The 144179-nt window shown below is 47.7% G+C and overlaps 1 pseudogene across 1 annotated transcript; it reads right to left on the minus strand.

Moving 5' to 3' along the window:
* Positions 1-26081: 26081 nt before the first annotated feature.
* Positions 26082-103205, minus strand: LOC143926351 (cryptochrome-2-like; annotated as a pseudogene). Its single transcript, XR_013262091.1, has 12 exons — positions 102914-103205; positions 95211-95319; positions 84981-85123; positions 83136-83161; positions 82377-82465; positions 81894-82034; positions 78739-79050; positions 75570-75721; positions 59405-59607; positions 56340-56429; positions 39769-39894; positions 26082-26900 (listed from the first exon to the last, which is right to left on the minus strand). The product of XR_013262091.1 is annotated as a cryptochrome-2-like (transcript).
* Between the last annotated feature and the right edge of the window lie 40974 nt (positions 103206-144179).

The following is a 144179-nucleotide window of genomic DNA, read 5'->3' on the forward strand; positions in this document are numbered from 1 at the left end:
TACAATACATCATTCAGATATCCCCCTCAAAGTCTATGACATCATATCACATACTTTGGGCATGAAGTGGTTAAACTACCGGACCTCTCCCTTTCCCCTCACCTCTGTTTGAAAAAAAAAAAAAAAAAACATTTTTTTTAGTAAACATAGATAAGATAGTGATATTTTAAGACAGTATGTATGATTTTTGTTCTTGTATAGATTTTTATAGATAAGATGGATATTATTAAGTCAATGTACTTGTAAATTATTTGTCATGAAATTGTTTCTTATGTGCGTTTCCGATTCCTCGTCACATCCTCTGTTAACTCCCAAACCCCTCCCTTTCCCCTCACCTCTGTTTGAAAAATAAAAAAAATAAAAAAATTATATATATATTTTGTAAATAGAGATAGGATAGTGATATGATAAAATAGTATGTATGTTTTTGGTCTTGTTTTAAAAAAAAAAAAAATCTAATATAAAGATAGACATTTTAGTTAACGTCCTTGTAAGCTATTTGTCATGGAATTGTCTCTGTATGTTTGTGCCTCCCTCTGTCATTCTCCATTAATTCCCAAACCTCTCCTTTAGCTCACAGTCCAAAGCCCACAGCCCATATCCCATATCCCAAAACCTGCAGCCCAAAGCCCAGTGGAGGTCCATCCATAGGGGTGCCCAGGCGCTGCCCACCCCCCTCCCATGTAGTAAAAAAAAAAATACAAAAAAAAAAGATTTTTTTTAAACATGTCCCTTTAAGAATTTTGTTTTTTTAAATTACCCTCCCTATGTGCACTGGCGCCGGGCGCAGTGCAATTAACCACTTCCCGACCGCCGCACGACGATGTACGTCGACAGAATGGCACGGGCAGGCATATGGGCGTACATGTACGTCCCTGCCTTCCCGCGGGTGGGGGGCCCGATCGGGCCCCCGCCCGGTGCCTGCGGCGGTCGGTATTCGTTCGGGAGCGATCCGGGATGAGGGGGCGGCCATTCATTCATGGCCACCCCCTCGCGATCGCTCCCGACGAATAGAAATGCTCGGTGACATCACTTCCTCTCCTGTAATATAAACACAGGCAGAGGAAGTGAAGTAATCTCTCCTCGTGTCGGTCTTTTTCGTTCCGGCACGGAGGAGAGAGGATCGGTGAGTTGCACCCAACACTACACTTACAGTAGAACACGCCAGGCACACTTTTCACCCCCCCGATCACCACCCAATCACCCCTGCCCCCCCCCAGTCACAGTGACACCAATTGCATTTTTTATTTTTTTTGCATTGGTGTCATTTGTGACTGTAATAACTGTTAGGGCAGTTAGGGTTAGCCCCCTTTAGCTCTAGGGGGCCCCCCTAACCCCCCCAATAAAGGTTTAACCCCGTGATCACCCCCCGTCGCCAGTGTCACTAATAAGCGATCGTTTTTCCGATCGTTGTATTAGTGTCACAGGTGACGCTAGTTAGGCAGGTAAGTATTTGGGTTCGCCGCAGCTTTTTATAGCGTCAGGGACCCCCATATACTACCGCATAGCCCCCTGATTGCCCCCCAGTTAACCCTTTCACCAGTGATCACCATATAACTGTTACAGGTGACGCTGGTTGGTTAGTTATTTTTCTTTTGTTTCAGGGCACCCGCCATTTATTACCTAATAAAGGTTTAACCCCCTGATCACCCGGCGGGTGATATAAGTTTGAGGGTCAGATAAGGTCTGCGTCGCCCCAGCGTCAGGTTAGTGCCAGTACCGCTAACACCCACGCGCAAAGCATACACCTCCCTTAGTAATATAGTATCTGATCAGATCTATATTAGCGTTGCCAGCATTTTAGGTTTCCCAAAACGCATTGTTAGCGGGATCAGCCCAGATACCCGCTAGCACCTGCGTTTAGCTCCTCCGCCAAGCCCAGCCCACCCAAGTGCAGTATCGATCGATCGATCACTGTCACTTACAAAACACAACACACATAACTGCAGCGTTCAGAGTCAGGCTTGATCCCTGCGATCGCTAACAGTTTTTTTTTGTAGCGTTTTGAAACAGTCGCTGACAGGCTAGGTGCTTTTTTACCTGTGAGTCTCACTAGTGTACCCCTAAATTTAGAGCCCAAAATGGCAAAGCGAAGGTACACTAGTGAAGAGGCCTACACGTTTCTGAGCATGACAGATAGTGAAGAGGACATCACTCATCTGTCAGATTCAGGCTCAGAATACGATCCTGTAGAGGACAGCGGCTCCATGACAGATAGCTCTGACGACGGAGATGAGGCCTCTGTTAAGGACAGGTGTGCCCAATCCCGAATGTATTCTGTTGTTCAGGTGCAGGAACTGCAGGTCACTCGTATGGAGCAGAGACGTACTAGAGCCGCTCATCCTTCTGGTGAACTGGCAAGCACCAGCGGCCTAGTACACCCTGGACCTACATCCAGCACTGCAGTAACACGTGGTGACGTGGCGAGTCCCATAAGTGCAGTTCAAGCTGGCGAGGTGGCAAGCACAAGTAGTGTCCCGCTGCCACCAAGAAGAAGACAAAGACAGGCCCGTCGTACCCATAATGCCCTTCCTGCAGAATTCGCCAATCCTATTTGGGTGCCCACCACTTCTGCAGAACCCGTACTTCCCCCATTCACTGGCCAACCTGGCATTAACGTGGAAACAGTTGATTTTACGACACTTGACTTTTACTCACTGTTTTTCACCGAAGATCTCTATAGATCTATTGTGGACCAAACCAATTTGTACACTGGTCAACACATCGCCACTATTCCCCAGTCCGCCCTTGCCAGACAATGGAAACCAGTTACGGTTTCCAAATTTAAAATCTTTCTGGGCCTCTCCCTCAACATGGGCATAACCAAAAAGAGTGAGTTGCGGTCATATTGGTCCACTGACCCAATTCACCATATGCGCGTGTTCTCTGCTTCCATGTCCAGGGCACGATACGAGATGATTTTGCGGTTCATGCACTTCAGCGACAATGAACTCTGTCGTCCTCGTGGAGACCCTGAATACGATCGGCTCTACAAAATTTGGCCCCTCATAAACCACTTCAACCAACGTTTTGCAGACTTGTTTACTCCCGATCAAGTTGTCTGCGTTGATGAGTCCCTGATTAAGTTTTCTGGTCGCTTGTCATTCAAACAATACGTCCCCAACAAGCGTTCCAGATACGGGGTCAAGATGTATAAGCTCTGTGACAGGGCCACAGGCTATACACGTAGTTTCATGGTTTATGAGGGTAAAGATAGTCACGTAGAGCCGGAGAACTGCCCTGACTACATAGGAAGCGCTGGCAAGATAGTGTGGGACATGGTGTCACCCTTATTCGGAAAGGGGTACCACTTGTACGTGGACAATTATTACACAAGCGTGCCACTGTTTAGTCACTTGTTTGATCAGCAGATTGGAGCATGTGGCACCGTGCGACCTAATCGCCGGGGCTTTCCCCAGCGGCTTGTAGAGTCCCGTCTTAGGCTGGGGGAGAGAGCCTGCTTGCGCAGTAATAATTTGCTCGCTATGAAGTGGAGGGATAATAAGAATGTTTTCGTTCTTACCTCCCTTCATGCAGACACGACGGTCCAAATTCCTACGGCGACTGGTATTGTGGAGAAACCCCTCTGTGTCCACAAATATAACCTTAACATGGGAGAGGTGGACCTCAATGACCAGTTGTTGGCGCCGTATCTAGTTGCCCGTAAGGCCAGACGCTGGTACAAAAAAGTGTCTGTTTATTTATTCCAATTGGCTATACTGAATGCTTATGTACTACACAAAGCTTCAGGACAGACTGGATCCTTCCTTAAATTCCAGGAGGATATCGTCAGAGCCCTTCTGTATCCAGGCGGTGCTCCACCTCACCTTCCCCTACCAGATGCAGTAAGCCGGCTGCATGAGAGGCATTATTCTTATGTCATCCCGAGTACCCCTACCCAACGAGCCCCCCAAAGAAAATGTGGTGTCTGCAGAAAGCGCGGATATAGGCGTGACACCCGTTCTTATTGTCCACGCTGTCCTGGCAATCCTGGTCTTTGTCAGGGTGAGTGTTTTGAACGCTACCATTCACTAGTTGAGTATTAGCGTAGGGTACAGCATTGCACAGGCTAGGCACACGTTCACAGGGTCTCCCAAGATGCCATCGCATTTTGAGAGACCCAAACCGCTGGAACCGTTACAACAGAAGTGTTAAAGTTACATAAAAAAGTGTTTAAAAAAAAAAAAAGTAAAAAAACCAAAAAAATATAAAATAAAAAAAACAAAAATAGTTGTCGTTTTATTGTTCTCTCTCTCTCTATTCTCTCTCTATTGTTCTGCTCCTTTGTACTGTATTCTATTCTGCAATGTTTTATTGTTAACCATTTTTTGTTTTCAGGTACGCCATTCAGCTGTAGCGTGGATTTATTTATCTTGACAGCAACAGCGTTTGCTCCCACGATACGTAAAGCCACGACTCCAGCGCTGTCGGAGGTGATTTCACCACCACAGTTAAAAAAGAGCATATATGCCGAAGCATGGGGGCATAAGGGGTGGAGGAGCGATTTTGCTCCTAATGCCGCGTACATACAGTCAAAATTCCGACGGAGGGCTTGCCCGTGGAAAAGTTTGAATGTATGTACGCGGCATAACTTTTTTGCGGGAGGATGCCCCCATGCTTCGGCATATATATATTTTAGACACAGATTGTGTTAAATGTGTTATTTTTTGCTATTTTTTTTGTATTTGCTTTGCAGGTATGGTAAGTCCTACTGTTATACTGTAATGTTACTTTGTTTTATTGTTAACCATCATTTGCTTAGCAGGTACGCCATTCTGCTGCAGAGCGGATTTATTTATCTTGACAGCAACAGCGTTTGCTCCCACGATACGTAAAGCCGCGACTCCAGCACTGTCGGAGGTGATTTCACCACCACAGTTAAAAAAGAGCATATATGCCGAAGCATGGGGGCATACGGGGTGGAGGAGCGATCTGCTCCTACCTTTTGCGGGAGGATGCCCCCATGCTTCGGCATATATATATTTTAGGCACAGATTGTGTTAAATGTGTTATTTTTTGCTATTTTTTTTTTGTATTTGCTTTGCAGGTATGGTACGTCTTACTGTTATACTGTAATGTTACTTTGTTTTATTGTTAACCATCATTTGCTTAGCAGGTACGCCATTCAGTTGCAGCGCGGATTTATTTATCTTGACAGCAACAGCGTTTGCTCCCATGATACATAAAGCCGCGACTCCAGCACTGTCGGGGGTGATTTCACCACCACAGTTAAAAAAGAGCATATATGCCGAAGCATGGGGGCATACGGGGTGGAGGAGCGATCTGCTCCTACCTTTTGCGGGAGGATGCCCCCATGCTTCGGCATATATATATTTTAGGCACAGATTGTGTTAAATGTGTTATTTTTTGCTATTTTTTTTTTGTATTTGCTTTGCAGGTATGGTACGTCTTACTGTTATACTGTAATGTTACTTTGTTTTATTGTTAACCATCATTTGCTTAGCAGGTACGCCATTCAGTTGCAGCGCGGATTTATTTATCTTGACAGCAACAGCGTTTGCTCCCATGATACATAAAGCCGCGACTCCAGCACTGTCGGGGGTGATTTCACCACCACAGTTAAAAAAGAGCATATATGCCGAAGCATGGGGGCATACGGGGTGGAGGAGCGATCTGCTCCTACCTTTTGCGGGAGGATGCCCCCATGCTTCGGCATATATAAATGGTGCATGTATGCCCACCATTAAAAGTGGGTGGATGAAGGGTGGTATCTAATGGTGGGCATACCCACCGATCAATATTTTTTTTTCGTTCAGCCCACAGGCTGCATGAAAAAAAAATTACAATATATGCCCAACCAGTTCCAGCAACATACTGGTATGTTGCGGGTCTTTGAGTGCTTATACCAGAATGATGCCTGCAGGTTTAGGTATCATCTTGGTATCATTCTTTTCAGCCAGCGGTCGGCTTTTATGTAAAAGCAATCCTAGCGGCTAATTAGCCTCTAGACTACTTTTACAAGCAGTGGGAGGGAATGTCCCCCCCCCGCACCATCTTCCATGGTTTTCTCAGGCTCTCCTGTCCCAACAGGGAACCTGAGAATGCAGCCGGTGGTTCCGCCAGCTGACCATAGAGCTGATCAGAGACCAGAATGGCTCCAATCATCTCTATGGCCTAAGACACCGGAAGCTACGAGCATTTCATGACAGATTTTGTGGGATGTAAACAGCGCCATTGGGAAATTGGGAAAGCATTTTATCACACCGATCTTGGTGTGGTCAGATGCTTTGAGGACAGAGGAGAGATCTAGGGTCTGATAGACCCTAATTTTTTTTAAAAAAAAGAGTACCTGTCACTACCTATTGCAATCATAGGGGATATTTACATTCCCTGAGATAACAATAAAAATCATAAAAAAATATATATAAATGAAAGGAACAGTTTAAAAATAAAATAAAAAAGCAAAATAAATAATAAAAAACAAAACAAAAAAAACACCCCTGTCCCCCCCTGCTAAGGCGCAACGTGGAACGCAAGCGTTGGTCTGGTGTCACATGTAAACAGCAATTGCACCATGCATGTGAGGTATCACCACGAAGGTCAGATCGAGGGTACTAATTTTAGCAGTAGACCTCCTCTGTAAATCTAAAGTGGTCACCTGTAAAGGCATTTAAAGGCTTTTAAAAATGTACGTAGTTTGTCGCCGCTGCACGTTTCTGCGCAATTTTAAAGCATGTCATGTTTGGTATCCATGTACTCGGCCTAAGATCATATTTTTTATTTCATCAAACATTTGGGCAATATAGTGATTTTTAGTGCATTAAAATAAAAAAGTGTGTTTTTTCCCCAAAAAATGCGTTTGAAAAATCGCTGCGCAAATACCGTGTGAAAAAAAAAATGAAACACCCACCATTTTAATCGGTAGGGCTTTTGCTTTAAAAAAACACTTCATGTTTGGGGATTCAAAGTAATTTTCTTGCAAAAAAAAAATATTTTTTCATGTACCGTATATACTCGAGTATAAGCCGAGATTTTCAGCCTCTTTTTTGAGGCTGAAAGTGCCCCCCTCGGCTTATACTCGAGTCATCGCTGTCTGCCCGCTCGATCAGCGTGTCGAGCAGACAGACAGCGGCCATTCTGATTCAAAAGCCGCGCCTCCGGCTCCCCCTTCGCCTGTGATAGGCGGAACACTGAATTTCCCAGCAGCCTGTGTTCCGCCTATCACGGACTTCGTATCATCCTCGTACTACGGACGAGGATGATACGATGTACGTGATAGGCGGAACACAGGCTGCTGGGAAATTCAGTGTTCCGCCTATCACAGGCGAAGGCGGCGGCGCAGCTTTTGAATTTTACAATGGCCGCCGAGGCGCCGACGAACGAAGAGGGCACGGGACGGAGGCAAGGCACAGGACGGCACGGCACGGGACGGGACGGGACGGGACCGGAGGCAAGGCATGGCGGCGAGGCACGGAGGCAAGGAGGCTCGGCACGGGACGGAGGCTCGGGACAAAGGCTCAGGACACAGGTAGGCTGGACACACACACACACACACACACACACACACACACACACACACACACACACACACACAGGGATGGATGGATGGATGGAGACACACACACACAGGGATGGATGGATGGATGGACACACACACACACACAGGGATGGATGGACGGACACACAGGGATGGACGGACACACAGGGATGGACGGACACACAGGGATGGACGGACACACACACAGGGATGGACAGGCATGTCTTACCCTCGGCTTATACACGAGTCAATAAGTTTGCCAGTTTTTTTGGGGGTAAATTGGGGGCCTCGGCTTATATTCGGGTCGGCCTATACTCGAGTATATACGGTAAACAAAAAGTGTCAGAAAGGGCTTTGTCTTCAAGTGGTTAGAAGAGTGGGTGATGTGTGACATAAGCTTCTAAATGTTGTGCATAAAATGCCAGGACAGTTCAAAACCTCCCCAAATGACCCCATTTTAGAAAGTAGACACCCCAAGCTATTTGCTGAGGGGCATGTCGAGTCCATGGAATATTTTATATTTTGACAAAAGTTGTGGAAAAAATACATTATTATTTTTTTATTTTTTTTGCACAAAGTTGTCATTAAATGATATATTGCTCAAACATGCCATGGTTATATGTAAAATTACACCCCAAAATACATTCTGTTGCTTCTCCCGAGTACGGGGATACCACAAGTGTGAGACCTTTTGGGAGCCTAACCGCGTACGGTACCCCAAAATCCAAGCACCACCTTCAGGATTTCTAAGAGTGTAAATTTTTGATTTCATTCCTCACTGCCTATCACAGTTTCGGAGGCCATGGAATGCCCAGATAGCACAAAATCCCCCCAAGTGACCCCATTTTGGAAAGGAGACACCCCAAGCTATTTGCCGAGAGGTATGGTTAGTATTTTGTAGACCTTCATTTTTGTCACAAAGTTTTGAAAATTGAAAAAAGAAAAAAAATATACATTATTTTTTTTTTCTTCATTTTCAAAAACAAATGAGAGCTGCAAAATACTCACCATGCCTCTCGGCAAATAGCTTGGGGTGTCTACTTTCCAAAATGGGGTCATTTTGGGGGGTTTTGTGCTATTTTGGCATTTTATGGCCTTCAAAACTGTGATAGGTAGTGAGGTGTGAAATCAAAAATTTACACCCTTAGAAATCCTGAAGGCGGTTCTTGGTTTTCGGGGCCCCGTACGCGACTAGGCTCCCAAAAAGTCCCACACATGTGGTATCCCCGTATCCCCTGGAGAAGCAGCAGAATTTATTTTGGGGTGTCATTTCACATATGCCCCTGGCATGTGTGAGCAATATATCATTTAGTGACAACTTTGTGAAAAAAAATAAAAAAAAATAAAAGTTTGTAATTTTCCCGCAACTTGTGGCAAAATATAAAATATTCCATGGACTCAACATGCCTCTCAGCAAATACTTTCTAAAATGGGGTCATTTGTGGGGGTTTTGTGCCATCTTGGCATTTTATGGCCTTCAAAACTGTAATAGGTAGTGAGGCGTGAAATCAAAAATGTACGCCCTTAGAAAGCCTGAAGGCGGTTCTTGGCTTTCGGGGCCCCGTACGCAGCTAGGCTCCCAAAAAATCCCACACATGTGGTATCCCCGTACTCAGGAGAAGCAGCAGAATATATTTTGGGGTGTCATTTCACATATGCCCATGGCATGCGTGAGCAATATATCATTTAGTGACAACTTTGTGAAAAAAAAAAAAAAAAGTTTGTAATTTTTCCGCAACTTGTGGCAAAATATAAAATATTCCATGGACTCAACATGCCTCTCAGCAAATAGCTTGGGGTGTCTACTTTCTAAAATGGGGTCATTTGGGGGGGGTTTGTGCTATCTTGGCATTTTATGGCCTTCAAAACTGTAATAGGTAGTGAGGCGTGAAATGAAAAATTTACGCCCTTAGAAAGCCTGAAGGCGGTGCTTGGTTTTCGGGGCCCCGTACGCGGCTAGGCTCCCAAAAAATCCCACACATGTGGTATCCCCGTACTCAGGAGAAGCAGCAGAATTTATTTTGGGGTGTAATTTCACATATGCCCATAGCATGTGTGAGCAATATATCATTTAGTGACAACTTTGTGAAAAATTTATAAAGTTTGTAATTTTCCCGCAACTTGTGGCAAAATATAAAATATTCCATGGACTCAACATGCCTCTCAGCAAATAGCTTGGGGTGTCTACTTTCTAAAATGGGGTCATTTGTGGGGGTTTTGTGCCATCTTGGCATTTTATGGCTTTCAAAACTGTGATAGGTAGTGAGGAGTAAAATGACATATGTATGCCCTTAGAAATCCTGAAGGCGGTGCTTGGCTTTCGGGGCCCCGTACACGGCTAGGCTTCCAAAAAGTCGACCACATGTGGTATCCCCGTACTCAGGAGAAGCAGCAGAATGTATTTTGGGGTACAATTCCACATATAACCATGGCATGTGTGAGCAATATATCATTTAGTGACAACTTTGTGTAAAAAAAAAAAATCGCTTGCGGCAAAAAAATAAAATATTCAATGGGCTCAACATGCCTCTTATCAATTTCCTTAGGGTGTCTACTTTCCAAAATGGGGTAATTTGGGGGAGTTTTGTACTGCCCTGCCATTTTAGCACCTCAAGAAATGAGATAGGCAGTCATAAACTAAAAGCTGCGTAAATTCCAGAAAATGTACCTTAGTTTGTAGATGTGACAACTTTTGCGCAAACCAATAAATATACAGTTATTGACTTTTTTTTTTACCAAAGACATGTGGCTGAATACATTTTGGCCTAAATGTATGACTAAAATTGAGTTTATTGGATTTTTCTAATAACAAAAAGTAGAAAATATCATTTTTTTTCAAAATTTGCGGTCTTTTTACGTTTATATCGCAAAAAATAAAAATCGCAGAGTCAGTCAAATACCTTTAAAAGAAAGCTCTATTTGTGGGAAGAAAAGGACGCAAATTTTGTTTGGGTACAACATTGCATGACCGCGCAATTACCAGTTAAAGCAGCGCAGTGCCAAAGTGTAAAAAGACCTCTGGTCATTTACCAGCAAAATGGTCCGGTCTGAAAGTGGTTAAGGAAGCGCCACATCTAAACAATCACAAGATTGCAGACGAGGCGCTTCCTTTGGCCAAAAAAGAGCGCTCTGCGGCGCAGTCGATCGCGCCACAGCTTCTGGCGCGATCGACTGACCGTGCAAGTGCATAGACTTGCACATGAGTAAGCAGTGGGCAGTGCTTCCGACGTCACTCAAGGAAGTGACGTTGGCACGGCACTTCTCTGTTCTGCCCGCCTGAGAGGTAAGGGGCTGCCGCATGGCAGCTTAGAAATTCTTGATTATTCATTCATTGTTAACCATCAATTGCTTAGCAGGTACGCCATTCAGTTGCAGCGCGGATTTATTTATCTTGGCAGCAACAGCATTTGCTCCCACGATACATAAAGCCGTGACTCCAGCGCTGTAGGAGGTGATTTCACCACCACAGTTAAACAAAAACAAAAAAGAGCATATATGCCAAAGCATGGGGGCAGCAGGGGTGGAGGATCAATTTGCTGCTAACTTTTGGGGCGGATGTCCCCATGCTTCGGCATATATAAATGGTGCGCGTATGCCCATCATTATGTGCGATTTGCATGTTGTAGATGTGTGCGATTTACAGGTTGTAGATATGTGCGATTTTCATGCTGTAGATATGTGCGATTTTAAGGTTGTAGATATGTGCGATTTACAGAATGCAGATATGTCCTATTTACAGGTTGTAGATGTGTGCGATTTACAGAATGCGATTTACAGGTTGTAGATATGTGCTTTTTACAGGTTGTAGATATGTGCGATTTACAGGTTGTAGATATGTGCAATTTACAGAATGCAGATGTGTGATTTACAGAATGCAGATATGTCCTATTTACAGGTTGTAGATATGTGCGATTAGCATGTTGTAGATATGTGCGATTTGCATGTTGTAGATATGTGCGATTTACATGTTGTAGATATGTGCAATTTGCATGTTGTAGATATGTGCAATTTACAGGTTGTAGATATGTGCGATTTACAGAATGCGATTTACAGAATGCAGATATGTGCTTTTTACAGGTTGTAGATATGTGCGATTTACAGGTTGTAGATATGTGCGATTTACAGGTTGTAGATATGTGCGATTTACAGAATGCAGATATGTGCGATTTACAGAATGCGATTTCCAGGATGCAGATATGTGCTACTTACAGGTTGTAGCTATGTGTAATTTACAGGTTGTAGATATGTGCGATCTGCATTTTAACCATCATTTGCTTAGCAGGCACGCCATTCAGTTGCAGCGCGGATTTATTTATCTTGACAGCAACAGTGTTTGTTCCCACGATACATAAAGCCGTGACTCCAGCGCTGTAGGAGGTGATTTCACCACCACAGTTAAACCAAAAAAAGAGTATATATGCCGAAGCATGGGGGCAGCAGGGGCGGAGGAACAATTTGCTCCTAACTTTTGGGGCGGATGCCCCCATGCTTCGGCATATATAAATGGTGCACGTATGCCCATCATTAGAAGTGGGTGGATGAGGGAGGTATCTAATGGTGGGCATACCCACCAATCAATCTTTTTTTCATTCAGCCCACAGGCTGCATGAAAAAAAAAAGATTACAATATATGCCCAACAAGGACCAGCAACGTACTGGTATGTTGCTGGACTGAGTGGTTATACCAGAATGATGCCTGCAGGTTTAGGTATCATCCTTTTCAGGCAGCAGTCAGCTTTCATGTAAAAGCAATCCAACGGCTAATTAGCCTCTAGACTGCTTTTCGAAGCAGTGGGAGTGAATGTCCCCCCCTCCATCTTCCATGTTTTTCTCTGGCTCTCCTGTCCCAACAGGGAGCCTGAGAATGCAGCCGGTGATTCGGCCAGCTGACTATAGAGTTCATCGGAGACCAGAATGGCTCCAATCATCTCTATGGTCTAAGAAATCGGAAGCTACAAGTTTTTCATGACTTAGATTTTGCCGGATGTAAACAGCGCCATTAGGAAATTGGGAAAGCATTTTATCACACCGATCTTGGTGTTGTCAGATGCTTTGAGGGCAGAGGAGAGATCTAGGGTCTAATAAAACCCATTTAAAAAAAAAAAAAAAAAGCACCCCTGTCCCCCCCCTGCTCTCGTGCAAATGCAAGCATCGGTCTGGCGTCAAATATAAACAGCAATTGCACCATTTGAGGCATCGCCGCGAAGGTCAGATCGAGGGCAGTAATTTTAGCAGTAGACCTCCTCTGTAAATTTAAAGTTGTACCCTGTAAAGGCTTTTCAAGGCTTTTAAAAATGTATGTAGTTTGACGCCATTGCACGTTTGTGCTCAATTTTAAAGCAGGTCATGTTTCGTATCCATGTACTCAGCCAAAGATCATCTTTTTTTATTTCATCAAACATTTGGACAATTTAGTGTGTTTTAGCGCATTCAAATTTTAAAAAGTGTGTTTATTCCCCAAAAAAGCGTTTGAAAAATCGCTTCGCAAATACTGTGTGAAAAAAAAATGAAACACCCACCACTTTAATCTGCAGGGCCATTGCTTTAAAAAATATATAATGTTTGGGGGTTCAAAGTCATTTTCTTGCAAACATTTTTTTTTCATGTAAACAAAAAGTGTCAGAAAGGGCTTTGTCTTCAAGTGGTTAGAAGAGTGGGTGATATGCGACATAAGCTTCTAAATGTTGTGCATAAAATGCCAGGATAGTTCAGAACCCCCTCAAATAACCCCATTTTGGAAAGTAGACACCCCAATGACCCATTTGCTGAGAGGTATGGTGAGAATTTTGCAGACCGTTTTTTTGTGCCATCTTGGCATTTTATGGCCTTCGAAACTGAGATAGGTAGTGAGGAGTGAAATCAAAAATGTACACCCTTAGAAAGCCTGCAGGCGGTGATTGGTTTTTGCGTGCCCCGTACGCGGCTAGGCTAGATATGTGCTATTTACATGTTGTAGATATGTGCTATTTGCATGTTGTAGATATGTGCGATTAACAGGGTGGAGATATGTGCAATTTACAGTTTGTAGATATGTGCAATTTACAGAATGTGATTTACAGAATGGAGATATGTGCGATTTACAGGTTGTAGATATGTGCGATTTGTATGTTGTAGATGTATGCGATTTACAGAATGCAGATGTGTGATTTACAGAATGCAGATGTGTGATTTACAGAATGCGATTTACAGGTTGTAGATATGTGCGATTTACAGGTTGTAGATATGTGCGATTTACAGAATGCAGATATGTCCTATTTACAGGTTGTAGATATGTGCGATTTAGAGGTTGTAGATATGTGCGATTTGCATGTTGTAGATATGTGCAATTTACAGGTTGTAGATATGTGCGATTTACAGAATGCCATTTACAGAATGCAGATATGTGCTATTTACAGGTTGTAAATATGTGCGATTTGCATGTTAACCATCATTTGCTTAGCAGGCACGCCATTCAGTTGCAGCTCGGATTTATTTATCTTGACAGCAACAGTGTTTGCTCCCACGATACATAAAACCGTGACTCCAGCGCTGTAGGAGGTGATTTCACCACCACAGTTAAAAAAATAAAATAAAAAGAGTATATATGCCGAAGCATGGGGGCAGCAGGGGAGGAGGAACGATTTGCTCCTAACTTTTGGGGCGGATGCCCCCATGCTTCGGCATATATAAACGGTGTACGTATGCCCATCATTAGAAGTGGGTGGATGAAGGGAGGTATCTAATGGTGGGCATACCCACCGATCAATCTTTTTTTCATTCAGCCCACAGGCTGCATGAAAAAAAAAAAAGATTACAATATATGCCCAACAAGGACCAGCAACGTACTGGTATGTTGCTGGACTGAGTGGTTATACCAGAATGATGCCTGCAGGTTTAGGTGTCATCCTTTTCAGGCAGCAGGCGGCTTTCATGTAAAAGAAATCCTAGCGGCTAATTAGCCTCTAGACTGCTTTTAGAAGCAGTGGGAGGGAATGCCCCCCCACCATCTTCCATGTTTTTCTCTGGCTCTCCTGTCCAACAGGGAGCCTGAGAATGCAGCCGGTGATTCAGCCAGCTGACTATAGAGCTCATCAGAGACCAGAATGGCTCCAATTACCTCTATGGTCTAAGAAACCGGAAGCTACGAGCATTTCATGACTTAGATTTCACCGGATGTAAACAGCGCCATTAGGAAATTGGGAAAGCATTTTATCACACCGATCTTGGTGTTGTCAGATGCTTTGAGGGCAGAGGAGAGATCTAGGGTCTAATAGAACCCATTTAAAAAAAAATTGAAAATAAAAAAAAAGCACCCCTGTCCCCCCCTGCTCTCGCACAAATGCAAGCATCGGTCTGGCGTCAAATGTAAACAGCAATTGCACCATGCGAGGCATCGCCGCGAAGGTCAGATCAAGGGCAGTAATTTTAGCAGTAGACCTCCCCTGTAAATTTAAAGTGGTACCCTGTAAAGGCTTTTCAAGGCTTTTAAAAATGTATGTAGTTTGACGCCATTGCACGTTTGTGCTCAATTTTAAAGCAGGTCGTGTTTCGTATCCATGTACTCAGCCAAAGATCATCTTTTTTATTTCATCAAACATTTGGGCAATTTAGTGTGTTTTAGCGCATTCAAATTTTAAAAAGTGTGTTTATTCCCCAAAAAATGCGTTTGAAAAATCGCTTCGCAAATACTGTGTGAAAAAAATAAAAAAATAAAACACCCACCATTTTAATCTGCATGGGCCTTTGCTTTAAAAAATATATCATGTTTGGGGGTTCAAAGTCATTTTCTTGCAAAATTTTTTTTTCATGTAAACAAAAAGTGTCAGAAAGGGCTTTGTCTTCAAGTGGTTAGAAGAGTGGGTGATGTGCGACATAAGCTTCTAAATGTTGTGCATAAAATGCCAGGATAGTTCAAAACCCCCTCAAATGACCCCATTTTGGAAAGTAGACACCCCACTGACCCATTTGAGAGGTATGGTGAGCATTTTGCAGACCATTTTTTTTGTGCCATCTTGGCATTTTATGGCCTTCGAAACGGAGATAGGTAGTGAGGAGTGAAATCAAAAATTTACACCCTTAGAAAGCCTGCAGGCGGTGATTGGTTTTTGCATGTCCAGTATGCGGCTAGGCTAGATATGTGCAATTTACAGAATGGAGATATGTGCTATTTACAGGTTTGTAGATATATGCGATTTGCATGTTCACCATCACTTGCTTAGCAGGTACGCCATTCAGTTGCAGCGCAGATTTATTTATCTTGACAGCAACAGCGTTTGCTCCCACGATACATAAAGCCGTGACTCCAGCACTGTAGGAGGTGATTTCACCACCACAGTTAAACAAAAAAAAAAAGAGTATATATGCCGAAGCATGGGGGCAGCAGGGGCGGAGGAGCGATTTGCTCCTAACTTTTGGGGCGGATGCCCCCATGCTTCGGCATATAAAAATGGTGCACGTAAGTCCATCATTAGAAGTGGGTGGATGAAGGGAGGTATCTAATGGTGGGCATACCCACCGATCAATCTTTTTTTCGTTCAGCCCACAGGCTGCATGAAAAAAAAGATTACAATATATGCCCAAGGACCAGCAACGTACTGGTATGTTGCTGGACTGAGTGGTGGTTATACCAGATTGATGGCTGCAGGTTTAGGTATCATCCTTTTCAGGCAGCAGTCGGCTTTCATGTAAAAGCAATCCTAGCGGCTAATTAGCCTCTAGACTGCTTTTACAAGCAGTGGGAGGGAATGACCCCCACCACCATCTTCCATGTTCTTCTCTGGCTCTCCTGTCCCAACAGGGAGCCTGAGAATGCAGCCGGTGATTCGGCCAGCTGACTATAGAGCTCATCAGAGACCAGAATGGCTCCAATCATCTCTATGGTCTAAGAAATCGGAAGCTACAAGCATTTCATGACTTAGGCCGCGTACACACGGGCGGACTGTCCGCCCAACTTAGTCCGCTGAAACGTGTTTCAGCGGACAGTCCGCTCGTGTGTGGGCTTCAGCGGACTTTTTCAGCGGACAGTCTGGCGGACTAAGTCTTTCGGAATTTCCGTAATATTGTCCGTCCAACTTTGGTTTCAGCGGACAGTCCGCTCGTGAGTAGGCAAGTTGGACGGACTAAGTATGGGGCATGCTCAGAAAGGATTTACACGGCCGAAGGTTGCATTGCAGTGTATTGGACGTCGTATTTCTAGTCCCGTCGTACGTGCTGTACACGTCATCGCGCAAGCTTTCAGCGGACTGTCTGTTCATCGTGTGTGGTCAAGTCCGTTCATTCAAAAGTAGGACGGACTGTCTGTCGGATTGTCTGACGGACTTAGTTGGCCAGACAGTCCGCCCGTGTGTACGCGGCTTTAGATTTCGCCGGATGTAAACAGCGCCATTAGGAAATTGGTAAAAACACATTTTATCACACCGATCTTGGTGTTGTCAGATGCTTTGAGGGCAGAGGAGAGATCTAGGGTCTAATAGAACCCATTTAAAAAAAAATTTAAAATAAAAAAAAAGCACCCCTGCCCCCCCCTCCGTTCCCGCACAAATGCAAGCATCGGTCTGGCGTCAAATGTAAACAGCAATTGCACCATGTGAGGCATTGCCGCAAAGGTCAGATCGAGGGCATTAATTTTAGCAGTAGACCTCCCCTGTAAATTTAAAGTGGTACCCTGTAAAGCAGGGGTCTCAAACTGGCGGCCCTCCAGCTGTTGCAAAACTACAAGTCCCATGAGGCATTGCAAGGCTGACAGTTACAAGCGTGATTCCCCCAGGCAGAGGCATGATGGGATTTGTAGTTTTGCAACAGCTGGAGGGCCGCCAGTTTGAGACCCCTGCTGTAAAGGCTTTTCAAGGCTTTTAAAAATGTATGTAGTTTGACGCCATTGCACGTTTGTGCTCAATTTTAAAGCAGGTCGTGTTTCGTATCCATGTACTCAGCCAAAGATCATCTTTTTTATTTCATCAAACATTTGGCCAATTTAGTGTGTTTTAGCGCATTCAAATTTTAAAAAGTGTGTTTATTCCCCAAAAAAAGCGTTTGAAAAATCGCTTCGCAAATATTGTGTGAAAAAAATAAATAAATGAAACACCCACCATTTTAATCTGCAGGGCCTTTTCTTTAAAAAATATATGTTTGGGGGTTCAAAGTCATTTTCTTGCAAAAAAAAGTTTTTTCATGTAAACAAAGTGTCAGAAAGGGCTTTGTCTTCAAGTGGTTAGAAGAGTGGGTGATGTGCGACATAAGCTTCTAAATGTTGTGCATAAAATGCCAGGATAGTTCAGAACCCCCTCAAATAACCCCATTTTGGAAAGTAGACACCCCAATGACCCATTTGCTGAGAGGTATGGTGAGCATTTTGCAGACCATTTTTTTGTGCCATCTTGGCATTTTATGGCCTTCGAAACTGAGATAGGTAGTGAGGAGTGAAATCAAAAATGTACACCCTTAGAAAGCCTACAGGCGGTGATTGGTTTTTGCGTGTCCCATACGCGGCTAGGCTAGATATGTGCAATTTACAGTTTGTAGATATGTGCAATTTACAGTTTGTAGATATGTGCAATTTACAGAATGGAGATATGTACTATTTACAGGTTGCAATTTACAAATTGCTTTGGCATATATTTAAGGCACAGATTGCGTTAAAAATGTTTTTTTTTTAATTCTTTTTTTATTGTATTTGCTTTGCAGGTATGATATGTCTTACTGTTATACTGTAATGTTACTTTGTTTTATTGTTAACCATCATTTGCTTAGCAGGTACGCCATTCAGTTGCAGCATGGATTTATTTATCTTGACAGCAACAGCGTTTGCTCCCACGATACATAAAGCCATGACTCCAGCGCTGTAGGAGGTGATTTCACCACTACAGTTAAACAACAACAAAAAAGAGCATATATGCCAAAGCATGGGGGCAGCAGGGGCGGAGGAGCGATTTGCTCCTAACTTTTGGGGCGGATGCCCCCATGCTTCGGCATATATAAATGGTGCACGTATGCCCATCATTATGTGCGATTTGCATGTTGTAGATATGTGCGATTTTAAGGTTGTAGATATGTGCGATTTACAGAATGCAGATGTGTGATTTACAGAATGCAGACATGTCCTATTTACAGGTTGTAGATATGTGCAATTTGCATGTTGTAGATATGTGCAATTTACAGGTTGTAGATATGTGCGATTTACAGAATGCGATTTACAGAATGCAGATATGTGCTATTTACAGGTTGTAGATATGTGCAATTTGCATGTTGTAGATATGTGCATTTTACGGGTTGTAGATATGTGCAATTTACGGGTTGTAGATTTGTGCGATTTGCATGTTGTAGATTTGTGCGATTTGCATGTTGTAGATTTGTGCGATTTACATGTTGTAGATATGTGCAATTTACAGGTTGTAGATATATGCAACTTGCATGTTGTAGATATGTGTGATTTACAGGTTGTAGATATGTGCAATTTGTATGCTGTAGATATATGTGATTTACAGAATGCAGATATGTGTGATTTACAGAATGCAGATATGTGTGATTTACAGAATGCAGATATGTGTGATTTACAGAATGCAGATATGTGTGATTTACAGAATGCAGATATGTGTGATTTACAGAATGCAGATATGTGTGATTTACAGAATGCAGATATGTGTGATTTACAGAATGCAGATATGTCCTATTTACAGGTTGTAGATATGTCCTATTTACAGGTTGTAGATATGTCCTATTTACAGGTTGTAGATATGTGCGATTTACAGGTTGTAGATATGTGCAATTTACAGGTTGTAGATATGTCCTATTTACAGGTTGTAGATATGTGCGATTTGAATGTTAACCATCATTTGCTTAGCAGGCACGCCATTCAGTTGCAGCTCGGATTTATTTATCTTGACAGCAACAGTGTTTGCTCCCACGATACATAAAACCGTGACTCCAGCCCTGTAGGAGGTGATTTCACCACCACAGTTAAAAAAATAAAATGAAAAGAGTATATATGCCGAAGCATGGGGGCAGCAGGGGCGGAGGAACAATTTGCTCCTAACTTTTGGGGCGGATGCCCCCATGCTTCGGCATATATATATGGTGCACGTATGCCCATCATTAGAAGTGGGTGGATGAAGGGAGGTATCTAATGGTGGGCATACCCACCGATCAATCTCTTTTTTTCATTCAGCCCACAGGCTGCATGGAAAAAAAAAAAAAGATTACAATATATGCCCAACAAGGACCAGCAACGTACTGGTATGTTGCTGGACTGAGTGGTTATACCAGAATGATGCCTGCAGGTTTAGGTATCATCCTTTTCAGGCAGCGGTCGGCTTTCATGTAAAAGAAATCCTAGCGGCTAATTAGCCTCTAGACTGCTTTTAGAAGCAGTGGGAGGGAATGCCCCCCACCATCTTCCATGTTTTTCTCTGGCTCTCCTGTCCAACAGGGAGCCTGAGAAAGCTGGCTGAATCACCGGCTGCAGACTATAGAGCTCATCAGAGACCAGAATGGCTCCAATCATCTCTATGGTCTAAGAAACCGGAAGCTACGAGCATTTCATGACTTAGATTTCGCCGGATGTAAACAGTGCCATTAGGAAATTGGTAAAAAAGCATTTTATCACACCGATCTTGGTGTTGTCAGATGCTTTGAGGGCAGAGGAGAGATCTAGGGTCTAATAGAACCCATTTAAAAAAAAATGAAGAAAAAAAAAAAAAGCACCCCTGTCCCCCCCTGCTCTCGCGCAAATGCAAGCATCGGTCTGGCATCAACTGTAAACAGCAATTGCACCATGCGAGGCATCGCTGCGAAGGTCAGATCGAGGGCAGTAATTTTAGCAGTAGACCTCCCCTGTAAATTTAAAGTGGTACCCTGTAAAGGCTTTTAAAAATGTATGTAGTTTGACGCCATTGCACGTTTGTGCTCAATTTTAAAGCAGGTCGTGTTTCGTATCCATGTACTCAGCCAAAGATCATCTTTTTTATTTCATCAAACATTTGGGCAATTTAGTGTGTTTTAGCGCATTCAAATTTTAAAAAGTGTGTTTATTCCCCAAAAAATGCGTTTGAAAAATCGCTTTGCAAATACTGTGTGAAAAAAATAAATAAATGAAACACCCACCACTTTAATCTGCAGGGCCTTTGCTTTAAATAATATATAATGTTTGGGGGTTCAAAGTCATTTTCTTGCAAAAAATTTTTTTCATGTAAACAAAAAGTGTCAGAAAGGGCTTTGTCTTCAAGTGGTTAGAAGAGTGGGTGATGGGCGACATAAGCTTCTAAATGTTGTGCATAAAATGCCAGGATAGTTCAAAACCCCCTCAAATGACCCCATTTTGGAAAGTAGACACCCCAATGACCCATTTGCTGAGAGGTATGGTGAGCATTTTGCAGACCATTTTTTTGTGCCATCTTGGCATTTTATGGCCTTTGAAACTGAGATAGGTAGTGAGGAGTGAAATCAAAAATTTACACCCCTAGAAAGCCTGCAGGCGGTGATTGATTTTTGCGTGCCCCGTACGCGGCTAGGCTAGATATGTGCAATTTACAGTTTGTAGATATGTGCAATTTGCATGTTAACCATCATTTGCTTAGCAGGTACGCCATTCAGTTGAAGCGCGGATTTATCTTGACAGCAACAGTGTTTGTTCCCACGATACATAAAGCCGTGACTCCAGCGCTGTAGGAGGTGATTTCACCACCAGTTAAACAACGAAAAAAAAGAGCATATATGCCGAAGCATGGGGCAGCAGGGGCGGAGGAGCGATTTGCTCCTAACTTTTGGGGCGGATGCCCCCATGCTTCGGCATATATAAATGGTGCACGTATGCCCATCATTAGAAGTGGGTGGATGAAGGGAGGTATCTAATGGTGGGCATACCCACCGATCAATCTCTTTTTTTCGTTCAGCCCACAGGCTGCATGAAAAAAAAAAAAGATTACAATATATGCCCAACAAGGACCAGCAACGTACTGGTATGTTGCTGGACTGAGTGGTTATACCAGAATGATGCCTGCAGGTTTAGGTATCATCCTTTTCAGGCAGCGGTCGGCTTTCATGTAAAGGCAATCCTAAGGGCTAAATAGCCTCTAGACTGCTTTTACAAGCAGTGGGAGGGAATGCCCCCATGCCCCCCCACCATCTTCCATGTTCTTCTCTGGGTCTCCTGTCCCAACAGGGAGCCTGAGAATGCAGCTGGTGATTCGGCCAGCTGACTATAGAGCTCATCAGAGACCAGAATGGCTCCAATCATCTCTATGGTCTAAGAAACCGGATGCTACGAGCATTTCATGACTTAGATTTCACCGAATGTAAACAGCGCCATTAGGAAATTGGGAAAGCATTTTATCACACCGATCTTGGTGTTGTCAGATGCTTTGAGGGCAGAGGAGAGATCTAGGGTCTAATAAAACCCATTTAAAAAAAAAAAAGCACCTCTGTCCCCCCTGCTCTCGTGCAAATGCAAGCATCGGTCTGGCGTCAAATGTAAACAGCAATTGCACCATGCGAGGCATCGCCGCGAAGGTCAGATCAAGGGCAGTAATTTTAGCAGTAGACCTCCCCTGTAAATTTAAAGTGGTACCCTGTAAAGGCTTTTAAAGGCTTTTAAAAATGTATGTAGTTTGACGCCATTGCACGTTTGTGCTCAATTTTAAAGCAGGTTGTGTTTGGTATCCATGTACTCAGCCAAAGATCATCTTTTTTATTACATCAAACATTTGGGCAATTTAGTGTGTTTTAGCGCATTCAAATTTTAAAAAGTGTGTTTATTCCCCAAAAAAATGCGTTTGAAAAATCGCTTCGCAAATACTGTGTGAAAAAAATAAATAAAATATGAAACACCCACCATTTTAATCTGCAGGGCCTTTGTTTTAAAAAATATATAATGTTTGGGGATTCAAAGTCATTTTCTTGCGAAAATTTTTTTTCATGTAGATAAAAGTGTCAGAAAGGGCTTTGTCTTCAAGTGGTTAGAAGAGTGGGTGATGTGCGACATAAGCTTCTAAATGTTGTGCATAAAATGCCAGGATAGTTCAAAACCCCCTCAAATGACCCCATTTTGGAAAGTAGACACCCCAATGACCCATTTGCTGAGAGGTATGGTGAGCATTTTGCAGACCATTCTTTTGTGCCATCTTGGCAGTTTATGGCCTTCGAAACTGAGATAGGTAGTGAGGAGTGAAATCAAAAATTTACACCCTTAGAAAGCCTGCAGGTGGTAATTGGTTGTGGCGTGACCCGTACGCGGCTAGGCTAGATATGTGCAATTTACAGTTTGTAGATATGTAAAATTTACAGAATGTGATTTACAGAATGGAGATATGTGCTATTTACAGGTTGTAGATATATGCGATTTGCATGTTGTAGCTATGTGTGATTTACATTTTGTAGATATGTGCGATTTGCAGAATGCAGATATGTGCGATTTACAGAATGCAGATATGTGCTATTTACAGGTTGTAAATATGTGCAATTTACAGGTTGTAGATACGTGCAATTTACAGAATGCAGATGTGTGATTTACAGAATGCAGATATGTGCGATTTACAGAATGCGATTTACAGAATGCAGATATGTGCAATTTACATGTTTCAGAATGCAGATATGGGCAATTTACAGGTTGCAGAATGCAGATATGTGCGATTTACAGGTTGCAGATATGTGCAATTTACAATATGCAGATGTGTGATTTACTGAATGCAGGTATGTGCGATTTACAGAATGCGATTTGCAGAATGCAGATATGTGTGATTTAAATGTTACATGTTGCAGAATGCAGATGTGCGATTTACATGTTGCAGAATGCAGATAACTGCATTCTGCAACCTGTAAAATGCACATATGTGCGATTTACAGAATGCAGATATGTGTGATTTACAGGTTGCAGAATGCAGATATGTGTGATTTACAGCTTGCAGAAGGCAAATATGTGCGATTTGCAGGTTGCAGAAAAGGCGTCTGATGTGGTTATACACAAGATAGGCACGATTCATCTGCTTTAGTAGAGCCCTGTGTATAATGTGCAGCCTGGTATATGTTGATTTGATTTTGATATGGGGTGTGGCTTGTGAGAAGTGGGAGGGGCCAGATCTGAAGGGGTGGGGTGCCCCCTCATCCTAAAACTTCACCAGCCGCCACTGCCAAAGCCCACAGCCCAAAACCCATTTCAGGAAGTTAGGAAGGTTCAAGAAGGTGTTTTATTGTTATTATATTTCATCCTGTTTGCTTTTCAGGTATGCAATTTTTTTTATACTTTACTGTTTACTGTTTTATGGTTAACCATTTTTTTGTTTTCAGGTGCTCCATTCAGTTGCAGCGCGGATTTATTTATCTTGACAGCAACAGCGTTTGCTCCCACGATACATAAAGCCGTGACTCCAGCGCTGTAGGAGGTGATTTCACCACCACAGTTAAAAAAAAAAAAAAGAAGTATATATGCCGAAGCATGGGGGCAGCAGAGGTGGAGGAGCGATTTGCTCCTACTTTTTGGGGCGGATGCCAAATTGCTTCGGCATATATATATTTAAGGCACAGATTGCGTTAAAAATGTTTTTTTTTTTTTGTATTTGCTTTGCAGGTATGATATGTCTTACTGTTATACTGTAATGTTACTTTGTTTTATTGTTAACCATCATTTGCTTAGCAGGTACGCTATTCAGTTGCAGCGCGGATTTATTTATCTTGACAGCAACAGCGTTTGCTCCCAAGATACATAAAGCCGTGACTCCAACGCTGTAGGAGGTGATTTCACCACCACAGTTAAACAACAAAAAAAAGAGCATATATGCCAAAGCATGGGGGCAGCAGGGGCGGAGGAGCGATTTGCTCCTAACTTTTGGGGCGGATGCCCCCATGCTTCGGCATATATAAATGGTGCATGTATGCCCATCATTAGAAGTGGGTGGATGAAGGGAGGTATTCTAATGGTGGGCATACCCACCGATCAATCTCTTTTTTTTTGTTCAGCCAACAGGCTGCATGAAAAAAAAAAAAAAAAAAAAGATTACAATATATGTCCAACAAGGACCAGCAACGTACTGGTATGTTGCTGGACTTTGGTTATACCAGAACGATGCCTGCAGGTTTAGGTATCATCTTGGTATCATTCTTTTCAGCCAGTGAATGGCTTTCATGTAAAAGCAATCCTAGCGGCTAATTAGCCTCTAGACTGCTTTTACAAGCAGTGGGAGGGAATGTCTCCCCTCCCGGATATAAACATTGCCATTGGGAAAGCATTTTCACACTGAACTTGGTGTGGTCAGATGCTTTGAGGGCATTTTTTTTTAAAAAAAGAGTACCTGTCACTACCTATTGCTATCATATGGGATATTTACATTCCCTAAGATAACAATAAAAATGATTAAAAAAAACAAAACTGGAAGGAACAGTTGAAAAATAAATTAAAAAAGCAAAATAAAAGCACCCCTGCCCCCCCCTGCTCTTGCGCAAAGGTGAACGCAAGCATCGGTCTGGCGTCATATGTAAACAGCAATTGCACCATGCATGTGAGGTATCACCACAAAGGTCAGATCGAGGGCAGTAATTTTAGCAGTAGACCTCCTCTGTAAAGGCTTTTAAAAATGTATGTAGTTTGTCGCCACTACGCGATTGTACGCAATCAATCGCTCGGCTCTCGGCGGCTACCGCCGCCATTCTCGGTCAGGGAATCAGAAAGTGAAGCGTTGCGGCTTCACTTCCTAGTTCCCTACTGCACATGCACAATTCACGCAGCGTAATAGGAATGGTCTGCGCTGTCTCTGGGACCCGTGTGTGTCCCAGCAGACAGCAGCCGGGACAGGAAGAAGCATAAACTCCTGTGGGAGTCTATGCCCAGAAGTGGGTGCAAATACCTGTCTTAGACAGGTATCTGTACCCCCCCCCCCCCGAAAGGTGCCAAATGTGACACTGGAGGGGGGAGGGTTCCGATGAGCGGAAGTTCCACTTTAGGGTGGAACCCCGCTTTAAGGACCAGGCCTCTTTTTCATACTTGGTGTTTACACGTTTAAAACGTTTTTTTTTTCTAGAAAATTACTTAGAACCCCCAAACATTACTGTTTTTTTCTAACACCCCAGAGAATAAAATGGCGGTCATTGCAATACTTTTTATCACACCGTATTTGCGCAGCGGTCTTACAAGCGCAATTTTAAAAAAAATCACTTTTTTGAATAAGAAAATAAGACAACAGTAAAATTAGCCCAATTTTTTTTTTATATTGTGAAAGATAATGTTATGCCGAGTAAATTGATACCCAACATGTCACGCTTCAAAATTGCGCCCGCTCGTGGAATGGCGTCAAACTTTTACCCTTAAAAATCTGCATAAGCGACATTTAAAAAATTCTACAGGTTGCATGTTTTGCGTTACAAAGGAGGTCTATGGCTAGAATTATTCTCCCTCTACCGATCGCGGCGATACCTCACATGTGTGGTTTGACTACTGTTTTCATATGCGGGCACTACTCACGTATGCATTCACTTCTGCGCGCGAGCTCGTCGGGACTGGGTGTTTTAAAAATTATTATTTTTTCTTATTTATTTTACTTGAGTTTTTTTATTTTTACAGTGGTTTAAAAAAAAAAATAGATCACTTTTATTTCTATTACAAGGAATATAAACATCCCTTGTAATAGAAAAAAGAATGACAGGTGCTCTTAAATATGAGATCTGGGGTCAAAAAGTCCTCATAGCTCATATCTGGACTTAAAAAAAAAAAAATGTCATTTGAAAAAATGATATTGAACAAAATGTACCTTTAAGAGGTATGGGCGGAAGTGACGTTTTGACGTCGCTTCCGCCCTCCTATGGTATAGAGACGAGAGGGGGCCATCTTAGCCTCACTCGTCTCCATACCCAGCAGCAAGAAGGATCCGATCGCCTCCGCCCCTACCGACGGCTCCAGTAAGCGATGGAGGGTGCGGGGGAGTGGGGGTAGCACCTCTCCCACCGCAGATAACAGTGATTTCTCGGTGAATCCGACGCAGAGACCACCACTATCGCACACAGGACCGCCTCCTGTAAAGAGGGATATCTCGGTTGTGGCAGCAGCTGCTGTCGTTACCGAGTTATCCCTCTTCAAAGTAACGACGTATATGTACATGAAGCGGTCCTTAAGCGGTTAAAAAAAAAAAAAAGATTTGGGGGGAATCTGAGAGCAGTGAAAAAAGGTACTTTCTGGGGGTCAAGAATACATACAAGAATAGAAAGTTTTTTTAAACCAGAGTTTAGAATCACTTTAACATCTTGCAAAAAAGGAGCGGATTGGCTGGTTATAAGGGGAAAGAGGAGGCCGGATTTAAAGAAAATTTTTTTTTTTAAACAATATCCTTATTTTTAATAGTATTTAATTTGGTCATTCGGACTGCTCTATACACTTTCATCTCAGGAGTGAGAAGCCACGCTCTATGCTCTTGCTTACAGTGGGACATGGAGAACTAATGTAGCTACCCTGCAACAACAAATCAGATAATCATTTTTTTTTTTTAAATGTAGATTTGGAGTCGGAGCAGTAAAAGGTACTTTTTGGGTTAAGAATACATATTTGAATACATATATTTTTTTCAAACAAGAATTTAGTGGCATTTTAGGCTGGGTTCACACTGCCGCATGGAGCGGGTCACAGCAGGGTCTGGTGGGTTCCTGTTCCCTATTTCAAGTCCGATTTCAGTCTGAATTTTTGGCTAAATTCAGACCTGAAACAGACCAGAAGACACACAGGACTAGTGATGGTCGAACGGTTCGCCCGGCGGTCGTTTCACAGCGAATTTCAGACGTTCGCGGTCCGCTCGTTCGGCAGACTATTGGCGTCGTTCGCCCGGCGGACTTTCGTGTTTAATGTGTAAAAGAACTTTGACCTATGATGACACATCCATCATGGGGTACAGGACAGCCAATTGAGACATTACAGCACATGGACACTTGGACATTCCCCCTAACCTATAAATACACCCAATCCAGTGGCCATTTTACATTCTTTCTTCTGTCACTATAGGAAAGGTTGCTGTGTGGAGTAGGGACAGATAAAACGCTAGCTATTTGGTACACAAAAGTTCTTTTCAGGACTGGTATAGGTGTTAGGTGTATATAGGTTTGCTGTGCTACTGATTGTTGCAGCAGCCTGAGTGTCTTTTGTCAGTTTAGATAAAGGGACAGAGCGCTGTGTGATGCTATTTTAGGGACAGCCAGATTAGTCATCATCATCATCATCATTAGCTGTTACTATCAGGTCCACAAAAGTGCTATTCGAGTAACCAGTTATCGTTCCAGTCTCCTCTGTTTTGCCAGTTTGTATAGGGACAGAAAGGAAGCAGTGCATCAGGCAGTGAGGGTCAGTTTAAACAGTAGCTGTTACTATTAGTTCCACAAAGGTTCTTTTCAGGACTGGTATCAGTGGTATGGTAATAGGCTTGTACACGTATAATATTCTTTCTTCCAAATATAGAAAGAATATTATACTTGACTGCTGCAGTCTGCTAATCATTCACAACTCACTTGTTCCACAAAGCTCTTTATCAGGACTGGTAACTTGGTCTGTGTAGGGTGCTACAGTACATAGGGTTGAGTGAGGTACAGTCTGCCGTTCTGTAAGGACTGGTATCGGTCCACAATAGATAGGGTTGAGGTGCACCACTGCTGACCGATGCCCTATACTGCAGCAGTCCTTCAGCAGTATAAGGACTGACGTACAGTCTGCTAATCAATCACACACAACCCACTTGGTCCACAAAGGTCCTTATAAGGACTGGTAACTTGGTGAAGGGTTCTACAGTACATAGGGTTGACTGAGGTACAGTCTGCTGTTCTGTAAGGACCGGTATCGGTCCACAATAGATAGGGTTGAGGTGCACCACTGCTGACCGCTGCCCTATACTGCAGCAGTCCTTCATCGGTATAGGGACTAAGAGTTTTGTCACAGGGTCATTTAAAAAATGACAGGCAGAGGAAGAGGCAGGCCCTTCCGCAGGGGTGGTAGGGGTAGGGCAGGAGCAACAGCCTTGAGCCAAAGTGGGAAGTTGCAGAAGGTGCGTTCAATTACTTTAAAGGACGCACCAGACTTGGTTGAGTGGCTCACTCAGCCTTACTCTTCTGCATCCTCCTCATCCTCTCGATCTGCACCCTCTTCTTCACTCTCTGCTATGTGCACCCCCAAAGACACTACCACCAACAACACCACCACCACATACCTTCCGCTTGAGTCACAGGAATTATTTTCCGATCCATATCAAGAGGACATTTCTGATGCGCAGCCACTCATGGTATTGGATCAGGAAGATGAGGTAGCAACAACCGCTACTCAGCAGTCTGACGACAGTACCCAGATCAGCCCAAGGAGGAGGTTGGTCCCCGGTGTTGCTGCCTACTCCGAGATCTCTACTTATAGCGGTGGGGAAGGTGACGTTGATGATGACGTGTCTAGTGATGTCACGTGGGTGCCCACAAGAGAGGAAGAGGAGGGGAGTTCAGAGGGAGATATGGACCAGCAGATAGGGAGGAGAAGCAGGAATAACTTACATTGCACAGGAGGGACAAAGCAGACTGCAAATGTATCAGGAGCGAGTCATCGACCATGTACGGTCACATCTGGCGCTCCCAGGACACCGGCACATGGCTCCGCAGTGTGGGCTTTTTTTAACGTGTCCGCTGCTGACAATAGCGTTGCCCTCTGCAATCTTTGCAGTCAACGCATTAGTCGCGGTAAGCCCAACACTCACCTAGGGACGACCGCCTTAAGAAGGCACATGGGCAGCCATCACCGAGCCGAGTGGGAGCAACGGAACACACAAAGCCACACTGCAGGCTCTCACCGTCCAGCCTCGTCTTCTACTTCTCCTTCTCCTCTCTCCTCACAATTGTCCTCCACCTTCCATCACGCCAAGCTCACATTTTTCTGCAAAAAGGCAGGCTTCCGTGGGCCTAATGTTCGAGCGTAAAAAATGATGACGCCGGATAACCCTCTTGCCCAACGATTGACGGCTGGCTTGTCAGAACTCATAGCCCGCCAACTACTGCCATATAAACACGTGGACTCGGAGGCCTTTCGCAAATTTGTGGCCATTGGAACACCACAATGGAAGGTCCCAGGAAGGAAGTATATTTCTCAGAGAAGGGCATCCCAGAGCTATATGGCCATGTTCAGCGGCAAGTTAATGTATCTCTGGCACATAGTGTCAGTGCCAAGATACATCTGACCACAGACACGTGGTCTAGCAAACACGGGCAGGGGAGGTATATCACTTTTACTGCCCACTGGGTGAACCTTCTGACGGCCGCCAAGCACCCGTGGCACCCGTGTAGATTTGGTTTTACCTCCACGGATTGCATGCAGGCCTGACTCTTCTTCTCCTCCTCCTCCTACTCCATCCTCCTCCCTCTCCTCCTCAGCTGCCTCCTCCTTTTCTGCTGCTAGCGTCTCTTCCGCTGCACCGCCCAAGCTCCCCTGAACCTATTCCACATGCCAGGTGAGACGTTGCCATGCCGTGCTGTGTCTGTTGTGCCTGGAAGCCAAGAGCCACACTGGCCCGGCACTCCTTTCAGCTTTGCGTTCACAGGCAGATCAGTGGCTAACACTGCTCAATTTGACAGTTGGTAAAGTGGTGTGTGACAACGGTGCCAATCTGCTTAGCGCATTGAAACAGGGCAAAATCACGCACGTGCCATGCATGGCACACGTCTTAAACTTGGTCGTGCAGCGATTCGTTGTCAAATACCCTGGGGTCCAGGACATCTTGCGGCAGGCAAGGAAAATCTCGGCCCATTTCAGAAGATCTTACACGGCCATGGCTCGCCTTGCTGACATTCAGCGGCGACACAATCTGCCGGTCAGACGTCTTATTTGCGATTGCCCGACGCGATGGAACGCAACCTTCTATATGCTTGATAGGCTGCTCCAGCAGAAACGTGCAGTTAACGTCTACCTGTATGAACTCTGCGGAAGAACCGGTTCTGGGGAGCTGGGTTTTTTTTCACCGCGCCAGTGGCTGCTCATGCGCGACGCATGCAGACTTCTGTGCCCATTTGAGATCACCAAACTGGTCAGTCGCAGCCATGGCACCATCAGTGACATGGTACCTTATGCCTTCTTTATGGAGCGTGCATTGCGTCGTGTCATTGATCAAGCTGTGGAGGAGCAGGAGCGGGAAGATGAGGAAGTCGCAATGCTGGATGAATTCCCAGGGGGGGCTACTCTATCTGAGACAAGTCAACAACAGGAGTCTGAAGAGGAGTCAGAGGAGGATGGTGCCGGGGCGGATGAGGTGGAGCAAGAAGAGCATGCTTTAAACCTTTCTGGGATCCCTGTTGTGCGTGGATGGGGAGAGGAGAATGAAGAGGACGACATTATCCTGGATGATGAGCAGGAGCCAAGCCACCACACCGCTCCCACTTTAGTGCAAATGGGGGCCTTCATGCTCCAGTGTTTTAATAGGTGGCAACGTACTTAGACCCCCGGTACAAACACAAAATGGCAGAAATGTTACCGCCGTCACAGAGGGCTGTCAGAATGCAGCACTTCCAGGCCTTGCTTCGAGAAATGCTGCATTCTGCTTTTGCGTGCGCTGGCAGGGGAGCAATTCCCACTCCCAGAAAAGGAGTTGCGGGTACCAATCCAACAGCGCCTGCAAGAAGAGGCCGGTTTGAAGATGTGCTGGTGACTTCGGATATGAGGTCATTCTTTCAGCCGGCCCATCGACAGGTGTCATCCAGATCCAGCATCAGGGAACGCCTAGACCGTCAGGTGTCCGACTACATCGGGTTAACGGCCGATGTGGACGCTCTAAATGATGAACCCCTGGACTACTGGGTGGGCAGGCTTGACCTTTGGCCAGAGCTTGCCCGATTTGCAATGGAACTGTTGGCTTGCCCCTCATCCAGTGTCCTGTCCGAAAGGACGTTCAGCGCAGCAGGGGGGATTGTGACCGATAAGCGTACTCGCCTAGCTCACGACAGTGTTAACTACCTCACATTTCTAAAAATGAATGAGGCATGGATCTCGGAGGAATTCAACACATGTGACCAGTAGACCATGTATATGTCTATAAACTATTTTTTTAATCGAGCACAGAGACCTTCTTTCTTTATTTGGCTCACTTCCTTGTCCAAAAATTAGAGTTACGCTTACCGGTAACGTCTTTTCCAGTAGTCTTTCAGGACAGCCACTATGAGAGATAGACTCCTCCTCTTCCTCTGGAAACACTGCGCCAGCCCATAAATTCTTACTTCCCCTGCCGGACCTCAGTTTATATCGAGAATACCTCCGGCCAGCTGGGGAGACACAAGAACACATTAATAACATATTTATCAAATACCATTATCTTGCTGCGCTCTGGTCTTTTGTAAGACTCCCCCCAATTTTCGGGTGGGAACTAGGGCTGTCCTGAAAGACTACTGGAAAAGACGTTACCGGTAAGCGTAACTCTAATTTTCCCTAATCGTCTTTCAGGACAGCCACTATGAGAGGATAAGCGAGCACTTACCAGTTAGGGTGGGACTACAGCTTGCAAGACCTTTCGCCCAAAGGTCTGCTCACCTGCCGACACCAGATCCACTCTGTAGTGTTTTACAAAAGTGGAATAGCTGGACCATGTTGCTGCTCTGCAAATCTGCTCTGGCGTTGCTCCCGCTCTTTCTGCCTGGGAGGCTGCCATAGCTCTAGTGGAGTGTGCTTTAATACCCACTGGGATTTCTTTCCCTGCAACTAAATAAGCCTGCTCGATGGCTACTCTGAGCCACCTAGCAATAGTGCGCCGGGACGCCTTACAACCTTTCCTGGCCCCCGGAAAACAAAACAAATAAGGAATCTGACCTTCTAAATGACTTGGTCAGTTCCAGATAGTGTAGGATACATCTCCTAACATCCAAATAATGGAATTTTAGTTCCTTCTCACCGGAGGGATTGGGACAAAAAGAGGGCAAAACAATTTCCTGGCTTCTATGAAAGCTGGATGCCACTTTCGGCAGAAAGGCTGGATCGGTCTTCAAAACTATCCGATCCGGAAAAATAACGCAAAAGGGAGCCCTGACTGATAAGGCCTCCATCTCACTGACCCTCCTGGCAGTTGTCACTGCTACCAGAAACACTGTCTTCAGAGTAAGCTCTCTCAGAAGACACTCCTTTAAAGGCTCAAAGGGGGGTCCAGTTAAGCTCTGCAAAACTAAAGATAAATCCCATCTGGGAAAGGACAGACCCTGGACCGGTCTCTGTCTGGACAGGGCTCTAAAGAACCTGACTACCCATGGGTTGGCAGCCAAATGATCCTCTAAATAAACACTGAGGGCTGATACTTGACCCCTAAGGGTACTAATGGATAAGCCCTTATCTGCCCCACATTGTAAAAATTCCAACACTGCGGAGGAGCTCCGTACTGGGAAAGAGTTCTCTGCGCACCATTTGTTGAAACGCAACCAGACCTTTTCATAGATCTGGCGAGTTTCCTTTTTCCTACTGTCCAGGAGGGTAGAAACTAGTCTCTGTGAAAATCCCTTAGATTTTAATAAACCCTCCTCAGTAGCCAGGCCGCTAACTTCCACTGGCGTACCTGTGGGCATAGGACTGGCCCCTGAGAGAGGAGATCCTCCAGAGGGGGCAAGAGCAGGGGAGGTTCTACCGCCAATTGCTTTAGCACTGAGAACCATGCTCTCTTTGGCCAATGTGGAGCCACCAGAATCAGAGATGTGCTTTCCATCTGAAACTTTCTCAGAACTGCTGGCAACAACACTGGAGGTGGGAAGGCATAGCAAGTTCTGAAATGCCAATTCTGGCTCAAAGCGTCCACCCCTAGAGCTCCCTCTCCCCTTTTTAGGGAGAAAAAACAGTGGGTTTTTGCATTGTTTTTGGACGCGAACAGGTCCACCTCTGGAGACCCCCATCTCTTTACTATGAGATTGAAGACCTCCTGGTTGAGAACCCAATCGCCCTCCCTCAGCCTCTTTCGGCTGAGAAAGTCTGCTACTACGTTTTCCTCTCCCCTCAGGAAAACGGCTGAGAGCGAAAGGGTGTAGGTTTCGGCCCAGGACAGAATCTCTGTCGCTAAAGACAACAGGGCTCCGCTTCTGGTGCCACCCTGTTTGTTCACATAGGCCACTACGGAAGAGTTGTCCGACCGCACCTGAATGTGGTGACCCCGGAGCTCTTCTTTGAAGAATCTGAGGGCTAGTCCCACTGCCCTTAGTTCTTTCCAATTGGACGATCGAGTCAACTCGCCGTCCTCCCAAGTGCCCTGGGCTAGAAGGGAACCCAAATGTGCCCCCCAACCTTTTCCACTTGCATCTGTGGTTACTACCCGAGAAACCGGGATGAGCCACAGACGACCTTGCGACAGATTTGTCACTTTCCTCCACCACCAGAGGGATCTCTTTACCTGGTGGGGAATATGTACTAGGGTGTCTAGGGCCTCCTGACTGTGGTCCCACACCCCTAGGATGAAGGTCTGTAGGGGACGAAAGTGTAACCCTGCCCACTGCACTGCTGGAAGGGTGGATGTAAGAAGACCCAGTACTGACATCAGAACCCTTATGGAAACCAGCTGGTTGCTCTGAAGAGAGGCCACCGCACTGTCCAGTTTTCGTACCTTTTCTCTTGGCAGAAAAACTCTCAACAGTGTTGAGTCCAACAGGAAACCTAGATAGGAGATCTGTTGTGAGGGGATCAGGCTGGACTTTTCCAAGTTCAGAAGCCACCCCAGGTCTGTAAGGACCCTTTTGGTTAGATCCAGATCCTTGACCAACTGTGTTGGGGATGCTGCAAACAGAAGCAGGTCGTCCAGGTAGGCAATTATACATACCCCCTGGAGCCGAAGAAAGGCCATGGCTTCTGCCAGGACTTTGGTAAAAATGCGGGGTGCAGAGGATAGCCCGAATGGCAGGGCCTGAAACTGAAAGTGTATTGTTTCTCCGCCCAGATCTATGGCAAGGCGTAGAAACCTCTGCGAGGCCTCCGCTATAGGGATGTGTAAATACGCGTCCCTTAAGTCCAGAGATACCATGAAGCAGTTGTGGGGGAGAAGCGCTTTTACTGAAAAGATCGATTCCATGCGGAACCTTTTGTATGTCACAGAAGCGTTCAGGGGCTTTAAGTTCAGGATCAACCTGAACTTCCCTGAGGGTTTTTTCACTATGAAGATGTGAGAATAAAACCCCCTTCCCTCTTCTGCTTTTGGGACCCTGAGAATAACATCCTGATTCTCCAATTCCCTCAGAGCTTCTAGCAAGGCCTCGGCCTTTACCATGCACCTGGGAAGATGCGTGACAAGGAGCCTTTGAGGGGGTGGTTTTAGGAATTCCAAGAGGTACCCCCTTGTTATTACCCCTAAAATAAATTGATTGGGGGATATTGTCTCCCACTGTGGAAGAAAGGCCCCCAGTCTTCCTCCCACTGTAGCTGGAAAGTCACTGGGTTTTACGGGGCTGAATAGGAGGGCGAAAAATCGCCCCTCCTCTGCCCCTGCCTTTTTGGGGCCAGGTTTTCTTTTTCCCCTCTGGTTTAGAGGTTTCACCACGCCCCTGCGGGCGAAACCCCTTTTTTGTTGGTACGGGGGTTTTCCGTTTGAGAGGAAAGGACTTTTTCCTGTCCGCTGTCCGGTCTAGAACCGTCTCTAGCCCTGGGCCAAACAGGAGGTCCCCCGTCAGGGGTATCCCACATAGCTTTATCTTGGAGGCATTATCCCCTGGCCATGTTTTTAACCAGAGGGCCCTTCTGGCCGAATTGGCTAGAGCCGCCGTTCTGCCCGACATGCGGACGGACTCAGCAGAGGCATCAGCTATGTAAGTGATCCCTCGCAGCATAGTAGGGAAGGATGACAGAATGGTTTCCTTATCTGTGCCTGCCTCAATATGTTGTTGGATCTGTGAGAGCCAGTGCTCTAAATTGCGAGCCACAACTGTAACTGCCATTTCAGGCTTTAAATTGCCGATAGCCGAGTCCCACGTCTTTTTAAGCAGGGAGTCAATCCTTTTGTCCATGACATCTGCCAAGGCCCCCATGTCTTCAAACGCCAAATCTGTGTGTCTGGAGACCTGGGAGAACGCGGCATCCAATTTGGGACTTTTATTCCAAAGGCATGCCGGGTCCTCTGAAAATGGGAACCTTCTTTTGAGGGATCTAGATAAAAAGGGTTTTCTCTCCGGATCCTGCCACTCTTTTTTAACTGTTTCCATTAAAACTTCGTGTACTGGAAACACCCTTCTTTTTGGCTCCCCTAAACCTGAATACATTTGGTCATGCAGGGTTAGGGGCTTTTTATCCGTCTGGATACCGAGGGTTGCATAAATTGCCTTTAAGAGGTCCTCTACCTCATCAAGGGATAACTTATATCTGGAGGCTTTCCTGGACCCGTCCTGGTCCTCCCCCTCGGAACCCTCCTGGGAATCGGAAGAGGAACTGTCTGGAAGTTCCCTACCTGTCCCTGAAGGGCCTGCAACCTCTGTCCCCCCTGTACTAGCAGGTTGGACTGGAGCAGAACTCTGTGCTAGAGGTGGGGTTGTATCCTGGGGAGATGGACCCGTGGGAAGCTGAAATTTTTCAAAAAGGGACCTAAAAGAAGAGAAGGTGGACGAGAGCTCCTTGACTGAAGCTGCTAGTCCTGACTCCTGTTCAGATTCCCTTTCCCCAACGAGGGAGTCAATACAGCCTTTGCACAATACTTTGGTCCAAGATTCCCCTAAAATGTCCCTACAGGAGGCACACTTCTTTTTAGAGCTATGCGTAGACCTAGTTTTTTCCGTAGCTTTCTAAAAAAAAAGGAAAAAAGAAAAAAACAGAAAAAGACAAAGTCAATCAAAAGCTCTGGATACAACCTTGGGAGTGCACTAGACCCTTTTTTTAAAACGAAGGGATCTGAGCCTCCCCTCCCCCCTGGCCACCCAGGGGGTCTGCCCCCCCCACCCATGATAGAACCATACATTGGGGTGGGGGGATCCTAGATAGAGAGAACCCCTCCCCAGGGCGCTCTTACCTTAGGAATGCTGGAGATAGAGTCTGTCGTTTGAGCCTCAGCTTCCGACATGACTGCAGGTGGCTGCTTACTACAGAGTTCCACGTTGCCTGTGCACGTTCTGAACTCATCTCCAGCTTGTGCCCGGCCCTCCTATCAGCTCCACGACCCGGAACCGGAAGTCGATCGTATTTCGAGGTCAAGCCTTCGTTTCCGCCGGATACGACGTCGCCCGTCGTTCGGCCCGCTCGGTTCAAAGAAAAAAAGGGGCGGACTGTACCCATGTACAGGGAAATCTTCCGAATGGCTTGCCAGCTGCGTCCCTGTAGACGCGATAGGAGTCCCCCACGACCTGAAGCCGCGCTCGACTCGGAAGGGGTGGCAGTACCTGGTGAGGTAAGTAAACCGTTCGACCCGTCCGACACGCGGACGTTGGTTTCGAACGGTTTGAACCCAGCTTTCTCCAAACGAAGCCCCTGCTTCTTTCAACCGGGTTCTTTTAACGAAAAAACGGCCACAGCCTCCCCAGCTGATCGGCCTGGTTCCTTGCACAGTGTCTCCCCGCCGGAGGAAACACTAATAACTGAGGTCCGGCAGGGGAAGTAAGAATTTATGGGCTGGCGCAGTGTTTCCAGAGGAAGAGGAGGAGTCTATCTCTCATAGTGGCTGTCCTGAAAGACGATTAGGGAAAAAAAGCACACCGTACTATATGCCCGCACCCTCCTCTTTGAAGAGGTTGAGCGGTGTCATATTTCTACTGGGGCTGCTTATTATGAGGGGCTCCCACCATCCCTGTGCTGTGCTGACATCCTCCTGGGGCTGTACCTCTGTTGTGCAAATTATGAGGGGCTCCCACCATCCCTGTGCTGTGCTGACTTCCTCCTGGGACTGTATCTCTGCTGTGCATATTTTGAGGTTCTCCCACCATCCCTGTGCTATGCTCATTATGAGGGGCTCCCACCATCCCTGTGCTATGCTGACTTCCTCCTGGGGCTGCTTAAGGTGCTGCTGTCAGTGCTGTATATCACGGTGCAGGTGTCATTGCTGTATGTCACGCTGCTGATGTCAGTGCTCTCTATCACAGTGCTGCTGTCAGATCACTCTATCACGGTGCAGATGTTATTGCTGTATGTCACGCTGCTAGTGATCATCTCCTGCACCCTCTTCTTTGCCTACCCTGCTCCCAGACCTTCCCTCTCCTCCATTGCCTTCATGCGCTCCACATTCCTGAATTGTCACAACATTTTCCCATATAAAAAAAGAATGCTTGTAGTTGTCGATCCCAGATTCACCTCATACATGTGTTATGTCATTAGCCATGTGGTGGGACTATGTTTGCACAGCTATTAATTCTTTTGTGGCTGCAAATTTGACCTGTAGGTTTGCGAAGTTCGCCTCCCATTGAAGTCAATGGGGCCCGCCGCGAACGATCGGCCGCGTTCGCGAAACGTCCCGTCGGAAGTAAGTCCATCACTACACAGGACTTCTGTGCAATTCGCTCCGGAGATGTGTGAACCGGCTCCATAAAGAGTCGATCACAATCTTCTGACATGCAAATTGGATGTGGAGGAAACCCACATCCAATTTTCACTAGTGTGAACCCAGCCATAACATCTTACAAAAAAGGAGCGCAATTGGCCGGCTATAAGGGGGAGGAGGAGGCCAGATATAATTTTTTATTACACTAAACAAATTCCATGCATGCAGGCTCCCTCTGTTATTGCACCTGCATTTGCTCTGGGCCATCTGCAGGCGGCCTATAGAGGTGGATGAGGACACAGCATCTGCACGGACACCACCACATGTCAAAAATAACATGCAGGCAAGAGTGGGTGCACAGATCTGAACACACACTGAGGTTGATTTACTAAAACCAGAGAGTGCAAAATCTGGTGCAGCTGTGCATGGTAGCCAATCAGCTTGTTCAAACCAAGCTTTGACAAAAATTCATGGAAGCTGATTGGTTTCCATGCACAGCTGCACCAAAGTTTGCACCCTCCAGCTTTAGTAAATCAACCCCACTGTGTAAAGTTGAATTCCGGGTGCAAAGTAGGTCTATAGGTAGAAGGTTTTTTTATTTGAACGCATTATATGCATTAAGATAAAAAAAAACCTTCTGTGTGTGGCAGCCCGTCCCCAATACTTATCCAAGCCCTATCTCAATCCAGCGATGTTGCACAAGAGCCTTAGCTGTCCGAGACTCTCACTCCTTTTTGGCTGAGATAGCAGCGGGTGCCATTGGCTCCTACTGCTGTCAAAGTCGGTGAGCCAATGAGGAGAGAGTGGGCGTGGTGTTCCGTGTCTGAATGGATGCACAGAGCAGCAGCTCGGCTGTCCCCATAGCAAGCTGCTTGCTGTGGGGGAACTTGGCAGGAGGGAGGAGTCAGAAGCCCTGGCAAGGGAACCCGAGAAGAGGAGGATCTGGGCTGCTCTGTATAAAACCACTGCACAGAGCAGGTGAGTATGACATGTTTGTTATTTTTAAATACTTTAACCACTTCCCACCCTGCCTATAGCAGAATGATGGCCGGGTGGTGGTTCCGTTATCCTGACTGTACGTCATATGATGTCAGGCAGGATAAGCCACGGGGGCGCACTGTGCGGCGAATGGTGGTGTGGTGTGTCACTCCGACACAGTGCAACTCCAATCAGGGTGAAGAGCCTCTCACTTAGGCTCTTTACCACATGATCAGCTGTGACCAATCACAGCTGATCATAGCGTGTGACCAGGAAAGTACCTGTAAATGACTTTCCTCGGTTCACGCTGACAGGAGAGCCGATCAGCGGCTCTCCTGTTAGAGGGGGGGTCTGAGCTGATACTGCATTGATTATCAGCTCAGCCCCTATCAGAGCTGCCGCCACAGCTGCCAGTCAGTGCCCACCAAAGTGCCAGTCAGTGCCCATGTTAGATGCCAATCAGTGCCTCATCATCAGTGCCCCCTATCAATGCCAAAAAACAGTGCCCATCAGTGCCCTTCAATTATACATATTAGTGCCCTATCAGTGCGTGTCAGTGCAGCCTCATCAGTGTGTCAGTGAAGGAGAAAATAACATTTTATAACAAACAAGGAAAAACTTTTTTCCCCCAAAAATGTCAGTCTTTTTTAGTGTGTTTAGCAAAAAATAAAAAACCCAGACTTGATCAAATACCACCAAAATAAATCTCTATTTGTGGGAAGAAAATTAAATTATACAAATTTAGTTTGGGTACAGTGTTGCATGACCGCACAATTGTCATTCAAATTGTGACAGCACTGACAGCTGAAAATTGGTCTGGGCAGGAAGGGGGGGGGGGGGGGGCAGTATTGAATTGGTTAAGGAACCCTTAATATTGGCGCAAGTTCTGAACCTGCTGAGAAAGAGAAAAAAAAAAAAAAGTACAGCTCTCACCTAATTGACAATGGAGACCAAACGGGAGAGATTTGTTCACTTTGGTTTTCTCACAGTTTTCATTTAATTTTATCTTTTATTGCTTGCGAATTGTGTGCCACTCGCGAATCCCTCGCTCTTCATGATCTGAAATGCAGTAAAATCATTCATTACTTGGATCGTGCAAAATAATTCATCTGTAGAAGAGCTCCAATTTCTATGTGGAGGAGGGATAAAAACTAAGTAAACTCAATTAAAACCTGGTTTTTCTTTTTATTTATTTATGATTGCATTCATAAAAAAAGTCATTGCCCAGCTCTCTGGAGCCCAGTCTGCAGCCCACTGGCACTGGTTTGCACCCCCTAGGACCCCAGCAGTATTAGGGTCCAGTCTCTGACCATCTCCTGTAGCATGCCCCCAGTCTATGACCATCTCCTGTAGCATGCCCCCAGTCTATGACCATATCCCGTAGCATGCCCCCAGTCTCTGACCATCTCCCGTAAGCATGCCCCCAGTCTCTGACCATCTCCCGTAAGCATGCCCCCAGTCTCTGACCATCTCCCGTAAGCATGCCCCCAGTCTCTGACCATCTCCCGTAAGCATGCCCCCAGTCTCTGACCATCTCCCGTAAGCATGCCCCCAGTCTCTGACCATCTCCCGTAAGCATGCCCCCAGTCTCTGACCATCTCCCGTAGCATGCCCCCAGTCTCTGACCATCTCCCGTAGCATGCCCCCAGTCTCTGACCATCAAATGCTCCATGGTAAGTGAACATATTCTGCCAGTTGCAGACAATTCGATCCCCTCAGCTTGATGTGATATCAATCTGACCATCTGCCTATATAAAAACTTGATCTATTTTTAGGTAGGCCACAACACTAAGTAAAGGTTGGCATGAGGCTCACGCAAAGCATTTGTTACCCAAACACTTCATATTCCTGATATGTGCCTGCTGTACGATATACTTGTATGAGAAAGGATCCTGTTCTCTCTGTGTTGCTTCCTTTGTGTGAAATCCCTGGTGTTCCTGCCGTCCCTCTGCTTTCCATTAAAAACTGACCACAGGTAGGTAGGCCACAGCACTTTTATTCCTATTACAAGGAATGTAAACATCCCTTGTAATAGAAAAAAGAATGGCAGATTCGCTTTAAGGAGAGATCTGGGGTCAAAAAGATGCCAAATCTCTCCTTTACCTTTAAAAGATCAAAAGAATTCTGACCATTTGCTTTATATAATAAAAAAAAACCCTGGACTAGAAGTGACTTCATTGTGTTGCTCTGGTCCTCCAGGGCCATAGAGGCAGAGGACAGGGTGCCACTGCCTGGAGGGAGATCAGGACCTGGTGGCTGAGTACCATTGGCATTGCTCTGTAGTGTTCCCCTTTACCCCCAATATATAAAAGGTTATCAGGAGCCTAAAGTAAGGGTTAAAGAGCTGTGCTACCACAGAGAATAACATTAGACCCCAGGAGAGGCAAGGGATATGGCGTGTAAGGGGGCCGTGTTAGGGAATTGATTCTTCCTGGAGTAGTATGTGCAGCATAGCGGCTCAGTGGTTAGCACATATGCCTTGCAGCACTGGGGTCCGTAGTTCACAACCCGGTCCCCCCCACACTCTACAGACAGGCTTGTTGGTTAATTGTCCATGTTTTGAGATTTTACAGAGAGTGTACAAGATGGCGGCCTCCCCTCCAACCTGACGATCGCTCTGAGCCGCAAGCAGAGAAGATCTGTAGAGAGATCCATTCACAAAAAGAAGAGTCACATCTCCCAGCAAGTTCAACATCACATCACAAGAGAAGAGAAATGGATTTATGGAAAGAAATTTTTTTGTAATAAAACCTGTTATATCCTGGAAGTGTCTGAGCTTTTCTCTGCCATGTGATCAGGTGGATCTCTTTGTGTTCTGTATACAGTGGGGGAAGGGTTAGAAGGGGTATGGGGGAGGTAATGCTGTGTGGGGCCCCATTGAGATTTCCCCTCACTTCTGTCCTTGGAGTTTTCCCTAATGTCAGAACATGAGCGGGGGTCACTAGCACAGGAAGCGAGTGCAAACCTCCCCAATGGGGACAGGATTACCTGTTTTCATCATATATGCTCCCCTATATCCAGCTCCTATACTGACAACATCTCCAGTGTCTATCCATCTGCATATGTGAATGTCTTTGGACAACACACTGCTGCTCTCTCCACATTGCTGACTCAATTAGTGGCTATTTCTTCAGACTGGTATCTCCGGCTCTAAATCGGGGACACCATCCTTGCATTACTGGATTCAAGGGTTTCTTGAACTTTATGCCACTCTGTATTTGCTGTCACTGGATGACGCCTTTTAGGTTTTGACCATCTAGCAACCCCTGTGTGTGTGAGGAATTAATTGTGTGTGTGTAAGTGAGCCCGGGCTGTTTTATCTCATTGCGACAACATTGCCATAACGGGGTTGATTTACTAAAGGCAAATCCACCCTGCACTACAAGTGCATTGCAAGTTCACTTGGAAGTTCACTTGGAAGTGCAGTTGGAAGTGCAGTTGCTGTAGATCTGAGGGGAAGCTCTGAAAGGAGTGGAAGCTCTGCTGATTTTATCATCCAATCATGTGCAAACTAAAATGCTCCCCCTCGGATCTACAGCAACTGCACTTTCAAGTGCACTTTCAGTGCCTTTAGTAAATAACCCCCAGTGTTTTAGTATGTTTGGTGAAGGTTTTGATTATTTCCTGGCTAATTAGCCATGCTGTTATTTTTTCATGCAGCTTTTTCATATGATAAACTTTTGTTCTTTATTCCGCCGAGTGTGTTTTCCCATTGAAGCCCTGTCTTTTTTCTTCCCGTTTTAATCCATGCTCTTCCCGCCTGCAGAATACAATAGCGCTGCTGGAAGGTTTCTCCCATCAACACTGACTGTGTTGATCGGGGGAATTGAGCAATTTTCATTCCTTACACTTCTGGTAGAAGGAAAGAAAATTGCATAATGTATGGCCTGCTTTAGAATTTGAGCTCCCTAGTCGCAGCATATTGCCGCGTACACACGACCGGAATTTCCAAAGGAAACAGTCCGATGGGAGCTTTTCATCAGATTTTCTGACCGCGTGTATGCCCATCGGTCTTTTTCTGTCGGCATCTCCAACGAACTTTAGATTGAAAGCCTGTTCGGAAAACCTTTCTATCAGATGTATGCAATTCTGACACGCAAAATTTCCGACGCATGCTCGGAAACAATTCGATGCATGCTCGGAAGCATTAAACTTCCCTTTTATAGTGCCGTTGAACGTGTTGTATGTCGCGGTGTTATTGACCGTCGGAATTTGGTGTGACCGTGTGTAGGCGAAACAGTTTGAGCGAAATTCCGTTGGAATTCCAATGGGAAAACCATCAGAACTTTTTCCGATGAGAATTCTGATCGTGTGTACGCGGCATATCTCTAAACGAAGGGTGCAGACTGGTAGCTACAGATATCAGTAAAGAAGCCCATCAGTTACCTCTTCACCTGCACTGTTATTACTCAGTTGCCATCTGATGTTTAGCAGAGTTGCTGAATTTGTCACGATCTACTTTATCATGAAACAATTTTTACATGTGATCCCCATGTAGACCTAACACAGTGGGGTTGATTTACTAAAGGGAAAAAGACTGTGCACTTTGTAAAGTGCAGTTGCCCTCTGCAAAAGCAGTTGCTTCAGAGCTTAGTAAATAAGCAGAAGCTCTGCTGACTTCCATCATCCAATCATGTGCAAGCAATAATGTTTTTTTTTTTCCTTGCACAGGATTTGGGTACTCATTGCAAAGTCAAGCCTTACCTCATTTACTGAGCTCTGGAGCAATTGCACCTGCAAACTGCACAGTCTATTTGCCTTTAGTAAATCAACCCCATTGTCTCTGCTAGATAATTTTCCAAGCAATCAGATAAAAATGCAGTTTAACCACTTCAGCCCCGGACCAATTTTCAGCCAGAGGTCTTTTCACAATTTCGCACTGCACTGCTTTAACTGGTAATTACGCGGTCATGCAATGTTGTACCCAAACGAAATTTGTGTCCTTTTCTTCCCACAAATAGAGCTTTCTTTTGATGGTATTTGAATGCCTCTGCGATTTTTATTTTTTGCAATATAAATGGAAAAAGAATTTTGAGAGAAAAATATATTTTCTACTTTTTGTTATAAAAAAAATCAAATAAACTCAATTTTAGTCATACATTTAGGGCAAAATTTATTCAGCCACATGTCTTTAGTAAAAAAAATGTCAAGCGTATATTTATTGGTTTGCGCAAAAGTTATAGCATCTACAAACTAGAGTACATTTTCTGGAATTTACACAGCTTTTAATTTACGACTGCCTATCTCATTTCTTGAGGTGCTAAAATGGCAGGGCAGTACAAACCCCCCCAAATGACCCCATTTTGGAAAGTAGACACCAGGAAATTGCTGAGGGGCATGTTGAGCCCATTGAATATTTTTTTTTTTTGTCCCAAGTAATTGAATAATGACACAAAAAAAGAAGTTTACAAAAAGTTGTCACTAAATGATATATTGCTCACACATGCCATAGTTATATGTGGAATTGCACCCCAAAATATATTCTGCTGCTTCTCCTGAGTACGGGGATACCACATATGTGGGACTTTTTGGGAGCCTAGCCGCGTACGGCACCCCGAAAACCGATCACTGCCTTCAGGATTTCTAAGGGTGCTAATTTTTGTTTTCACTCCTCACAACCTATCACAGTTTTGAAGGCCATAAAATGCCAAAATAACACAATCCCCCCCCCCCCCCAAATTACCCCATTTTGGAAATTAGACACCCCAAGCTATTTACTGAGAAGCATGTTGAGTCCATGAAATATTTTATATTTTGCCACAAGTTGCAGGAATATTACAATTTTTTTTTTTTTTTTTTTGCACAAAGTTGTCACTAAATGATATATTGCTCACACATGCTATGGGCATAAGTCAAATTACACTCCAAAATAAATTCTGCTGCTTCTCCCGAGTACGGGGATACCACATGTGGGGGACTTTTTGGGAGCCTAGCCATGTGCGGGACCCCGAAAACCAAGCACTGCATTTCGGATTTAAATATAAAACGCTACCAAAAAAAACTGTTAGCGATCGCAGGGATCAGGCCTGACTCTGCGATCCCTGCAGTTATGTGTTTAGTGTTTTGTAAGTGACAGTGATCGATCGATACTGCACTTGGGTGGTCTGGGCGGAGGGGCAAAATGCAGGTGCTAGCAGGTATCTGGGCTGATCCCGCTAACAATGCGTTTTTTTGGAACCCTAAACTGCTGGGGACGCTAGTATAGATCTGATCAGATCAGATATTGATCTGTTCAGATTCTATACCACTACAGGAGGTGTATGCTTTGTGCGTGGGTGTTAGCGGTACTGGCACTAACCTAGCGCTGCCTCGCGCGACCCTGACCCTAAAACCTAATTGATATAACCCGCCGGGTGATCAGGGGGTTAAACCTTTATTGGGTAATAAATGGTGGGTGCCCTGACGCTATAAAAAGCAAACTAACCAGAGTCACCCGTAACACTAATACAGTGATCATTGGTGAAAGGGTTAACTAGGGGCAATCAGGGGGTTCAAATTTTTATTAGGTAGTATATGGGGATCCCTGGCACTATATAAAAACCTGATGGGGAACTTAAATAACTAACTGGCTAACCAGAGTCACCAGTGACACTTATACGGTGATCGCTGGTGAAAAGGTTAACTAGGGGCAATCAGGGGGTTAAAACCATTATTGGGTAGTATATCGGGGTACCTAGCACTATAAAAACTTTGCGGTGAACCTAAAAAAATAACTAGCTACCTAGCGACACTAATGCAGCAATCAGAAAAACAATCGCTTAGTGACACTGGCAAAAGGGGGTGAAAGGGTTAACTCTAGGGGCAATCAGGGGGTTAAACCTTTATTGGGGGCTACCCTGGACCTAACACTAACTGCCCTGACAGTTTTTACTGTCACAACTGACACTGAATGCAGTGATCAGTAAATAAATGATCACTGCAATCAGTGACACTGTGACTGGGGGGGTTTGTGTGCCTGTGTGTGCCTACGTGTTAGTGTAGTGATGGTGCACACTTACTTTCACTTCTCCTCGTAGTCCAGTCAAAAAGACCACCCCGAGGAGAATGACATCACTTCCTCCCTGCCTGTGTTTACTATACACAGGCGGGGGAAGCTTCTCATTCGCCAGGAGCGATCGAGAGGGGATGGCCAGAAAACAACGGCCATCCCCTCATCCCCAGCGAAATGGACCGCCGCATCCAGCAGGGGGGGGTCCGATCAGACCCCCCACCCGCTGGAAGGCAATGGCATGTACGTGCTTGTGCCTGTACATGCCATTGTGATGACGTACATTGGCATGCAGCGGTCCTTAAGTGGTTAAATATGTATGTGGGAACTGTGTAAGCCACCAAAGTGCTTGTAAGTTTTTTTTAAGCCACTTCTGTGATCCAGGCACCCCTGCCAGATAAATGTAACTATGCCGAAGACCTCAATTTTCACAGTGCAGTTAAAGAGGAATTTCACTTGTTTTTACAAAAGTAGAAGATACTGTAGCTGCTGATTTCTAAGAAAGACGAATCTACCAGTCTGCAAGGTCCAGCATTATCTTCCTAGTGTTACACGGCTCCTGAAGAGCACACACTATGTGTTTTTCAAACTTAAGGTCACACCTGAACTGCAGTTTGGTTTGGGTACAATTGTCTAAATTTAGACCTCCGCATAAGTCTGACTGGACTATGAGATATTCAGCCTGACCATAGGGGGCACTGTCTCTTCTGGAAGGCATGGAATTATGGTCTGGTTGGGTGCTTAAGTTACTCTTTCTTGGAACCCGCCCAGTGGGAGTGGCGCTCTTGCTGTGCTTTCTGGGAGAGGGTATTTAAAATGCGGATGTCATGTGGTTTGGGGTTACCGGTCCAGAAGGATGTACTGACTTCATGGTCCTGGTCTTCCTGACCAGCCCCCAGGAAGGCTATGTCCTGGGGTGTGGATCCACCCGATCTTGTCTCGGGACTGGCTAGCCCGAGGCAAGGTAACTAAAGGAGGATTCTGAGGTGTTTGGGTGCCGTCTCTGGTTTGGGAGAGACCCAGTGACTTCACGCTATGCAGGGGAGGACTCTTCAGAAGAAGGCCACATACAGGTTGGTTTCTTAGCCAGAGCCTGGAGGAGCTGAAGTCCCCAAGAGAATCCGGTCTCGTGGATATCGCCAAGCTGGCTGAAAGATCCAGGTATCACACGAGTGTTCTACAAGTTTAGTTTTCCTACGTGTTCTACAACAACGTCTGTGGCAGAGACTTGTTCCTGAGTAAGCACCTTGTTGGCTGCTAAGCCTTGTGAGAGAGGGACTGTCCAACTTGAGTGAACATCCAGTTGTGAATGGCTATTCTTTGGATGCAGTCAAAGTAAGCAAGTTCTTCAATATTGACTTTGACACTAAGAGTACCTGAACTTCCTTTCCCATTTTAAGAGACTGTTCATTGTCTACGTTTTTGCAAATAAAATCCATTTAAGTGGATCTGTCGTCAGTCTCTCAAGTTACTGGGTCATCTACCACGGGACATCTCTAGACGTGAAGTGAGGAAAAAGAAGGTAACGGTAAGCCCAATCTAGCCAGCAGCTCCTTCGGGGGTTAGTGCTACACTAGCACCCTAAAGCCCTATACACACTGTCAGATTTTCTGCTGAATTTTATCTTCAGATTTACCAAAACCATGTAGTAGACATGTGCGAATCGCAAATTCGTACGAATTTCCCAAAATTCGTACGTTCGGGAGGATCCGAACTATGAATTGCCGTGCGTCCGAATTCTGTACGGAATACGAACTTTTGTTTACGAATTTCGAATTTATTATGACTTGCAAAAGACTTCTATAATAGAAGTCAATGTAAGTTGCCTGAAGACATCAGTGAAGGACTTTCCTCCTCTCTGGGCAGGCTGCCAAGAAAAGATCAAAGTGATACAATGTTTCTTCTTCAATGGGCTGAACTCTGTGTGTAGAAGTTCTCAGTTTAACCATTTAAAGACTAAATCTTTTCTGACACTTGTTGCTTACAAGTAAAAATCCAGTATTTTCTGCTAGAAAATCACTCCGAAGCCCCAAAAATTATATATATTTTTTTTTTAGCAGAGACCCTAGGGAATAAAATAGCGGTTGTTGCAATATTTTATGTGACGCAGTATTTGCGCAGAGGTCTTTCAAACGCAAGTTAGCCCTTTTTTCGGTCGACCTCTAGAGAGCACTGACATTAGCAACGTGACATACAGCAACGACACCTGCACCATGATAGAGTGATCTGACACCTGCACCGTGATAGAGAGCACTGACATCAGCATCGTGACATACAGCAATGACACCTGCACCGTGATAGAGTGATCTGACACCTGCACCGTGATAGAGTGATCTGACACCTGCACCGTGATAGAGTGATCTGACACCTGCACCGTGATAGAGAGCACTGACATCAGCAGTGTGACATAAAGCACTGACACCAGCACCGTGATATACAGCACTGACACCAGCACCGTGATATACAGCACTGACACCAGCACCGTGATATACAGCACTGACACCTGCACCGTGATATACAGCACTGACACCTGCACCGTGATATACAGCACTGACACCTGCACCGTGATATACAGCACTGACACCTGCACCGTGATATACAGCACTGACACCTGCACCGTGATATACAGCACTGACACCTGCACCGTGATATACAGCACTGACACCTGCACCGTGATATACAGCACTGACACCTGCACCGTGATATACAGCACTGACACCTGCACCGTGATATACAGCACTGACACCTGCACCGTGAGATGGTCAGAGAGTGCAGACATAATACCGGAGATGGTCAGAGACTACAGACATGATACAAGAGCTCAATGCAGCCTCACCAGTGCCCATCAAATGCAGCCTCACTGTGCCCATCAATGCAGCCTCACTGTGCTCATCAAATGCAGCCTCACTGTGCCCATCAAATGCAGCCTCACTGTGCCCATCAAATGCAGCCTCACTGTGCCCATCAAATGCAGCCTCACTGAGCCTATCAATGCAGCCTCACTGTGCTCATCAAATTCAATCTCACTGTGCCCATGAATGCAGCCTCACTGTGCCCATGAATGCAGCCTCACTTTGCACATCATTGCAGCCTCACTGTGCACATCATTGCAGCCTCACTGTGCACATCATTGCAGCCTCACTGAGCCCATCAAATGCAGCCTCACTGAGCCCATCAAATGCAGCCTCACTGTGCCCATCAATGCAACCTCACTGTGCTCATCAAATGCAGTCTCACTGTGCCCATGAATTCGGCCTCACTGTGCCCATCATTGCAGCTTCACTGTGCCCATCAAATGCAGCCTCACTGTGCCGTGAATGCAGTCTCGCTGTGCCCATCATGTCAGCCTCTCCTGTGCTGCATGTCCCAGTCTGCAGTCCCTGTCTGTGGGAAGGTGTGCTGTTGATGCTCGGTACAGTACCTTGCATGTCAGCAGGATATCCATGACGGCCAGCAGCAGGCAGAGCCTGTTCTCGTTTTGGATGGGGACGGTGCTCCTTCCGGAGGATCTGTTTGCTGTGAGATGGAGTGGTCCTTGGCCACCTGCAACCTTCAGCCGTCCTTATTATTTGGCCCCAGTCAGCCTGTCCTCTGGTCCTGGGGAAGTGGAGAGCACTGGGTGGGAGCTGGAGAGAAGGGGGAGCAGAGAGTGCTGCTGGGGTTGGAGAGCACATGGGTGGGGGCAAAGAGCAGGGGCGAGTGGAGATCACAGGGGTGTGGAAAGCACGGGGACTGGCGAGCACTATGGAGGACGGAGAGCACTGGCAGGGTTGGAGAGCACATGGGTGGGGGCAAAATGCAGGGGAGTAGAGAGTATAGGGGTGGGGAGCGGAGAGTGCTGGGGGGAAACTTGAGAGCAATGGTGGGGGCCAAAAAGAACAGGGGTGGAGAGCATGGGAGGCTGAGAGCACTGGGGGGGCTAAGAGTGTGGGGTGGCGAAGAGCACTGGGGGGAGCTTGAGACTACTGGGGGGAAGAAAAACAGGGCTGGAGAGCACTGGGGGGTACAAAGAGCAGGGAGGAGTGGAGAGAAATGGGGGTAGCTTGAGAGCACCAGTGGGGGCCAGAAAGAACAGGGGTGGAAAGCACGGGGGACTGGAGAGTGCTATGGGGGGCGGAGAGGACTGGCAGAGTTGGAGAGCACATGGGTGGGGGCAAAATGCAGGGGGGAGTGGAGAGTACAGGGGTGGGAGCGGAGAGTACAGGGGTGGGAGCGGAGAGTGCTGGGGGGGAGCTTGAGAGAGCGCTGGGGGGGAGCTTGAGAGAGCACTGGAGGGGGAGCCAAAAAGAACAGGTTTGGAGAGCACTGTAGGGGCTGGAGAGCACTGTGGGGGGTTGGAGAGTACTGTGGGGGATGGACAGCACTGTGAGGGGGGGTGGACAGCACCGTGGGGGTCTGGAGAGCACCGTGGGGGTCTGGAGAACACACTGTGGGGGGGGTGGACAGCACTGTGGGGGGCTGGAGAGCACTGTTGGGGTGAACAGCACTGTAGGGGGGGCTGGAGAGCACTGTGGGGGGGTGGACAGCACTGTGGGGGGGTGGACAGCACTGTGGGGGGGTGGACAGCACTGTGGGGGGCAGGAGACTACTGTGGGGGGTGGAGAGCACTGTGGGGGGGGGTGGAGAGCACTGTGGGGGGGGGGTGGAGAGCACTGTGGGGGGGGGGGTGGAGAGCACTGTGGGGGGGGTGGAGAGCACTGTGGGGGAGGTGGAGAGCACTGTGGGGGAGGTGGAGAGCACTGTGGGGGAGGTGGAGAGCACTGTGGGGGAGGTGGAGAGCACTGTGGGGGAGGTGGAGAGCACTGTGGGGGAGGTGGAGAGCACTGTGGGGGGGGTTGGAGAGCACTGTGGGGGGTAGAGAGCAGTGTGGGGGTTGGAGAGCAGTGTGGGGGCTGGAGAGCACTGGGGGGGGCTGGAGAGCACTGGGGGGGGCTGGAGAGCACTGGGGGGGGGGGGTGGAGAGCACTGTGGGGGGGGGGTGGAGAGCACTGTGGGGGGGGGGGGGTGGAGAGCACTGTGGGGGGGGGGGTGGAGAGCACTGTGGTGGGATGGACAGCACTGTGGGGGCTGGAGAGCAAGGTGGGGGGTGGACAGCAAGAGAGCACTGTGGGGGGCTGGAGAGAACTGTGGGGGGTGGACAGCACTGTGGGGGGGCTGGAGAGCACTGTGGGGGGGGGCTGGGGAGCACAGTGGGGGGCTGGAGAGCACAGTGGGGGGCTGGAGAGCACAGTGGGGGGCTGGAAAGCACTGTGGGGGGCTGGAAAGCACTGTGGGGGGGGGGTGGAGAGCACTGTGGGGGGGGGGGGGGGTGGAGAGCACTGTGGGGGTGGACAGAACTGTGGGGGCTGGAGAGCAAGGTGGGGGGTGGACAGCACTGTGGGGGATGGACAGCACTGTGGGGGATGGACAGCACTGTGGGGGGTTGGACAGCACTGTGGGGGGTTGGACAGCACTGTGGGGGGTTGGACAGCACTGTGGGGGGTTGGACAGCACTGTGGGGGGTTGGACAGCACTGTGGGGGGGGGGCCTGGACAGCACTGTGGGGGGGGGGCCTGGACAGCACTGTGGGGGGGTGGACAGTACTGTGGGGGGGTGGCTGGAGAGCACTGTGGGGGGGTGGCTGGAGAGCACTGTGGGGGGGTGGCTGGAGAGCACTGTGGGGGGGGGGGGTGGCTGGAGAGCACTGTGGAGGGCTGGAGAGTGTGGTGAGGGAGGAGAGCAGGGGGGGCAGGGAGCACAAGGACAACTGGAGGGGGCAGTAAAAGAAGTTGGATTGGATAGGAGGAGAAGCAGCGGCTACATGGAGGAATATAGAAAGCTCATCACCTCTATATGTCCTGCTTCTCCTCCTATCCGGGCACAGGGCGGCATTTTTTACTGTGTATCACAGAGCTGGCTGGCTGGCTCTGTGTTTGGCCGCCGTGCTATAACACGGCCCCGCCCCCCTAGACCTGCTTTTGTGATAGCAGATAGAATCAATATTCCGCCTATCACACAAGCAGGTCAAGGGGGGTGGGGCCGTGTTATAGCACGGCCAACAAACACAGAGCCAACCAGCCAGCTAGCTCTGTGATACACATGAGAAGGAGAGTGTAGCAGTGCAGCCGCAAAACGGCCCCAGGGCAGGCGGCCTACCGGGAAATCTCCCGGTATCCCGAAAGGCCAGTCAGGCCCTGCCTGGGACTGCTTACGGTGCAGGTGTCAGTGCTGTATATCACGGTGCTGGTGTCAGTGCTGTATATCACGGTGCTAGTGTCAGTGCTTTATGTCACGCTGCTGATGTCAGTGCTCTCTATCACGGTGCAGGTGTCAGTGCTCTATATCACGGTGCTGCTGCTGGTGATCATCTCCTGCACCCTCTTCTTTGCCTACCCTGACCTTCCCTCACTTCCATTATCTCAAGATTCCTGAATTATCAGAATTTCACATATAAAAAAAGAATGCTTGTAGTTGTCGATCTCAGATTCACCTCATACATGTGTTATGTCACGGTGCTGGTGTCAGATCACTATCACGGTGCAGGTGTCATTGCTCTATATCACGGTGCTGGTGCTGGTGATCATCTCCTGCACCCTCTTCTTTGCCTACCCTGACCTTCCCTCGCCTCCATTATCTCAAGATTCCTGAATTTTCAGAATTTCACATATAAAAAAAGAATGCTTGTAGTTGTCGATCTCAGATTCACCTCATACATGTGTTATGTCACGGTGCTGGTGTCAGATCACTATCACGGTGCAGGTGTCAGTGCTCTATATCACGGTGCTGGTGCTGGTGATCATCTCCTGCACCCTCTTCTTTGCCTACCCTGACCTTCCCTCGCCTCCATTATCTCAAGATTCCTGTATTTTCAGAATTTCACATATAAAAAAAGAATGCTTGTAGTTGTCGATAGGGATGGCCGAACAGTTCGCCCGGCGGTCGTTTCGCGGCGAATTTCGGCTGTTCGCGGTCCGCCATTTTGGCGGACTATTGGCGTTGTTCGCCCGGCGGACTTCCGTGTTTTTACTGTGTAAAGGAACTTTGACCTGATGACACATCCATCATGGGGTACAGGACAGCCAATTGAGACATGACGGCACATGGACACTTGGACATTCCCCCTAACTTATAAATACACCCGATCCGGCGGCCATTTTACATTCTTTCTTCTGTCACTATAGGGAAAGGTTGCTGTTTGGAGTAGGGACAGATAAAACGCTAGCTATTTGGTACACAAAAGTTCTTTTCAGGACTGGTATAGGTGTTAGGTGTATATAGGTTTGCTGTGCTACTGATTGTTGCAGCAGCCTGAGTGTCTTTTATCAGTTTAGATAAAGGGACAGAGCCTGTGTGCTGCTATTTTAGGGACAGCCAGATTAGTCATCATCATCATCATTAGCTGTTACTATCAGGTCCACAAAAGTGCTATTCGAGTAACCAGTAATTGTTCCAGTCTCCTCTGTTTTGCCAGTTTGTATAGGGACAGGAAGGAAGCAGTGTGTCAGGCAGTGAGGGTCAGTTTAAACAGTTGCTGTTACTATTAGTTCCACAAAGGTTCTTTTCAGGACTGGTATCAGTGGTATGGTAATAGGCTTGTACACGTATAATATTCTTTCTTCCAAATATAGAAAGAATATTATACTTGACTGCTGCCCTTCTGCTGCAGTCTGCTAATCATTCACAACTCACTTGTTCCACAAAGCTCTTTATCAGGACTGGTAACTTGGTCTGTGTAGGGTGCTACAGTACATAGGGTTGAGTGCGGTACAGTCTGCCGTTCTGTAAGGACTGGTATCGGTCCACAATAGATAGGGTTGAGGTGCACCACTGCTGACCGCTGCCCTATACTGCAGCAGTCCTTTAGCAGTATAGGGACTGACGTACAGTCTGCTAATCAGTCACACACAACCTACTTGGTCCACAAAGGTCCTTATAAGGACTGGTAACTTGGTGAAGGGTGCTACAGTACATAGGGTTGAGTGAGGTACAGTCTGCTGTTCTGTAAGGACCGGTATCGGTCCACAATAGATAGGGTTGAGGTGCACCACTGCTGACCGCTGCCCTATACTGCAGCAGTCCTTCAGCAGTATAGGGACTGACATACAGTCTGCTAATCAGTCACACACAACCTACTTGGTCCACAAAGGTCCTTATAAGGATTGGTAACTTGGTGAAGGGTGCTACAGTACATAGGGTTGAGTGAGGTACAGTCTGCTGTTCTGTAAGGACCGGTATCGGTCCACAATAGATAGGGTTGAGGTGCACCACTGCTGACCGCTGCCCTATACTGCAGCAGTCCTTCAGCAGTATAGGGACTGACGTACAGTCTGCTAATCAGTCACACACAACCTACTGTGTGTATGCGTTTCTCCCCCTGTGTGTGTCCCTGTGTGTGTGTGTGTGTCCCTGTGTGTATGTGTTTCTCCCCCTGTGTGTGTCTCTGTGTGTGTCCCCCTGTGTGTGTCCCCATGTGAGTAACCCCCTGTGTGCATGTGTGTCCCCGTGTGAGTGTCCTGTCCCCCCTTTGTGCATGTGTGTCCCCGTGTGCGTGTGTGTCCCCGTGTGCGTGTCCCCGTCTGAGTGTCCCCCAGCGTGCGTGTCCCCCTGTGTGCGTGTGTGTCCCCGTGTGAGTGTCCCCCTGTGTGCGTGTGTGTCCCCGTGTGAGTGTCCCCCTGTGTGCGTGTGTGTCCCCGTGTGAGTGTCCCCCTGTGTGCGTGTGTGTCCCCCAGTGTGCGTGTCCCCCAGTGTGCGTGTCCCCCAGTGTGCGTGTCCCCCAGTGTGCGTGTCCCCCAGTGTGCGTGTCCCCCAGTGTGCGTGTCCCCCAGTGTGCGTGTCCCCCAGTGTGCGTGTGTGTCCCCGTGTGAGTGTCCCCCTGTGTGCGTGTGTGTCCCCGTGTGAGTGTCCCCCTGTGTGCGTGTGTGTCCCCGTGTGAGTGTCCCCCTGTGTGCGTGTGTGTCCCCCTGTGTGCGTGTGTGTCCCCCTGTGTGCGTGTCCCCCTGTGTGCGTGTGTGTCCCCCTGTGTGCGTGTGTGTCCCCCTGTGTGAGTGTCCCCCTGTGTGCGTGTGTGTCCCCATGTGAGGGTCCCCCGTGTGCGTGTGTGTCCCCGTGTGCGTGTCCCCCTGTGTGCGTGTGTGTCCCCGTGTGAGTGTCCCCCTGTGTGTGTGTGTGTGTGCGCGCGCATTCTCCCTCCAGTTTCCCCCTGTGTGCTCCCCCCCCCCGCCGTGTCCCCGTGTGCTTTCTCCACCCCAAGTCTCCCTGTGCAGGTGTGTGTGTGGCTTGAGTGTGGCACCCAAGGGGCCCCATGAGCTTCTATTGCCCGGGGGACCCATGAGTTGTCAGTCCGCCCCTGGTCTTAACCATTCCCTATAGTATTTAAAATGTAAAAACAATTGGCTATAAATTATCTAAAAGAAATACTAGTTTGGTATGTGTAATTGTGTCTATGCCTCAACGAGTTATGGTGGCTGATCAGTGCATGTGTCTGAACCTGTCCTGCACAGCAGCGCTCAGACTGGCAGGGAGGGAGGGGCAGAACTCTAAGCCAGGGGTCTCCAAACTGCAGCCCTTTGCTCGCCTTTATCCGGCCCTTGGGGAACTTTTCCTTCCACTGATACATGACACTATTCCTCCCTCTGATACCAATAATGGGGCACTATTCCTACTATTGAAATCAATGATATTGCTCTATACCTCAAACTGACACCAATGATGGGGCACTATTCAGCCCACTGACAGCAGCAATAGGATGCTATTTCACCCCCTACTACCAAAGATGCATTGTTTACTCCCACTGATGCCAGGATAGTTTTTTTTTAATCCTGATGACCACAATTCAGCCCTCCTAAAATCTGGAGGATATTAAACTGGCCCTTTGTTTAGAAAGTTTGGAGACCTCTGCTCTAAGCCAATCGAAGCTTTAAAGTGGTTCTAAAGGCTCAAGGTTTTTTTTACCTTCATGCGTTCTATGCATGAAGGTAAAAAGCCTTCTGTCTGCAGCCCGAGATAGATCTTCCTCCAGCAAGAAGCGCTGGTGGGGGACCCTAGAAGAGGAGAATCAGGGCTGCAAAAAAGTGCCTTTAATATTACTTTAACGCTTGTGAGCACAAAGATCACTTTTTATTGTGCTTTTCTCTTTCTGTGCATTAATTGGCTGCCGAAGAAGGGTAGAACGTCATCATCCATTTTTTCTACAGGTCACCCATCAGATGGGCGAGTACCATTACCAGAATTGAAGGTGGGTTGTAGGAATGGGGATAAACGCAGAGCATGCCTATACCAAAACATTGTTTTCCCCAGGATTTCAGCTTTAAAAAGAAACCTCTCATTAAAAGTATATAAAAACATTAACAATGAACATCTCTTATTTGCTCTCTTTTGGCCTGTTCAGTATACCACTGAATTGGTTTTGTTATAATCGGTTTGATAAGCGCTTTACATTTTGATTCGCCCTTAAAATTATGAGACTGTCAAAGTGCTTTCAGTTTCTGAGCCATGTTGATAATCTCACTGGGGTGCTAAAAGTTTTGGGATGTCTCACCTGGATCAGAGGATCCCTGCTGAGAGGAAGCTGGATCTGCCATAGGACCACTGAGATCTTCCACAGAGGATGGCACAGAGGCCAAAATACCTAAATAAGCAAAACAATTTCTCTTAAAAATTGATAATGCATACTAGGGCCGAAACAACTAATCGATTAATCGGCAACTAATCGATTATGAAAATAGTTGACAACAATTTTCTTAATCGATTAATCGGCCAGCCGATTAGTTTGTCTGCGTACAGAATGCATTATGTGTTTACATATCAGGAAATACAGTGCAGCACACATACAGCTCATTACACCGTCCATACATGTCAGTAAGTGCCTGAGAACTTGCGAATGTGTGAGGAGCAATGCCTCATGGGACATGTAGTCCTGGGCAGGAAGTGAGTGGTTCTAAAGGCAGAAGAAGTTGTTTTAACTTGCTATAGGGGCACTCTATATTACACTTTGCAGCTTGTTATAGGGGGCACTCTGAATGCAGGAGGAGCCAGAAGCGTCAGTGGGGGACCCCAAAAGAGAAGAATCAGGGCTGCTCTGTGCAAAACCATTACACAACACAGGTAAGTAGAAGATATTTGTTGTTTAAAAAATAAAATCACTATAAAGACCCTGTGCAGGAAAGATCAGCATCTGAACCCAGAGAAGGTGGAGGCTGATAGACTGGAGGTAATAGAAGGCATTACAATTACATTTAAAGCAGCGTTCCAATTAAAAAAAAAAAATTAAAAAGTCAGCAGCTACAAATACTGCAGCTGCTGATTTTTAATAATCGGACACTTACCTGTCCCAGGGTCCAGCGATGCGTGGGAACGAAGCCCTGCTGGTCTCCCCCTCCTCTCTGCGGCGCCGGCATTGTCACAGAGGGTGCCTGGCTGTGCTGCGACTAGCCAGGCAATCATCTGGGACCTGTGACGTGCCCCAGAAGATTGCAGGGAGGGAGAGGGGAGAGGTGATCTTCCTTCTGGCACCGCAGGTGCGCCAGGAGAAAGTGGGAGCTGGAACCCTCTAAAAAGAGGGTCCCACCCCTCCCAAAAAAATGACATGCCAAACGTGGCATGTCAGGGGTTCACCTTCCCTTAAAGCGCAAGTTGCATTTTTGGGTTTGGCTGCTTTAAAGTAAACGTCTCCCAGTATTGTGCATTATATTTAAAATGATCATATCCAAAAAAAAAGAAAAAAAAAAAAGTCTCAGCTTTTAGTACTACTATAATATACTGTAATATAAAAGATTTAGATTTCCCTTCCACCCTTCATATAGCTTCATATCTGACTCCTAGTTAAAATGCCCATATATCCCACTTCTGGGTGTATTTATTATTTTCTATATGTACAAGTAATATATATTACTTTACAGTATAAATTAACCCCTTATAGAAGCGATTATCTGCTCTTTTTGTACTATAAAGGGCTACTTTTAGTTGAACCCCATTATGACAGGCGATACAAAGCATGCTGCTGCTAATAAACGTCTTAGGTCTGGTTCACACCTATGTGTTTTTTTGGTGCTTTTTGCAGAAACGCACTACAGTTCATGTAACAATTTCCTATGGGACACATTCACAGCTATGCTTTTTTCAGCCACTTTGAAAAAGCTCAAGACTTCTTTTCAACATAAAACGGTTCTTTTTTTGGTTCAATAGACTTCAATGGAATAGCTTCAGAAAAGCATATAGTGTGTTTTTTCAGCGATTTTCCTAATCTGCCCAACAACAAAGTGGCCAAATAAAAAAGCATAAAAAGCAAAATGCAAATCGCAGCAAAATTGGGTGTGCAAAAATACAAAATGCACAGCAAAAAGCACTGCAGAAATGCATCAAAAGCAAACGGCATAATGTGTGAACCGAGCCTTATGCTGGCCATATACATATCTATTTTCCGACGAGAATATTCCGACGAAAAATCTTTGTACATTTGCTGAATGAAAGACTGTTTGAAAATTTTACTTGTTTTTAACATTTGGTTTTAAAAAGAATGTAATTTCTGAACGAAAACGCATACACTGTCTGAAAATTCCTCTGATCAAGAAGTTTTCTATTCTGCTCCTTCAAACATTTCCCATCACTGTGGTCTAAAACGAACGTCGATTTGGCCCCACTAACTATTAGAAAATCAAAACGAACGTTCTTAAAATTCTATTTGTTTTTTTGAAGGAAGACATTGGGGGTTATTTATGAAAGGTAAACCCACTTCCCACTTGGAAGTGCAGTTGCTGTAGATCTGAGGGGTAGATCTGAAATGAGGGGAAGCTCTGCTGATTTTATCATCCAATCATGTGCAAGCTAAAATGCTGTTTTTATTTTCCTTGCATGTCCCCCTTGGATCTACAGCGACTGCACTTCCAAATGCACTTGTAGTGCAAAGTGGATTTGCCTTTTCGTAAATAACCCCCAATATTTTTGTATGGCTAGCATATAATATATTACAGTTCTGTCTGAAATTGGCAAAACAGTCTTTAAATTTTTTTTCTTTAAATAAAAAAAATGTGATCTGAGTTTCATATTTACCAGATTCAACCTCTAATAGTATATACATTATATCTTTTCTGTCTGTTATTTTCAGAGTGGATTAGAGCTTTTGTTCTCTAACCATATATTTGCTTATTTATATTTACCACTGAATTTCTGAATAAATTGCTTTTTTTTTTAAACTTTACATATTAACTAAATTATACACACACTTTAAGGTTATTATAACATCTAAATAATAATCGGCTAACAAATCGATCATGAAAATAATCGTTAGTTGCAGCCCTACTGCATACTACATTAGTAAGCATGCAAAGTACTGAGAGTTTATGCGAAGAAATGAAGGAGGAAGGCCTGGTATCATTCCCCACTTTTTTGGCTGCCTCAGCTGGAGTACAGAACAATGATTTCCCTGATTAGGGCTTCATTCGGACTTACTCCATACAATGTCGTTTATGCAGCTGAGAAGTCCATAAGATGGCCATACACAGTTTGACAGACTGCCAAAACCCATGCTGAAAGACCAAACTTCATTTTGAGTTGGAAGGATTTTAGGACACTTTCGAGAAAGGATAACAGGCGCTGGATACTCACAGAGCCCTCGATAGCGAGACAGCTGCTGATAGGTCTGTTTCATGCGTTCTATGTTCAATCTGCTGGCTTCAGCATGGTTGACAACGGGTTTGGGGTAATCGACACCCACAATGCACTTGGCTTCCTTCTGCACAGATTCCGGGGCGTTCCATGGCTCATATATGTAACGGGAAGGATAGCCTTTGACCACCGGCAGGTACCATCTACAAGACAAAAAGAGGTAAACCATTTAAGAAATGTACCCAAACAAACATACACACACACACACACACACACATACATATATCTCTCAATCACACAAAAAAAACATTACCCATTACCTTCTGTATTTATAAAATGTCAATATATTGAGTGAGTGACTTGTATAGCGCTACCTATGCGAACTGAATCGCCTCAGGGCGCTTTCTTGCCACCAGAGTCAATCTGCGGCTTTTTTTTCTTTGGCGTGGTCCTTTACCCCGTAAGGTCCTGACATGCTTACAAACACATACAACATTGACATACACATACACATATTAAGGCCAAGATATTCATAGACTTAACACAGCCAACCATGTGGGACTACAGGTCCCGATAGCCAAAAGGCATGACCCCCCAGGAGCAGAGTTGGAGTGTCAAGGTTGTCCACTAACAGATCACACAGATGCATTAACAAAGGTCCCCCGCATCAGAGCATATTACAATCTAATGTCCCCATCATAGTCATCATTCAAGCCCAAAATTAACAAACACTGAGAGGTATGGGCAGACAGCTGACACAGTCTGCAGGATCCTGGCATTGCTCCCACAATCTGCTGATCAGAGGTGCAATGCTTTACAGGTTGCAGAGAAAAAAAAAAATAAATGCACGTTTTTTTTGTTTTGTTTTTTTACCTGCAATAAGATATGCATTTATTTTTTACAAAAGGCGAACTTGGCCTTTAACTTGATATTCGTCTCCTGCAGTCCCCTGTACAGCAGAGCTCGGACTGGGAGAGGGAGATGCAGCTCAGGGAGCCAGTTAGTTGTGCTGCAGTGTTCAATGCTAAGAGGTGACATGCTAATAGGAGGCAGAGCGAAAGAGATGGGCTCATCAGCTTCTCCTTTCACGGTCAAGTCATGGTTTGGAGGGGAGACAAAACCTCAAAGTTTTATTTAAAGTTGTGGTAAAGTCAAAGAAAGAGCACTGCCAGATTAATCTGTTTTACTAAGCCATACTACACAGCGTAAATGTTTGTATAAGAATTATGCCTCTAAAATACCTTATTGCAGATCGTTTTTGTTCGGTCACATGACCCCTGGCTGCTTTCCTTCCCCAATCTAAGGGCGACAGCAGGAGGGGCTGAGTACCCCCTCTGACGTCAGCTGGGAGGTCACGTGACCGCTGTGATGTCTGCTCTGCCCCTCCCGCTGTAGCACTTACGTTGGGGGAGGAGATCAGCCGGAGGTCATGTGACCGAACAGAAATGATCTGCAAAAAAGGTATTTAGAAGCATAATTTTATACAAACATCTACACTGTGTAATATGGCTTGGTAAAACAGAGGGACTTGCAGTAACCCTTCTATTACTTTACTGCTAGCTACGAATAGCACCAGGAGGGGAGGTGCAGGGCAAGTTTGGAGACCGTTCACATACAGGAGCTAACAGGCCAGGAGGGAGGGGAAAAGAGGAGAACAGCAGGAAGGTGGAGGCACATAAACTGACCACGGTGTTATGGAGCAGCAGCCATGATTACCGTGGTCAGTTTACATAGGGGGACATAGGAACAGGTTGGATCAACCAAGTTTTTTACAGCATAGAAAGTAACAGATAAGACAGAACAAGCACTGTGCTGTTTAACCTGCTATAACAGAAACAGGATATTTTTTTTTCTTAGGGTTACAACCTCTAACTGCAATATAGAAAAAGAGGAATTTTAACTTGCCTATAAATTCCATATCTTGGCGTACAGTAGAGTACACCGACAAAATATTGACATGAGAACTTGGGATACAGTCTTGTACCTTCAGGTGATTGGACACTGGCAACCTTCCAAGGACAGGCCCCCTGGACACCTCCCCTACAACCCTACCCCACTCCGTGGCTCCTCAATTTTATAGCAAGCAATGTCGCGTAACCAAGGAATGGAGGAGAGGATGTCCCGTAACGTTCTCCAAGATATGGCATTTACAGGCAAGTCAAAATGTCTCTCATCTTAAATCAAAGTACAGGACACAGACAAAGTATTCATACACTCTGGGATCTCCCCAAGCAATGAACAAGAAGGATGGGCAACAACTGGGCAAACAGAACTGTGCCAGCAGGCCCAATAACAAGGATAAACAATACTCATCTTCAGAGTGCCGCTGGAAGATCCTTGCAGCCAAAGGATGCATCTGCAGAAGAATGGATATCTGACTGGTAGAACTTGGAAAAAAGTATGAACAGAGGACCAAGTACACAACACAATGTGTCCTTGAGTGTAAGTTTGAGCAATCAAATTTCTCATCCATCTTGCAATGGTGGACTTGGAAGCAGGGGTGACCCTTGCGAGGTCCTGAGGACAGGACAAACAGGGAATTAGTCTGCTTGCTTAAAGCTGTAGCTTTGAGGTGACTATTGGCTTTAACAATGCCCAGACAACGAAGAGAGGTTTCCTTTGAATGTTGTGGAGCAGAGATAGTAGGACTATGACCTTGTTAGGTGCAAGACTGATGTCACTTTGAGAAGAAAGGATGGTCTTGGGTGTTAGGCAACCTTGTATTTGTAAACGGATGAGGAACGGCTCCTTACAGGAGAGCCACCAACTCAAAGACATGTCTGACAGCAACCAAAAAGGCTATTCTGCAGGTAACGTCATCTAAGGGAATATCTAAGGGGAGTCTCTGCAAGTCACAGAGAATTCCAGGAACTATGACATCACCCATCAGCTTCCATTGTCTCCCCTGCAGCAGTCACTCCATGACACAGGAAAGCAAAATCTTCTGCATCACGTGATCAGAACAGGGTGGATTAGAAAGGTATTTACACAGGTTTTTTTTTTTTTTACAGCACTATTGGAAGCTGAAGATGGTTGGGGAGCAATGGTTTTAAATATTGTTATATGTAGCCTTTGCTTCCACTTCAAGACCTGATTTTAGGAAGGCCGGAAATTGAGGCACAGTGTAATCTCTGGGGCTAAAGCATCTGTGTTCACACCATTCAAAGAAGGATTTCGGGATATGATAGTAGATCAACTTGGAAGCAGCTTTTCTTGCTTTTAGCAAGGTAGGAATATCAAACTCAGCCACCCCTCTGTTTACTAAGACCTGGGCTTTAACAGCTGTTCTGTTAAAGACAGTTACCATGCAGCAGGTTGGATAAGAAGGCCTTAAGATAGCAGATCTTGTCTGTTGGGAAGAGGTCAAGGATTGTCTGCTAGAAGTCTAAATATGTCTGTGTACCAGGTTCTTCTGGGCTGATTCTATGCAACAAGAATCACCATTTTCCGCCAACAAACTTGCACTGGAGAGAAGGCCTGATCACCACAGGTCTGGGACCCAGAGAAAGGCCAAGCACCAGACGTCCTCCACTTCTGAGTGAGGGTGCCCCTTCATTGGGAAGAGGGCTTCAGGGAAGACTTTCTGGGCTTGTGGCCCAAGTCTTGTGACAAAAGGGAAGGGCTAAACTTCGGGTTGGAAGTTGAAGTCTGCATAAATCAGTTAGGTGCTCTGAGGTTTGAGAAGGTAGAGAGGATTTTGGGATCTTTCGCTGAGAGGGTAAAACCTTCCCTCTGGTGACATCTTTGATGAATTGGTCAAGTGCCTCTCCTTTTAACAGACAGCTTCAGCTGTCCAGACTTTTTGCCACAAGATTCTGTGCATGTGAATGGAAATTAGAGCCTTTCTGGAAATTGGTCTCAGGACAGGTTTGGGGCATCCACACAAAAGAGCAGAGCAGAAGGGAATTCCTCTTTTAATGCACAATCCTGGAAAACAAGGTTATTCATTGCCCCAGTTAGCTGCAGTTTGACATACTGAAATTGCAGCATTCGCTGGTTGTCATTCTGGACCTGCAAAAGTAAAGAGAGTCTTTAAGAGCATCTCAAACTTTCTATCTGAAGAATCTTTGCAGCATAAAGGGTGGGAGGAAGCACCTGAGCCCTTTATAAATGGGAAGGAATTGCCAGCAAAATGTGCTACCTGTGGTGTGATGTACAGTGGTGTGAAAAAGTGTTTGCCCCCTTCCTCATTTCCTGTTCCTTTGCATGTTTGTCACACTTAAGTGTTTCGGAACATCAAACCAATTTAAACAATAGTCAAGGACAACACAAGTAAACACAAAATGAAATTTGTAAATGAAGGTGTTTATTATTAAAGGTGAAAAAAAATCCAAACCATCATGGCCCTGTGTGAAAAAGTGATTGCCCCCTAAACCTAATAACTGGTTGGGCCACCCTTAGCAGCAACAACTGCAACCAAGCGTTTGCGATAACGTGCAATGAGGCTTTTACAGCGTCCTGGAGGAATTTTGGCCCACTCATCTTTGCAGAATTGTCTTAATTCAGTTACATTAGAGGGTTTTCGAGCATGAACGGCCTTTTTAAGGTCATACCACAACATCTCAATAGGATTCAGGTCAAGACTTTGGCTAGGCCACTCCAAAGTCTTCATTTTGTTTTTCTTCAGCCATTCGGTGGTGGACTTGCTGGTGTGTTTAGGATCATTGTCCTGCTGCAGAACCCAAGTTCGTTTCAGCTTGAGTACACGAACAGATGGTCGGACATTCTCCTTCAGGATCTCTTGGTAGACAGCAGAATTCATTGTTCCTTTTATCACAGCAAGTCTTCCAGGTCCTGAAGCAGCAAAACAGCCCCAGACCATCACACTACCACCACCATATTTTATTGTTGGTATAATGTTCTTTTTCTGAAATGCAGTGTTCCTTCTACGCCAGATATACTTGGACACACACCTTCCAAAGAGTTCCACTTTTGTCTCATCGGTCCACAGAATGTTGTCCCAAAAGTCTTGGGGATCATCAAGATGTGTTGTGGAGAAATTGAGACGAGCTTTGATGTTCTTTTTGCTCAGCAGTGGTTTTCTCCTTGGAACTCTGCCATGCAGGCCATTTTTGCCCAGTCTTTTCCTGATGGTGGAGGCATGAACGCTGACCTTAACTGAGGCAAGTGAGGCCTGCAGTTCCTTGGACGTTGTTGTGGGGTCTTTTGTGACCTCTTGGATGAGTCGTCGCTGCGCTCTTGGGGTAATTTTGGGCGGCCGGACACTCCTGGGAAGGTTCACCACTGTTCCATGTCTTCGCCATTTGTGGATAATGGCTCTCACTGTGGTTCGCTGGATTCCCAAAGCTTTGAAAATGGCTTTATAACCCTTTCCAGACTGATAGATCTCAATTACTTTCTTTCTCAATTGTTCCTGAATTTCTTTGGGTCTCGGCATGATGTGTAGCTTTTAAGGATCTTCTGGTGGACCTTACTGTGTCAAGCAGCTCCTATTTAAGTGATGCCTTGATTGTAAAACAGGTGTGGCAATAATCAGGCCTGGGTGTGGCTAGAGAAATTGAACTCAGGTGTGGACAACCACAGTTATAGTATGTTTTAACAAGGGGGCAATCACTTTTTCACACAGGGCCATGATGGTTTGGATTTTTTTTCACCTTTAATAATAAACACTTTCATTTACAAATTGCATTTTGTGTTTACTTGTGTTGTCCTTGACTATTGTTTAAATTGGTTTGATGTTCCGAAACACTTAAGTGTGACAAACATGCAAAGGAACAGGAAATGAGGAAGGGGGCAAACACTTTTTCACACCACTGTACACCTGATCATCATCCGGAGACCCCGCTCTGAGTGGTTGCATTTTAGCGCTAAATTGGAATTAAAAGACAGTAAGGTGGGTTTTTTTTTATAAGAATTTGAAGATAAAACTATAAAGAATTTGTTTAGGCTAAGAAGGGGTAGAGCTATTTGTATGAGGGAGGGGCCAACCAGGAGACATGTCCTCAAAAGCTTGCCAGTGTCCAATTACCTGAAGGTACGAGCCTATAGCTCATGGGGTATGAATACTTTTCTATGTCTTGTACTGCAAGATAAAGATAGAACAGTGCTGTATGGTAAGGCTGGGTAAATTCCAAGACTGGATGGACAAACACAAATCCTTTGGCTGGTAAAACAGCTTCCTTATATGTATTATGCTATTGTACAGTGAGGGAAAAAAAGTATTCGATCCCCTGCTGATTTTGTACATTTGCCCACTGACAAAGAAATGATCAGTCTATAATTTTAATGGTAGGTTTATTTTAACAGTGAGAGACAGGACGAAAATATCCAGAAAAACACAGTTCAAAAAAGTTATACATTGATTTGCATTTTAATGAGTGAAATAAGTATTTGATCCCCTATCAGCAAGATTTATGGCTCCCTGGTGTCTTCTATACAGGTAATGAGCTGAGATTAGGATCACTCTCTTAACCACTTGAGATCCGCGCTATAGCCAAATGACGACTACAGCGCGGATCTCCTTTTCCGGGACGACGTCAATAGACGTAGTCCCGTGTACGAGCGGCCTGCGCGCCCCCTGAGGGGCGCACGCGGCGCGCTCTGTGATCGGCGAGTCCATGAGACTCGCCTGATCCCCGATCCGTGCAAGGGGTCGATCCAGACCCCTTATCACGTGATCAGCTGTCAGTCAATGACAGCTGATCATGTGATATAACGGAGCCGGTAATCGGCTATTATTCCTCCTCGCGCTGACAGCGAGGAGAAAAAAAAAAAAGCCGATCATCGGCGGCCGTGATCGGAACATCAGTCCCGATCACGGCCAGCCCTGCTAGCGCCCACCTGCCCCCTGCCAGTTCCCACCTGCCCCCTGCAGTGCCACACTTATTAAAAGTGCCCCCCCATCAGTGCCACCCAGCAGTGCCCACAGTGCCACCCAGCAGTGCCACCCACAATCTGCCTCAAAGGTGCTGCACCCCAGTGCCACATATCCGTGCCCATCAGTATCATCTACCAGTGCCCAGCAGTGCCACCTATCAGAGCCACCTATCAGTGCCACCTATCAGTGCCCATCAGTCCCATCTATCAGTGGTACCTACCAGTGCCCATCCGTGCCACCCATCCGTGCCATCTTATCTGTGCCCATCTTTGCCGCCTTATCTGTGCCTATCAGTGCCCACCAATGCAGCCCATCAGTGCCCACCAGTGCAGCCCATCAGTGCCCACCAGTGCAACCTATCAGTGCCGCCTAATCAGCGCACTTCAATGAAGGAGAAAAATGATCCGTTTGCAAAATTTTATAAACAAAACTATTAAAACATGATTTTTTTTTTTTGCATCTTTTTTTGTTTGTTTAGCAAAAAATAAAACTCCCAGCTGTAACTAAATACCACCAAAAGAAAGCTCTATTTGTGGGAAAAAAATGATAAAAATTTAATTTGGGTACAGTGTTGTATGCCCGCGCAATTGTCATTCAAAGTGCATCAGCGCTGAAAGCTGAAAATTGGTCTGGGACTGAGGGGGGTTTAAGTGCCCAGTAAGCAAGTGGTTATTAAAGGGGGGTGCTCCTAATATCAGCTTGTTACCTGTATAAAGGTCACCTGTCCACAGAAGCAATCAGATTCCAATCTCTCCACCATGGCCAAGACCAAAGAGCTGTCCAAGGATGTCTAGGACAAGATTGTAGACCTACACAAGGTTGGAAGGGACTACAAGACCATCGCCAAGCAGCTTGGTGAGAGGGTGACAGTGTACAGGCCCGTCGGAATTTTGCTAATGAACATCTGAATAATTCAGAGGAGAACTGGGTGAAAGTGTTGAGGTCAGATGAGACCAAAATTGAGTTCTTTGGCATCAAATCAACTCGCCGTGTTTGGAGGAGGAGGAATGCTGCCTATGACCCCAAGAACACCATCCCCACCGTCAAACATGGAGGTGGAAACATTATGCTTTGGGGTTGTTTTTCTGCTAAGGGGACAGGACAACTTCACTGCATCAAAGGGACAATGGACGGGGCCCTGTACCGCCAAATCTTGGGGGAGAACCTCCTTCCCTCAGCCAGGGCATTGAAAATGGGTCATGGACGGGTATTCCAGTATGACGACAATGACCCAAAACACACGGCCAAGGCAACAAAATAATGGCTCAAGAAGAAGCACATTAAGGTCCTGCAGTGGCTCAGCCATTCTCCAGACCTTAATCCCATAGAAAATATATGGAGGGAGCTGAAGGTTCGCGTTACCAAACATCAGCCTCAAAACCTTAATGACTTGGAGGGGATCTACAAATAGCAGTGGGACAAAATCCCTCCTGAGATGTGTGCAAACCTGGTGGCCAACTACAAGAAATGTCTGACCTCTGTGATTGCCAACAAGAGTTGTGCCACCAAGTACTAAGTCATGTTTTGCGAAGGGGTCAAATACTTATTTTACTCATTAACCACTTCAGGACCGCCGTATTGCCATTGTACGTCAGCACAATGGCACAGGCAGGCACAATCACGTACATCTACGTGATTGCCTTCCAGCGGGTGGGGGGTCCGATCGGACCCCCTCCCGCTGTTTACGGCGGTCCGATTCGGTCCAGGAGCGCTCCGTGATGAGGGGATGGCCGTTGGTTTTCAGCCACCCCCTCTGGATCGCTCCTGGCCAATGAGAAGCTTCCTCCCCTGTGTATTGTTTACACAGGAAGGAGGAAGTGATGTCATTCTCCTCGGGGCGGTCTTTTTGACCGGACTACGAGGAGAAGACTAAAAGTAAGTGTGCACCAACACTACACTGACATGTAGGTACACACAGGCACACAAACCCCCCCCCGATCCCCCCCCTCCCCCCCCAGTCACAGTGTCACTGATTGCATTGATCATTTCTTTACTGATCAATGCATTCAGTGTCAGTTGTGACAGTAAAAACTGTCAGGACAGTTAGTGTTAGGTCCAGGGTAGCCCCCTATCACCCCCCAATAAAGATTTAACCCCCTGATTGCCCCTAGAGTTAACCCTTTCACCCCCTTTTGCCAGTGTCACTAAGCGATCATTTTTCTGATCGCTGCATGTGTCGCTAGGTAGCTAGTTATTTTTTTAGGTTCACCGCCAGGTTTTTATATCGCTAGGTACCCCGATATACTACCCAATAATGGTTTTAACCCCGATTGCCGCTAGTTAACCCTTTCACCCCCTTTTGCCAGTGTCACTAAGCGATCGTTTTTCTGATCGCTGCATTAGTGTCGCTACAGTCGCTAGGTAGCTAGTTATTTTTTTAGGTTCACCGCCAGGTTTTTATAGCGCTAGGTACCCCGATATACTACCCAATAATGGTTTTAACCCCCTGATTTCCGCTAGTTAACCCTTTCACCCCCTTTTGCCAGTGTCACTAAGCGATAATTTTTCTGAGCGCTGCATCAGTGTCGCTAGTGTCGCTAGGTAGCTAGTTATTTTTTTAGGTTCACCGCCAGGTTTTTATAGCGCTAGGTACCCCGATATACTACCCAATAATGGTTTTAACCCCCTGATTGCTGCTAGTTAACCCTTTCACCCCCTTTCACCAGCGATCACCGTATAAGTGTCACTGGTGACGCTGGTTAGCCAGTTAGTTATTTAGGTTCCCCGTCAGGTTTTTATATGGCGCCAGGGACCCCCATATACTACCTAATAAAAATTTGAACCCCCTGATTGCCCCTAGTTAACCCTTTCACCACTGATCACCGTATAAGTGTTACGGGTGACTCTGGTTAGTTTGTTTTTTATAGCATTTTATATTCAAATCCGGAAGGCAGTGCTTGGTTTTCGGGGTCCCGTACGTGGCTAGGCTCCCAAAAAGTCCCCCACATGTGGTATCCCCGTACTCGGGAGAAGCAGCAGAATTTATTTTGGGGTGTAATTTGACTTCTGCCCATAGCATGTGTGAGCAATATATCATTTAGTGACAACTTTGTGCAAAAAAAAAAAAGTTTGTAATATTCCCGCAACTTGTGGCAAAATATAAAATATTCCATGGACTCAACATGCCTCTCAGTAAATAGCTTGGGGTGTCTACTTTCCAAAATGGGGTCATTTTGGGGGGTTTTGTGCTATTTTGGCATTTTATGGCCTTCGAAACTGTGATAGGTAGTGAGGAGTTAAATCAAAAATTTGCACCCTTAGAAATCCTGAAGGTGGTGATTGGTTTTCGGGGTGCCGTGCGCGACTAGACTCCCAAAAAGTCCCACACATGAGGTATCCCCATACTCGGGAGAAGTAGCGGAATATATTTTGGGGTGCAATTCCACATATAACCATGGCATGTGTGAGCAATATATCATTTAGTGACAACTTTTTGTAAAAAAAATTTTTTTTTTTTTGTCATTATTCAATCCCTTAGGACAAAAAAAATAAATATTCAATGGGCTCAACATACCCATCAGCAATTTCCTTGGGGGTGTCTACTTTCCAAAATGGGGTCATTTGGGGGGGATTTGTACTGCCCTGCCATTTTAGCACCTCAAGAAATGAGATCGGCAGTCATAAATTAAAAGCTGTGTAAATTCCAGAAAATGTACTTTTGCGCAAACCAAAAAATATACGCTTATTGAAATTTTTTTTACTAAAGACATGTGGCTGAATAAATTTTGCCCTCAATGTATGACTAAAATTTAGTTTATTCGATTTTTCTTATAACAAAAAGAAGAAAATATCTTTTTTTTTCAAAATTTTCGCTCTTTTTCCATTTATATCGCAAAAAAAAAAAAAATCGCAGAGGCAATCAAATACCATCAAAAGAAAGCTCTATTTGTGGGAAGAAAAGGACGCAAATTTCGTTTGGGTGCAATATTGCATGACCGCGCAATTACCAGTGAAAGCAGCGCAGTGCGAAATTGCAAAAAGACCTCTGGTCCTTAAGGTGTTTATTGGTCCGGAGCTGAAGTGGTTAAAATGCAAATCAATTTATAACTTTTTTGAAATGCATTTTTCTGGATATTTTTGTAGTTCCGTCTCTCACCGTTTAAATTAACCTACCATTAAAATTATAGACTGATCATTTCTTTGTCAGTGGGCAAACTTACAAAATCAGCAGGAGATCAAATACTTTTTTCCCCTCGTTGTATTTAGCTGGTTACCTGGAGTTCACTTTTAACCTACCATTATGAGGATTAGTTTGGACTGCTTTTGGATTTACTTGCCAGGAATCACTTTAATTAATAAATAACAGTTTCTTTGAAGGCAAGCACAGCACTATCACATTTAACATGTGAAATACATCTGAACACTTCAAGTCCTATTATGGTGTATAGAGAGTGATGCCCCAGTGCAGTCATACAGGTAAGATCTCAAGGCCCCTTTCACACCGAGGCGGTTTTCAGGCGCTACAGCGCTAAAAATAGTGACTGAAAAAAACGGCCCCTTTCACTCCAGTGTGAAAGCCGGAGGGCAGTGCGCTGGCAGGACGGTGAAAAAAGTCCTGCTAGCCGCATCTTTGGAGCGGTGAAGGAGCTGTGTTATTCACCGATCCTAAACTGCTCCTACCCATTGAAATCAATGGGGCAGCGCGGCTATACCGCCGGCAATTGTTTTAACCCTTTTTCGGCTGCTAGCGGGGGTTAAAACCGGCCTGCTAGTGACTGCTAAAATGACGGTAAAGCGCCTCTAAAAATAGCGTTGCTTTACTGCCGACGCCCCAGTGTGAAAGGGGCCTAAGTGACTCCCAACAAGTGAATTCAAGTATAATGCAAGTAAAGTTCATTATTATTATGATGATGAAGGGCAAAGCTTCAAACATGACAGTCACCTAAAACTTAGCCTTATCACTAGACATGGGTTCCAACATTTTCTGCAAAAAGGCTAAAAAAAAAACTACATGGCAACAAAACACTAGTTTAGGTTTCATCAGAGCGACTCCCATAGAAAAATACAACATGAAGTTCTGTGGCTGAAAATGTATTGGCAGCAAATTGTTCATCTAACAGCGGCCTTAATCTGGACCCAACACGGGCCGCAATATTAGATAAGGTACTTTAAGCTATTAAGTCTTACCTTATCCTCAGCGTCTGACCACAGTGTGACGTCAGCGTCCTGGAGATATCCTGGGCATACCCCATATAGCTTTTGAATACATGGAGTGTGCAACTGTGCTGCTGCATTCCTTCATGAGAGCTTGGGATTTTAACATTCTCCAGGATTTCAACAGAAGCAGCGCGACATCACCCCATGCAGGGGTAAAAGGAATATTTACCTACTTCCTTTTCATACAGTTTTTTTATTTTTTATTGTAAAGCTGAAATATATGATGGCAGAGGGGGTTTATGTATCCCTAATCTAAACCCCAAGACCTTTTCTATCTGTATTCTATTCTATTGGTCCTGCACAGAACACACAGTACTAAAGTAAACTTCCTTGTAAAAACAGAGGAGCTACAGGATCTCACAAAAGGAAGTACACCCCTCACATGTTTGTAAATATTTTCTTCTATCATTCCATGTGACAACACTGCAGAAATGACACTTTGCTACAATGTAAAGTAGTGAGTGTACAGCTTGTATAACAGTGTGAAAGTGAGTACACCCCTAAGTGAATATGTCCAAATTGGGCCAAAAGTATCAATATTTTGTGTGGCCACCATTATTTTCCAGCACTGCCTTAACCTCTCTTGGGCATGGAGTTCACCAGAGCTCCACAGGTTGCCACTGGAGTCCTCTTCCCCTCCTCCATGATGACATCACAGAGCTGGTGGATGTTAGAGACCTTGTGCTCCTCCAGCTTCCATTTGAGGAGGCCCCACAGATGCTCAATAAGGTTTAGGTCTGGAGACATGTTATGCCAGTCCATCACCTTTACCCTCAACTTCTTTAGCAAGGCAGTGGTCGTAATCATGTTGGAATACTGCCCTGTGGCCCAGTCTCGGAAGGGAGGGGATCATGGTCTGCTTCAGTATGTCACAGTACATGTTGTTATTTATGGTTCCCTCAATGAACTGTAGCTCCCCATTGCCGGAAGCACTCATGCAGCCCCAGATCATGACATTCCGACCACCATGCTTGACTGTAGGCAACACACACTTGTCTTTGTACTCCTCACTTGGTTACCGCCACACCTTGACACCATCTGAACCAAATAAGTTTATCTTGGTCTCATCAGACCACAGGATATGGTTCCAGTAATCCATGTCCTTAGTCTGCTTGTCTTCAGCAAACTGTTTGCGGGCTTTCTTGTGCATCATCTTTAGAAGAGGTTTCCTTCTGGGATGAAAGCAATGCAGACCAATTTGATGCAGTGTGCGGCGTATGGTCTGAGCACTGACAGGCTGACCCCCCAACCCTTCAACCTCTGCAGCAATGCTGGCAGCACTCATACGTCTAATTTCCAAAAACAACCTCTGGATATGACACTGAGCAAGAGCACTCAACTTTTTTGGTTGACCATGGCGAGGCCTGCTCTGAGTGGAACCTGTCCTATTAAACCGCTGTATGGTCTTGCCCACCATATTGCAGCTCAGTTTCAGGGTCTTGACAATCTTCTTATAGCCTAGGCCATCTTTATGTAGAGCAACAATTCTTTTTTTTTAGATCCTCAGAGAGTTCTTTGCCATGAGGTGCCATGTTGAACTTCCAGTGACCAGTATGAGCGAGTGAGAGCGGTAACACCAAGTTTAACACACCTGCTCCCCATTTACAACTCAGACCTTGTAACGCTAATGAATCACATGACACCGGGGTGGGAAAATGGCTAATTGGGCCCAATTTGGACATTTTCACTTAGGGGTGTACTCACTTGTGTTGCCAGTGGTTTAGACATTAATGGCTGTGTGTTGAGTTGTTTTGAGGGGATAGCAAATTTACACTGTTATGCAAGCTGTACACTCACTACTTTACATTGTAGACAAGTGTCATTTCTTCAGTGTTGTCACATGAAAATATAGAATAAAATATTTACAAACATGTGAGGGGTGTACTTACTTCTGTGAGATACTGTATATATGGGCCGACACTGGTAAGTAATATAAGAGATCTGAATAAAGCTTGGGCACAGCTCACTAATGCATGCTGAAATCTCATTGTTCAAGTACCGTTCCCTTTTCGGATTAGAGATGGGAAAGGTACCAGCATGGCATGCACACCACAGCTATTCGTGTGAAGTCCCAATAGTGTGTGACAACTAAAGACTTATTGATCTGATCTATCATGCTCTGTAAATTATCTGTCTGATTTGACCACCTTAGGAGGTCCAAAGCAGGAAAAAAAGGAACGTAGACCCAAAACAATTACAGCAAGAATGCCAATGTGCTCAAATGATGTCATACTAAACCTCCAACAACATAATTCCCCTTTATCATATGATATGGAAGGGGGGGGGGGGGGGTGTACAAACAAGTGGACATGCAGTACAGATTTAGGCCGCGTACCCACGCGGGGACTGTTCGCTCAACTTTGTCCGTCAAAGAGTTTCAGCGGACAGTCCGCTCAAAATTAGCATGGACGGACTTGCCCACACACGACGAACGAACAGTCCGCTGAAACCGTGCGCGATGACGTGAACGGCACGTACGACGGGACTAGAAAACGACGTCCTATACACTGCAATACAACTTTCGGCGTGTAAATTCTTTCTGAGCATGCGCGGAACTTAGTTTGACGAACAAGCCTACACACGAGGGGACTGTCCGCTCAAACAAAGTTTCAGCGGACAGTTTTTCGGAAATTCCGAAAAACTTTGTTCAGCAGACTGTTCGCTGAAACTGTCCGCTGAAAGCCCACACACGAGCGGACTGTCCGCCGAAACACTGTTCAGCGGACAAAGTTGAGCGAACAGTCCCCGCGTGTGTACGCGGCCTCAGGTCTGCTTCAATGTGACCCCAACTGCTAAATGCATACCTTAATCTGAACTTTAATACCATCATGGTTATAAACTCATTTTGTACAAACTGGATACACACTTCAAAATTCGCCAACTTTGTGTATCATCACAGCGCCACACACAACCCTACCCCAGCCGCTACTTAAATATATGAGTACATAAACCAGAAGGTGAATAAAGAAATATATATAAATTACCACATAAACCACCTTGTAGCGCTCGACTTATAAAAAAAATATATGCAACAAAAATTTTTTATCATTGATTGCAATACTGTGTTTTCCCAAAATCTATATAAATTCGCATATGCAAAATCACTTATAATCAAAAAGCGATAAAATACAATACAGATGTGAAACAAAATAGTCCATAAGAAAAAAATCTAAAATGAAAAAAAACTTTTCCTTGTGTGAAAAATCAGTGTCCATATAATGAAAGCCTTCACCACACCCTTGGTGTTCGTGACCCCCCTCGTTGGAGCACTCACCAGCTGCAGCGCTCATCACTCTCGTGTTGAGCTAGATAAGTGTTTAAGATCTTTTTAATGATGTCAGTAGATGTTCGGCAATCACTTGCAGTATAATTCCCTTAAGGTATCACTGGAATTCCCCCTAAAAATACCTCAGAGAGAAAGAAAGACTTTCCATAGTGTAACACTGTAAAAATATTTTAATCTCGATGCACTCACATGAACATAACTTGAATGAAAGCACTTACAAATCACTTCACTCCTCAGCAACAGCTCCCTTGTCTCCAAGGCATTGGTGGTCACACTAGATACTGGCAGGATTAGCGGCACAAATACTGTCTCTAACTCTTATTTACTGCTGTTTGGTACCTGACAGCGAAGCATAGAGTTTGAATCCAGCGCCACAATCTTCCAGTCCTCTCTCCTGTGTCACCTCCTCCCTCCGCCTCAGCTGTAATCCTTAGTATGTCAAAAGATAGTTGCCAGATAGCCACGCCCCCGACATGTTTCGTCACAAGACTTCCTCATGGGATCCCTATCGCTTTTTGATTATAAGTGACTTTGCATATGCGAATTTATATAGATTTTGGGAAAACACAGTATTGCAATCAATGAAAAAATGTTGTTGCATATATTTTTTTATAAGTCGAGCGCTACAAGGTGGTTTATGTGGTAATTTATATATATTTCTTTATTCACCTTCTGGTTTATATAAACTCATTTTATTTTCACTGGGATAGACGCCATCATGGTGGTACTGATGTCAAAAAATGTTGTGCAATAAAATTCTGTTGCCCATTTACCATGTGTCAAATATAGGCACCGAAAAACCTACTCCAAAATGAAGCAATACACTCCCCTGAAAACATAAGCACAATAATTTAGTCCTTACAAATATTTGTGTCACCACACACCTGACATAGTCCCCGCTGGGATCCGTCCGTCCTCCGAAGCCCACAGGGCAGTAACAGTGGAAGAACTGCTGGAAGAATGCGCTGCACGACAGCCACATCCAACTTCCTGCGTTTACGCTGAAAACCGCGTCCAGCAGAAGTTCATCAAACACCTGCAGACAGAGACACAGACTAATGAACAGAATTATAGAGGAATTGGCAGTCAGCAGCTCGGTCTAAACACTGACCCTCCCTGCATAATGCTGCAGTTTGGCAAATCACAGGCATCCTAGGAGTCAATAATCCAAAGGATTGCAAAAGAAAGGCAATGCTTTTCATCTCTCAGTACCTTCTATTATTACTAATTAAAGTGTTACTAAACCCACAACAGTAAAAGCTGTCTGTATTAGGGGTGGATCCAGAGTCTAGTCTTGGGAGGGGCACTGCCAGAAAATAAAAAAAATTGAGGGGAATTTATCGGGAAAATGGCTGGTATTGGTGCGTCAATCATCCTGGCACCATGGTTGTTATGGTGTCAGGATGATTTAAGTGCATTTGTTCTTATATTACATTGTTAAATAAAATGAAATAGTTAAACTCACAATATTGCAGAATCAGTGGGAGCCCTGAGTGTGTCACTAGCCACTGTCGCCTGCCACAAGTTATGGATAGTCACAAGTTGTGAATTGTCACTTGCCACAAGTTGCAGATTGTCACTTGCCACAAGTTGCAGATTGTCACTTGCCACAAGTTGCAGATTGTCACTTGCCACAAGTTGCAGATTAGGGGTGCAATGGATCAAAAAACTAACGGATTGGATCATTCCTTGGATCAGAGTCACGGATCGGATCATTTTTAGGATCAGCAAATAATAATTGAATTTGCAAAAACCTGTGAAAATAACACCATCATATAGTCCCCACTGTAATATCCACGTCATCTCCCCCACTGTAATATTGGTTGATTATGGCTGGGTATGGCAGAGTATTGGTAGAATATTGGCTGGGTATGGTAGAGTATTGGCAGAGTATTGGCACACAGCGCTGCTGCCATCCAATCTCTCCCCTCCACTGTAAAGATCAGTACAGAGAGGGGAGAGAGGGGAGAGAGGAACCAGCGTCATGACATGATTTGACGGAGCAATCACATTGTAAACGGTTGCCGGGTGTACAAAGATGGCCGCCTCTCCGGAGCTAGGCCGAAGCCGCATCCTTTCCTAAGGCTGAGGCCACGGAGCACTCCGCGGATCACAGCGTGTGCTGATCCGAACAGGGTGACCCGTTCGGATCACAGATCGGTGACGATCCCTTGCATCCCTATTGCAGAATGTCACTTGCCACGTCACCTGCCAGAGGTTGCGGATTGTCACTTGCCACAAGTTGCGGATTGTCACTTGCCACTTCAACTACCACACGTTGAGGATTGTCATTTGCCACACAGTGTGGACTGTCACTTCCCGTGTCCCAGACTGAAGACAGGCAGCAGAGAGATGATGTAATCTCTCTGCTGCCAGCGAGGGAGGACCTGCAGGGATGCAGGGCGGTGAGAGATATCATCTCTCTGCTTCCCCCGCCCGCCGCCCACTCACCTGCCCACTGGCCCGCCCTTCGAGGCGCCCGCTCACTCACCCGCAACAAAATTTCTCGTCAATTGCCCTGTTGCGCCCCCCCCGGTCTATATAAAGCATTCTTGTTAGACTCACCAGTGGAACTTAAGGGGTTGATCCTCTGCATTGTGTAAAAAAGGCTGTTCTATCCTGTATGCACAGATCCTCCCCCTCCTGCACTGTCTATCTACGAACAAACAGCTAAAGCAGGCAGAGTAGCCAACCTGCACATGCTCAGTTGTGTCTTTTATGCTGGAGAGAATAATTACTTATTCTCTGCGCTAGCCAGGTCACATGATTTTGGCATCACACATGCGGGTGTGTATACAGGCTGTAGTGGAAATCTCCTCCTTCCTGAATTCTCAGCACTGGAGAAACTGTGCAGTTTATCACTGACCGTGGTATACAGATCAGCCAAAAAGGTATATATAGTGGCAGTATTTTAAATTTAAAAAGAAGATTTATAAGCTGTGGGCACAGTGGGGGGGGGGGTGAATTATTTTCATATTACTGGATTTAGTAACACTTTATTTAACAGAGAGATAAAAAAGACAAAAAAAATGCAAGGCATGTCAAGATTCCTAATCCTTTTTCAAAGTATAAAGTGTATATAAACAAACACTAAGAAGGTGTGTGTGTGCATTATATATTCTTTAGTCCCTACACACTTGCAGTCATAGAGTGACAATGCAGCTCCTCCATAAATATATCATTTTAGCAACTAAGTGTTGTCACCGGGTTTCAGAAGTGTGCTGCTGGCAGATCTCCACATAAAAACAAAGGGGGGAAGAAAAGTTTGAAAAAGAAAAAGCAAGGACTGGTAGGCTGCAATATATTACATTTTTGCTCTTGGGTTTAAATGTGATAAGTACAGCTTTTGAAACACATAAAAATAAATAATAATTATAAATGCACTTTTGCAGGTACAAAATGCATTTATTATTATTATTTTTTTTTCTAAGGAGCTTGCACAGAATGGCACCCACAATCAGCTGACTGTCAGCATAGCAGTCTGCCCATACTTTTGATAAGGGCAGGCAGTTATCCGAGAGCAGAAAGATCAATGGACTACGAAAGTGCTCACCAGCACCCTCTCAGTTCAAGTGACATTCCTCCCTTTCCTGAAACTAAAATTCCACTGTCACTAACTACAAGCAGGCCGGCACCTGTAATGTCTCTTCTGCGATAATATACACCTACCTGCCTGCTTATGGTCTTCTCCTTCATGTAAACTGAGCTGTCCAAGCTCAGTTCAAGCCATGCACAGGAATTCCATCATCCCGTGCCGGCCAATGAAGATAGATGAAGACCAGAGCTGGCGAGGCACAGGGACTGTTGAAGGAAAAGTTAGTTTATAGCTGCGCTTCAAGCTTTTGCCTGGGTCTAACCAGATAGGTCGGCTTATTTCAGAGATCAGGTGAGGTCGGACAGTTTCCACCATGTTAAATATCAGACAATAATGCACATGGCTTCAGATGATCTCTCAGCCACTGACGAATTCTGAGGATTTGGACCCAGGCAAGCCCAGTTTTGACTGGTGCTCCAAGTTGCTGATTATTATTCTAAAAACCGCATCTATCTCACCTTAACCCCGCACTCCCAGCTATTCCACAGGTCACCTCGGGTCAAGAAACAGGCAACGGCATGCCTCGCCAGGTGGTGTATCCAGCCCTCCTGCCTCAACTGTGTCATGATGGCATCAATCCAGGGGAAGCCAGTCTTTCCTTCTGTCCACTTTGCCAGTGCCTCAGGGTTCTTGTCCCATGGGATCTGTACACAGATTGGATTCCCTTCCATTTGGTCGAACTTGGGGTTGTTGGTAGCTGCCGTATAGAAAAACTCTCTCCATAAGAGCTGACCGAAGAGGGAGAGAGGTGGGGGGCTATTTTTCTTCACCTGTTGTGGGAAAAAAAAAAAAACACACCATATGAGTTTCCTCCTTTGTTATTGGCACAATTTCATCCTTTTTTATTGGACTACATATCCCATGATCCCTGACCACTGTTTACAACAGTGGAAAGACAGAAGGCAGGTAAAAATGATGGCCAATAGAATAATCCTACCCACCAGACTAATTACACGGACATACTTACATGTCATGTAGAAAACTACATCAGTGTATTATAGGTTAATAGTCATTGATTTATAAGAAACTTAGAGGTATTTTGTATAATACTAAACTATGATAAGCTTACAGATTCTCTATATCTATCTATGATATAGAGAGAATCTGTAAGCTATCATAATTTAGTATTATACAAAATACCTCCAAGTTTCTTAGAAATCAATGACTATTAACCTATAATACAAGAGAGATTTAACCTATAATACGAGAGAGATTTAACCTATAATACGAGAGAGATTTAACCTATAATACGAGAGAGAGAGAGAGAGAGAGAGATAATTTTTAAAGCTCAACTGTCATCTCTGTCCAGCAGCGGCTCCTTCTCTGACCCGCTGTTGACTCACCGACAGTCCCATTCGCTTTAATGGGACAGCTGATGATGCGGCGGTGACACAACAAGGTGAGGGACGTGGCGGCAGCGGGTAAGTGGATGCCCATTAACAGGCGCTGCCATGATGAATATGAAATGACAGGTGCTCTTTACCTGTAAGGACTTATTCTTGCTGGTAGTTAGAATCTTTAATATTTGCAAACAAAATGAAGGTTTCCCCATTTAGAGTAATGAGCTGTCAGGTTAATAAAACGGCGATATCCGAACCGATCAATCATACAGTTTGTAGTGTACATAGATTTGCAAAACAATGCGATAAAGGAATATTCCTGAACTTTGTTTATATCTCGTGGTTACTGTGAAGTTGTGTGAATGCACCGATGCAGTGCATGATATCTCAGCTTGCAGAGCTTGGATTCATTGAAAGTTTACCAAAAATGTAAATATTGCAGAATATACAGCCTCATGCTACATAACTAAGCTACATTTCATGCTGAATAAATTAAATTAACTATTAAATTATTATTAAATCAGATTTTTTTTTTTAAATCATTGTTTTTTATCCACCCTGATATAGATCTATAAATAAATAAGACAGACTAGTTAATTTTAACCATGGCTTGGACAGAGTGCCTGGGAAGAGAGGACTGTCACTTCCAGGAATTTGAAATTAAATTACAGACTCCAGTAGACTTGAATGATGCTGTATTTATCTATTTTATCATAATTTTAATACATTTTTAAAAGTGACTGTAGCAGCTTGCTATAGGGGCACACGAGCTGAGTCACAGCTCCCTGTGTCCATTCAGACATGGAGCCGCGGCCTGCCTCCTTTCTCTCCTGATTGGCAGGCTGACTTTGACTCCTGCTGCTGTCAATGGCGCCACAATGCTGTCTCGGTCAATGAGGAGGGAATTCCCGGCTAACCGAGTGTCTGGTGCAACATTGCTGGAAAGAGATGGGTCTCAGGTAAGTATTGGGGGGCTGAGAGAGGCTGCTGCACACAGAAGGCTTTTTATCTTAATGCACAGAATGCATTAAGATTTAAAAAAAAAACCTTCTGCCTTTACAACCACTTTAAACCAAACTACCGTAAGTAAATTTCCTTAATAATTATACAAATTTTGAGTGGTTTGAATTATTGGACTACATCCAATTATCAGAAAGGTTCAACAAAGGAACCTGTTAAATAAGAAAGATAAAAAGATTAACCCTTTATTACAATAGGGGTGGCGAGGGAAGCAGTATTTATGCGGCTTATTATTAGAACAAAATGTATGACTCGAGGGGCAGAAATGACAGTGAAAGTGCTAGTAAAATTCGAGATCAAGAGTGGATATTGTTGCATGTGCTGAGAAATACCCATTCTAGGTTATACCGCTGACTATTCCTAAGAGGTTTTCTACACTGTAATTTTACATTGCATTTTTGATTATATATTGGTTCATGAGAGTTCTCTATTTTAAAAATAAATAAATCAGTAAAATACTTACAAAAAAAAAAAAAAAAAAAAAAAAGTCTCACAATCTCAGTCCCGCCCCTACAAAAATTAAGCAATGCCTACTAACCAGTAACTTGTACAGGTATTAATATACCGTACATTAGAGAATAGGGGCAGGGATGGCAAGCATTGCTTTTTGCACTAATTTAGTAATGCTAGCTCTCAGGAAACTCTGCTGTGTGTACACCAACTCTGATGGGGTTGGGTTGTAGAGGACTTTGTTGTCACACCGATTTTCTAAGGTGTTTAATGACAGACAATATACATATATCTGCTTTACCATACGGTGCAGCTGCAGTATCTTGTGTCTTATTGTATAATCCTATCCCCAAGGAATAAGTGCTTTGCTAGAAAATGCACAAAACATGCAACAAGCAGAATAGGAAGGAGTCCAGAATCTTTAACAAATTAAAGTGGTTACAAAGGTTCAAGGTTTTTTACCTTCTGTGCATGAAGGTAAAAAAAAAAAAAACCCTTCTGTGACTCGGCTCAGGTGCCCCCATAGCAAGCTGCTTGCTGTGGGGGCACTCAACAGGAGGGAGGGGCCAGGAACAGCAAAGAGGGACCCAACTGCACAGAGGAGGCAAGTATAACATGTTTGTTATTTAAAAAATAAAAAATAAAATAGGGACTTTAAAATCACTTTAAAATCACAGTAAAGCATTTGGCAATGGAAGCACTAAGTACAGAGTCCACCTCACCTACAGATTTTTTTTTACTGACTGACAAACTGTGATCAGGGAAACAATGTATTGAAGACATCATCTGACAGTTTGACTTACCTTCTGATAGAGTTCCCGTAACCGATAGTAGAAGAGTCGGCAGGAAAGACAGCCGAAGCGCAGGTAAGGGCTGAGACCCGTAGGGCTTGCCAGTAAAGAGTTGGCATTCATCCTGGGTCTTTCATAATGGGCCACCCAAGCCTGCAACAGACACAGATAATTTAAGTACTCAAACAAATAACACCAAATGACACCAGAAATGAAAGCTCCCCTATCCAGAGAGGGACACATGCCAAGTCAAAATGGATGGTAGCCAATCACCATATCACAATATTTCTATAGGAAACTTTAGCATTGAAAAAGCAACGTACCCAAACACAGAGAATACACAAACCATATGCAACAAATGGGACCCTGGCAAGAGTTGTAAGAACTAAACCCGGCACACCAGGGCTAACAACTAGGTCACCATGGACATTCAACAGTCGGCCAGCTGATGTGTGAGGGATAAAAAGCACACAAAATTCATCCTATCACACGCACCTTTCGCTCCAAGTGTCTGTCAAGGCGGGCCAAGGCTTCCGTTTCACCTCCGGGCCACACTGCTGCCCCTGGATTGTCCCGCGGGAAACCTGAGACAACATAGACAAAAGATTTATAATACTGATATTAACCTTTGTATATTTAATCGTACATTGTACGCAACAAAATAGAAAACAAAGTATTAGCAAATATATAACAATATTTAACAAAAGATTTTATTTGCAAAGTAATTCGGACAGACAAATTAGGTAAACACCGAGACGGTTACAAAATTATATATATATATATCAAAATCGAATCAAATCAAAAAATATATGAAAAATCCCAACAAAGGGGTAAAAGAAGTGAATTGCAGAGCTTCCGAGTTCAACTTATCATAACTAAAGTCCATAAGTCTCTCGTTGAGAGAGCTCGGGTTTCCGGGCTGTGTCGTATGGTGAACTAAAACAGAACAACTCGGGCCATATAATTAGAATATGTAACAATATTTCTAAAGAACCTCTATGGCCATTTTCATTTCTGCTAGTGTTAGAAGGCAAAGTCTAGGTTCACACAGCGGCAGTCCCTACCACCACTCTAAAAAGCACACAGGTGAAAGTGCGGTTGATCCGCCCATTTTTACCCCGTGTAATTAGGCCTAAAAGCATTACAAATCCAACTTTAAAGGGCACTCATGAATATTCTCATATGTTGCTTTTCTGTACTACATAGCTTTTCACATCTTAGTATGAGTAGGACGTTATATTGCTCACCATGAACCTCTGTCCAGGAGTTGTGATTGCTGGCTGTGCAGTAGGAAGAAATTAATTATTGCATCACAAACCTGGCAAATGGGGCAAATGATCTGATCTGGTACCAGTCTGGTCCTAGACCACAGACTGCTCCCCTGAACCTGATGAATTCAGGTCAGTCATTATTTTCCATATTACTATAGCAGTGACAAACTGCAGTGCGTTATATAGTACATAGATCTCTATACACCTCTCCCTGCCGTAGAGGAACTTACAGTCTAATGGCTCTTACCAATCATACAAGCAGAGACACAGTAAAGCCAATCTAGAAATCAAACACATCCTCAATGACAACACATATTCATATATCTGGAACATGGCAGCCAGGAACAAAAATAAAAGTAAACAATGCCTGGCACAGCCAAAAGCAAGGCAGTATAGTAGGGGTCCAAGCTGCATCCTAGTATCAGACATTAACCGGAGTAGTTGCGATTTCATTCCCCTGGTCATGTGATGATGCTTGGGCCTAGTGATTGGCTGCTAGACCTCGGCCCTCCAGCTGTGGTGAAACTACAAATCCCATCATGCCTCTAGGAGTCATGCCTGTGTTTATTAGAGTCTTGCAATGTCTTGTGGAACTTGTGGTTTCAAAACAGCTGGAGGGTCGAGGTTGCCTACCCCTGGTGTATACGGACAGCGGAGTCCATATACACTCACTGGTCCATAGAGCGAGCTCAGTCCATGCCCGCTCTGCATAAACTGAGAAGACACGGACCTGTCATCTGTCGGATCTGCACGAATCAGCAGGGAGTCAGCAGACAGATCCCCTGCTGATCGTAATGGAGTCTGCCTTGTGCCCTGTGTGAAAGGGGCTCTAATGGGCAAGCTTACCACCTAATGTCCACAGGACTGTTTAGACCAGCCTTTTTCAACTGGGGTGCCTTCAGGTCTCATCAGGGGTGCCTTGGCAAAATGACAAAAAATTGCCCAAAAATTGTACACAAGGAAGAGGGTTGATTAAGCCTGCATTTTAGTTACACAAATCCAAAATGTTTTCATTGTGCACCATTACAACCTTCCAGCTGCCAGTGTCCTAACAACCAATGAGGTCAATGGTTGATAAGGAGGACGTCAGGCCCCTGCACAGTTTGTCCCTCCCCTGCCCTTCTCGGTCAGCACTGGGGTCACATTAGCTGAGTAAGAGAAATTGAGGGAAAAGAAAAGAATACTAGTCAGTACCAGTGTACAAACGTATATTTGCTTTGGAAGAATAAATCACCTCCAATGTTGGGATACTAAGTGTGTGGATGTTGCTGCATATATTGCAAAACTATTAGGGCACTTTCCCACTGATGCGTTGGCGATACCGTAGTTTTAGCAGCGCTTTTCGGCTGCTAGTAGGGGCACTTCTAAACCCCGCTAGCGGCCAAAAGCGATGCTTTGCTGACGCTTCGGTGGCGCTTTAGGAGCAGTGTTTACACCGCTCCTAAAGTGCCTCAAAGATTCTGCTTGCAGGACTTTTTTTTTTAAGCGTCCTGCCAGCGCACCGCTCCAGTGTGAAATCAGTAAGTCTTGCACACTGGAGTAAAAGGAGAGGCGCTTTACATGCGCTATTTTTAAGGAAGGGGGGGGGGGGTGCACTGTGATGTAAAGGAGTGAAGGAGACGGACTTCTGATGATGGATGGGGGGGGGGGGGGGGGGTGATCTGGACACCTTGTCTTACAGATACAACTGGCCCTCTAAGGACGACCATCCATAATGCTGATGCAGCATGTGATGAAATAGAGCTCGACACCACTGCTTTTACACTAAAGGTTCATTAATTGGACAGATACAGTATGGAGGGAGACACACACTATTATCATGACTTACTTGTCCAAGTCATACAGGGTATGAGAGCTCTCCACAATGACTTCTACATCAGCTTCCTTGGCCAGTTTCATGATGGCTGCATCTCGCTCTTTCCCAAACGGTTCAGAATCGTACTAAAACGTTAGCCGGGTCACACCCCATTCCTGCAAAATATCAAGATGAGAGCCTATAAGAATGACTTAAGTGTGTGAAAATTTAAAAAGTACATCTGCATTCCACAAATTTACCATTGTAATGGTCCCAAGCTGACCTGCAAGTATTACACTACTGCAGCAGAGAACAAATTAGGTTTAATGCCCTACCAGACAGGGATATGCTGTGCAGCAGGGCTGTGTAAATACCAGTACTGGATGAACAAATGAAAATCCTTTGGCAGATAACAGCTTCCATAAATGTATTTCAGTGGCATGTTTACCTCTTTGCCTGGTATTCATTTTGACTAGTAAAAGGTTTTGAGTCACAAAACACTACTGAAGCTATGATAACGGTGCTGTGCTCCCAATGGAGTCATCTTTGCACCAGGCTTACTTTCGGTGCCCCCCAAAAAAGTGTCTGGTATGCAATATATTGAGAAGTGGATCTGCATAACTGCTTGTCTAGCCAAGTATCACATTATGTAACCTGCTGGCATCTGCCCAAAAATTTATAGTTTTTCTTAAAGGATTATGTAGGTCTCAGTCCGCATAATACACAAATAAATGGAGACAGCACAGCAGTACCTGTGCCAGGATAACATGCTAACGTTTGGAATGCTTGACTTAAGACGCCTGAGACTTCAGCTTGGTATTCAAGTTAAAACCCAAATGCTGTTTCTAAATATGTGTACATTTATTTTATACTCCTAATCTTCTTACGCCTTATTTTTGGGCAAAATCCCTTCCAGGCGCTCCGATTTACTGAGCTGCAAAAACAGAATGAGGAGCCCAAGGCTAATGTCCTGTACAGACGATTGTATTTTCTGACAATAAAAACGGTGGATTTTTTTCCCAAAGGATGTTGCCTCAAACTTGTCTTGCGTACACACGGTCACAGAAATGTTGTCGGAAGTTCCGAACGTCAAGAACGTGGTGACACAACGCGACGAGCCGAGAAAAAGGAAGTTCAATAACCTTCTGCTTAATTCCAAGCATGCGTGAACTTTTGTGCGACGGACTTGTGTACACACAACCGGACTTTCCGACAACAAGTTTTGTTGCCGTAAAATTTGAGAACTTGCTCTCAAACATGTGTGAGGAAATTCCGACAGCAAATGTTCAAAGGAGCCTACACACAATCGGACTTTCCTACAACAAGCTCACATCAAACATTTCCCATCGGAAGATCCGATCGAGTGTACGCGGCATTAGACTCATAGGGGTTGATTTACTGAAGGCAAATCAATTGTGCACTTTTGCAAGTGCAATTGCACTCTGGAGTTTCTCCAGAGCTTAGTAAATTAGGTAAAGCTTGACTTTACAAATAATACTCAATTACATGCAAAGAAAAAAAAAAAAAAAAAAAAAACATTTTTGCTTGCACATGATTGGATGATGGAAGTCAGCAGAGTTACCCCATCATTTCCAAAGCTCTGGAGCAATTGCACTTGCAAAAATGCACAGTCTATTTACCTTCAGCAAACCAACCCTGTAGTTCAACGATGACCCGACAGCGCTTTACACAAAGTGGCTGCGTCATTTACTATATCCCTTATCACAGAGTCGAGCAGTACCTTTGGATAATGTGACCTATTCAAGTGAACCGAGCTGTGCCACAACCATGAGCCAAACATTAGGAAACAGTTGCAGCATGGCAATTCCATTCCAAAAACTTGTTCGGCTGTCAAAAAAAAAAAAAAAAAAATATAATAATAATAATAATAATAATAATAATAATAATAATAATAATAATAATAATAATAATAATAATAATAATAATAATAATAATAATAATAATAATAATAATAATAATAATAATAATAATAATAATAATAATAATAATAATAATAATAATAATAATAATAATAATAATAATAATAATAATAATAATAATAATAATAATAATATAAAAATAGGAATAGAAATAGGGCATTCCGGAGGTAGGAGTATGGCCTCCTGAATGCCCGTCAGCCGTTCCTGTACCACTTTCTGTAAAACGATTCAGCGGAGATTACTTTTCAGAGACTACCGAAAGGCAAACAAGCCCAAACTGTTTAAAGGGATTGTAAAGTCTTAAAGCGGAGTTCCTCCGAAAAATGGAACTTCCACTTTAAACGGAAGGCGACCCCCTGACATGCCACATTTGGCATGCCATTTTTTTGGGGGGGGGGGGGGGGGGGGGGGGAGTGGATAACCTCTTTTTAGAGGGATCCAGCTCCCACCTCTCTCTCCCCCCCCCGGCAATCATCTGAGACACGTCACAGGTGTCAGATGATTGCCTGGCCAGTTACAGTGCGGCTCGCGCATGCGCAGTGCGTACCCAGCTGTAAAGCCAGAGGAGAGGAGAGGAGCTGCTCTTGTGCACAGTGCTGGACTGAGATCAGGCTCAGGAAAGTATTTTTGGGGTGGGGGGGGAATATTTTAACCTAAACATTTTTTACCTTAATGGAAGGAATGCATTAAAGTAAAAAAAAAATAAAAAAAAACGCTTGGGCTTTAGAATGACTTTAGTATTGTTTATGTGAGGATTTAGTAGATCACTGCAGCACAATTCTTGAATGCCACTACTATAGTTTTTCTGTGTACTTTTTTTTACTTTTTTCTCTACACTGTACAATCCTTCTTTTCCATAACTCCAATTTAAAGCCAAACATCAGAATCTCCCCACTCAGCCCTCAGTACTTCCTCCCATCTCCCATCCAACACTATAAATGCCAAAGCCCCCTCCCCCCCGCCAAAGTCCTATGCCTTTCTTTGATTTATATACAGCCCCTTTTCCAGATCACTATAAGCTGGTCATATCTTTTCCAGCAATGGGTACTAATGCAAAGTCATCTTTGCATCAATGTGCAGGCAGGGCGCCACTGTGAAGGGCTGCCTATGAAAGCACTCAATCACATGTTGTCTTCAGTTTTTCGCTTGGGAGAAGGCTGGGCGCCATTCACCCAGAAGACTGAGGGCAGCTTGGAAGAGAAACCAGGAGTTGAACATTAAAGTAGGTATCAAAGTGTATAATTTTTATGTTTTTTTAAACAAACATTTTATACTTACCTGCTCTGTGTAATAGTATTGCACAAAGTAGCCCCGATCCTCCTCTTTTCATGTCCCCGCCGGCACTCCTGGCTCCTCCTTCCACCGCCGAGTGCCCTCATAGCAAGCCTTTTGCTACAGGGACACTTGTTCTTGCTCGTTCCTGAGCTGGCCCTATGTACACACACTCAGCCCGCCCTCTCCTGACTGGCTGTGATAGTCTGCAGTGGAAGCCAATGTCTCCTGCTGCTATCTCCAAGCCAATGAGAAGGGAGAGAGCTGCTGGCAAGTATAAGAAGGGGAGCTGCATGCAGAAGGTTTTTTACTTCAGAGAATGCATTCTGCTGTTTCCATTATAAATGCTCAGCACGTTTCATTTAATCATTTTTAGAACAGCAGCAGGTTCCTGAAGGCTCTTGTAGAAAATGTGCTAAATATAGACCTGAACAACTTTGAGAAGGGAAAGAGCTCTGCCCAGAGGAAAGAACCAGCATAAAGAACCACAGTATGTGGAGGGGGAGAGCGGGCATTTATGCATGCGTCGAGGGGAGAGCGGCCATTTATGTATGCGTCGAGGGGAGAGCGGGTATTTATGTATGTGGAGGGGGGGGAGCAGGTATTTAAGATACCTGGAACTGTTGAATACCATTGGTGGCCAAGTACTTGTGATACAGCAAAGTTTTAGGACATTGCATGCCAGAAGCGTAAGTATAGAAGTAGACTTTTTTTTTTTTACAGGTGGGCTATAGCTTCATTTGGTACAGAGAGAACCCAAATGTGCAAATGTGGGTCGTTTAGGTGAAGTGCGTCCCTCCTGGTCGTTTAGTGTGACATTTAAGGCTCTAAATGTGGGTATCACAGCGTTCAGCTGAAGCTTGCCATGGGCTTGGGTGCTGCACCTGCCCCTGTCGGGCATATGAACACACTGCAACTAGACAGCTCCATGTGGAAGAGACCTTATGACAGGGTTGGAAACATACACAGAGCCATAGCGCCGCTCTAGACTGGCCTCAATGGACATCCTAGAAGCTCACCATTGTAGTCACTCTTCATCAAAGATATAAGAGAAGATCTGTCACACTCCACTCAACTCAACTCCTTTTGCAGTATTTTTTTTTTTTTTTTAATAATCAATACACTGACTGCATACAGTACATGTCTCCACCCAAAAAACAAAACTTGTTTTTTTTGGGTGGAAACATTACTGTATGCAGTCAGTTCATTAATTATTAAAAAAATACTGCAAGAGGAGTCAAGTGAGGTGTGACTGACATTCTTATGACGGGTTGCTTTAAATAAGCAGAAGTGACTTTATTGATACTGTAAATGGTAGATCAGACTAAGGCAGTGATGCAAACCTTGACACCCCAGATGTTTTGGAACTACATTTCCCATGATGCTCAGCTACACTGCAGAGTGCATGAGCATCATGGGAAATATAGTTCCCAAACACCTGGGGTGCCAAGGTTCACCATCACTAGCCATAGGGATCATTCTCATGACCGTTCATGGCTATACACCTCCGGAAGTATTTATGCGGCAGGCATAGCCTGGTGGTTACATTTAGCTATAGATGGAAGCCGTCTGTACCTCTACGGCTCTTCAAGGAGCAATTACATGCAGCTAGGGAGAGACAAGCGATTCTTTACAGACAATTTATGTCCGGGCTGCTTATTTGTCCCTTACCGCAGGTAATTGCGCCATGTGTCATTACATGTAAACATTGATGTGTACAGGGTGAGTGGTCACAGCTGAATGTAAACACTTGGTCATATGTGCTGCAGAAAAATGCTCATCTGGGTAGCGTACGGCCATCTTTTTAGGCAAGCCATTCACAGTTTGAATCTCTGCCAGTTTAGCAGGAACCAGCCGAGATTTAAACCGTGTATTGGCAGGCTGAATGTAAGTGTGATTCAGCATACTCATCGAAACTGAACACTGCCTGTGTGGCTGAGGGAGGCTGGGTGATTGCGAACTGTTTGCTCCCTCCTTAGGGAAGACGAAGGACGGCCATACATGTTTGGAATCTAGGCTGGTTCAGCAAGAACCGGCCGAGATTCAAACCATTAGTGGGCAGGCTGAATGTACTAAGTTAATTGATCCTTCAGCCCAAACTCTCTCATCCATGTCTTCATGGACCTTGCTTTGTGCACAGTCATGTTGGAACATAAAGGGGCCGTCCCCAAATTGATGAGATGAAATGGTCTAAAATGTCTTGGTATGCTGACGCCTTAGATGTTCCCTTCACTGGAACTAAGGGGCCAAGCCCAACCCCTTAAAAACACCACCACACCATAATTCCCTCTCCACTAAAATGATTGGGACCAGTGCACAAAGCGAGGTTCATAAAGACATGAATGAGCCAGTTTGGGGTGGAGGAACTTGACTGGCCTGCACCTCAACCCGATAGAACATCCTTGGGATGAATTAGAACAGAGACTGTAAGCCAGGCCTTTTTTTCCCCAACATCAGTGGCTGACCTTACAAATGACGCTTCTGGAAGAATGATCAAACATTCCCATAGACACACTCCTAAACCTTGTGGACAGCCTTCCCAGAAGAGTTGAAGCTGCAAAGAGTGGCCAACTCAATATTGAATCCTACGGACTAAGACTGGGATGCTAATAAAGTTCATGTAAAGGCAGGTGTCCCAATACTTTCGGTAATATAGAGTGTGTGTGCCCTCCATGCCAACTGCTGCAGTGGCATCAAGTAAACTGTAGCTCAACAAGAGATTTTAGTGCCAGAGGTGGTTCATCCCAGCTTGAAAGCATCCCCACATTACCAGCATTTTTAGATCCAGCACCATCAACACACAGTTGTAATTGGCCTCCAGCTTTCTTTGTGTACATGACCTAGATGCTTTGCCACAAAGCCCGTGCTCTAAAAACAGGTTTACAATCCTATTGAGCACGCCCGGTGAGGTCACAGTCACATTGGCAGGACAAAGATTCCTAGGGGAAGTTGTGCAGAAAGCTCAAATAATAGGACCAAGATAGTAGAGCACTCGAGCAGAGGCTCCCTGAGAGATGGGCTTTTCCACTAGGCTCGTGACTGCAAACCGTCACGTTTCTCACAGCGATTACCCCCGCCACTTCCTAGCACAGACAGAACCAATACAAGGAGCGCACTCTGCTGTGATCACTGTACAGGGAAAGCTTCATTATACCTATTAAGTATGCATGTACAATAACACACAGTTGTGCACAAAAGTTTGCATCCCCTTGAAGAGGTGGTAATATACCATATCCACCATTTTTAAAGAAAACATGAGTGAGCAGGCAAAACACATTTCTTTTATTTTCTATGGGAATCATATTCTGTAACTATAGGTAATAAAAAGAATAGCACACTTGAAATGTCCCCTGTTCAAAAGTCTGCACCCCGTTGGTTCTTAATATTGTGTATTGCCCCCTTAAGCATCAATGACAGCGTGCAGGCTTTTCTAATAGATATCTATGAGGCCCTGAATTCTTGCAGGTGGTATAACTGCCCATTCGTCTTGGCATAATGCCTCCAGGTCATGCAAAGTCTTTGGTCATCTTGCATGAACTGTACATTTGAGATCTTCCCAGAGTGGCTTGATTATATTAAGTTCAGGAGACTGATGGCCATTCTAGAACCTTCACCTAACCACTGGAGGGTCAGCTTGGCCATGTGCCTCAAGGTCATTATCAGGTTAGGCCTTGTTGACCCCTCTCCAAACATGGCACTTATGGTTGTGACCATAAAGCTCTATTTATGTCTCATCACTCCAGAGTACTGCGTGTCAGAAGAGGTATGCCGGGTCAAGGTGTTGGGCATATTATAACCAGGCTTTTTTGTGGCATTGGCACAGTGAAGGCTTTTCTGGAAACTTGACCATGTAACTAATTTTTGTATCATCGTATTGTGCTCCTTGAAACCACCACACCTTTTTCCAGAGCAGCCGGTATTTCTCCTGAGCTTACCTGTGGGGTTTTCTTTGTAACCTGAACAATTCTTCTGGCAGTTGTGGCTGCAATCTTTCTTGGTCTACCTGACCTTGGCATCAAGAGATCCCCAAATTTTCCACTTCTTAAGTGTATGAACACTACTGACTGGCATATTGAAGGCTTTGTTTATCTTTTTATATCCTTTTCCAGTCTTTATAAAGTTCCATTACCTTGTTACGCAGGCCTTTTAACAGTTATATTTTGCTCCTCATGGCTCAGTATCTAGCTTGTTCAGTGCAAGTGAGAGCTGACAAACTTATTGTCTATTTATACACAGACACTGACTGCAACATAAAAAGCCACAGATGTGGGAAATGTACCTGTAATTGCCATTTTAGCCTGTGTGTGTTCACCTTGTGTGTCTGTACCAAGGCCAAACATTCAAGGGGATGGAAACTTTTGATGAGGGCCATTTGGGTGATTTCTGGTATCATTACAATTTAAAAAGGTGCTAAACAGCTACGTGATAATAAATGGCTTCATATGATCACTATCCTTAAATAAAAGTCAGTTTTTTGGCAAGAACAGTCATATTTAAATATCAAAGTCCCAATTTCTCCGAGGGTATGCAAAATTTGAGCACAACTGTACATCATACAACAATCACTGAACCCGTCAACTAAACCCAATAGTAAGCTCCTTGAGGGCAGGGACTGATGTGAATGTTCAAAATATATGTAAAGTGCTGTGTAAATTGATGGCGTTATAGGAGTACCTGTGATAAAGTTCAGTTGGACTTTAAAGGAAAAGTATAGCCAAAGCTTATTTGGGTGTACTTCTATGGATCACAGGAGTGCAGTGCGTTTTGCACTCCTGTGACCCATTTTCATGAGACCTGGACCTCTGCTGTGTCTGACAATAAAACTCTGCTGACTGAGCTACCCAAGATGCTGGACAGCAGCCTGTCTGATCCATTGGACAACCCTGCCTTGTACCCTGTGCTAACGCGCAGCAAAATCCATCTCCCCACCAGGTCTGGTGAACGTCGGTTAGTACTTAGACTCTGCACGTCAAGTGAGTCTGTGTCATTTGCCAGGGTAACCTGCCTGTCTTCTTATGCTGCTGAACCCTGTATGAGCTTCCCCTTGCTACAGCAACTGGAATTTGAGCCTGACCCCTGATCGCGACAGGATGATTTTAATGCTGCACCTAGTAGGCACCCCCTTTCTACCTCAAGGCAATAGGTTCACTAACAGCACACATGGACACTACCTATGCTCCCCTTTTCACCTTGTTCAGCAGAAACCCTGCATATGCCCCAAGTTTCTCTAGATGGAGCTTACCCAGGGCTGAGGTCTCCTGTCCCGCATTCCCAAGTGACAGCGCTGGGCCAATCACCAAGCTCCAGTGCTGGTACACTGAGTGAACAACATACTCCTCCATACCTGTATGTAAAGGGCATTTTCTTTGCTCCCGTTGGCTGAGAACTAAAGGAAAGTTGACTATGTGCTGCTTGAAAAGGGGTATTAAAGAAAACCTGTTGCCCTACTTGGGCAAAGCACAGGTTTGATTTAAATTAAAACCATTTTATAAGGCTAGGCTTTTCCGCTTGACAGTCTGAAAAAATAATTGCAAAGAGATGCTAAAACCTTTCTGCTCCTCCATGACGCCTGCCTGAGCTTTAATTGAGAATTTATTTAGCATTCAACACACTTCCCAGCTGAGAAGCGGAACATCTAATTAATACTCTCTGGGCTGAGATGCTTCTTGAAACACAGCTTCAGCCTGCGCCAAGAAAAGATGATCCCCGGTGGAAATCTCATTCATTTTCTTATATTTGTTTGCATTATCATATTGTGGTGGAGTATGTGCCCACGTTGGCGGTTTCTATATTTAACATCTAAGATTCGGAGACGGGCTGCTCAAAGCGGCGCAGCAGACATGGTCTAATAAATTCCCTGTAGAATTCTGACGGCAAACTTAAAAGGATCAGGTCGGAGGAGAGAAAGTATGTGCTGAATTTAATAGCTGAAAACTTCAGAAAAACGCGACAATACGACAAAATAACGAGGAGAAAAACTACGTCAGTAAAGGTCAGCGAACAAAAATAGCTCAAGATCCAAGCAGACTGGGAAGAAAATATGTAAAGCTTTTTATATATAGAAGAACTCTGCCAAACTATCTGGCCATATAGCTCTGCTACAATGTTGGAAAAGCAACTTCCTTGCCCTAAAAGCTCAAGGGAAAGATAAAATGCTCCCTTTGCAACGGTGATGCCCCCACATGGCAAAGGTGAAATGCTCATTTAGTTCTAAAGGGCAATTTTACTTACCTGACACTCCACACCTGCAGACTCCCTTCAGGCTGTAAAACCGGTCCCACAGTCTGTTGTCCCCCATGTTTTAGCAGTTGCACTTCACTACATGGGATGCAAGGACTTTGGAGGAACAGTCCAAGTTTGACGATAGACGATATCTACAAGCTTGACATGGACAGCCCTCATCTAGGACTGCCCAGCTAACTCGTTTCACCAACACGACTAAGCCCTATGGGTGAAACGCATTTGAGGGGCAGTCCCAGATGAGGGCAGTCAATGTCAAGCTTGAAGAGATCTACAAGCTTTACATTGACAGACCTTGTCTGGCACTGCCTACCAACGTGTTTCACCCATATGACTAAGCCCTGTGGGTGAAACACAGTTGAGGGGCGGTATAGACAGGGAGGGTCAATGTCATGGATATCCTTCCTAATAAATATGGACACCAGAGATTTCTCCGGTCTGTGGTGGCTTTCTTCTTAGCATCTATAAGTTAGGGAGTGCATTCTTTTCAATCACCTATCTGGCTGATATGTTAAGAATGAGACACACTAGCTGCACTGAGCTGCCGAGAACCCCCTCTAGTGACTTATCCACAAATCTCACAGTCAGTACAATAATAGCACTGGAGAGCAGATATGCTCCTTGGTGACCAGCACGAATGAAAAACGATTTAATGTCCTCTATAAAGCGCTGTGGGCTCTGCCTGCATTATATAAAAACAATAAAGAATGTGGATCATGCAAGCATATTAATGGCATTTAGACTCCTCTGTATGTTCTGCCATGGTATTCAGCGTATATAGATCAGCGGAATGCAGGTTACACTGACTCACCTTGAAAAGCCGACGGAAGACATCTGCTGGCTGTCCGCGTACTACAAACAACCGGGAGCCCAACTTCCGTAAACTGGAATCCAGATCTTCCAGAGACTGGAGCAGGAACCTGAGGGAAACAGACAAGGCTTAGTACATACCATTACAAGCGACACAACCAGAACCTAAAAGATCACTCGGCACAGCACAGTGTCTTCACTGCTTGGCAGATGTTTGAAGGTTGTGCAACCACTGCAATAATATTTTTCGAGGACCCAAGCAGGAAGACCTCATAGATTGTTTCAATCTCCCTGCTGAACCAGCCAAGAATTGAACCATCTATGGGCAGGCTGATTTGCACCAAAGTCGATCCATCAAACTATAAGCTATATCCGCCAGTAATAATCACGGTGCTCTGCAGGCTCCCCGTACAAGTCCCTGCCATCTGCCCCCAGGAGAACACATTAGCTCTGCGGAAGAGATTCCCCCATTGACATTGACTGTGTTGATAGGGGGGGGGGGGGGGGAAATCAAGAAATTTGCTTTCCTGCAACCCATGGCTGCAGGAAAGAAAATCGCATCATCTATAGCCAACCTAAGTGATGACAGATAAAATATTGTATGTAATGAAAATGGAAAGGGTGTGAGACGATAGCGAGTGAATTTACTATTTTTCACACTACAGTTCCTCCCTATCAATCAGGAGGCAGGACATGAGACCGGTTTCCCAATTAGCTCTTTGGAAGAGGAGACATGCACTGGAGCTGCAGCTGCCTGCATGCCCGCAGTCCAGAAGAGGAGAGCAGACCACAGCAGTCTGCCTGAACATGCAAGTGCCAGACTAGCAGCTGTCAAATGCCTTGAGGGCCTGGCTGCCCCTAGCGTGGGGGGGGTACTGCCTTTGAGTATTGGTTCAATGATAAATATAGTATGAGTAAAATACTACTATGATCATCTCTGGCTAAGTATGCTATTGCACAAAAACGGATTCTACCCGCTTCCTTCATCCTACTGTACTCCTAAAGATAGCCCATAGAACAGGGATATGCAAATAGCGGACCTGCAAAACTACAACTCCCATCATGCCTCTGCCTCTGAGTGTCATGCTTGTGGCTGTCAGAGTCTTGCAATGCCTCATGGGTCTTGTAGTTCTGTAACAGCTGGAGGTACGCTAATTGCATATCCCTGCCATAGAATATGACAACTCAGATGCAGACATCCTGCATTTCTCTCCCCTGCAGAGCCTGACCATAGGTGTGAGCTCAGACAGATTGTGGAAATGATGGGTAAGAAAGGAGGAAGGCTTTCTGTTTCTGCTAAGAAGCAGGACTGTGTCTAGTCAGAACAAACAGGGAAATACCTTGAGGGCCGAGCGACACGCCCCATCCTGCGAGGGCCAAGCTACACACCCCGTCCTGCCACGCCCCGTCCTGTGAAAGACCGAGCTACACGCCCCGTCCTGTGAAAGCCTGAGCTACACGCCCCGTCCTGCCATGCCCCGTCCTGTGAAAGGTCAAGCTACACGACCCGTCCTGTGAAAGGCCGAGCTACATGCCCCATCCTGCCAGGGCCGAGCTACACACCCCATCCTGCCATGCCCCGTCCTGTGAAAGGCCGAGCTACACGCCCCGTCCTGTGAAAGGCCGAGCTACACGCCCCGTCCTGTGAAAGGCCGAGCTACACGCCCCGTCCTGTGAAAGGCCGAGCTACACGCCCCGTCCTGTGAAAGGCCGAGCTACACACCCCATCCTGCCACGCCCTGTCCTGTTAAAGGCCGAGCCACACACCCATCCTGCGAGGGCCGAGCTATACACCCCGTCCTGCCACGCCCTGTTCTGTGAAAGGCCAAGCTACACGCCCCATCCTGCCAGGGCCGAGCTACACACCCCGTCCTGCCAGGGCCGAGCTACACACCCCGTCCTGCCAGGGCCGAGCTACACACCCCGTCCTGCCAGGGCCGAGCTACACACCCCGTCCTGCTATGCCCTGTCCTGTGAAAGGCCGAGCTACACACCCATCCTGCGAGGGCCGAGCTACATACACCTGACACCATGGGTGGATGCAAGTGGAATACAAGTGGAGTGGGTGGATTCTATAAGGGGTGGAGCTTATGAGAAGTGGTAGGGGTCAAAAGGGGTGGGGTCTGGCTCCCCCATTCTAAAAATGTCACCAGCCGCTACTGGTGTGCCACTATTGTGGGAAACAAATGAACATTTGTAAGTGAAAAATGTAACCAAATGGCATCTTAACAATGGGATGGGTTGGCTCTGTGCACAAAAGAAACCAACACTTTTTATCTTAGCAGGACAACGGGGGAAAGATCCTTCAGAGTTCACAGAAAAATAAAAAATAAAACTTTTTCCACATTTGTGTGGAAGTCAAAAACTGGGAAATGTCTCCTGCGCACACATCAAAGTGTACGATGTGAAGTTAGCCCCTCTTCAAAATTCCGGTACAGAAGGGATGTTATATAAGTTATAACATGGCCCCTCTCCAGAGGGGGATGTGGCAGGAGACATACAAAGAATACTCACAAATTGCCAATGTGCTTCCCTGTCATATACCCTCAGGTCTCCACGGGGTATCTTTTAGGGATACAGGAAACTCTCAAACATTAACAGATGCAGGTAAATAAGCCAGGTGACAATTATCTGGTGCTTGTGACAAACTATGCAATTTTATACTCTGAAAAGACTAGGGCTGAAACAACTAATCGATTAATTTCATAATCGATTACTATTTTCATAATCGATTATTCAGCCAGTTAAAAAAAAAAAAAAAAAAAAAACACTAAAATGAGCCCTTTATAGTACAACAATATAATCACTACTGTAAATATCACTTTCACTGTTCTACAGTAAAACAAAAAAAAATAAAAAATTACCCCCTTCCAGTAGTGATTATCTTCTTTTTTTGTACTATAAAGGGCTATATTTAGTCTTTTTAACCCCATTGTGTTACTAAACATCTTAAGCCTGGTTCACATCTATATGTTTATTGGTGATTTTTGAAGAAACGCACTACAGTTCATTTACATTTTTATGCAATTAGCGGACCTCCAGCTCTTGCAGAACTACAAATCCCATGAGGCATAGCAAGACTGACACAAGCATGACACCCAGAGGCATGATGGGAGTTGTAGTTTTGCAACAGCTGGAGGTCTGTTAATTGCAGATCCCTATCCTATACCCTCCTCTATGACGGAGACTGTTTTTATTCCAGACCTGCAGTCTCTATAATTCTCTCTCCAGCAATGGAACCTTTGGGAATATCAGATGTCTATGTTCCCTTCCTGTACAGTCAGGAGTTAGGGGGAAGAGAAACAGCAGCACTCTAAAATTTCCAGTGAATGGCTGTGCAGGTGGGTCATGTCAATACAAGTCTCATCATTGGAGAACAGGCTAGCATAGCTAGAAAAATGACCACACTGTGCTATCCTGCTTAGTGTGGTCAGTTTTTAAGCAGAGGGAATGGCAGAAACACCAGGGATTTCACACAAAGAACAGGATACTTTTTCATACAAGTATATGGTACAGCAGACACATATCAGGAACAATGCTGGGGTAACAAACGCTTTAAATGTCAACACACACCAAAAAGGTGTTTTTTCCTAGGACTATACAATGTGTGGATGCTTCTAAGCCACACACTAAGATGGAATAGACAATATCCTAGATCACTTTTTCACACTTTATATATTTCTGAAAATGTTCCCGAAACATAAAACAGAACAAGATGATCCTTCACATATACATTGGATTCACTGCGCTCCATCAGTCAGTATTCCCCAGGATAGTCCCAGGTAGTAATGAAATACAACCCATTTGTAGAGTTTTCTACGTCTCAAGTCTTTAAATAAAGAAAACTGAATTCTAAACTTAATTTCTGGGAGAAATCTTTATTGTCACATGAATACACATTTACATGATTTTTATTATTGCTGTTACTAGTCTTATTCTAGATTACCTCGGCACAACTCCTATTGACAAGCATTCATGTGATACAATCTCTTTATTTCTAAATGGACTTTATAAACAAACAATCCACACATCGGCTCATACAAAGCTCCATAAAAGACCAATTTTAGTGCCAACAACACCACCCAACTCCGCTGCAGAGCAGAACAAGCCTGTGATTTTCCAGCATTAGAAAGAGGAAACAGAAACCAGCGCTGCTTCAACTTCCCAAACTGGTTCTGAAAGATGAATCCACCCCTGGCAGAACATTCCGGAACGAGTCTTGGCGCAGACGAGGTAGGTTGGCCAAGATTAAGTGACAAAAAAAATAAAAACATGTTGCTTATGTAAGATGAGAAAACCACAGCAAGCTTTGAAATGAGCCGTGAAGATGGAATGTTGCCATATCAAAGTCTATACAGATACAAAGTTTCTATACATTATTATTATTCATGATTTATATAGCGCCAACAGTTTATGCAGCACTATACAATGTAGAGGGGGGACAGCACAATTACAGTACTGTTCAATATAGAAGGGACAGGAGGGCCCCGCTCATAGAGCTTACATTCTAAGGGGAGGAGGTGGTGGTACATATTCATAAATCCTTTCACATCAAACCTGTTCAGGTCTGCCACCAGCTCTTTAGGCTGGATTCACATATAAGCATTTTTAGTGCTTTTTGCATCTTGCAGATTTGTACTGCAGTCCATTCATAATGGTTTCCTATGGAACTGATTTTGTAGTGCAAATCTGCAAAATGCTCTAAAAATGCATAGGTGTGAATCCAGCCTTAGCCCCTCTATACACGGTCGGAGAATCCGTCGGAATGTGTCCTATCGGACCGTGTCATCGGATAATCCGACTGTGTGTGGTATGCATCGGACTGATTCCGTCGGAATATCCGTCGGACCCAATTTTCCAACATGTTGGAAATATTTCCCGACCAACTGGTTCGATCGGACATACTCCGATCATGTGTAGAGAATTTTGATCGGACCAAGTGCCACGCATGCTCAGATCAAATTCCTACATCAAAGCTATTGGCTACTAGCCTGAATGTAGTCTCATCGTAACGAAATTACGTCATCACGTTCTGAATGATCGGATTTTTCAACAACTTAGTCCGACCATGTGTATGCAACAGTTTCGGACAAGATCCGACGGGCAAAATCCGACGGATTTGGTTGTCGAAATCTCCGACCGTATGTACAGGGGCTTAGAGTTACAGGCCATAGGCACAGAAATACCAGCTGACAAAGTCAACGATAAGGGATGACTACTTCCAAATGATCCAATCCATACATACCCATATCCCAACTTCTGTGCATCAATGCCATTCAGGAATCTACTCATCTCCTTCTCAAAGTAGGTAGGTGCCCCCTTTAATTACCCCATTGAACATTGCTACCGGACCAAAAGAAGAGAAAACCAATGGATCAGGTGGTCCCACCCAGGTGTCTATGCCCCCCTCCCATCGGTCTTCTCCCACAGTTATTATCTGGCTGGGTTTGGTCTTTTCTGCAAGTGTCTCCCAGTCTGTGTACTTTCCCAAAGGCAACTTTCCATCTCATTACATCTCTCCCTCAGGTAGCTATCCCTCCAATAAGAGGATTCTCCCACCAAAAACTATGACCCCCTAGAGAGCAATTACTCCCATATATTATAAGCCCAACAAGAGGGTGATTTCAGGTACGCTCCCTCAAGAGAATGGTCAACCCCACAGGTAGATACATCTTCTGGTCTCCACCACAGGTAACCATCCCTCCAATGAGACTTCTCCGCAAAAGGTTATTTCCTCCTAGTAAGCTCCCTTTTGCACAGGTAACTATGCCCTCCTAGTGAACACTCACCCCCACAGGATAGAGAACCCTGAGTGGTCAACCCCACATATAGATATATCTTCTGGTCTCCACCACAGGTAACTATCCTTCCAATAGGATGTTTCCCCCACTGCTAACTATGGCCTCTGAGAGAGAAATCACTTCCAAAGATTATAAAACCCAACAAGTGGATTATTTCTTCAACACACATGTTCCTCCAAGAGATCGGTCAACCCCACAGGTAGATGCATCTTCTGGTCTCCACCGCGGGTAACTATCCCTTCATTTAACACATCTCTCCCATTAGTAACTATGACCTCATAGAAAGCAATTGCTCCCATAAATTATAAAACCCAACAAGCGGATCGTTTCTTCAACAAGTATGTTCCCCAAGAGAATGGTCAACCCTACAGGTAGGTACAACCCCTGAACTACAAACCCAGCAATTATCCCTCCAATGCAATGTCTCTTCCACAGGTAATTATGCCCATCTAGTGAACAGTCTACACCATAGGATACAGAACCCAGCAAACGGGTCCTTTGAGTGGTCAACCCCACATATAGATATATCTTCTGGCCTCCACCACAGGAAATGTTCCCTTCAGTAACACATTTCTCCCACTGGTTACTATGACCTACATTTGATTTATCTGCTCTATCTGGGCTAGAACCTTATAAGGGGGTAATTTCTCCAACAAGTATGTTCCATAAAAGAGTTGTTATGGAGTTCCATTCAAAAGTGGGACTTCAATTTATTTGCCTCCTCCCCCCTCCGCTGCTACATTTAGCACCTTTCGGGGGGGGGAGGGGAGAACAAGGACCCGTTTTTTGACAAGTCCCCTTCCCCACTTGCGGAGATGTTGCCACGGTGAAGCTTGGTCCCCCTCCTTCCTCTGCCGGGGCAATTAGAAGGTGCAGCGGGCTTCACGCATGTGCGGTAGGGGAGCGGCTGTGAAGCCGAAAAGGCTTTGCTACCGGGTTCCCTTACCGGCAATGGCGGCGGCTGCTGCTGCACCCGACAGCCGATCCGAAGATTGGCTAGGGTGCCGACATCACAGGCTCCCTGGACAGGTAGGTGTCCATATATTGAAAGTCAGTAGCTACACTATTTGTAGCTGATAAATTAATTTTTTGTGAGGTGGGCGGACCTCCCACAGAAAACAAGACCCCCGGCCTGAAGTCTGTCCCACAAGGATCAGGCCCCTCCCCCTATACAGTGGAAGTACTTCACCCGGACATTTAACCTCTCCCACCCCTCCCGAGGGGACCAGACCCTCCCCCACCATCCCCAGTGAGAAGTGAAGACCTGTCACCCTGGCAAATAGTATCTCCCACAAAAGGTCAAATCCCTCCCACAAGGACCAAATCCTCCCCATGGTCACTGGTGAAAACAAGTCATTCTAGTGAGTAGCCTCTCTCACCAAGACAAGACCCATCCTCTCCCCAGGCTTGTAGCCCCGCCCAAAAGGGAAAGACCCCTCCCAGTGGCTTGTAGGCCCACCCATTAGGACCAGACCCTCTCCCTGGATTGGAGCTCTTCCAATCTAGGGACAAGATTCCCCCCCCTTCCAGTTTTCCCAACAGGACAGTACCCCAACCCCTTGCTCAAAGCCCCTCCCATCAGGACCAAATCCCTACCCCTTTCTCAAAGCTCCTCCCATGAGGACCAGACTCCTCCACTTGTTGCATCTCCTCCTATCAGCACCAAACCCCTCCGCTTGCTCAAAGCTCCTCCCATAAGGACCAGACCTCTCCCCTTGGACATCAGTATGTCCCACAGAAACAAGGCCCCTCCCCCTGGTCACACATCATCCAATCAGGGAACTATGACCCCCAATTAGGTACCAACACCCCGTCCATGGCCCGCCTATTTATCTCTGCCTCTCCAATGCCCTTGCAGCCTCCCAGGTGTCCCTGACCCCAGCCCCGCCCCCTGTCCTCTCACCTCCATCGGTTCACCCCTCCGGAGGACGAGGAGGAGGCGGCAAACCAGGGGTCCAGGATGTAGACACAGCGCACACAGCGAGCCCCCCTCAGAGCGGCCAACAGAGCCGGGTTATCGTGCAGCCTCAGCCCCTTCCGGAACCAGTGTACTGAGCTGACCGCGGGGCCCTCCATCGTCCAGGGGATACTCCTCCGCTCTGTCCGCTCTACTGTCAGCGCTCCGCCAGATCTCCTTCCCCTGTGTGTGTGTCTGCGGCTCATACACCAGACTGCCTGTGTAGTGTCACAGTTTGATGCCTATCACAGGATGGTGCGGAAGTGACGTTGTTGCGTACTGCGCATGCGCGATGCGCTCCAAACGCTCGCGCCGTGCGTTCCAACATAGTTTCGGCAATACAGTTCAGCGAAACCATCACATAATGTTACGGAAGTGATGTTACACACAACACAAACACGGGCCACGTTGTTGCGTACTGCGCATGCGCGATGCGTTCCAAACACTTGCGCCGTGCGTTCCAACATAGTTTCGGCAATACAGTTCAGCGAAACCATCACATAATGTTACGGAAGTGAAGTTACACACAACACAAACACTGGGCCGTTCGTTACAACACTAATACTTCCCTTGTTACCTAGTAGGTTTTGCATTGCTGGGACTTGTAGTGCCTATCCTGAGCTACATGCTTCAATGTTCAGTGTCCTCATCCCTATCCCCATGCTTCAATGTTCAGTGTCCATCCTTATCCCCGTGCTTCAATGTTCAGTGTCCTCATCCTTATCCCCGAGCTTCAATGTTCAGTGTCCATCCTTATCCCCGTGCTTCAATGTTCAGTGTCCTCATCCCTATCCGCGAGCTTCAATGTTCAGTGTCCTCATCCTTATCCCTGTGCTTCAATGTTCAGTGTCCTCATCCCTATCCCCATGCTTCAATGTTCAGTGTCCTCATCCCTATCCGCGAGCTTCAATGTTCAGTGTCCTCATCCTTATCCCTGTGCTTCAATGTTCAGTGTCCTCATCCCTATCCGCGAGCTTCAATGTTCAGTGTCCTCATCCTTATCCCCCTGCTTCAATGTTCAGGGTCCTCATCCTTATCCCCGAGCTCGCGGATAGGGATGAGGACACTGAACATTGAAGCAGGGGGATAAGGATGAGGACACTGAACATTGAAGCTCGCGGATAGGGATGAGGACACTGAACATTGAAGCATGGGGATAGGGATGAGGACACTGAACATTGAAGCACAGGGATAAGGATGAGGACACTGAACATTGAAGCTCGCGGATAGGGATGAGGACACTGAACATTGAAGCACGGGGATAAGGATGGACACTGAACATTGAAGCTCGGGGATAAGGATGAGGACACTGAACATTGAAGCACGGGGATAAGGATGGACACTGAACATTGAAGCATGGGGATAGGGATGAGGACACTGAACATTGAAGCATGTAGCTCAGGATAGGCACTACAAGTCCCAGCAATGCAAAACCTACTAGGTAACAAGGGAAGTATTAGTGTTGTAATGCACGGCCCAGTGTTTGTGTTGTGTGTAACTTCACTTCCGTAACATTATGTGATGGTTTCGCTGAACTGTATTGCCGAAACTATGTTGGAACGCACGGCGCAAGTGTTTGGAACGCATCGCGCATGCGCAGTACGCAACAACGTGGCCCGTGTTTGTGTTGTGTGTAACATCACTTCCGTAACATTATGTGATGGTTTCGCTGAACTGTATTGCCGAAACTATGTTGGAACGCACGGCGCGAGCGTTTGGAGCGCATCGCGCATGCGCAGTACGCAACAACGTCACTTCCGCACCATCCTGTGATAGGCATCAAACTGTGACACTACACCTGCTCCTCGGGAACGCCCACCGCCAGCCCCGCTGTCTGATTGGCGGCTGCTCCATGGAGGGGGCGTCTCCGCCGGCTGTCACATGCAGGCCATGTGTGATATGATCTGGGAAGAGAACACCGTGTACAGCCGGAGATCTCCATCATCTGTGTGTATATAATACACTTTACAGCGCAGTCCCCTTTATATTACAGTGTCCCAGTCCTATCAGTGCTATTGTGGCCATACAACGCTAGTACTGTATGTCTCCTATTGTGCCCACACTGAGCAGTGACGCTGACCTGCTCTCTTTTTTGGTGGTGCATTGCAGCGTGGCTCTCTCTCTGGTGGTGCGGTACAGTGTGGCTCTCTCTGGTGGTGAGGTGCAGTGTGGCTCTCTCTCTGGCGGTGCAGCGTGACTCTCTCTCTGGGGGTGAGGTGCAGCGTGGCTCTCTCTCGGGGGGTGCGGTGCAGCGTGGCGCTCCCTCTCTGGTGGTGGAGCGTGGCTCTCTCTGGTGGTGCGGTGCAGCGCGGCTCTCTCTCTGGTGGTGCGGTGCAGCGCGGCTCTCTCTCTGGTGGTGCGGTGCAGCGCGGCTCTCTCTCTGGTGGTGCGGTGCAGCGCGGCTCTCTCTCTGGTGGTGCGGTGCAGCGCGGCTCTCTCTCTGGTGGTGCGGTGCAGCGCGGCTCTCTCTCTGGTGGTGCGGTGCAGCGTGGCTCTCTCTCTGGTGGTGCGGTTCAGTGTGGCTCTCTCTGGTGGTGCTGGGGCTATTAGTTGCGCATCACAGTTCTCTCTTTCATTTTGTATGTCTCCTGTAGTAGATGCTGCAGGCACTTCTGCTTGTTTCCAGGTTTTTCTCTCCCTCCCCCCCAGCAGTGTGCATGCTGGAGAGTGTAGTCAGCACCAGGCTCTGTCTCTGGTGGTGCGACGCAGCGTGGCTCTCTCTGGTGGTGCGGTGCAGCGTGGCTCTCTTTGGTGGTGCGTTGCAGCGTGGCTCTCTCTTTGGTGGTGCGGTGCAGCGTGGCTCTCTCTTTGGTGGTGCGGTGCAGCGTGGCTCTCTCTCTGGTGGTGCGGTGCAGCGTGGCTCTCTCTCTGGTGGTGCGGTGCAGCGCGGCTCTCTCTCTGGTGGTGCGGTGCAGCGCGGCTCTCCCTCTGGTGGTGCGGTGCAGCGTGGCTCTCTCTGGTGGTGTGGTGCAGCGCGGCTCTCTCTCTGGTGGTGCGGTGCAGCGTGACTCTCTCTCTGGTGGTGCGGTGCAGTGTGGCTCTCTCTGGTGGTGCTGGGGCTATTAGTTGCCCATCACAGTTCTCTCTTTCATTTTGTATGTCTCCTGTAGTAGATGCTGCAGGCACTTCTGCTTGTTTCCAGGTTTTTCTCTCCCTCCCCCCCAGCAGTGTGCATGCTGGGGAGTGCAGTCAGCACCAGGCTCTGTCTCTGGTGGTGCGGTGCAGCGTGGCTCTCTCTGGTGGTGCGGTGCAGCGTGGCTCTCTCTTTGGTGGTGCGGTGCAGCGTGGCTCTCTCTTTGGTGGTGCGGTGCAGCGTGGCTCTCTCTCTGGTGGTGCGGTGCAGCGTGGCTCTCTCTGGTGGTGCGGTGCAGCGTGGCTCTCTTTGGTGGTGCGTTGCAGCGTGGCTCTCTCTTTGGTGGTGCGGTGCAGCGTGGCTCTCTCTTTGGTGGTGCGGTGCAGCGTGGCTCTCTCTCTGGTGGTGCGGTGCAGCGTGGCTCTCTCTCTGGTGGTGCGGTGCAGCGCGGCTCTCTCTCTGGTGGTGCGGTGCAGCGCGGCTCTCCCTCTGGTGGTGCGGTGCAGCGTGGCTCTCTCTGGTGGTGTGGTGCAGCGCGGCTCTCTCTCTGGTGGTGCGGTGCAGCGTGACTCTCTCTCTGGTGGTGCGGTGCAGTGTGGCTCTCTCTGGTGGTGCTGGGGCTATTAGTTGCCCATCACAGTTCTCTCTTTCATTTTGTATGTCTCCTGTAGTAGATGCTGCAGGCACTTCTGCTTGTTTCCAGGTTTTTCTCTCCCTCCCCCCCAGCAGTGTGCATGCTGGGGAGTGCAGTCAGCACCAGGCTCTGTCTCTGGTGGTGCGGTGCAGCGTGGCTCTCTCTGGTGGTGCGGTGCAGCGTGGCTCTCTCTTTGGTGGTGCGGTGCAGCGTGGCTCTCTCTTTGGTGGTGCGGTGCAGCGTGGCTCTCTCTCTGGTGGTGCGGTGCAGCGTGGCTCTCTCTGGTGGTGCGGTGCAGCGCGGCTCTCTCTCTGGTGGTGCGGTGCAGCGTGGCTCTCTCTCTGGTGGTGCGGTGCAGTGTGGCTCTCTCTGGTGGTGCTGGGGCTATTAGTTGCCCATCACAGTTCTCTCTTTCATTTTGTATGTCTCCTGTAGTAGATGCTGCAGGCACTTCTGCTTGTTTCCAGGTTTTTCTCTCCCTCCCCCCCAGCAGTGTACATGCTGGAGAGTGTAGTCAGCACCAGGCTCTGTCTCTGGTGGTGAGATGCAGCGTGGCTCTCTCTGGTGGTGCGGTGCAGCGTGGCTCTCTCTTTGGTGGTGCGGTGCAGCGTGGCTCTCTCTTTGGTGGTGCGGTGCAGCGTGGCTCTCTCTCTGGTGGTACGGTGCAGCGTGGCTCTCTCTGGTGGTGCGGTGCAGCGTGGCTCTCTCTCTAGTGGTGCGGTGCAGCGCGGCTCTCTCTCTGGTGGTGTGGTGCAGCGCGGCTCTCTCTCTGGTGGTGCGGTGCAGCGTGGCTCTCTCTGGTGGTGCGGTGCAGCGCGGCTCTCTCTCTGGTGGTGCAGTGCAGCGTGGCTCTCTCTCTGGTGGTGCGGTGCAGCGTGGCTCTCTCTGGTGGTGTGGTGTAGCGCGGCTCTCTCTCTGGTGGTGCGGTGCAGCGCGGCTCTCTCTCTGGTGGTGCGGTGCAGCGCGGCTCTCTCTCTGGTGGTGCGGTGCAGCGCGGCTCTCTCTCTGGTGGTGCGGTGCAGCGTGGCTCTCTCTCTGGTGGTGCGGTGCAGCGTGACTCTCTCTCTGGTGGTGCGGTGCAGCGTGGCTCTCTCTCTGGTGGTGCGGTGCAGTGTGGCTCTCTCTGGTGGTGCTGGGGCTATTAGTTGCCCATCACAGTTCTCTCTTTCATTTTGTATGTCTCCTGTAGTAGATGCTGCAGGCACTTCTGCTTGTTTCCAGGTTTTTCTCTCCCTCCCCCCCAGCAGTGTGCATGCTGGGGAGTGTAGTCAGCACCAGGCTCTGTCTCTGGTGGTGCGGTGCAGCGTGGCTCTCTCTGGTGGTGCGGTGCAGCGTGGCTCTCTCTTTGGTGGTGCGGTGCAGCGTTGCTCTCTCTTTGGTGGTGCGGTGCAGCGTGGCTCTCTCTCTGGTGGTGCGGTGCAGCGTGGCTCTCTCTGGTGGTGCGGTGCAGCGCGGCTCTCTCTCTGGTGGTGTGGTGCAGCGCGGCTCTCTCTCTGGTGGTGCGGTGCAACGTGGCTCTCTCTCTGGTGGTGCGGTGCAGCGTGACTCTCTGGTGGTGCGGTGCAGCGTGGCTCTCTCTCTGGTGGTGCGGTGCAGTGTGGCTCTCTCTGGTGGTGCGGTGCAGCGTGACTCTCTCTGGTGGTGCGGTGCAGCGTGACTCTCTCTCTGGTGGTGCGGTGCAGCGTGACTCTCTCTCTGGTGGTGCGGTGCAGCGTGACTCTCTCTCTGGTGGTGCGGTGCAGCGTGACTCTCTCTCTGGTGGTGCGGTGCAGCGTGGCTCTCTCTCTGGTGGTGCGGTGCAGTGTGGCTCTCTCTGGTGGTGCTGGGGCTATTAGTTGCCCATCACAGTTCTCTCTTTTATTTTGTATGTCTCCTGTAGTAGATGCTGCAGTGTGCATGCTGGGGAGTGTAGTCAGCTCCCTGCATAAAACAATTGGGCTACCTATCTCTGGGACTACATTTCCCATGATGCCCCTCTAGGTCTCCGATTGGCCCTCTGTTGTGTCCAATGGTGAGGGAAGCTTTCTCCTCACATGTGCTGCCGACAAGAGAAGGGGGAGAGGCGTGAGCGGGGGAAACGTCTTGACAGGAGCTCCGCCCCTTGCCTCAACGTGCGGACACCTTGGCTGGAGGAGGAGCAGCCCCTGGGAGCAGAAAGCTGAACTGTCAGCGCGGTGCTGAGGCTGAGCTGTGTGTGAGATAGACACACAGCTCAGCCCATGCAGCCGCCAATTCCACCGGAGGAGACACGGAACGGCCGCATAGCGGTAGCGGCGGCCACGGCCTGTGTTAACCATGTTCAGGCCGCGATCGCCGCTTACCTCCCGCTGTGCGGCCTAAACAGCAACATGCTTTGGAGCGGGCGGCCCTGGCCCACCGGGCAAATGCCCGGTCAGCCCTATGGCCAGTCCGGGCTTGGGTGTGAATGGGGAGCAGGTGTGTTAAATTTGGTGTTATCGCTCTCACTCTCTCATACTGGTCACTGGAAGTTCAACATGGCACCCTAAAGGCAAAAAAAGTCTCTGAGAATCTGGAAAAAATAATTATTGCTCTACATAAAGATGGCCTAGGCTATAAGAAGATTGCCAATACCCTGAAACTGAGCTGCAGCACAGTGACCAAGATCACACAGAGGTATAACAGGACAGAATCCACTCAGAACAGGCCTCCTCACCATGGTCCAGCAAAGAAGTTGAGTGCACGTGCTCAGTGTCATATCCAGAGGTTGTCTTTGGGAAATAGACATATGGGTGCTGCCAGCATTGCTGCAGAGGTTGAAGGGATGGGGGGTCAGCCTGTCAGTGCTCAGACCATACGCCACACACTGCATCAAATTGGTCTGTTGTCCCAGAAGGAAGCCTCTTCTAAAGATGATGCACAAGAAAGCTCACAAACAGTTTGCTGAAGACAAGTAGACTAAGGACATGGATTACTGGAACCATGTCCTGTGGTCTGATGAGACCATGGTGTCAAGCGTGTGTGGCAGCAACCAGGTGAGGAGTACAAAGACAAGTTTGTCTTGCCTACAGTCAAGCATGGTGGTGGGAGTGTCGTGGTCTGGGGCTGCATTAATGCTGCCGGCACTGGAGAGTTACAGTTCATTGAGGGAACCATGAATGCCAACATGTACTGTGACATACAGAAGTAGAACATGATCCCCTCCCTTTGGTGACTGGGACACAGGGCAGTATTCAAACGTGATAATGACACCAAACACACCTCCAATATGACCACTGCCTTGCTAAAGAAGCTGCGAGTAAAGGTGATGGACTGGCCAAGCATGTCTCCAGACCTAAACCCTATTGAGCATCTGTGGGGCATCCTCAAATGGAATGTTTGGGCCCTATTTGGACATTTTCACTTAGGGGTGTACTCACTTTTGTTGCCAGGGGTTTAGACATTAATGGCTGTGTGTTGAGTTATGAGGGGACAGAAGATGTACACTGTTACACAAGCTGTACACTCACTACTTTACATTGTAGTAAAGTGTAATTTCTTCAGTGTTGTCACATGAAAAGATATAATAAAATATTTACAAAAAATGTGAGGGGTGTACTTACTTTTGTGAAATACTGTCACTAACAGAATAACCTGCCTACTTAACCACTTCCCGACCGCCGCACGACGATGTACGTCGACAGCATGGCACAGGCAGGCATATGGGCGTACATGTACGTCCCTGCCTTCCCGCGGGTCGGGGGCCCGATCGGGCCCCCGCCCGGTGCCTGCGGCGGTCGGTATTCGTGCGGGAGCGATCCCGGACGAGGGGGCGGCCATTCGTTCATGGCCACCCCCTCGCGATCGCTCCCGACGAATAGGAATCGTTCGTGACATCACTTCCTCTCCTGTAATGTAAACACAGGAGAGGAAGTGATGTATTCTCTCCTCCGTGTCGGTATTTTTCGTTCCGACACCGAGGAGAGAGGATCGGTGAGTTGCACCAACACGTCACTACACATTAGAACATGCCAGGCACACTCACACCCCCCCGATCACCCCCCCAATTACCCCTGCCCCCCAGTCACAGTGACACCAATGTCATTTTATTTTTTTGCATTGGTGTCATTTGTGACTGTAATAACTGTTAGGGCAGTTAGGGTTAGCCCCCCTTTAGTTCTAAGGTACCCCCCTAACCCCCCCAATAAAATTTTAACCCCGTGATCACCCCCCGTCGCCAGTGTCACTAAGGCTGGGTTCACATTGCAGCGGTTTATGAGAACGAATGTGATTCGCACCGCACTGCAGTGCAAATCACATCCGATCTCTGTGCGATTCGAGTTCTGCCATTCACCGCACCCGCCGCAAATTCGCACGGGACCCTTTTTTTGGCCCGCAGCAGAATCGGATCGCATGGGTGTTCACACCATGCGATCCGAGTTTGCAGATCGCACTGCGATATGCAAACTGATCTGGGGGTGTCATTAACATTTCACTGACACTCCCAGCAGTTCGCATAGGGCAGTGTGAACTGCCGCCGGGAGGCATGCGATGCGGGAACCCGCCGCGGATTCGTGGCGTTCCCGCATCGCTCCAGTGTGAACCCAGCCTAATAAGCGATCATTTTTCTGATCGCCGTATTAGTGTCACAGGTGACGCTAGTTAGGCAGGTAGGTATTTAGGTTCGCCGCAGCTTTTTATAGCGCCAGGGACCCCCATATACTACCGCATAAAGCCCCCTGATTGCCCCCTAGTTAACCCTTTCACCAGTGATCACCATATAACTGTTACAGGTGACGCTGGTTGGTTAGTTATTTTTTTTATAGTTTCAGGGCACCCGCCATTTATTACCTAATAAAGGTTTAACCCCCTGATCACCCGGCGGGTGTCATTTGTGACTGTAATAACTGTTAGGGCAGTTAGGGTTAGCCCCCTTTAGTTCTAAGGTACCCCCCTAACCCCCCCAATAAAGGTTTAACCCCGTGATCACCCCCCCGTCGCCAGTGTCACTAAGGCTGGGTTCACATTGCAGCGGTTTATGAGAACGAATGTGATTCGCACCGCACTGCAGTGCAAATCACATCCGATCTCTGTGCGATTTGAGTTCAGCTATACAGATAGTATGGCTGAATTCGTGTCGCACCCGCCGCAAACTCGCACGGGACCCTTTTTTTGGTCTGCAGCAGAATCGGATCGCATGGGTGTTCACACCATGCGATCCAAGTTTGCAGATCGCACTGCGATATGCGAACTGATCTGGGGGTGTCATTAACATTTCACTGACACTCCCAGCAGTTCGCATAGGGCAGTGTGAACTGCTGCCGGGAGGCATGCGATGCGGGAACCCGCCGCGGATTCGTGGCGTTCCCGCATCGCTCCAGTGTGAACCCAGCCTAATAAGCGATCGTTTTTCTGATCACTGTATTAGTGTCACAGGTGACGCTAGTTAGGCAGGTAGGTATTTAGGTTCGCCGCAGCTTTTTATAGCGCCAGGGACCCCCATATACTACCGCATAAAGCCCCTTGATTGCCCCCTAGTTAACCCTTTCACCAGTGATCACCATATAACTGTTACAGGTGACGCTGGTTGGTTAGTTATTTTTTTATAGTTTCAGGGCACCCACCATTTATTACCTAGTCTCACTAGTGTACCCCTAAATTTAGGGGTGTCTACTTTCCAAAATGGGGTCATTTGGGGGGGGTTTGTGCCATCTTGGCATTTTATGGCCTTCAAAACTGTAACGCCCTTAGAAAGCCTGAAGGCGGTGCTTGGTTTTCGGGGCCCCGTATGCGGCTAGGCTCCCAAAAAGTCCCACATATGTGGTATCCCCGTACTCAGGAGAAGCAGCAGAATTTATTTTGGGCTGTCATTTCACATATGCCCATGGCATGCATGAGCAATATATCATTTAGTGACAACTTTGTGAAAAAAAAAAAAAAGTTTGTAATTTTCCCGCAACTTGTGGCAAAATATAAAATATTCCATGAACTCAACATGCCTCTCAGCAAATATCTTGGGGTGTCTACTTTCTAAAATGGGGTCATTTGTGGGGGTTTTGTGCCATCTTGGCATTTTATGGCCTTCAAAACTGTAATAGGTAGTGAGAAGTGAACTCAAAAATTTACGCCCTTAGAAAGCCTGAAGGCGGTGCTTGGATTTCGGGGCCCCGTACGCGGCTAGGCTCCCAAAAAGTCCCACATATGTGGTATCCCCGTACTCAGGAGAAGCAGCAGAATTTATTTTGAGGTGTCATTTCACATATGCCCATAGCATGTGTGAGCAATATATCATTTAGTGACAACTTTGTGTAAAAAAAAAAAAAATATTTTTTTTTGTCATTATTCAATCGCTTGAGGCAAAAAAATAAAATATTCAATGGGCTCAACATGCCTCTTATCAATTTCCTTAGGGGGTCTACTTTCCAAAATGGGGTCATTTGGGGGGGTTTTGTACTGCCCTGCCATTTTAGCACCTCAAGAAATTAGATAGGCAGTCGTAAACTAAAAGCTGCGTAAATTCCAGAAAACGTACCTTAGTTTGTAGATGTGACAACTTTTGCGCAAACCAATAAATATATAATTATTGACTTTTTTTTTACCAAAGACATGTGGCTGAATACATTTTGGCCTAAATGTATGACTAAAATTGAGTTTATTGGATTTTTCTAATAACAAAAAGTAGAAAATATAATTTTTTTTCAAAATTTGCGGTCTTTTTACGTTTATATCGCAAAAAATAAAAATCGCAGAGGCAATCAAATACCATCAAAAGAAAGCTCTATTTGTGGGAAGAAAAGGACGCAAATTTTGTTTGGGTACAACATTGCATGACCGCGCAATTACCAGTTAAAGCAGCGCAGTGCCAAAGTGTAAAAAGACCTCTGGTCATTTACCAGCAAAATGGTCCGGTCTGAAAGTGGTTAATCTAACTTAAGCTATCTCTCTGTCCATGCCAACAACACTACACACGGGCGCTATGTAAGCAGCCTTATATAGTGTGAGGTGTGGACTTAGTCCCCCAAGCCATGATTGGGCAAAGGCACCCTGCCTGTGGCCAATTATGGCTCTCTCAGCAGAGCGTGCTGTGATTGGCCAAAGCATGCAGGTCAGGCACATGCTTTGGCCAATCATCATACAACAATGCACTGCGGCACTCGAAATACCCTCGAATGCCCCATATGTTCGGTTTCGTTTTAGAACACACGATGTTCGAGTTGAACTTACTTTCGCCTCGAACTGCTGGATCATCCCTAGTGATCAGTGGGAAAAATGCTCCCTACGTTGGTGGTCAAGGAGAAGAATGCCTCTTACATTGGTGGTCAGTGGGAAGAATGCTCCTTACATTGGTGGTCAGTGGTAAGAATGCTCCTTACATTGGTGGTCAGTGGGAAGAATGCTCCTTACATTGGTGGTCAGTGGGAAGAATGCTCCTTACATTGGTGGTCAGTGGGAAGAATGCTCCTTACATTGGTGGTCAGTGGGAAGAATGCCCCTTACATTGGTGGTCAGTGGGAAGAATGCTCCTTACATTGGTGGTCAGTGGGAAGAATGTTCCTTACATTGGTGGTCAGTGGGAAGAATGCTCCTTACATTGGTGGTCAGTGGGAAGAATGCTCCTTACATTGGTGGTCAGTGGGAAGAATGCTCCTTACATTGGTGGTCAGTGGGAAGAATGCTTCTTACATTGGTGGTCAGTGGGAAGAATGCTCCTTACATTGGTGGTCAGTGGGAAGAATGCTTCTTACATTGGTGGTCAGTGGGAAGAATGTTCCTTACATTGGCCACAATGACAGTGTGGTCAACTGTCTCCCCAGCTCTACCCAATCCTCAGATCAGCTTGCCCACCCCCACCCCCCCCCCCCCCAGCTGGCATATACAGTTCAGGACTGAAAGCTTCCCATTATCTGCTGACCAGGAGCCGCACCGATCTGCAGTCTGAATGGGATGTTGGGTAAGCACATTGCCAGTGTAGCATATTGACACTACTGATTGAAGTTTGGTGATGCTGATTATGAGTTCTTCTCATATTTACCGGCACTGACAGAGTTGACAGAGTAATATTTCTGGCTGGAGACCCAGTGATTGGCTCCGTGATTTTCCCAGAAGTCTACACTAAGATACAAGTCAGATTTTATGCTTCCCCTGCAACAAAAATTAAATTTTTGGTGAGAGACCTTGCCACTTTCCTCATTAGAACCCTGCAAGTGCAGCAGCTGATTGATAATTATAAATCAGCTCCCATACAAATTCACTTTGCACATGGACACAAATAGATATTTCTTCAGAATAACAAAAGGTGGGAATCTGCTACAAAGTTTGGTAAAACTCCCACATGCAGCACCCAGAGGGGATTATTTTTCTCAACAAAAGTGGAATTACTCTTTAAAATGGTTATAAAGGCTCAAGGTTTTTCTTTTACCTTAAAGGGGTTGTAAAGGTTCATGTTTTTTCACCTTAATGCATCCTATGCATTAAGGTGAAAAAACATCTTACGTTCCCTGGCCCCCCAATCTAGCTGCTGATATAGCGGAGCCCTAGGAGGCACTCTGCACGTGCTCAGTTTGGTGTGTATTGCTAGAAAGTTGTTGTTTTTTGGGGGGGGTGCATGTGATCAGCACAGCGCCAATCAGCACTGTCCAGACAGGGGGTCAAGCAGCCTCATAGAACAGTAAGTGCCAATTCACACCAGTGCGTGGTGTGAGATCGCAAATCACATGCGATGTCCGTGCGATGCGATTTCAGTCATACAGAAAGTATGGCTGAATTTGCGTCGCATTTGGACCAATCTTCCACAGGACCCTTTTTAGCAGTAAGATGGGAAATCCCATGAAATGTGGAATCCTCTGCTACTACTGCGCATGTGCTGATTTCAGAAAAGAGAAACCGAGAGCAGAGCTACTGCTGACAAACACAGCTGAGTTATAGTCCTCCTCCTCCTCATAGGCCGTGCATCATGAAGACACAGCGAGACACCTGACTCCATCTCCATCTGCATGACAGCGGGGGACACAACGAGGGGACACAGGCTGGTTCCGTGTCACATGGGGGGGCAAGTCTGGATGTCACACGGGGCAGTCTGGATGTCCCCCCAGGTGACATCCAGACTTGCCCCCCCAGGTGACATCCAGACTTGCCCCCCCAAGATGACATCCAGACTTGCCCCCCCAAGGTGACATCCAGACTTGCCCCCTCATATGTGACATCCAGACTTGCCCCCCATATGTGACATCCAGACTTGCTCCCCCATATGTGACATCCAGACTTGCTCCCCCCATATGTGACATCCAGACTTGCCCCCCCCCATATGTGACATCCAGACTTGCCCCCACCAGGCGACAGACTTGCCCCGTGTGACATACAGACTTACCTGGTGTGACATACAGACTTGCCCCCCGTGACAAACTTGCCCTGTGAGACATCCAGACGTGCCCCCCCTTTGTAACATCCAGACTTGCCCCCCCTCTGTGACATCCAGACTAGCCCCCCCGTGACAGACTTGCCCGTGAGACATCCAGACTTGCCCCCCCTCTATGACATCCAGACTTGCCTCCCCCCTCTGTGACATCCAGACTTGCCCCCCCATGTGACATCCAGACTGCCCCCCCATGTGACAGACTTGCCTCGTGTGACATCCAGACTGGCCCCGCTGGTGACATCCAGACTGGCCCCCCCAGTGACATCCACACTTCCCCTCCCCCCGGTGACATCCAGAGTTGCCCCCCCGGTGACATCCAGACTTGCCCCCCCGGTGACATCCAGACTTGCCCTTCCCCCGGTGACATCCAGACTTGCCCTTCCCCCGGTGACATCCAGACTTGCTCTCCCCCGGTGACATCCAGACTTGCCCTTCCCTCCGGTGACATCCAGACTTGCCCGTGTGACATCCAGACTTCCCCTCTGTGACAGACTTGCCCTGGGTGACACCAGACTTGCCCCCCTGCTGTGACATCAAGACTTGCCCCCCGGTGAGACATCCAGAATGCCCCACTGTGCTGTGACAGACTTGCCCTGGATGACATTCAGACTTGTTCCCCCAGGTGACATCCAGACTTGCCCCCCTGCTGTGACATCTAGACTTGCCCCCCCAGGTGACATCCAGACTTGCCCCCCCCCCCCAGGTGACATCCAGACTTGCCACCTCCCCATATGTGACATCCAGACTTGCCCCCCCATATGTGACATCCAGATTGCCCCGTGTGACATCCAGACTGCCCCCCAGTGATAGACTTGCCCTGGGTGACATTCAGACTTGCCCCCCCTGCTGTGACATCCAGACTTGCCCCCCTGTAACATCCAGACTTGCCCTCCCCGGTGACATCCAGACTTGCGCCCCCCCGTGATAGACTTGCCCTGGGTGACATCCAGACTTGCCCCCCCATATGTGAAATTAAGATTTCACCCCATGTGACATCCAGACTTGCCCCCTCCCAGGTGACATCCAGACTTGCCCTCCCCTGGTAACAGACTTGCCCCGTGTGACATCCTGACTGCCCCCCGTGACAGACTTGCCCTGGGTGACATCCAGACTTGCCTCCCCCAAAAGACATCCAGACTTGCCCCCCCGGTGACTTCCAGACTTGCCCCCCAGGTGACATTCACCAGGGGGGGGCAGTCTGGATGTCACACGGGGCAGTCTGGATGTCCCCCCAGGTGACATCCAGACTTGCCCCCCCATATGTGACATCCAGACTTGCCCCCCCATATGTGACATCCAGACTTGCCCCACCCCATGTGTGACATCCAGACTTACCCCCCCAGTGACATCCAGACTTGCCCCCCCAGGTGACATTCACCAGGGGGGGGCAGTCTGGATGTCACACGGGGCAGTCTGGATGTCCCCCCAGGTGACATCCAGACTTGCCCCATGTGACATCCTGACTGCCCCCCCGTGACAGACTTGCCCTGGGTGACATCCAGACTTGCCCCCCCAAGGTGACATCCAGACTTGCCGCCCCCCAGGTGACATCCACCAGGGGGGCCAGTCTGGATATCACACGGGGCAGTCTGGATGTCCCCCCAGGTGACATCCAGACTTGCCCCCCCATATGTGACATCCAAACTTGCCCCCTGACATTCAGACTTGCCCCATGTGACATCCTGACTGCTCCCCGTGACAGACTTGCCCTGGGTGACATCCAGACTTGCCCCCCAAAAGACATCCAGACTTGCCCCATGTGACATCCTGACTGCCCCCCCTTGACAGACTTGCACTGGGTGACATCCAGACTTGCCCCCCCAAATTACATCCAGACTTGCCCCCCCATATGTGACATCCAGACTTGCCCCCCCAGGTGACATCCACCGGGGGGGGCCAGTCTGAATGTCACACGGGGCAGTCTGGATGTCCCCCCAGGAGACATCCAGACTTGCCCCCCCAGGTGACATCCAGACTTGCCCCCCCAAGGTGACATCCAGACTTGCCCCCTCATATGTGACATCCAGACTTGCCCCCCCATATGTGACATCCAGACTTGCTCCCCCCATATGTGACATCCAGACTTGCTCTCCCCATATGTGACATCAAGACTTGCTCCCCCCATATGTGACATCCAGACTTGCTCCCCCCATATGTGACATCCAGACTTGCCCCCCCCATATGTGACATCCAGACTTGCCCCCCCCCATATGTGACATCCAGACTTGTCCCCCCATATGTGACATCCAGACTTGCCCACCCCATATGTGACATCCAGACTTGCCCCCACCAGGCGACAGACTTGCCCCGTGTGAAATACAGACTTGCCCGGTGTGACATACAGACTTGCCCCCCTGTGACAGACTTGCCCCGTGAGACATCCAGACCTGCCCCTCCTTTGTAACATCCAGACTTGCCCCCTCTGTGACATCCAGACTTGCCCCCCCTCTATGACATCCAGACTTGCCAGCTCCCCTCTGTGACATCCAGACTTGCCGCCCCCCCTCTGTGACATCCAGACTTGCCGACCCCCCTGTGACATCCAGACTTGCCGCCCCCCCATATGTGACATGCAGACTTGCCGCCCCCCCATATGTGACATGCAGAGTTGCCGCCCCCACCAGGTGACATCCTTGCCCCGTGTGACATCCAGACTGGCCCCCACCAGGTGACATCCAGACTTGTCCCCCCTGTGACAGACTTGCCCCGTGTGACATCCAGACTTGCCCCCCCATGTGACATCCAGACTGCCCCCCATGTGACAGACTTGCCTCGTGTGACATCCAGACTGGCCCCGCCGGTGACATCTAGACTGGACCCCCCAGTGACATCCAGACTTCCCCTCCCCCCGGTGACATCCAGACTTGCCCTTCCCCGGTGACATCCAGACTTGCCCTTCCCTCCGGTGACATCCAGACTTGCCCCTGGGTGACACCAGACTTGCCCCCCTGCTGTGACATCAAGACTTGCCCCCCGGTGAGATATCCAGAATGCCCCCCTGTGCTGTGACAGACTTGCCCTGGAAGACATTCAGACTTGTCCCCCCAGGTGACATCCAGACTTGCCCCCCCAGGTGACATCCAGACTTGCCCCCCAGGTGACATCCAGACTTTCCACCCCCCATATGTGACATCCAGATTGCCCCGTGTGACATCCAGACTGCCCCCCCAGTGATAGACTTGCCCTGGGTGACATTCAGACTTGCCCCCCCTGCTGTGACATCCAGACTTGCCCCCCTGTAATATCCAGACTTGCCCTCCCCCCGGTGACATCCAGACTTGCGCCCCCCCATGAAAGACTTGCCCTGGGCGACATCCAGACTTGCCCCCCCATATGTGACATTAAGATTTCACCCCCATGTGGCATCCAGACTTGCCCCCTCCCAGGTGACATCCAGACTTGCCCTCCCCTGGTAACAGACTTGCCCCGTGTGACATCCAGACTGCCCCCCGTGACAGACTTGCTCTGGGTGACATCCAGACTTGCCCCCCGTGACAGACTTGCCCCCCCCTCCGGTGACATCCAGACTTGCCCCCCCTCCGATGACATCCAGACTTGCCCCCCGGTGACATCCTGACTGCCCCCCGGTGACAGACTTGCCCTGGGTGACATCCAGACTTGCCTCCCCAAAAGACATCCGGACTTGCCCCCCCCGGTGACTTCCAGACTTGGCCCTCATATGTGACATCCAGACTTGCCCCCCCATATGTGAAATCCACCGGGGGGAGGGCAGTCTGGATGTCACACGGGGCAGTCTGGATGTCCCCCCAGGTGACATCCAGACTTGCCCCATGTGACATCCTGACTGCCCCCCCGTAACAGACTTGCCCTGGGTGACATCCAGACTTGCCCCCCCAAGGTGACATCCAGACTTGCCCCCCCCAAGGTGACATCCAGACTTGCTGCCCCCCAGGTGACATCCACCAGGGGGGCCAGTCTGGATGTCACACGGAGCAGTCTGGATGTCCCCCCAGGTGACATCCAGACTTGCCCCCCCATATGTGACATCCAGACTTGCCCCCTGACATCCAGCCTTGGCCCATGTGACATCCTAACTGCCCCCCGTGACAGACTTGCCCTGGGTGACATCCAGACTTGCCCCCCAAAAGACATCCAGACTTGCCCCCCCACATATGTGACATCCAGACTTGCCCCCCAGGTGACATCCACCGGGGGGGCCAGTCTGGATGTCACACGGAGCAGTCTGGATGTCCCTCCAAGTGACAACCAGACTTGCCCCCCCTGGTGACATCCTGACTGCCCCCCCAGGTGACATCCTGACTGCCCCCCCAAGGTGACATCCAGACTTGCCCCCCCAAGGTGACATCCAGACTTGCCCCCTCATATGTGACATCCAGACTTGCCCCCTCATATGTGACATCCAGACTTGCCGCCCTCCAGGTGACATCCACCGGGGGGGCAGTCTGGATGTCCCCTCAAGTGACATCCAGACTTGCCCCCCCAGGTGACATCCAGATTTGCACCCTGACATCCAGACTTGCCCCATGTGACATCCTGACTGAACCCCGTGACAGACTTGCCCTGGGTGACATCCAGACTTGCCCCCCCATATGTGACATCCAGACTTGCCCCCCCAAGGTGACATCCAGACTTGCCCCCCCAAGGTGACATCCAGACTTGCTCCCCCAAGGTGACATCCAGACTTGCCCCCCCATATGTGACATCCAGACTTGCCCCCCATATGTGACATCCAGACTTGCTCCCCCCATATGTGACATCCAGACTTGCCTCCCCCATATGTGACATCCAGACTTGCCCCCCCTATGTTACATCCAGACTTGCCCCCCCTGTGACATCCAGACTTGCCGCCCCCCCATATGTGACATGCAGACTTGCCGCCCCCCATATGTGACATGCAGACTTGCCCCCACCAGGTGACATCCTTGTCCCGTGTGACATCCAGACTGGCCCCCCGGTGACATCCTGACTGCCCCCGTGACAGACTTGCCCTGGGTGACATCCAGACTTGCCTCCCCCAAAAGACATCCAGACTTGCCCCCCCCGGTGACTTCAAGACTTGCCCCTCCATATGTGACATCCAGACTTGCCCCCCATATGTGACATCTACCAGGGGGGGCAGTCTGGATGTCACACGGGGCAGTCTGGATGTCCCCCCAGGTGACATCCAGACTTGCCCCTTGTGACATCCTGACTGCCCCCCGTGACAGACTTGCCCTGGGTGACATCCAGACTTGCCCCCCCCAAGGTAACATCCAGACTTGCCCCCCCAAGGTGACATCCAGACTTGCCCCCCCATATGTGACATCCAGACTTGCTCCCCCCATATGTGACATCCAGACTTGCTCCCCCCATATGTGACATCCAGACTTGCTCCCCCATATGTGACATCCAGACTTGCCCCCCATATGTGACATCTAGACTTGCCCCCCCATATGTGACATCCAGACTTGCCCCCCCATATGTGACATCCAGACTTGCCCCCACCAGGCAACAGACTTGCCCCGTGTGAAATACAGACTTGCCTGGTGTGACACACAGACTTGCCCCCCTGTGACAGACTTGCCCCGTGTGACATCCAGACTTGCCCCCCCCATGTGACATCCAGACTGCCCCTCATGTGACAGACTTGCCCCGTGTGACATCCAGACTTGCCCCCCCATGTGACATCCAGACTGCCCCTCATGTGACAGACTTGCCTCGTGTGACATCCAGACTGTCCCCGCCGGTGACATCCAGACTGGCCCCCCCAGTGACATCCAGACTTCCCCTCCCCCGGTGACATCCAGACTTGCCCCCCCAGTGACATCCAGACTTGCCCTTCCCCCGGTGACATCCAGACTTGCTCTCCCCTGGTGACATCCAGACTTGCCCTTCCCTTCGGTGACATCCAGACTTGCCAACTGTGACATCCAGACTGCCCCTCTGTGACAGACTTGCCCTGGGTGACACCAGACTTGCCCCCCTGCTGTGACATCAAGACTTGCCCCCCGGTGAGACATCCAGAATGCCCCCCTGTGCTGTGACAGACTTGCCCTGGATGACATTCAGACTTGCCCCCCCAGGTGACATCCAGACTTGCCCCCCCAGGTGACATCCAGACTTGCCACCCCCCATGTGACATCCAGACTTGCCACCCCCCATATGTGACATGCAGACTTGCCACCCCATATGTGACATCCAGATTGCCCCGTGTGACAACCAGACTGCCCCCCCCCCAGTGATAGACTTGCCCTGGATGACATTCAGACTTGCCCCCCCTGCTGTGACATCCAGACTTGCCCCCCTGTAACATTCAGACTTGCCCTCCCCCGGTGACATCCAGACTTGCGCCCCCCGTGACAGACTTGCCCTGGGCGACATCCAGACTTGCCCCCCCATATGTGACATTAAGATTTCACCCCCATGTGACATCCAGACTTGCCCCCTCCCATGTGACATCCAGACTTGCCCCTCCATATGTGACATCCAGACTTGCCCCCACCAGGCGACAGAATTGCCCTGTGTGAAATACAGACTTGCCCGGTGTGACATACAGACTTGCCCCCCTGTGACAGACTTGCCCCGTGAGACATCCAGACCTGCCCCCCCTTTGTAACATCCAGACTTGCCCCCCTCTGTGACATCCAGACTTGCCCCCCCTCTGTGACATCCAGACTTGCCCCCCCTCTATGACATCCAGACTTGCCTCCCCCTCTGTGACATCCAGACTTGCCGCCCCCCCTGTGACATCCAGACTTGCCGCCCCCCATATGTGACATGCAGACTTGCCCCCCCATATGTGACATACAGACTTGCCCCCACCAGGTGACATCCTTGCCCCGTGTGACATCCAGACTGGCCCCCACCAGGTGACATCCAGACTTGTCCCCCCTGTGACAGACTTGCCCCGTGTGACATCCAGACTTGCCCCCCCATGTGACATCCAGACTGCCCCCCCATGTGACAGACTTGCCTCATGTGACATCCAGACTGGCCCCGCCAGTGACATCCAGACTGGCCCCCCAGTGACATCCAGACTTCCCCTCCCCCGGTGACATCCAGACTTGCCCCCCCCCCCGGTGACATCCAGACTTGCCCTTCCTCCGGTGACATCCAGACTTGCTCTCCCCCCGGTGACATCCAGACTTGCCCTTCCCTCCGGTGACATGCAGACTTGCCCCGTGTGACATCCAGACTGCCCCTCTGTGACAGACTTGCCCTGGGTAACACCAGACTTGCCCCCCTGCTGTGACATCAAGACTTGCCCCCCGGTGAGACATCCAGAATGCCCCCCTGTGCTGTGACAGACTTGCCCTGGGTGACATTCAGACTTGCCCCCCCTGCTGTGACATCCAGACATGCCCCCCTGTAACATCCAGACTTGCCCTCCCCCCGGTGACATCCAGACTTGCACCCCCCTGTGACAGACTTGCCCTGGGCGACATCCAGACTTGCCCCCCCATATGTGACATTAAGATTTCACCCCCATGTGACATCCAGACTTGCCCCCTCCCAGGTGACATCCAGACTTGCCCTCCCCTGGTAACAGACTTGCCCCGTGTGACATCCAGACTGCCCCCCGTGACAGACTTGCCCTGGGTGACATCATGACTTGGCCCCCGTGACATCCAGACTTGGCCCCCGTGACATCCAGACTTGCCCCCCCTCCGGTGACATCCAGACTTGCCCCCCCTCCGGTGACATCCTGCCTGCCCCCCGGGACAGACTTGCCCTGGGTGACATCCAGACTTGCCTCCCCCAAAAGACATCCAGACTTGCCCCCCCATATGTGACTTCCAGACTTGCCCCCACATATGTGACATCCTTACTTGCCCCCCAGGTGACATCCACCAGGGGAGGGCAGTCTGGATGTCACACGGGGCAGTCTGGATGTCCCCCCAGGTGACATTCAGACTTTCCCCATGTGACATCCTGACTGCCCCCCGTGACAGACTTGCCCTGGGTGACATCCAGACTTGCCCCCCCAAGGTGACATCCAGATTTGCCCCCCCAAGGTGACATTCAGACTTGCCGCCCCCAGGTGACATCTACCAGGGGGGCCAGTCTGGACGTCACACGGGGCAGTCTGGATGTCCCCCCAGGTGACATCCAGACTTGCCCCCCCATATGTGACATCCAGACTTGCCCCCTGACATCCAGACTTGCCCCTTGTGACATCCTGACTGCCCCCAGTGACAGACTTGCCCTGGGTGACATCCAGACTTGCCCCCCCAAAAGACATCCAGACTTGCCCCCCCCAGGTGACAGCCACCTGGGGGGCCAGTCTGGATGTCACACGGGGCAGTCTGGATGTCCCCCCCAGGTGACATCCAGACTTGCCCCCCCAGGGTGACATCCAGACTTGCCCCCCCAGGGTGACATCCAAACTTGCCCCCCCAAGGTGACATCCAGACTTGCCCCCTCATATGTGACATCCAGACTTGCCGCCCCCAGGTGACATCCACCGGGGGGGCAGTCTGGATGTCCCCCCAAGTGACATCCAGACTTGCCCCCCCCAGGTTACATCCAAACTTGCACCCTGACATCCAGACTTGCCCCATGTGACATCCTGACTGCCCCCCGTGACAGACTTGCCCTTGATGACATCCAGACTTGCCCCCCCAAGGTGACATCCAGACTTGCCCCCTCATATGTGACATCCAGACTTGCCGCCCCCCAGGTGACATCCACCGGGGGGGCAGTCTGGATGTCCCCCCAAGTGACATCCAGACTTGCCCCCCCCCCCAGGTTACATCCAAACTTGCACCCTGACATCCAGACTTGCCCCATGTGACATCCTGACTGCCCCCCGTGACAGACTTGCCCTGGGTGGCATCCAGACTTGCCCCCCCAGGGTGACATCCAGACTTGCCCCCCCCCCAAGGTGACATCCAGACTTGCCCCCCCCCCAAGGTGACATCCAGACTTGCCCCCTCATATGTGACATCCAGACTTGCCGCCCCCCAGGTGACATCCACCGGGGGCGCAGTCTGGATGTCCCCCCAAGTGACATCCAGACTTGCCCCCCCCCAGGTTACATCCAAACTTGCACCCTGACATCCAGACTTGCCCCATGTGACATCCTGACTGCCCCCCGTGACATACTTGCCCTGGGTGACATCCAGACTTGCCCCCCAAAAAGACATCCAGACTTGCCCCATGTGACATCCTGACTGCCCCCTGTGACAGACTTGCACTGGGTGACATCCAGACTTGCCCCCCCAAAAGACATCCAGACTTGCCCCATGTGACATCCTGACTGCCCCCTGTGACAGACTTGCCCTGGGTGACATCCAGACTTGCCCCCCCAAAAGACATCCAGACTTGCCCCATGTGACATCCTGACTGCCCCCTGTGACAGACTTGCCCTGGGTGACATCCAGACTTGCCCCCCCAAAAGACATCCAGACTTGCACCCCCAAGGTGACATCCAAACTTGCCCCCCCCCCTCGTGACATCCTTCAGGGGGGGCCAGTCTGGATGTCCCCCCAGGTGACATCCAGACTTGCCTCCTCCCAGGTGACTTCCAGACTTGCCCCCCTCCCACAGACTTTTCCTCCCTTGTGACATCTAGACTGCTCCCGTGACATGGAACCAGCCTGTGTCCCCGTTGTCATGGAGATTATGCGCTGATTATAAGACACAGGCAGGCAGAGCGGCGTCACTTTGTTGCTGCTGTTGCAGAGAGAGGTCGTGTGCTCTTCGCAGGCTGTTTTGACAGGACACAGCGCCCTACAGAGGACAAATCGGAGACTACACCCCCCCATTGTTCATAGCAGATCTATTGGAGTTAAAGTAAGTGTCATATGACCGATGTCACCTGATGGGGGCGGGTCCAGTGTCGGGATGTGGGCGGGCTTGTTAATGATCCGTCAGTGTTTTCTCCCCTCCTTTCTGGTCTGAGGGAAGAGAAATCCCAGGCAGTGACCCACCATACCGTTCGTGACAGGGGCCCCGACACCATCCGTGACAGGGGCCCCCCACACCCTCCGTGACAAGGGCCCCGACACCCTCCCTGACAAGGGCCCTGACACCCTCCCTGACAGGGTCCCTCGACACTCCCCGTGACAGGGGTCCCTGACACCTACAGTGACAGGGGCCCCCGACACCTTCCGTGACAGCCCCCCCCCGACATCCTTTATGACAGGGCCCCGACTCCCTTCATGACAGGGGCCCCGACAACCTCCATGACAGGGGCCCACCAACTTCTTTTATGACGGGGCCCCCGACACCCTCCATGACAGGGGACCCCCGACACCCTCCCTGACAAGGGCCCCCACACTCCCCGTGACAAGGGCCCCTGAACCCTCTGTGACAGGGACCCCCGACACCCCCATTACAGGGGCCCCCCACACCCTCTGTGACAGCCCCCCCGAACCCTCTGACAGCCCCCCGACTCCCTCCATGACAGGGCCCCCGACTTCCTCCATGTCAGGCCCCCCGACTTCCTCCATGACAGGGCCCCCCGACTTCTTCCATGACAGGGGCCCCCGACACCCTCTAGACTTCCTCCATGACAGGGACCCCCGACTTCCTCCATGACAGGGGCCCCTGACACCCTCCATGAAGGGGCCCCTGACTTACTTCCTGACAGGGGCCCCCGACACCCTCTGTGACAGGGGCCCCCCGACACCCTCCCTGACAGGGGCCTCTGACACCCTCCCTGACAGGGGCCCCCGACACTCCCCGTGACAGGGGCCCCCGACACTCCCCGTGACAGGGGCCCCCGACACTCCCTGTGACAGGGGCCTCCGACACCCCCCGTGACAGGGGCCCCCGACACCCCCCGTGACTTGGGCCCCCAACTTCCTTTATGACATGCCCCCCCCGACTCCCTCCATGACAGGGGCCCCCGACTCCCTCCATGACAGGGCACCCCGACTTCCTCCATGACAGGGCCCCCGACTTCCTCCATGACAGGGGCCCCCCCGACACCCTCCCTGACAGGGGCCCCCGACACCCTCCCTGACAGGGGCCCCCAACACCCTCCCTGACAGGGGCCCCCGACACTCCCCGTGACAGGGGCCCCCGATACCCTCCGTGACTTGGGCCCCCAACTTCCTTTATGACAGGTCCCCCCTGACTCCCTCCACGACAGGCCACCCTGACTCCCTCCACGACAGGGGCCCCCGACACCCTCCATGACAGGGGCCCACCAACTTCCTTTATGACAGAATCCCCCGACTTCCTCCATGACAGGGGCCCCCGACTTCCTCCATGACATGGGCCCCTGACTTCCTCCATGACAGGGGCCCCTTTCTTCCTCCATGACAGGGGCCCCCGACACCCTCCATGAAGGGGCCCCAGACTTACTTCCTGATATGGGCCCCCCGACACCCTCTGTGACAGGGGCCCCCCCGACTCCCTCCCTGACAGGGGCCCCCCCGACTCCTTCCCTGACAGGGGCCCCCCGACACCCTCCCTGACAGGGCCCCCGACACTCCCCGTGACAGGGGCCCCGACACTCCCCGTGACAGGGCCCCCCGACACCCTCCATGACAGGAGCCCCCCGACACCCTCCGTGACAGGCCCCCCGACTTCCTTTATGACAGGCCCCCCCGACTCCCTCCACGACGGGCCCACCAACTTCCTTTATGACAGAATCCCCCGACTTCCTCCATGACAGGGGCCCCCAATTTCCTCCAAGACAGGGGCCCCGATACCCTCCATGACAGGGGCCCCCGACTTCCTCCATGACAGGGGACCCCCGACACCCTCCCTGACAGGGGCCCCCGACACTCCCCATTACAGGGGCCCCCCACACCCTCTGTGACAGCCCCCCCGACACCCCCTGTGACAGGGCCCCCCTGACTTCCTCCATGACAGGGCCCCCCAACTTCCTCCATGACAGGGGCCCCCGACACCCTCCATGAAGGGGCCCCCGACTTACTTCCTGACAGGGGCCCCCTGACTTCCTCTATGACAGGGGCCCCCCGACACCCTCCCAGACAGGGGCCCCCGACACCCTCCCTGACAGGGGCCCCCGACACCCTCCCTGACAGGGGCCCCCTGACTTCCTCTGTGACAGGGGCCCTCCGACACCCTCCCTGACAGGGGCCCCCAACACCCCCCGTGACAGGGGCCCCCGACACCCCCCGTGACAGGGGCCCCCGACACCCCCCGTGACAGGGGCCCCCGACTCCCTCCACGACAGGGGTCCCCGACTCCCTCCACGACAGGGGCCCACCAACATCCTTTATGACAGAATCCCCCTGACACCCTCCATGACAGGGACCCCAAACTTCCTCCATGATAAGGGCAACCCACACCCTCCATGATAGGGCCCCCCGACTTCCTCCATGACAGGGGCCTCCCGACTTCTATCTGACAGGGGCCCTCAGACTTCCTCCCTGACAGGGGCCCCGACTTCCTACCTGACAGGGGCCCCCCGGCTCACTCCATGACAGGGGCCCCCCGGCTTCCTCCATGACAGGGGCCCCCCCGACTTCCCACCTGATTGGGGCTCCGACTTCCTCCATGACAGGGGCCCCTGACACCCTCCAGACTTCCTCCATGACAGGGGCCCCTTACTTCCTCCATGACAGGGGCCCCCGACACCCTCCATGAAGGGGCCCCCGACACCCTCCCTGACAGGGGCCCCCGACACCCCCCATGACAGGGGCCCCCGACACCCCCCGTGACAGGGGCCCCCGTCACCCTCCACGACAGGGGCCCCCGACTCCCTCCACGACAGGGGTCCCCGACTCCCTCCACGACAGGGGCCCACCAACTTCCTTTATGACAGAATCCCCCTGACACCCTCCATGACAGGGACCCCAAACTTCCTCCATGATAAGGGCAACCCACACCCTCCATGATAGGGCCCCCCGACTTCCTCCATGACAGGGGTCTCCCGACTTCTATCTGACAGGGGCCCTCGGACTTCCTCCCTGACAGGGGCCCTCGGACTTCCTCCCTGACAGGGGCCCCGACTTCCTACCTGACAGGGGCCCCCCGGCTCACTCCATGACAGGGGCCCCCCAGCTTCCTCCATGACAGGGGCCCCCCCGACTTCCTACCTGATTGGGGCTCCGACTTCCTCCATGACAGGGGCCCCCGACACCCTCCAGACTTCCTCCATGACAGGGGCCCCTTACTTCCTCCTTGACAGGGGCCCCCCGACTTCCTACCTGATTGGGGCTCCGACTTCTTCCATGACAGGGCTCCCCGACTTCCTGACAGGGGCCCCCTGACTTCCTTCATGACAGGGGCCCCCCTCCTCCTAGCGCAAATTCCCCCAATCCCTCCTACAACACTGGAAAGGGACCCCCCATTACATTAAAGGATTACAAGAGAGAACAATTTAGGGCTCTTTCACACTTTTGGGGGGGATGGGGGGATCGGCAGTAAATTGCCGATATTTTTCAGTGTGAAAGTCGCCTCAGATTTCTCATCTCCCCCTTTACTTCGGAGTCGTCTGTTTATAAATCACTATTAATATTCTGCTGTCTTCATAGCAATCGCTGCACATTGACAGATGAATCCTCCGTATTTTATACATTCATCTCCACCTTCTTTTCATATATTTATTACTGTTATCAGCACCTAAAGTGCTCTGGATTGTATTATATGAATTCTCACGTGTTGGATATTTATTTGCTCATTATTGTCACATTATTGGAATCGCCATTAATTACATCCTTGTACACCGATGTCATGTCAGCTTTGATGCATCAATTCATTTGCCAATCACTACAGCAGCCCCTCCATTCCATATATATACCAATCACATTACATACCCATAAGATATCGGGTGCCTGCGGCAGCGGGTCACTTTTCATCATTATATCTAATTCAAAGTGGGAGTATCCACTACACAGTTATTATGCCCCCCCACCAACTCACATCCCACCCCTATGCCCCCTCCTAGCAGAAATCTACCCCCCAATCCCTCCTCCTTGCAAAAATCCTCCCAATCCCTCCTTCTAGCAACAACCCCCCCAATCCATTCTCCCAGGACAAATCCCCCCAACCCCCCTCCTAACACAAATCCCCCCAACCCCCCTCCTAACACAAATCCTCCTCAATCCCCCCTTCTAGCAATAACCCCCCCCAATCCATTCTCCCAGCACAAATCCCCCCAACCCCCACTCCCAGCACAAATTCCCCCCCAACCCCCACTCCCAGCACAAATCCCCCCCCAACCCCCACTCCCAGCACAAATCCCCCCCCCAACCCCACTCCCAGCACAAATCCCCCAGCCCTCACTCCTAACACAAATCCTCCCCCTAGCAAAAAAAATCCCTAAATCCCTTCTTCAAGAGTAAATCCCCCCACAAATCCACAACCCCCTCCAAATTACCCTTTTCCTAGCACACATTCTTCCTCCCTACCCAAATCTCCCCCCAGAAGAAATTTCCCCCTCTTAGCAGAAATTCCCACACCCTTAGGGCAAACATTCCCCGTCCGGCTCAAATCCCCCAAAACTGCCCTAGCACATATCCCCCCCCTATTTCTCCTTCTATCAAATACACCCCCCATCCTGATTACACCTCACAGCACAGATAAATGCCCATCCCCCTTCTCCACAAACATCCAAAGCACAAACTTTTACCCCCCCCCTCCCCTCCTCCATTGTGTACAATTTCCCTGTGACCTTCCCCTCCTCATCCTCTCCTGTCACTACAGCGCTCCTCCAGCACATGAGACAGGATTGCTCTTAGATGACATTGGGCTGTACACACACACAGTGTCATTACCGCCCCCCATCCACATTTCCTACTGCCGGTGTTCTGTCTAGAAGTGCCCCCCATGGAATAGTGCCCGCGCATGCGCAGGACGGAGCCGCACTTCAGCAGATTTGCCGATCACCTGGAGTGACGTGACCAGGGTGTCGTAGGTGGCATCTCTCGATGGGAGATACAATTTCAGGGCCACAATTGAAACCTATACAAACAGCGGGGGGAGACTGTAGTTCTCACATTGTGCCTCGCTGTTTCGGGCGGCTTTACAGCGTGCTGATGGTGCGGTTTTGTCTGTCGCAGGCGGGTTTGCTGTGTTGAACGGCCGGTTTTGCCTGTGGGAAAGGTCGGGTTGCAACACAGACAAAACCAGCTCTTCAACACACACTAGCCGCCCTCCAGCAGCAGCGATGCACAATCTGAGAACTACGGTCTCCCCCGCTGTTTGTATAGATTTAAATTGTGCCTGTGAAATGGTATCTCCCATCGAGAGACACCTCCTACGGTGTGCGCATGCGCTCTGATTACGTCAGCCCATCTGACCGGCAAATCAGCTGCTGTGCTGTTCCTTATGGCGCATGCGCAGTACATACCGGGCACTATTTGATGGGGGGGCACTTCTCAACAGAACACCAGGAGATGAGCAGCCCTTGGAGGAGATAGGGGGGCGGTAATCAAAGTGTGTGTGTACAGTCTGATGCCATCTCTCCACTCTGCCACTTCTCCTCTCACTGCTGCAGGATGCCACTGCCTTTTCCCAGCTCTGAGTGCGGGCGATGGTGGGGGGAGATCAGTGGCCAATCAGGCATCACATCAAAGGGAGGGCACAACAGAAATCTGGGTGTAAATCAGCACCCCCCCGGATCCTGCCATGTCTGTGCCTCTCCCACACCTAGGCAACCCTAGGTGTGTGTGTGAGGAGTGGGGGGGGGGGGGGGGTGTGTGTGAGGAGTAGAGAGGGGGGTGTGTGAGGGGTAGAGAGGGGGGTGTGTGAGGAGTAGAGAGGGCACAACTAACGTATGTGTTCTCTTCTGCGTGCGAGCTCGGCGGGTTACCTAAAAAAAAAAATTTTCTTCTTTATTTTACTTGTACTCTGTCCTTTAAAAAAAAAAAAAAAAAAAATGATAAAAAAAGCATGACAGGACCCCCTAAATGTGAGTTCTGGGGGTCAAGCAGACCTCAGATATCACATTTACACTTAAATGTCTTTTTTTATTTACAAAAAAAAATCCCCTTTTAAGACCATTAGGGGGAAGTGACCTTTTGAAGTCTCTTCCGCCATCCAATGGTATGGAGCAGAGTGGGGGCATCTTTCCCTCACGTGGCATCCAGCCTCACAGGGAAGAGGACGCAATCGTCTCTGCCACTACAGACGGCTCTGGTAAGCGGTGGAGATGACGCAGCACGGCGGACGGGGGGGGGGCCTTCTCCCTCCGACGATAAAAGTGATCTTGCGACAAATCCATTGCAGAGACCACTTTTATCTGAAAGCGGACCGCCCGCTGTTGAAGAGGATACCAGGGTTGTGGCATTCCCAACGGTATGCCCACAGGGTGAGCCTGGGCACATCCTAATCACCACGTGCGGCACATATTCCCCTGCTTTACTGACACTGGTCACTGCCCTATTGAGACCATCCATGATTTCATGTTTTAATATGTTTGTTTACATTTATTTCTAAACGTCTGTGTATACAAACACTATATTATCAAAAGTATTGGGACACCTGCCTTTACATGAAATTTAATGGCATCCCAGTCTTATTCCGTAGGGCTCAATATTGAGTTGGCCCACCCTTTGCAGCTATAACAGCTTCAACTCTTCTGGGGAGGTTGTCCACAAGGTTTTGGAGTGTGTCTATGGGAATGTTTGACTATTCTTGCAGAAGAACATTGGTAAGGTCAGGCACTGATGTGGACGAGAAGTCCTGGCTCGCAGTCTCTGCTCTAATTCATCCCCAAGGTGTTCTATCAGGTTGGGGTCGGGACTTTTATATATTTAAAAAAAAACAAAGTTGTCATGAAATTCCACCAAAATAAGATGTATTAAACCTGCCAGATGTCAGGGGATCAAGGGCACCACATCCCAAAGAGATATATACAAATGTAGCACTAACCCCCGAAGGAGCTGCTGGTTAGATTGGGCCACGGGGTGTCCCGTGGTAGATGGCCCAGTAACTTGAGAGACTGACGACAGATCCACTTAAATGGATTTTATTTGCAAAAACCGTAGACAATGAACAGTCTCTTAACATGGGATCAGAGGGTTGGAAAGGAAGTTCAGGTACTCTTATGCCGCGTACACACGATCAAACAATCCCCCCGTGTGTAGCCTCAGGCGGACTTATGTTTTACCCAAAAGTACGGCGGACTTAGAAAGTAGTTTTGCAGTCCAATCTTTCCGTCGGACTCGCATTTCAGTGGACAATCCGGCCGTGTGTGTGCCAGTCCGCCGTACTTTTGAAATGAACGGACTTTTCCCGCCCGGAGAAAAGTCCACTCATTTTGAGCACGTCTCCAGGTAGCCGGGGCCAGCGAAGGAGGCGTCACTGACTACAACCCCCCCACTGACTACAACCCCCCACTCTGTCCTCTGTCCATGAGATACTGTTATAGCGACATCAATTTACACAGCACTTTACATATACAGTAAAACCTTGGTTTGAGAGTGTTTTGCAAGACAAGCAAAATGTTTTAAATAAACTGTTTCCACGCCTATATCCATTGAGGTTCTTCGATCCTTGGTGTGTAATCACCGACAAGCCTGAAAAAGCTGCCACTGTGCCGCCCATCTCCCCAGCACTTGCCTTGTCTCGGGTGGGCATGAGGTGACGGTGATGTCCGGTGTCCCCCATTTCTTCCCTGACCCTGATGTCTTCTCCAGCCTGCTCCTCCTCTGCTATGATTGGACACCTATCACATGTCCAATCACAGAGCCTGTCGTTTCAACAAATCAGGTGACAGGTAACACAAACCCTGCGCACCTGATTGGCTGATAGGGGGTTCAATGTTAGCAAAATGAATCCCTTTGTTTTGCTAACATACAGCTGAGTTTTTGGGCGCCTATTAGAGCCGACGGTGGGGATTAGAGCGGTGCCAGGAGACGGGGGGGGGGGGGGGGGAGGGTTGGCGGCGCTCCTGTGCCCTTTATGAACACACAGCCGCTGGTGCCATGCAATTATGCTCTCCAACTGCTAGGAGAGCAGCTAGACTCAAAATCAGCTTACTACAGCAGATCAGGCAGCAATTGAGATTGGTTGCCAGAGAATACAGCACATCATTACCACTCAATAACTGGTTGCTAGAGGAAACAGCACACATTACGGCTGCTTTGTTGCTAATAGTTACTGCACATTACGGCTCACTGATTGGTTGCTATAGGTCAGGGATCCTCAAACTACGGCCCTCCAGCTGTTGGAGCTACGCATCCCATGAGGCATTGTAAAACTCTGACATTCACAGACATGACTAGGCATGATGAGAATTGTAGTTTCTGACCAACTGGAGGGCCGTAGTTGGACGACCCCCTGCTATTGGTTACTGTGCATCATTACCACTTAATGGTTGCTAGAGACAACAGCACATCATTAAAGCTCACTGCTTGGTTGCCTGTGACATCTCCAGTAGGCACTGCAGCAAGGTCTATATCCTGGCAGTGGCTCAGCAACACATCTTCTCACTCTTCCAGTCTCCCCCACATAGTATTCGCTTGGTGGTTTTTCAGCAGCTCAGTCTCTCACAGGGGGAACTGTACTGCTGTACTGCTGTACCGCTCACCAACTCTCCCATAACACTGCACCATCCTGGTGAATTTTTGCCTGGGCAAATCTTGCTCCCTTTACAAAAAGCAGGGTTGAGTTCAGGCCTCATGGACTTTGGTGAATAGGCCATTCCTTGAGACTACATGTCCCATTCATGCCCCTCAAGTCTCTTCTGATTGGCAGCTCATTCTTCTTAGCTGGAGAGAGGGGGAAGAGGGAGCGAGCAGTGATTAGACAGGGCTGGTGCTGACAGGAGGGGGGGGGGCAGGAGGTTGCGAGCGCACAGACAACCTGCAGCTGCGCCTTTTCCCTGTGATAGCACAGCAGACCCGAGACCTGTAATGCCTGTGCAGCGGTGTGAGGGGAGAGCGCTCAGCTACACTGATATGATAGGGAGGCAGCATGGGCCTCTGTAGCTATGAGCAACCCTGGGCTCAAGGGGCAGCTGCTTTGGTCCCCACAAAAATAACTGGGCCCGGGGCAGCTTCTCCTTTTGCCCGCCTGACTGGATCTCTTCGCACACACCTTAGTCTGCTCAGGCCACATACCTCTGGTCCACTTTTCCCCGCTCATACCACACCCTGGCTTGGAGTTAGCGGAACACACTTTCACCCTGAATCTGATGGAGCCAATGCACCTCGTTAATATGTGGTCTGCAGTATACCCTTTTAATGCTGCAGAGGATGCATGAAAAAGACCATTTAAACAGCCTTGCAAATACCACACACAATGTCTGCTGGACTGAATAGAAAATAAATAAAAAAAGACACATTAACAAAACCATAATTGTGTTTTAATGTTTTATTTTTATTTTTTTAAACAAATATATTATAATGGAGTCAATATCAGCAAATTGAGATATATACTGTAAATAAATGGGAAAAAAATGTCATTTTTCACACACAAGCAGTGGGGGGAAAAAAAAATGAAGAGAGCAAGAAAATAAAGATTAATAAAAGTTTAAAATACTACTGGGGTAATGGGGGGGGGGGGGGGTGTTTGAACCAAGAGTTGCACTATAAACGTTAGTCCTTTAAAAAAAACGAATAAAAAAAGCAGGGGGGGGGGGGGGCTAGAAATACATCTGGAAGTCCATTTGTTTTCATTGAAAAAAAATCAAAAATGAATCTCCTGATGTAATAAAGAATATACAAAATCTAGAAATAATATGGCTTTAGTGCCTGCCCCAGATATTTAACCTGAATAGATCCCCAAGCAAAATACAGAATTAAAGTGCTTTGTAATATTAACCCCTTCAGATCCGCATTATAGCCGAATGACGGCTACACTGTGGACCTACATTGCCAGGAGGCCATCAATAGACGCCCCCCCCCACACTGTGATCACCGAGTCAATGAGAGGAGCGCGAGGAGAAAAAAATAGCCAATCACTGGCTTCTGTGCAAAGGACATCAGTCCCGAAGAGGAAGATGCACAGCCATCTCATCTGTGCCCACCAGTGCCGCCTGCCAGTGCCCACAGTGGCACGAATCACAAATCAGTGCCATCTATCAATGCTCACTAGTGATGCCAATCAGTGCCACCTTGCAGTGCTGCCTATCAGTGTCACCTACCAGTGCCACCTATTAGTACCCCTTCTCAGTGCCCACCAGTGTCACCTATCAATGCCCTTCAGTGCCACCTCAAAGCAGTTTTATCATTTGTACATCAATGAAGGAGAAAAATTTCCAGTTTTCAACATTTTATAACAAAATATATATGTATATAAGGTATATATATTACCATTATCATTGAAAGTAAAGAAAATCCCACATTTTGGGGTGTCCCCAGAAAAGTAATTGAGAGGAAATCTTCCAATGGGGACACCAGTTCTGGTCACTTGCATCTTCCATCTTCATCCGGCCTCCCGGGTTCTTGGCCTCCGGGTACATGAGTGGCCAGGGGCGCTATGACGTCACTCCCGCCCATGCGCATAGGAGCCGCCATTTATGGCATGGGCTCTGACGGTCTGGCACTGTATGCTTCCTCTCACATCCTGTTTGGCTATGAGACAGGAAGTGAGGGAAAATCTCCAAAATGGGACACAGATGGTGAAAACAAATCATAATAATAATAATAATAATAATAATAAAAAAAATCTGGCAGGGGTTATAACCCTCTCTTGCTCTATCCAAAAATAAAACGTTTTACCTATACTTCCATTTTTAATTAGGGTTGACCCAATACCACTTTAAGACGGAGTACAAGTACTGATCATTTTATTTATAAAATTCTTGCTGATACCGATTGCTGATACTTTTTTTTATGTCATGTGACAGTGACACTAATATGCAGTACTGATGGGCACTGATAGGTGGCACTGATGAGGTGTGGACTTTGTAGGGCAGCTACAGCACTGGAAACAAGTTACATATTTCACCCTAAAATAAGGCGACCAGATTTTTAAAATGAAATACGGGAACATATTTTTATTTTTTACTAGTAATGGCAGCAATCAGTGACTCATAGCGGGACTGCGATATTGCGGTGGACAAATCGTACACTAATGCCACTTACACACGACTGGTTTTCCCGTCGGAATAAACTTCGAAGGTTTTTCTGACGGAAAATCGTGTGTCTTGCCTACACACAATCACACCAAAGTCCGACCGCCTAGAACGTGGTGACGTGCAACACATACGACGGGACTAGAAAAGGGAAGTTCAATAGCCAGTAGCCAATAGCTGTCGTCTCGTACTTGCTTCAGAGCATGCGTCGTTTGTGGAACAGCATACAGACGAGGGTTTTCCCCATAGGAATTGGTTCCGCCGGAAATATTTAAAACTATTTTCTATTTCTAGGTCCGTCAGAATTTTTGAAAAAAAATAAGTCAGATGAGGCCCACACACGATGGGAATATCCGATGAAAAGATTCCATCTGACTTTTTATGTCGACATTCCACTCGTGTGTACGCGGCATTAGTGACACTTTTGACACTTTGTGGGAACCAGTGACACTAATACAGCGATCAGTGCTAACAATATGTACTGAGAGAGAGCCCCATGTAATCTCTTCTGACAGCAGCAATGTGCGGTTTGTTTTTCCCTGCAAAGCAGGAAGTAGAAAACAGCACAGAGCACACACAGTACCACACGTTGGTCACACATTTAACCCTTTGATCGCCCAAGTTGGTAAACCCTTCCCTGCCAATGTCATTAGTACAGTGACAGTGCATATTTTTAGCACTGATCACTGTATTGGTGTCACTGGTTCACAAAAATGTGATGTAAGGTGTCCAGTTTTAAAGCTGCAATCTCCCAGTCCCGCTATGAGTCCCTGATCACCACCATTACTAGTAAAAAAAAAAAATAAAAAAATAAAAAAAAAAAAATTCCATAAATATATCCCATAGTCTGTAAACACAATAACTTTTGTGCAAACCAATCAATATTCGCTTATTGGGATTTTGTACCAAAAATATGTAGCAGAATTCATATTGGCCTCAACTGATAATGAAATGTGATTTTTTTTTTTTTTACATTTTTTATCGGATGTGTTTAAGGCTGGGTTCACACCAGTGCGATGCAGAAACCCTGCGAGTTCCCGCATCGCACCCGACTCGCACAGCACTTCACATTGCCATATGCGAACCACTCTGAGTGTCAATATAATGTTAATGACGCCCCCATTTCAGCTCGCATACCGCACTGCGAACTGTCAGTTCGGCCATGAATCGGATCGCATAGGTGTGAACACCCCTGCGATTCAATTCTTGTGCAGACCAGCAGACCAAAAATAGTTTCCTGTGCGAGTTTGGTCCGAATGCGACTATCTGTATGGCTGAAATCGCATTGCATGGACATTGCATGTGAATTGCACTGCAGTGCGGTGAAAATCACATGCGATCTCACACAGCGAACCAGTGTGAATCGGCCCTTATAGCACAAAGCAAAAAATATTTATTTGTTCCAAAATTGTCTTTTTTTTCTATCTATATTGTTTCTAGAGCAAAAAAACAAAAAGCAGAGGTGATCAAATACCACCAAAAGAAAGCTGTATTTGTGGGGGGGGGGGAGGACATTTTATTTGGGTACAGAGTCGCATGACCGTGCAATTGTTAGTTAAAATAACGCAGTGCCATATCGCAAGAAATGGCTCGGTCATTAAGGGGGGAGGGGGGTAAATCTTCCGGACCTGAAGTGGTTAATGTCCGAAATATATATATAAAAAAAACATAATTCACACCACATTCAGTCCAGTGCATTTTTCCCCCAAACGCATTGGAAAGTAGGTTATATGATTTTCCAATGACATAGGTCCCCCCAGTGCAGTGCCCCGGGGCTTTCCAGTTCGAGGAAAATTTTTTTGCTACACTGGAAGGCAATAAAACGCATAGAAAACTGCACTGGAATGCATCAAAAATGCACCGGACCCCAGTACAGTGAAACTGAAAAAAAGAGAAAAAAGCATCTGGAAGTGCATCAAACACACACCGGAACGCACCAAAAACGCATTAAACACATTCATGCAAAACACATGCGGAAGGCGTTTTTGCAGAGTGAAGCAGCCCTAAGTGTTCCTGACATCTCCTTACATATGTCACCGTTATTTCCCACTTCAATCGTCTTCTCCATTGGAATATAACATGAAATGTACCTGAAGAGTAAATAAAGGAACTCGGGATGCACACAAACGTTTTGGCCCCTCCCACACGATCGGCGCGCTCTGATCTGTGCATTTTTCAGGTGCATCTGAGCGGGCCCCCATTGACTCCTATGGGGAGACGGATGTCAGCAGAGATGTGCCCCCTGACACCCACCTGCCATCCGAACTGCTAAAAACAGACGTATGGCGACACGTTCAGCCAGCCACCTGATTGGATGTCATCTATTGCAGCTTAACGATCAGTAGATGTGGTGGCTGTATTCGTTTTCTTTTTTAAGGACTCTTTCACATAGACGTGTCCGTGTACGGACTCCGCTTTGCTCAGTAGGGATCGCTCCGTTGATCCCCGCTCAGCAGGTGGATGACAGCTCCATCTCTGTACACTGTGCAGGACGTGCTCCGCTCTCCCCTATGGGGGATGGGATGAAGATAGACTGTAGAGTTTGTCTTCATCTGATCCGCCAGACAGATGGAAAATAGGGTTTCCATCCGTCTGACTTTAGCGGGTCGGATGTCGGTGGACATGTCACCGCTGACATCCGACCCTCCATAGACCTGTATGGAGCCTCTGTTCAGGTCGCCCCTTAAAAACTGACAGGGGGACCTGAGCGGTCCGCCCGTGTGAACAGGACCGAAGGCTTTTCCCCTTGGTAATCTGGCCAGTAACACACCTCCTGTACTAGATTGCCCCCACTCTGGATGATGGAGCACAGGGGGCACATCTTAGGACAGAAGCATTGTTGGTCTGGGGGGAGGGGGTATTAGATGTACTAGCAGATTTACATATACTACCAAATTGGAGCCAATCTCCAGGTCACACTTTAGACTCACAAGCAGTTAGAACAGATTTAAATAATATAAAAGAGCTGATCACTGCAATCACCTATCAGTGGCACATGGTTTGGCTCAACCCTCTAACTGCTACATCTGCATGACAGCTTGTTTTGCTGATAAAAAAACAGACTTCTTCCAGGAGGATGACATGGAGGGGATAGAAATGTCCAGCTGAACGCATAAAATTTCACACCAACAATTCAAATATCAGCAAAAGTAACAGGAAGTACTTATTGGGAATTGGTCATCTGATTCAGGTGGTGCTAAAACACGGGGGGGGGGATAGTGAGCACTGAGGTGGGTGATGGGGGGCAGATGAGTGAATACAGGGGTGTTGATTGGGGAAGGGGGGGTGATGAGTAAACAGGTGGGGGCAGATGAGTGAATGGGGGGTTAGTGAGCACGGAGGGAGGTAATTGGGGGAGGGGGGTGATACATGAATGAACATGGGGAGCAGATGAGTGAACATGGAGGGGGGGTGATGGAAGGGTAGATGAGTGAACACGGGGGGGGGGGGTGATGGGGGGCAGATGAGCGAACAAGGAGGGGGGGTGATGGAGGGGTAGATAAGTGAACACGGTTGGGTGATCCGGGGTAGATGAGTGAACACGGAGGGGGGAGTTATGAAGGGTAGATGAGTGCACACGGAGGGGGGAGTTATGAGGGGTAGATGAGTGCACACGGAGGGGGGAGTTATGAGGGGTAGATGAGTGAACACGGAGGGGGGAGTTATGAGGGGTAGATGAGTGAACACGGAGGGGCGAGTTATGAGGGGTAGATGAGTGAACACAGAAGGGGGGTGATGGGGGTAGATGAGTGAACACAGAAGGGGGGTGATGGGGGTAGATGAGTGAACACAGAGGGGGAGTTATGAGGGGTAGTTAAATGAACACAGAAGGGGGAGTTATGAGGGGTAGATGAGTGAACACAGAAGGGGGTTGATGGGGGGTAGATGTTGTTACACCCAACAGAGTTTTGCATTTTAGACGTATTTATAACAGTAAAGTTAGTTTCTATAGTGAAATACAGAACTTAGAACGTCTGACTGCTTAGATGTTGAATTTTAAAAGCAGCGAAGTTCTGTCAGATTAGCAAACCTATGAGCTCCCGTATTTCACTGCGATTTTCAGCGACTGATGGCAAATAACCACAATTTTTATCATTTTTATTGATATTTATCGCTATTACTAACCCTTATTAGAATATTATCATTAATTTTGTAGTTTTTTGCAGGTATACAGACTTTCAACAAGATGCCTCGGCCTTCACGTCCCAGATCCCGGCGAAGGCGCTCACGCCAGGACAGCGACGAGTCACCAATCGCCCACAGGACGCGATCCAGAGCCCCACATCAGCGGAGACAGGAGGCAGACCCACCCAGGAACAGGAGCCGTTCGCCGAGAGACCGCGACAGCGTGGCTGAACATCTTCCAGCACCGCCGCCGGCCATGGAGCTGCGTGGCGAGGAGGAGGTGAGATGTACAATTTGTCTTCTAGGGTATGAACCTGGAGAAGACACGGCCATTCTGACCTGCGGTCACGAGTTCCACATGGGCTGCATCGAACATTGGATCGAGCAAAGGGCAACCTGTCCACTGTGCCGTGCTCTTATTCCCATCCCCCAGCAGGACCAGCAGGACCAGCAGGACCAGCAGGACCAGCAGGACCAGCAGGACCAGCAGGACCACGGAATCCGCTTTTTTAACATTGTCATCGATGAGGGGCTCAACGACAGGTTTGAGATTCAGCTTGATGAAAATGAGTATGCGTTGTACTTTAACATGCAACACCTGATGCTTCACTTTCAGAATTTTGAAGAGGACGATGAGGACGATGAGGACGATGAGTATGCGTATGGGTGGTAATGTGGTAATGATCCCTATAGAGCAGGGCTCAACAAATCCCAGGCGCCAGGTCACCATTGCGACTAGAAATTGTGCCCCGGGGCCTGGGCTTTTGTCAGTGACAGGTGCCCCTGCTACAGGGCGGGCTGTGGGGTCTTGACCGGGAAAGTGGAGGTGCCTTGCAGGCCTCGTAGGCCCTCCACACACAGAGCACTGTCTGGTAAAGTGATTAGCGGCAGGAGTGGGGATGGAGCAGGAAGGGAGCAACGCAACAGCCGCTGACATGGCGAGAGCTTCCTCCTCCCTTCTTCACACTCTGTTGGCAGAGCAGCGCCACGGTGTGAAATTGTATGGAGAGAGAGAGGAGCTGTCAAAATTGAGGTTGAATGTCGGGGTGGGCGGGACCCGGGATGGGCGAGACCCAGCTATCCAACACCTGCCCCTTTCTTAAACAGCCCAATCATTGGCTGGATAGCTGCCGGGTCCCGCCCACCCTGTGTCCCGCCCACCCCGTGTCCCGCCCACCCCGTGTCCCGACCACCTCCGACATCACTCTGAATTTGTCAGCTCCTCTTTCTCCATACAGTTTCACACACCGCAGTGCTGCAGAGAGCATTCAGTTACACTATCTGCTGTGAAACCCACCATTGCCATCCAGTGTCATCTGCCAATACCAACCAGTGACACATGCCAATTAGTGCCACCTGCCAGTGCCAACCATTGCCACCTGCCAGTGCCAACCATTGCCACCTGCCAGTGCCAACCAGTTCCACCTCAGTGCTGCCCAGTGCCACCTTTCAGTGCTGCCCATCAGTGTCACCTGTCAGTGCCACATGTTAGTGCTGCCTATCAGTGCCCATCAGTGCCACCTCAGTGTTGCCTATAAGTGCCACCTATCAGTTCCCATCAGTGGCACATCAGTGCTGCCTATTGGTGCCCATCAGTGCTTCCTGTCAGTGCCCATCAGTTCCAACCTCAAAGCCACCTCATCAGTGCAGCCCATCAGTGCCATCTCATCAGTGCCCAAGGAGTTTCTGATGCAGCGTCAAGCTTTCCAGGTTGGCGCTTCAGACAATTACTACCGAAAAGGGGTCGCCTCATCCTGATGCAGCGTCACGCTTTCCAGGTTGGCGCTCCAGACAATTACTACCGAAAAGGGGTCGCCTCATCCTGATGCAGCGTCAAGCTTTCCAGGTTGGCGCTCCAGACAATTACTACCGAAAAGGGGTCGCCTCATCCTGATGCAGCGTCAAGCTTTCCAGGTTGGCGCTCCAGACAATTACTACCGAAAAGGAGTCCCTTCATTCTGATGAAGTTGAGGATTCCAGACCAGACTACAAAATGTAGTTACAAACTCAACATATAAACAGCAAAACACTTTTTTTTTAATCTTACAAAGATGGAGAGGGATTGTTGGGTATAAGGGGTGGAGGAGGCCGGATTTTTTTTCCCACTAAACAATATCCTTATTTTTCATTAAAAATTCATACACATCCATTAGTTAATGGTCCTCCTACACCCCTTCTTTTTCCCCTCACGTCTGTTTCGAATGAGCAGTGCACGTTAGTTGCAGTCATGTACACTGCTCTATGAACACTACAAAGCCCAGAGCCAAATCTTATAGCCCAAAGCCCATAGCATAAAGTCTAAAGCCCATTGCCCTTTTCAGGAAGTTGGATGATAAAATAAATGAAGGGACCGGAGTTTAGTGTCACTTCTTTACCAAAGTACACAAAAGAAGTGTGATTGGGCGGCTAATTGGGGAGAAAGCCCACAGTCCAAAAGCCCATAGCTACTTTTTTGGGTTAAGAACACATACTTAAATTGAATATATACTTTTAAAACAGAGTTTACTATATGAGTAGTGTGTGACAGGTCCTCTTTATGGACCCCACATCTCTCCTCCAGGCTGGAAAGGCTGAGATCGTTAAAAATAAAAAAATAAAATGAACGCTCTCGGCTTTGTTTACATCCGCCAGCCCGGACGTGACATAACGTCATAAATCTCTACAGTAAACTTCCCTTGGTGACGATTCTTTCTCTGGGTCGCCAATTGTACAGGCAAGCCCACGAAGAGCACCGGAGAGTGGGGGGGGGAGACATCCCCTCCCGCCGCCTGTAAGAACGGTCAAGCGGCTGAGCTGTTGGGATTGTTCTTACGGTGCGCAGTGTCGCTGGCCGAAAAAATACAATACATCATTCAGATATCCCCCTCAAAGTCTATGACGTCATATCACATACTTTGGGCATGAAGTGGTTAAACTACCGAACCTCTCCCTTTCCCCTCACCTCTGTTTGAAAAAAAAAAAAAAAAAACATTTTTTTTAGTAAACATAGATAAGATAGTGATATTTTAAGACAGTATGTATGATTTTTGTTCTTGTATAGATTTTTATAGATAAGATGGATATTATTAAGTCAATGTACTTGTAAATTATTTGTCATGAAATTGTTTATGTGCGTTTCCG

This window comes from Lithobates pipiens, unplaced genomic scaffold, assembly GCF_037356315.1.
Source record: "Lithobates pipiens isolate NorthernLeopardFrog02 unplaced genomic scaffold, aLitPip1_a1.2 Scaffold_10, whole genome shotgun sequence".
Classification (NCBI taxonomy): Eukaryota; Metazoa; Chordata; class Amphibia; order Anura; family Ranidae; genus Lithobates; species Lithobates pipiens.